Source organism: Callospermophilus lateralis, chromosome 1, assembly GCF_048772815.1.
Source record: "Callospermophilus lateralis isolate mCalLat2 chromosome 1, mCalLat2.hap1, whole genome shotgun sequence".
Classification (NCBI taxonomy): domain Eukaryota; kingdom Metazoa; phylum Chordata; class Mammalia; order Rodentia; family Sciuridae; genus Callospermophilus; species Callospermophilus lateralis.
The window spans coordinates 114764607-114899225 of record NC_135305.1 but is presented as its reverse complement, the minus strand read 5'-3'; the positions used below and the strand labels follow the sequence as shown (position 1 = coordinate 114899225).

The 134619-nt window shown below is 54.4% G+C and overlaps 6 protein-coding genes across 11 annotated transcripts in view; 4 read left to right on the top strand and 2 right to left on the bottom strand.

Annotated features, from left to right (window-relative positions):
• Positions 1 to 895: 895 nt before the first annotated feature.
• Crybb1 (crystallin beta B1) lies at positions 896 to 6038 on the top strand. Its single transcript, XM_077110106.1, has 3 exons — positions 896 to 934; positions 2815 to 2957; positions 5855 to 6038. Exons 1-3 carry the CDS (start codon positions 896 to 898, stop codon positions 6036 to 6038), a joined length of 366 nt encoding a protein of 121 aa, XP_076966221.1.
• A 6939-nt stretch (positions 6039 to 12977) lies between these two features.
• Positions 12978 to 54484, top strand: Tpst2 (tyrosylprotein sulfotransferase 2). Its single transcript, XM_076865020.2, has 7 exons — positions 12978 to 13059; positions 39651 to 39722; positions 42713 to 43633; positions 46186 to 46384; positions 49388 to 49438; positions 52251 to 52299; positions 54005 to 54484. Exons 3-6 carry the CDS (start codon positions 42792 to 42794, stop codon positions 52290 to 52292), a joined length of 1134 nt encoding a protein of 377 aa, XP_076721135.2. The 5' UTR covers positions 12978 to 13059; positions 39651 to 39722; positions 42713 to 42791; the 3' UTR covers positions 52293 to 52299; positions 54005 to 54484.
• An 18310-nt stretch (positions 54485 to 72794) lies between these two features.
• Tfip11 (tuftelin interacting protein 11) lies at positions 72795 to 89838 on the top strand. Of its 3 annotated transcripts, none has more exons than XM_076837151.2 (13): positions 72795 to 72883; positions 74492 to 74709; positions 77035 to 77188; positions 77428 to 77584; positions 79075 to 79202; positions 81031 to 81183; positions 83190 to 83717; positions 83806 to 83912; positions 84548 to 84716; positions 85342 to 85585; positions 86047 to 86189; positions 86589 to 86754; positions 88110 to 89836. In XM_076837151.2, exons 2-13 carry the CDS (start codon positions 74501 to 74503, stop codon positions 88463 to 88465), a joined length of 2514 nt encoding a protein of 837 aa, XP_076693266.2. In that variant the 5' UTR covers positions 72795 to 72883; positions 74492 to 74500; the 3' UTR covers positions 88466 to 89836. The 3 variants fall into 3 exon arrangements, with proteins under 3 accessions (XP_076693266.2, XP_076693282.2, XP_076693274.2); XM_076837167.2 differs by having other exon boundaries at positions 72810 to 72883; positions 74535 to 74709; positions 88110 to 89838; XM_076837159.2 differs by lacking the exon at positions 72795 to 72883 and adding an exon at positions 73048 to 73158 and having other exon boundaries at positions 88110 to 89837.
• Positions 82646 to 96375, bottom strand: Srrd (SRR1 domain containing). 2 transcript variants are annotated; one of them, XM_076837188.2, is made up of 7 exons: positions 96193 to 96375; positions 93536 to 93576; positions 91997 to 92253; positions 91807 to 91905; positions 89990 to 90144; positions 89399 to 89444; positions 82646 to 89020 (listed from the first exon to the last, which is right to left on the bottom strand). In XM_076837188.2, exons 1-7 carry the CDS (start codon positions 96354 to 96356, stop codon positions 88769 to 88771), a joined length of 1014 nt encoding a protein of 337 aa, XP_076693303.1. In that variant the 5' UTR covers positions 96357 to 96375; the 3' UTR covers positions 82646 to 88768. The 2 variants fall into 2 exon arrangements, with proteins under 2 accessions (XP_076693303.1, XP_076693296.1); XM_076837181.2 differs by lacking the exons at positions 93536 to 93576; positions 96193 to 96375 and having other exon boundaries at positions 91997 to 93521.
• A 54-nt stretch (positions 96376 to 96429) lies between these two features.
• On the top strand, positions 96430 to 124557 carry Hps4 (HPS4 biogenesis of lysosomal organelles complex 3 subunit 2). 3 transcript variants are annotated; one of them, XM_076865011.2, is made up of 14 exons: positions 96430 to 96492; positions 97994 to 98487; positions 100073 to 100163; positions 102260 to 102385; positions 106887 to 106994; positions 107386 to 107502; positions 109265 to 109359; positions 111049 to 111121; positions 113045 to 113081; positions 113772 to 113868; positions 114366 to 115269; positions 120086 to 120218; positions 120588 to 120696; positions 123421 to 124557. In XM_076865011.2, exons 2-14 carry the CDS (start codon positions 98447 to 98449, stop codon positions 123590 to 123592), a joined length of 2103 nt encoding a protein of 700 aa, XP_076721126.1. In that variant the 5' UTR covers positions 96430 to 96492; positions 97994 to 98446; the 3' UTR covers positions 123593 to 124557. The 3 variants fall into 3 exon arrangements, with proteins under 3 accessions (XP_076721126.1, XP_076721108.1, XP_076721117.1); XM_076864993.2 differs by having other exon boundaries at positions 102242 to 102385; XM_076865002.2 differs by lacking the exon at positions 96430 to 96492 and adding an exon at positions 96500 to 96585 and having other exon boundaries at positions 102242 to 102385.
• A 7557-nt stretch (positions 124558 to 132114) lies between these two features.
• Asphd2 (aspartate beta-hydroxylase domain containing 2) overlaps positions 132115 to 134619 on the bottom strand; it is a 6785-nt gene continuing 4280 nt past the window's right edge. Inside the window, exons 2-3 of the mRNA XM_076864980.1 lie at positions 133235 to 133348; positions 132115 to 132224 (exon numbers count right to left, since the gene is read on the bottom strand). Coding sequence (XP_076721095.1) covers positions 132115 to 132224; positions 133235 to 133348 — 224 coding nt within the window. The remainder of the gene's footprint in view (positions 132225 to 133234; positions 133349 to 134619) is intronic.

The window sequence follows — 134619 nt, the reverse complement described above, 5'->3', positions numbered from 1 at the left end:
GATGTGCTGTCAGGATATCGTACAAACCTGGGGTTGAATATACGGTGAAACATTTTTTTAAAGAGTGTAAGACACGTTAATATTATATGGGTCACCTATTATGATTACAATATTTGTAGATATAATGTTTACATAAATTATAGTATTAAAAAATCATTTTTGGTACCAGGAATTGAACAAAGGTGCTTAATCTCTGAGCCACATCCCCAGCCCATTTTTAACTTTTATTTATAGACAGGGTATCCATAAGTTGCTAAGAACCTCACTATGTTGCTGAGGCTGGCTTTGAACTTGCAATCCTCCTGCCTCAGCCTCTTGAAACCACAGGTGTGCGCCACTGTGCCGGGCTAAAAAAAAAAAAAAAAATTAAACTTCAACAGCTCAAACCCACCCAAACCAATTAATTCCAAATCCCTGGGGCTGGGTGGGCCTACTTTGGCCAGGTCCTGCCCTAGGCCCCAGGGGCACAACATCAAGATCCTTGTCCCCGCGGTGTTCACACTATGCTCAAGAGGCAGCTAGTGGCCAGGTGCAGTGGCATATGCCTATGATCCAAGCAGCTCTGGAGGCTGAGGCAGGAGGATCGCGAGTTCAAAGCCAGCCTCGGCAACTTAGCAAGGCGTTAAGCAACTCACTGAGACCCTGTCTCTAAATAAAATGCAAAACAAGGCTGGGGATGGGGCTCAGTGCTTCAGTGTCCCTGAGTTCAATCCCTGTTACTGAAAGAGAAGAAAGAGAGGCGGCTGATGGAAACTTAATCAGTCTGTAGTCCCGCACCGTGGCGGGCGCTGCCCGGGCCACACAGCCTCACAGGAAGGTGAAGGGGGGACGTTGGGGCTCTGATGTTGGGGGCTGGGACTGGTCAGGGAAACTGGCTCCTGAAGGTTGGGACCACATGGGCCGTGAGAGGACCGAGTGTGAAATCCCTCCAGGGGTACCGTGTGCAAGTGGGGTGAACTGGGTGTGGCCGGGACATTAGGAGCTGCCCGTGTGGCTGCAGCAGAGAGGGGGTGGCGAGGGGCAGCAGATGGAGGGACTCCAGCAGAGGACAGTCTTGTAGGCTCTGATGGGCCGGGTCTTGAGGGGTCTGTTCTTGGGCTCACCAGCAGCAGGGAGCCGCAGGCTGGCTTAGCCTTCCTAGGCCCCCAGGTCTGTAACAGTGACAGGTAATGGCTGTCACCATTAGGTGGCCACCGTGGGCTGGTGACCACACTGCAGGCATTTCTCATCATGGCTCCATGGTGCCCCTGTCCCATGCCTGCCTCACTCCACACACTCATACCGCGAGCACTTGCCCCCCAGGCGTATGCCCACCTCCCACCTTCCCCTCCGCTTCTCCTCCGCCTCAGCCTCCTCCTTTTCTGCCTCACACTCTTATATAACTGCCAAGGCCCCCTCCAATGTCCCCCTTGGGTGAGGCCTTCCCTGGCCCCCTTCCTGCCCTCTGGAAGAGGGATCTGACTTCCCTCATCTACAGTCTTCCACGGAGCCTTTCACAGAGAGATGCTCCTGCAGCCTGACCTTCTCCCGATGGCCAATGATACTGAATCAGCCCAGCACCCGTTTACTGAGCACCTACTATATGCTGGGTGCTTTGCCTGCCTTTCATGGAGCCCCCACAACAGCCCTCAGGGGCAGAGGCTGCATAGCAACCATGTTCGAAAAAACAAAAACCAAGGAAAAAGAGGCTCAGAATGAAGGGTTTATGGCCACAGAACAAGTCAGGGATAAGGCTGGGACTTAACCCCGGCTCTGCAGACATCAGAGACCCTTGAGGTCGGCGCTCTTCCTGCTGCTCTCGCCCATCCACCTGGGCAGCGGCTCATCCCTTGGGCCTAGAAGAGCTCTTTTGAAAAGATGGGTGATCGCTGCCCTCAGAAATAACTGGTATGAGGCGGGCGCCGCAGTGCACACCTGTCATCCCTGTGGCTCTGGAGGCTGAGGCAGGAGGATCGTGAGTTCAAAGCCAGCCTCAGCAACTTAGTGAGGCCCTAAGCAACTCGGTGAGACCCTGTCTCTAAATAAAATATAAAAAAGGCTGGGGCTGGGGCTCAGGGGTTATGTGCCCTGGGTCAATCCTGGTATCAAAAAGAAAAAAAAAAAGAAAAAAAGAAAGAAAAGAAAAAGAAATAATAAGTGTGCTTAAAAAAACAAGATCCAGGGGCATGGAAACACTGACAGTGGAAGTGAGCACAAGTCACATGGCCACCGCAGGGACTGGCCTCTGGCAGCTGTTGCTGAGCCCTGAGTTGAGCAGGTACAGTTCCCAGTCCCAGCCTGAGAGGACTGTAAGTCCATTCTACAGATGAACCAACGGGGGCTCCGAGGGGCTGGGTAAAATGCCCAAGGTCCTCAACACATAAATATCAGATGTGGGATTTGAACCCAGACCTGTGTTCCCCTAGTGCCCCCCCGCGACTCCAGGGTCAATTCATAATTCCAGGAACCAGCTGACCAGAGGGCGTCTGACTGAGCTCCTGATGTCGGACGGACACGGATTTCTCTGAAAGCTTTTGCACTTCACTGGCTGTGTGTCGTTGATCAAGAAAGTTGACCTCTCTGGGCCTCTGGGCCCTTGACCACAATAACAGAAATAACAAATGCATTTTTGAGCATTTAGCGCAAGCCGAGAATTGTGCTCAGTGCTTTGCATGGATGGACTCATGCCACCCTTGTGTTACCCAGTGTCACAGAGAAGGCGGGTCCTTCCCGGCCAGGTAGCGGTGCTCTCTGGAGACTCGGTCCTCCCTCTCCTCGCCCGGAGGCCCCACTATGTTCCCGCTTTGCGTTGCTGACCCAGCCCCTCCCCCGCAGGACTCCCAAGAGCACAAGATCAGCCTGTTTGAAGGGGCCAACTTCAAGGGCAACACGGTGGAGATCCAGGAGGACGACGTGCCCAGCCTCTGGGTCTACGGCTTCTGTGACCGCGTGGGCAGCGTGAGGGTCTCCAGCGGGACGTAAGCACCTTCCCCGTCCCCGCCCCGGCCAAACGCAGAGGGCTTCAGGGCTCCTGGGGAGGCCACGCCCCACCCTGGACTCCCAAGGGGTGCTGCCTCGCGCCAGCAGGGCGCTGTTCCCCTGGGGACCCAGCGACTTGGAGGATTCCATGTCGGGTGATGGGTTCTGAAAAGCTGGTGATGGAGAAAGGGACGTTGCTGGGTCAGAGGGGCACTAAAGGACTCCTGGGGGGCGGTCAGAGCTGGTGTGGATGCAGGTCAGCCTGGGGGCAGGGCACCGCAGGGAAGCCTGAAGCCCTTCAGCGGGGTGAGCCTGTCAGGAGAGGGTCTTGACCCCCATCGGATGTGCTGAGGGTCCCGGGGAGCCCCTGTTCCTCTCTGAGCGTCACTCTTGCCCCCTGAACAAGGGGTAGACAAGACTTCCATCTAAAAGGGAACTTTCTGCTTCAAAGTCCCAAGTGTTAAAGATTCCCAAGCCAGACACAGTGGCACTCGCCTGTCATCCCAGCCACTCCGGAGGCTGAGGCAGGAGGATCGCAAGTCCACAGCCAGCCTCAGCAAAAGTGAGGCCCTAAGCAACTTAGAGAGACCCTGTCTCTAAATAAAATACAGAATAGAGCTGGGATGGGGCTCAGGGGTCAAGAGCCCCTGAGTTCAATCCCCATCACCAAAAAAAAAAAAAGATTTCCAAACAGAGGGCCCCACAAGCCTCTGTTCATGAGAACACAGGGAAGGGACGAGGCCCAGAGAGGTCACCTTCTCCATCTCCCTGCCCTCCAGCCATCTGGCCAGGCGCTCTGGTCTCCTCTGGCAAACGTGAGCCTCCTGTCTCTCCACCTGCAGACTCTTCTCGAGTTCCCACGGTGCTCTATGGGAACTTTTTCTTGTTCGTTTCTTTTCCCTGAAATGGAACCCCGTCTCCCAAGCCACCTGAAATACACTGAGTCTCTCCAGAGAGGGGGGCACTGCGGTAAGACACGGCCCAGGGAACAGGAGCAAAGAAAGCCCGGTCCCTGCCCAGCAGGGGAGACCCCAGGTCCCCGTGAGATGGTGTCCAGAGATGCCAGGAACAGAGGGCCCAGATAAGGCACCCACGCTGCCAGAGGTCAGAGGGGGCAGGACAGTTGTGGGGACCGGGCTGTGCGAGCTGGGGGGAGGGCGGGCAGGGGTTTATGTGCAGAGGCTGAAGCTTTAGCAGACTTGAGAGGCCTCAGACATGATGATGGAAGTCAGGAATGATAATCATAAGTCTTCAGAGTGTTTACCACGGAGTAAGCCCTGGGCCGGCCCCTTTAAATGGGTAGTAATCACATCCTCATCAGCGACCAGTGAGGGAGGTGTGTCCCCACCCCCACCTCCTGCACGGTGCCATCTGCACCTGGATTCTCACAGCCTGTCAATGCAGCCTGGCTGTGTGTTCCCAGCCTCACTTATGCACAAAGGAAACCCATCTTGTGAAACCAGGCTCTCCCTCTTGTTCAGCTCAGTAGCAACCAGTCCCTAAGCCCCAGCCACACAGATTAATCCCATTCTTCCCTGAGCCCCGGGTTTCCATGTCCAGTGGATGAGTATTAGTCTCCTTATCCCCCACAGGCAATGTGCTTAGCAAACACTGTAGGTGTGGCTTCTCCATCTGACCCCAGAACACACTTCATAAACCAGGCGCCAGCAGCCAGATGCCATGGTTCATGCCTGTCATCCCCGTGGCTCGGGAGGCTGAGGCAGGAGAATCCTAAGTGGGAGGCTGAGGCAGGGGGACCGCAACTTAGACCTTAAGCAACGCAGTGAGACCCTATCTCAAAAAAAAAAAGAAAAAAGAGTTGGGGATGTAGCTCGGAAGTAAAGCACCCTTGGGTTCTGTCGCAAGGGGGCAAAATCGCAACATGAGCAGTCGAGGGGAGAAAGAAAGAGTGTCCATGCTTTATTCACTCAAATCACTCACTACAGTTTCACTCTATGGGTTCTTAATCAAGAAAACAACGATCCCTAATGCTAGGCACTGCAATAGACATGATTGATTCACAGCAAACAATTCTAGATTACTTCTAAGCACTGCAAAGCACACTGGATCGTGGCAGGCTAGTGGCAGGCATTCCCTCCGTTTGGTCAGTTCGAAAGTCTCAAGCCCGAGGCTTTGCGTCCAGCCGATGCACACTCACTCGGATCAGGTCCAGAACCCAGGCAGGCTGTTCCTGGCGTGGAGTGGCCCACCAGTTGAGGAGGGGGTCATGGGAGCAGCTGCTCTCTCACCAAGGTCCCCACGAGGCGGTAGGTAGAGTTTGAGAGCCGTGAGGATCCCGCAGAGACAAGGGATGGGTTGTCAGGTCCTCATGCGGCCTCCAGCGCGAGCCATCCTGGTTCTGGCTGCTGGATCCCTGCTCATTTGCTGTATTATTTATACTGAATTTTGGGGTGTTTTTTTGACCCCCCTTTCCATCCTTATCAACTACCAGGGATTTCTCAGTGGCATCATTGACTACCCTGAGGTCAGAAGCATCTGGTCGGTGGTCACCACCAGGGTCTTCTGGCCTTTCCCTCCTATCAGGCGAGGACAGCCTGCCCGGGCTTCACTGTCTTTATGGGGCGAGGGGAGGTGACTTGTCTGAGGCCACCCCGGAGGGCTCTGTGGGGTGCCTGGTGAGGCTGCAGGTCAAACTCGAGTTTTTAAAATGGAGTGGCTCAGGCTCAGGCCCCAGGCCATCCTCGCAGGTTCAATCCCCAGAATCCAAAAACCATGGAGCAGTCAACTAGCCACGTGCCACTCTCGGGAGGAGGGACCGGAGCCCCATCAGAGAAGGGACGTCCTTGCTTCAGGGCACACAGCAGCAAGGGGCGGGGCCGGTCGGAGGGCGGCCCGGGGCTGAGCGCGGCTCCACGCTGCCCCGCTTCCCCCGCAGCTGGGTCGGCTACCAGTATCCAGGCTACCGCGGGTACCAGTACCTCCTGGAGCCCGGCGACTTCCGCCACTGGAACGAGTGGGGCGCCTTCCAGCCGCAAATGCAGGCCGTGCGCCGCCTGCGTGACCGGCAGTGGCACCGCGAGGGCTGCTTCCCGGTGCTGGCCGCCGAGCCCCCCAAGTGAGCCCGCCCTGCACCCCTCCCGCGCCCCCCCGCCCCCGCCCCCCCCCATGTCCCCGTCGTCCCCATGCAAATAAAAGTTCCTAAAGCCGAACGTCTCCTGAGTCTGTGAGCCCAGGTGTGTGGCAAGGTCCCCTCGGTTGCTACCCGGTGGCTTCCTCTGAGTCCCAAAACAGAAAGAGCGAATGGGGCAAAGGGGTCTTGTTGGTCTGTTTTTGTGGTGCTGGGGATTGAACCCAGGGCTTTGTGCCAGGCAAGTGCTCTACCAACTGAGCCAAGTCCCCAGCCCCAAGCACAGTTCTTTCTACACATCATCCTTCAGACTACTCTAGGGGATTGGGGTTAGGATCATTCCATTTCATATGTGAAAAAAAATGAGACTCAGAGAAGGAGAGCGACTCCCCCTAAGTCACACAGCTAGCAAGCCTAGACTTGAAGCCTGGCACCAAATCTGTGTTTGCCAACTCTCGGATCTTTCGTGCACCGCCTCCTTGTTTTATTGTATTTTATTGCATCGGAATACCACCTGGTCTGCTATGTACTCGGAATTCTTATTTACACAGACTTACTGTGTTGTACCTAAATACACCGGTTCGTAAATAAAACTTTATAGCACTCCAGGAAGTAGACCATCAGTATCCGATACCAGAGATAGAAAGCAATCCTATAAATAAATCCTATAAATAAAGAAGAACTGAGTTCTCAGCAGACACCTCTGCCCACCCAAGCCCCTGAGCCGGTGCCCTGCTTGCTCCTTGGATTAGCAAGTGGAAGACACTCGCCCCTACCCCCACACCTGATTCAATCAGTGAAGATGGAAGATTGTGTTTGTGTGTCCCTTTGGTGTTGTTGAACCCTGGTCGAGGTCCCACCCGGAGCCATCTCTGTTGGAAGTCCCCACCACTGGTTATTGACTCCTGTGTCAACAGTGGACATTAGCCATGAATCCATGCAGGAAGCCTGGGGGGTGTTGCTATGGAGATCTCACAGGAGGAGGGAGTACCTAAAGGACCAAGGGAGGGGGAGCTCCCTTGGTGGAGAATGAGGAAGATGATACTCCAGGCCGAGTGAACAGCAGGGTCCTCGCTACCCCATATGACACTTCTGCACAGATGATAGAAAAGATGTCTCGAACTCAAGACATTTTACCGCCATCTGCCAGAAATTATTGGTGTGGATCTGTATTGTCTAGAACATCACTGTGGTACCTTGTACTGTGCCCAACTTGCACAGCTGTACTTGGCGGCCCTGCAGCACCATGTGTGAAAGGATGTGTGAATTCTCTTCCTTTGTTGGATGCTGGGAAGTGTCAGGCAAAGAGCTTCGGTCCCCAGGGTCTCATTCTTTCCATTGGTAAAGTAGCAGCTCAAATGTCCTTCTAGCCCCAGGACTCTGAAGCTGGGATTCTATGGTTCCAAAGCCCCACGAGTCTCTAAGACTCTGTTATTTAGCTCTAATCTTCTGTGAGTCTGGTTTTAAAGTCAAGCTACAAAAGATTCCCATCTCAAGTTTTCCCCTTTTTTTTTTTTTTTTTTTTGGTGTGTGGGGGTATTAAGGATTGATCTCAGAGGCCCTCGACCACGGAGCCCCACCCCAGCCCTATTTTGTACTTTATATTTAGAGACAGGGTCTCACTGAGTTGCTTAGTGCCTTGCTGTTGCTGAGGCTGGCTTTGAACTCGCGATCCTCCTGCCTCAGCCTCCCAAGAGCCGCTGGGAAGACAGGCGTGTGCCACCATGCCTGGCCTAGCCTGAGTTTTCTAAGGTTTTGAAGAAACAGAACCTTGTTTTTTGATCATCAGAACTTTTATTTTACACATCTTCTTTTTTAAAATATATATATTTTTTAGTTGTAGTTGGACACAATACCTTTATTTTATTTATTTGTTTTTATGCGGTGCTGAGGATGGAACCCAGCGCCTCACACATGCTAGGCCAGCACTCTACTCTGAGCCACAACCCCAGCCCCTATTTTAGACTTCTCAGAAGAACTATTTTGGACTTATTTAGACAACGCAGTTTTCTTTTCAGTGTATCAATCTGGTGGGTCCTATAAAAAGAAAATATGCAAGAAATGTCACCCTTTAAGCTAGTCCTAAGACTTCTTTGCCGTCGGAGTGCAGAGCTCGCAGATTGCTTCTACTGGGGACATCTTCATTTTCTCCCTGGCGCTCACCTGGGAAAACAGGGGCCTAGCAGCCTCGCTGGCCAAAACAAACAGCAGACAGGACGGGAGGAAGGAAGAAAGTCATTATTTTTTATTTAATGTATTGTTTTGATAGCAAGTTGACGAACACGGAACATGTTGTCGTCAAAACAGAGAACGTTTAAAATTAGAAGCAAAAATAAGCAATAAACCTGAAAGAAACCAGTGAAAAATAACACATCCAAAGGCCTCAGTGAGTGTCACCGAGGAGCAGTACCCCTGCTGTCCCTGCCACCGTCCCAGTTCCCACCAGCCCTCGAAATGGCAGCAGCTGGAAAATAGAGCCACCACGTGACCCAGCTGTACCACTCCTGGTATTTACCCTGGAGAATTAAAGTCACCTTACTATAGGGACACAAGCGTAGTGTGCGTGCACAATGGGGGCGGGGTTTTTCTGTTGTTTTTTTTATGGTACCAAAGATTGAACTCAGAGGCACTCCACTACTGAGCCCCACCCGCAGCCCTATTTTGTGTTCTATTTAGAGACAGGGTCTCACTGAGCTGCTTAGGGCCTCCCTATTGCTGAGGCTGGCTTTGAACTCATGATCCTCCTGCCTCAGCCTCCTGAGCTGCGGGGATGGCAGGTGTGCACCACTGTGCCCTGCCAGAATGGGGTTTTATTGGGCCATAAGGAAACACAAAATTAGGTCATTTGTAGCCAAATGGATGGAACTGGAGAACATGATTTTGAGTGAGATAAGTCAGAATCAGAAAATTATCTTTATGTTTTTTTTTTTTTTTCCTCATTTGTGGAAATTAAGGAGAAAAAAGGGATACCATAAAAGCAGCAGGGAGACCATTATGATGGAGAAAGAGGGCAGGGAGGGAGAGGGCAGGGAGGGGAAGGCGTCAGGGAACTGAGCAAATGATGTTTTATGTAGATGGGAGCAGGCCGCCATGAAACCCACCATCTGTATAAAATATGGGGTAATAAAAAAGGAGGGGGCCGGGGCTCAGAGCTAGAGCGCTTACCCGGCACATGTGAGGCACAGGCTTCGATTCTCAGCACCACATAAAAAATAAAGTTATTGAAAAAAAAAAAAAAAAAAGGAGATACATTAGAAAAAAGAAATATGGGACCAGCTCCCCACCTGAAGGCGAGCTACAGAAACCCAAAATCAGTGGCATTCTTGCCGTAAACTAGAACTCCCAGTTTCGATTCCATCAGGTGTTCAACCAAAAACAAATAAAGGGCTGTCGGGGGAGATCTTGGAGGAACAGCTGGGATTGCAGGTGCCCACATGTCCCCCTTCTTGGGAGCTTCACCACGGTGGTGGTTTTGCCCGGGGCAGGGACTTTGCCCTGGACACCGGCCTCAGAGCTCCCTGCTGCCATGTCTCAAGGCTCTCATCCCAGGTCCCAGATCTTTGAGTGACAGGCCTCTGGGAGGACAAAGCATCGGAGTTACAGGACATCCGTTCCTACCCATGGTAAGAGAAGGCCACTCACAGTCTTTCAGGCACTGAGGTATGACCCAAGGACAGTGTGTGCCTAGGCTACGGGGACAAGGGGACCCCTCCCGAAGAGATCAGAGGCACTGACCACTGCTGAACAGACAGTGGATGCTGATGGACACACAGCAGCTGAGTTTCAGGGGAAATCCGTGGTTCTAAAGGGATGGGCATCTTGACACCCTTTCCCCTGGGGCTGATACCCAGGATCCAAGAGTAACAACCTGGCTATCCAGCTAGGAACAGAGAGTCCACCTCCCTCTCCCCTCACCTCCTGCCCACTGTGGAGTCACCTCCTGCAGCCAATGTGCTGGAAACGGGGAAAGAGGCCCAAGTTCAGATTCCTGATGGAGCCTCTGTTTTTCCACCTGTTTGATGGAAGAGATGGTCATAAATCCTCAGAAGCACGCGGAGAAGAGTCAGTGATCAAGTTGACCGTAACACCCAAGAGTCAAGTGCACAGTAACTGGAGAAAGCAAGTGTAGTTACTGAAACAGCATCTACATCATCTTCTCGAATATCCGAGCCGGGACGAGTTTTAGAACTGATGTGTTTTCTGCTACAGTGATTCTTCATGCCTTTGACAGATACTGATCCAGGACCTTCTAAGTGCCAAGCGCTTCTAAGTGTCTGCGATCTGGAGAAACAGGTTGGGGGAGAGGACGGAGGAGGCCCCCATTCTGGGTGTTGCCGGGCTGGCGATGCAGACAGGAAGGAGCTCTTTCATCTTCCTTGAAGTCACATCAAATTCCTGGACTGTGTGGTCCAGGGTCTGATCCATGTGTGAGTGGGGGAGGTTAGGGTTCCTCAGGGAGTTGACAGGCAGATTGAGTCCTGCATGGTGGGCTGAGCTGGAGGTCTGGGAGGAGAAGCCCCAACTCAGACATCAAAGAGCCATTCTGGTCCACCTTTCTTTGCCCCGATGCTGACGGCTGCCCGTTCTGTCTTCCAGACATCTCTGGAACTAGAACACTTCAATCCCTCCCTGGGCTGGCTAACCTGCCCTGGATTCTTTCTTTCTTATTTATTTATTTGCTACTGGTGATTGAACACAGGGGCACTTGACCACGGAGCCAGGGAGCCACAATTCCCAGTCCTATTTTGTGTTTTTATTGAGAGACAGGGTGTCACTGAGTTGCTCAGCGCCTCACTGTTGCTGAGGCTGGCTTTGAACTCGAGATCTTCCTGCCTCAGCCTCCTGAATTGCTGGGATTACAAGCATGCATCTCCACTCCCGACTGCCCTGGATTATTTCAACAACCTCCCAAATCATCTCCCTGTCTGCTTCTCCATGCAGCAGACAGAGGGATCTTTGCAGAAAGCACAGCTAACCACACCCTTCCCTAGGAACTCCTTCCCTTGTCTCTCTAGGCTGCAAGATAAAGCCCTAATTCCTTCCCCTGCCCATGAAGCCTTGCGGCATCCAGCTGTGCAGACCCCTCTGATCTCTTTTCACCTCTACCGCATCCTGTCCACTCTGCACTTCCTGCAAGTCCTCCTGCTCACCTCCTTCCTGCGATGCCTTTGCACCTGCATCTATCCACCCACACCCAAGCTCAGGCGTCAGTTTAAACACCCCTGGCCCCTTCTCCCTGGATTAGGTCCCCCGGCTCCAGCCTCGACTGGTGCACATACTCACTTTACTGGGATGTCTTGCTGGAGGATCCAGTTTCCCCCATTTGGTGGCAGGGCTGCACTCCCCTTGTTATCTGCTGAATTTCAGCTCCAGCATCCAGGCGACCAGCAAATGCTGTTACTGCAGTGCTATTAAACAAACACCCTCATTCTGACCACTTTTCTTTGATCTCCATTTCTTTACCCACAAAGCAACATGATAAAAGGTTCCCTGTTAGTTTTTAAGGTGTGTGCCCATCGATCAGGCACAGGAAGTTGCTAATATGCTCTCAATAAATACTATATGATGTTGTTTTTATTGATTCCAGACCAATAATGACCTGCTCCCTGGAGGCAGTGGATTTCATTTTGTCAACCTGAGCAACTCCTACACGGCAGGCGCGCTGTTTATGGGAGACAGGAATGACTTTGGACACATGGTCAAATTACTATCTGTGTGCCTTGATTTTGTGTATGCATGTGTGTACATGTTTGCTGTTGTAATTATCACAGAAATTCACTTTAGGTAATATACACATATATGCTTATGGTAAAAAAAAAAAAGTTAAAAGAGAAGAAAGGTCTACGGTGACAAATTAGTATGTATCCCTTTCTCTCCTTTCATCAGGCATTCAGTGGATATACATATAATGCATAGACAAGTCTATTGTTTTCTCCATTTTGCAGATGGAAACAGACACAGGAGTTATAGATCTTAGGCTCAATTGTGATTTACTAGCCTGGATTTATTTTTTATTTTATTTTATTTTATTTTTTATTTTGAATTTTTAACATTTATTTTCTTTGTTTGTATGTGGTGCTGAGGATCGAACCCGGGCCGCACGCATGCCAGGAAAGCGCGCTACCGCTTGAGCCACATCCCCAGCCCGATGGATTTTTTTTTTTTTAAACCAGGGATTAAACCCAGGGGACTTAACCACTGAGCCTCATTCTAGCCCTTTCATTGTTATTTTTTATTTTGAGACAGGTTTTCTCTAAGTTGCTTAGGGCCTAGCTAAGTTGCTGAGGCCAGTTTTGAACTTGTAGTCTTCCTCCCTCTGCCCAGCCGCTGGGATTACAGGCGTGCCCCACCTCGCCTGGCAAGCCACGAGTTTTATTTCATTCTTGCTGTCAGAGTTTCTTGAACTCTTGCACTATTTATGTTTTAGGCTGGATAGTTCTATGTGTGTGTGTGTGTGTGTGTGTGGTGGGGGGCTGTCTTATGCACTGTAGAAACCCAGGCTTTCTTTCCTCTCCAAGTCAGTAGTCCCCCTTGCCACATCTCCACTTGCAACACCCCAAATTTGCCAACTCTTGGGGCGAGGGTGGGGCGGGAGGATGTTTGGGTAACCACTGATGCTATGACTACTCCTCTGAACCCGACCTCTTTTATTTCTGTTTTACACAAACAGCGGCACAAACGCACCCTGTCTGGCTCTAGTGTTTTCCTCGACATCACTTTTTGGTGATCCTTCCCCGTCGCTGCGAGGTGGAGGCGCTGAGATGGCTGCAGACGCAACAGCTTGCAGACCGGCTCCCGGACCGAGAGGCCAGAGGCCCGCCCCTGACCCGCCTCTGCTCTACGCGCGCTCGGGAGGCGGGGTTGGGGCGTGGCTTGGACGTAGGCGGGGCCGCGATGGGACCGCCCCTCGTGGCGTCACGGCGCCGCGGCCCCGCCCCGCGCGGGCGCCAGCCCCTCCCCGGCGGGGCGGCTGGCGAGCGGGAGAGCGCGGCCGCGGCGCGGCGTTTGGCACGGTAGGTGGTCCGGGGCGGCTCCGGGGGCCTGGGCTGCAGCGGGGCGCGGGCGGGTCGGCCTTGGGCTCGGGAGCCCCGTCCCCGCGGCTTCCTCGGGGCCCCGCTCGCTGCGGGGCTCGGGGCTGCGAGCCGGGAGGCGGCAGCGCGGGCGCGCGGGCGTCCGAGGCTCCGCACCCGCCCGGCTCCCCGAGCGCCTCCCGCGGGGCGCGGCACACGCGGGCCCAGGCGACCGCGCCCCCGCCCCGGAGAGACCGGGAGACGCTCAGCTCCGTGTGTGCGCCGGAGGGCGGGCGCGACAGTGGCGTGTCACCGCCTTCGGAGTCCCCAGCCCCGCCCCGGCGCGCGGGGACCCCCAGGCGGCCGCCGGGGCGCGTGGAAGTTAACTTGCGGCCGCCGAGTAGCGCGGCGGGGCAGAAGTGGAGGCGCGCGGGGGCGGAAATTGCTGGCTGGGAGCGGAGCGCCGAGCTCGGGACGGGGAGCCCTGGTGGACTCGGAGGTCACTCGCGCGGAGGGGGCGCCGAACTTGGCCGGAGGATCCCACCCCATCCCACTCCCGGGAAGCCTCTCCCTCTTGTTGTGAGCCGGACTGAGGTGCTTCCTGAAGGCGGGATTGGCGGCAGAGCAAGGGGGACACGGTCACCAAGGCTGGCATGCCTGACCTGGCAAAGTCATTTATTATGTGAGCAGAGATCAAGTCTGACTTTCCCACTCAGAGGCCCATCCCCTCGAGGGAGGATGGAATCCTTAAATGGCACTATACCTATCACTGTGCCCCATCCCGTTTTACAGATGGGGAAACCAAGGCTTGGGAAGGTCACATGATTGTAGCCCTAGGACTCAGAGGTAGGATAGAGAGAGGTGAGGGTCACCTGCCGCCTCCTGACTTCCTGTGCTGTAGGGATGTTGGGAAGGGGCTGGCGAACTCCTCCTCATCCTTCAGAAGCCCCCTTGGACAGCACCGCCTCCTGGAAGTCTCCTCTGGCTGTGCCCTGACATGTGCTTCCCGCTTTGAACCCCATCTGCATAGAGGCAGCACATCCCTTCCCTCCTTATCAGCTCCTTTGTGAGTCTCTTCTGGACTGGGCTGCAAACCCCCTTCCTGTCTCCTGTCCCACATGCCTTTCATTTCAGCAGGGTGGCCTGATGGTTAGGCCAGACCTCTGAGTTTGGACAGATCCAGGTGTGAAAACCTGGTCTGGTAGTGATGTGGCCTGGGTGAGTCATCCCCGTCCCCAGCCTCGGTTTCCATGAGTGCAAAATTGGGTTTGTTGCCTCTTCTAAAGGAATTGTCCCCTCGTTTGTGCATCATTCCCCCCATCAAACCCCAATTGTGCTTTTATTTGCTTGATATATATAATACATACCATACAGTCCACGCTTTTCAGTTATGTACTTGGCAGGTTTTAGGATATTCACGGAGTTGTGCAACCATCACCACCATGTTATTTAACTACAGTCTCATCATCCCCAAAAGAAATGCTCTGCTCATCTGTCCTTATCTCTGGCAGCACCATCATTCTCTGTCTGAATTTGCCTGTGCTGGACATTCCCTATAGATGGAGTGAACACTGTGTGGCCTTTTGGGATGGGTGCTTTCCACTTGGGATAATGTTTCCAAGGCTTATCCCATTGTGGCACTTAGCAGTACTTCATTGCTTTTCTTGTTTTAGTACTTTGTTGCTTTTCATGGCTGTATGATATTTCATCATGTTGCTATTACCACCTTTTATTTGTCCCTTTATCGGTTAATAGACAGTTGGGTTGTTCAAAGCTGCTGTGAACATTCATGGACAAGTCATGGTGTGTACATGTTTTTAATCCTCTTGGGTATCTATACCTCAGAGTGGAATTGCTAGGTCATAGGGTGACTGACCTTTTGAGGGGCAGCCACACTTTTTCCAAAATGACTGTACCATTTTACATTCTTTCCAGCAGCACACGAAGTTTCTGAGAATCTTAAATAAATTTAGTCTCTTAAGCAGTCAGAATCCTTGACATTACTGACTTTGATGTGTTAGTTATAAATTATTTTCTAATTCACATTCCATTAAGTGCCTCATTAGCAGGATGAGGGATGTCCTGCCTGTCACCCAGAATGTGGGCCTGATGTGTGGCTGAAGCCTGTGCAGAGAGATTAAGTGAGATAAGTGTGGGCTCCCATTCCTCCCAGTTAGAGCCAGTGTTGCTCATTCTCGGGGAGGGAGCGAGGGCCTGGGGTACACCGTGGGAGGGGGGTGAGGGAACATGGGAACCGCTCAGATCTCTTCTCTCCCGGTCATCCCGGCATCCCGGGGTCCCCCAACAGCTGAGGCTTATGGAGACCGGGAGACCCTTGGTGGGTTTCCTAGCCTGTCATCTAAGTCCTGTCTCTCGGCCCTGAAGTCAAGCCTGGTCCTGCCTGTATCATAGGTGGACCCCCGTGCTCACTCTGAACGTGACTCCCCCGTTGGCCACAGGAGGTGGCCCCCATGAGGGGCCCACGTCTTGTTTCTAGAGGTGCCACCTCAGGCTGGAGATGAGCAGTTCCAGACACGTGTGTGGGTGCCGGCCCCACAGACCCCCCTCCTCCGCTCTCAGGGCATCTGTTCCCCACCAGTCCCTGTGCTCTTCCCGTCACGGGAGGCGAGGAAGGGTTCAGGTCAGACTCTGCGTTTTCATGGAGGAACTAAGTTTCTGAAGGTGGTCAGTTCTCCTGAGGGTCACCCTGCTGTCAGCCGAGTCAGTCGCTTAAGCCAACACCCCTGTTCACCATCCAGGTTCCCAGCAGCCAGCCGGGTATTGGGGAGGGACACCGTGTCCACACTGCCTGCTTGTATTCAGCTCTGCAGTCTTGCCCTTTTGGAATCCTCAATTCCTGAACATTATTAAGAAAACGATTGCTGGGCGCGATGGCACAGGCCTGTCATCCCAGCAGCTCAGGAGGCTGAGGCAGGAGGATCACGAGTTCAAAGCCAGCCTCAGCAAACGCGAAGCACTAAGCAACTCAGTGAGACCCTGTCTCTAAATAAAATACAGAATAGGGCTGGGGATGGGGCTCAGTGGTTGAGGCCCCCGAGTTCAATCCCGGGTACCAAAATAATAATAATAATAATAATAATCAAGCCAGTTGTGGTGGTGCACACCTGTAATCCCAGCAGCTATGGAGGCTGAGGCAGGAGGCTCCCAAGTTCAAGGCCAGCTGCAGAAACTTTGTGAGACCCTGTCTCAAAAAATAAAAAGGGTTAGGGAATGTAGCTCAGTGATAAAATGCCCTTGGGTTAAATCTTCAGTACCGAAAGAAAGAGAGCCATGTAGAATCTAGGGAGATGACAGTGAGGACGCCCTGGGCAAGGGACTGCCTCTCTCTGGGCCTCAGTGTGCCCACTGGGCACGGGCCTATTAGCGCTCAGATGTGAGGTGCCTGAGGACTAGGAAGGCCGGCCAAGTGCACTGTCTGTGTGGCTCTGCACACGAATTTGGAGTAAATGCACTAGGTCCAGTACGGCTCAGCCAGGTTTAGTGATCAGAATGTGCCTTTCTGGGTTTCCGGTGTGGCTTGGTGGCTTTCGCTGGCCATGTGGCATTGCGGAGGCTCCCTGGGAGGCAGTAGCCCCTGGCTGGCCCTCTTGCTGCCTGTTCCTGCTGCCCGCAGGTCCCTTGCTGTGTGCAGACACATCCTCCCTCCTGGGCGGTTCCAGAGGTCCCAGGGGCCCCCCTGCTCGTCCCCTCCTAGGTCTCCCGCACCCCGGGCTGCAACCTGGGGAGGATCATGGGGGTGATTCATCCCGAGCAGCCCGAGAGCTGGACCAGGCCCCAGCAACTGCAGGGGAGGGCTGGGAGGGCTGTGCCCCTGCGCCCGGGAGCGTCTGGGCTGCTGGCCTCAGGGGACGCCTCATCCGATCCTGCCTGCTCTAGTGGCAGGCGGCCAGCCCGTCTGCCAAGTGAATTCTTGCATCGACCAGACTTTTGACCCAGGCTGCTGCTGTGGCCAGAGAGCGAGCAGGGTGGGTGGTATTCAAGGGGATGCAGGCCTGTGTTAGAACCTGCTGCTCCGCTCAGGAGCCCGCGTCCCGCTGGGGACCCCATTGTTCTCTGCAAAATAGAGGTACCAGTACCTCCTGGGGATGTGGGATGGGAGCAGACTGTGGCAAAGCGCTTACTCTGATGCCAGGAGGAAGCTAAGGCCCTGGGGTCGGGCAGGCTCTTTGGAATCTTGAGCCTGTCCTTTTTGAGCCTCAGCTTCCCGCCTGTCAAAAGGCAGCTTCTATCACAGGGCTCGCTGGGTGCCAGGCGCTGGCCTAGGCACTGGGGTATTTTGTTTAGTTCTCCCAGCAGTCCTCTGAGACGAACAGACTGAGGCACAGAGAGGTTAAGTGATTGGCACCAGGTCACCCAGCTGGGAGTGAGAGAGGATTTGGAAGCAAAGTCTGTCGGGTTGACCCATCATAAGGCCCAGTATGTAGAAACCATCCGTAAACGTCAGTGGTTGTTATATTATTTATTGATGTTCTTCTGCTCCCTGTCCGTCTGTCTGTCTTCACCCCCCCATGCTCCCCCTCCCCACACTGCTGGAATCAATCAAGGCCTCACTCTTCCTTCCAACCCCCCCCCCCACCGTGGGACCTGAGCAAGGTGCTTCCTCCTCTGAACCTCAGTTTCCCTACCTGCGAATTGGTTGCTTTGGCCTGCAGCGTGGCTCTTGTCCAGCTGTATGTCCGCCCCCCTCCACAGTCCCTGTCCTTCCTTATTGTCACATGCATGGCGGTGGCCCCAGGGCCCTCTGGCCTGATAGGGATCTTCAGGGCTCTGAGATGGCCTGGGGCCCGCCTGAGGTCACTGCCACAGGCTCCAGTGCTTTCAAAACAACTTTTTTTTTTTTTTTTTTTAATCACCAATTTTGATTTTTTCCCAGAGCGCCTTTCCTCAGCCCTTCCTGGGCCCCGAGGTTGTCAGGCCTGCCGATGCTCCATCTGCCACTGTGAGCCCCTCAGGTGGCAGCCTGTCCCCTTCCCAGGCTCTCTGGGTCCCAGGGTCCCACCTTCCCTGGTCCAGGTCCCCGCCTCACTCACAGGGAGATATTTGGGGCCTGCTGAAGCTCCTCGCGGTCTCAGCAGCCGGCGTGTGCGATCCCATCTGTCCCACCCGCACAGCCACCAGGACACTGTCCCCTCCCCTGCTCTGTCCTCACAAGCCAGCCGTGGGAGGCGTTTGTCACCCACCTGCCCATTTCCCAGAAGCCGAGGCTGGGGGTGAGCAGTCAGGTCACTTTCCTGGGGTCACCCAGGCCCGTTGGGACAGCACCTGGATGCTCCCCCTCCCCACATTTGTGTGCACACCATCATAAGGCCGTTAGGTAGGACCGTGTCACACACTCCGACACCTACATGCACGCAGGGTCACAATGTGATTGGCCACTGTCACTCCCTGCGCTGCCCTTCCCTCCTGGCCTCCTGCGCCCTGGTCCCTTTCCTCGTTCTGCTGACCTCCCCTGGATTTCCGTGAGATCCCCACTTTTCCTCCTTCCTCTCAAGCTCCCGCCTGTGAGAGAAAACACGTGACCCTTGGCCTTCCGAGCTGGGCTCGGTTCACGCGGGTGTTCTCCAGTGCCATCCAGTGCCATCCGTTTTCCTCTGTGGCTGGACCACACTCCAGAGTGACGTAGACCACGTTTTCTTTATCCGTCGTCCACGGATGGCCACCAGCTGCTTCCGCACTTTGGCTGCTGTGAACAGCAGCACCGGGTTCTGACCCCAGCACCGGCTCCAGCGGCTGCCCGCCTGTGGGCACCTGCACACGTCCGTCCTGTAGCTCCGCAGCAGTGACACCCTCTGTAGTGTGAGCGCTCCCTGCCGTGCCCCGTGCACCTGGCACTAGGCTTGGACACCAGGCATTCGGCAGGGCTTGTGGGTCAGGCCGTGGGTGGGGTTCCAGCCACAGGCTGGGGTGTGCGACTGAGGCGGCCGTGGGGTCGCGGTCTTCTGGAGTAGTGTCCAGAAGAGGCTGAGTGGCGAGGAGAACGGGGACCACACTCCTGTTGATCCAGGAAGCTGGGTCTACAGCCTCTCAAATCTTCATGTGCGCACAAAACTCCTTTTTTGGGTGATCTTTTATGGTGCCGGTTCTGAATAGTAGGTTTGGAGCCAGGCTGAAGCTCAAGTTTCCAGGAGCCCCTGTTCCTGTTTGTCTGAAGTCCACATTTGAAACAGGACCTAGGTTAGAAATCGATGGGTTTCCCCCTTCTGTTTTTATAAATAAAGTTTTATTGGAACCCAGCCATGCTTGTTTGTGACATTTTCCCTTTGGCTGCTTTTGTGCTACGACAGCACAATTGAATACACCAGTCCTCCCATCTGTGGTGGTTTCATTTTCTGTGGTTTCTGTTACCCTGTGTCAACCATGGTCTGAAAATACCAAATGGAAAATTCCAGAAATAAACACTGTAAGTTTAAATCATGCACCTCCTGAGTAGTATGATGAAAACATGTGCCCTCAGGACATGAATCATCCCTTTGTGCAGTGTATCCACGCTGTATATGCTGCCTGCCCATTAGCTACTTGGTAGGCATCTCAGCTATTCAGTGCACTGTCCAGGTATCACAGTGTTTCTGTTCACGCAACCCTTGTTTTACGTGGTGATAGCCCCTCAGCACAGACTTTCATTACAGCAGGTTGTTCTATTTGATTATCAGTCATTATCAATCTACTGGGCCTAATTCATAAGCTGAACTTTATCCCACGTACATGTATATATATAGGAAAAAACACACTGTGTATAGGATTTGGTACTAGCCACAGCTGGCATCCACTGAGAGTCTTGGAACATATTCCCTTACAAATAAGGCGGGGAGCTACCCGAGTTATAATAGAGACCATCAAATGCATAAACTGAAAATATTTACTGCCTGGCCTTATGCAGAAAAGGTCTGCCAGCCCTTGTTCTGACCATCTCTAAGTTTCTTCAGGCTGTGGAATGCTGTGGCTGGGTGGATCTTCAGTGGTGGCGTCAGTGTGTGAGTGTCTCCTGGGTGCTCAGGTCCTCAGGGGTCTTCCTGAGCTCGCGGTGGCTCTCTGTCCGCTGCCAGGTGGGAGCGCCAGGAGTGGTCACTGGCTCAGAGCCCAGGGACCATGGAGTGGCTGAGGCTGCCCTGGGCCAGGCCTCTGATTTGCGTTGGGCAGGAGCTTCCACCAGGAATATTTTCAGAACCCAGAGGGGGTTTGGTTTCCTGTTTGAGAGCAGGTGCCCTGAGCCTCTGCACTCACCCATTGGCTCAGTTAGGCCACAGGGCTCCTCACAGACCGCCCTGGGAGCCTGGGGACCGAGCTGTGTCCTGAGAAGATGTGGGGCTTGTAGCCGGTCCCGCCCTGCCGTGTGGATGGGAGCTGTCACAGAGGGCTTCCTGGAGGTGGCTGCCGAGCGTGCGGGGAGGGCTTGGTGGGGGAGAGGAGGGCAGGCAGGGCTCTTCAGAGGGAGGGGACACAGGCCCGGGCGTTGGGGGATGTGGGGCAGCGGGGCCTGGTGGGTCTCGCAGAGTTCTGGTGGCGGGCATCAGAACTAGAGGCCAGGGAGCCCAAGCCACCGCAGAGCTGCCAGTGCCAGGCCAGGCCAGGCCTGGGGTTTGCCTTGGCGGCGCCTCTTGCCCTGTGAAGTGTGAGATCCCAGGAAGAGTCCCCCCCCCCGTCCCCCCCCCTTCCTTGGGGATCATTTGTGGTGACTTTTTAATTAGGGCCCTTTGTTTTCTTTGAAGCCAGTGGTTTAGGGTGTCCTTTGGAAATCTGTTTTAGAAATAGGGGTCCACTTAACAAAGCAAATAGGAGCCCCAGGGTCTGGAGGCAGCTGGCTCTCAGGGTGGTCCTGGGGAGCCTGAGGCAGGGGTGGGGCCAGCGGGACCTGGCTCTGGATGTCCCGCCCCCTGAGCCCAGGAGCCTGGAGTGGGGACAGGGGTCCTGTTTCTTCTGTCCATCTGTCACCCTCTCCTCTCCACCTCTGTCCCCCGTTTGTCTCTGTTGGCCTTCATCCCTGTCATGCCCTGGTGCTGTCACCCGTCTGTCTTCCTGGCCTGTCCCTCTCATCTGTCTCGCGGCTCCCCTCCCACATCTGTCCCCATCTCTGTCCCTCCCTGTCCCTCCTCTCCTTCCTCCCCACCCGCCACTTCCCCTTCCTCCCACCCCAGCCCGTTAGACACCCACCCTTCCCACTTCCGTTAGCTCCTGAGTGACATCCGGTCACAGCCCCATGCAGGCCCTCACGTGTCCAGGATGGTCAGGTGCCCTGGGGGTGCGGGAGGAGGCAGCGAGGCGAGGCCCAGGTGAAGGCTGGGGCGGAGGAGGCCCTGGTTCTGCCTCCCCTGCCCCGGCCTCCCTCCCCCCTCCTGCCCCCGGGCTCTGGGGAGGAAGAGGAAGCCCAGGGGGCAGTAGAGGACGGCTGCCAGGTTTGGTCTGAGGCTCTGGCCCAGCCACACTTGCAGGGTGGCCCTGTGTGGCCAGGGAGTCCCCAGGGCCCCTGGATTGCGTGCCTTTTTATTGGCTAAGATATTTTGGGGGAACAGGGTGGAAAGGGGGCCCAGCTCCTTCCTTTTGCAGGTGGAAAGCTAAGGCCCCGAGATGCCGGCCCTGCCCGAGCCCCGCGCCCAGAGCCCGCTGGGACGTGGGGTTTCCCTCACTGGTGCCAGCTGGGCACCTACGTCCTGCCCCTGGGTTCGAGTCTGGGTCTTGCCATTAAGCGGGGCCTGGCCTTTGGCCATTTTGATTTCTTTGCATCTTTTTTTTTTTAATATTCTATTTTTAGCTGTAGTGGGACACAATACCTTTATTTAATTCATTTATTTCACATGGTGCTGAGGATGGAGCCCAGGGCCTCGCAGTGCCCAGCGTTGCTCTCCCGCTAGCCCCCGCCCAGCCCTGCGTCTTTGTTTTAAATGGACGTCACCGTTGCTCCATGACTTCATCTCTGGTCCTCAGTTTCCTCGCCTGGAAAACAGGGACCATCTGTGGGGTCTTGTGAGGACCCATCCGGGTCTCATGCTGCACCTAGGGAGCGCCCTGTGTTTGCAGGGCACTAGAATATAGCAGTGAGCAAGATGGACCCTGTCCCTACCTTAGGGAGCTGACCGTGAGGGACACAGATGGGTGTGAAGAGGAAGTGTGCGATAGGTAGTGTCATTGTCCCTGGTGGAGGGACAATGGGGAGGGAAAGGAGGTGGCCGTGGGGGGCGCTGGTCATGGTCTTGCAAGTCGGAGCCCTTGCTGTTCAGTGACCTAACCATCAGGGTGGGCGACAGGAGGGGGCCTGGGGTGGAGCAGTGGTGTCAGCAATCGCCCAGGGACCAGCAGACCTTGGTGTCAGGTCAAGGTCACCGCAGCTGACGCCCACACCCTGCAGGGCTTCCTGGGTGCAGCTTCCTGTCTCCCTAGGGAGGCCCTCCCTCCCCTGGGCAGGAACAATCCGAGGAGGGAAGGCTCATGTGGGGTCCACCTTCCCGAGTCCCAGTCCATAGACGGCTGATCCCATGCCCTGGGCCCCGGGCGCGCGGTGCATCGCGGGGAGGGTCCCCGAGGGGAGAGCCGCTGCCCTCTGTGCTCAGGGGGTCAGGAAGCGGAGGGTGGGAATGGGGGCTCTTCCGGGGGCGCCCGCTGCTGCAGGCCCCACCCCGTCAACCTGGGATGCGCTGATGGGGTGACAGCTGCACCAATCAAGTCACTTCCTGTCAACAGGAGCCTCTGGGGCCACTTCATACCTAAACCATGACACTGACCACCCAGAAGCCCGTGGCTGGAAGCCCTCCCCAGGTGGGTGGGAAAGGACGGCGCCCGCTGGCTGCTCCCACACCAGAGGGTGGCAGCCCAGGTCCTGGTGGGACGTCCCCGTGTGGCCCTCCCTGCAGGAGCAGAGGTCTCTGTCCTCCCTCGGGTTCTGCTCCCTGGGACCCCCTTCACGTCGGACTGGGCACACGGAGAGCCCAGGAGAGAGGCAGTGAGGACTCCAGGGGAGTGGGGCCGTGCCTGCCCCGCAGCCTCTCGCGTGCCTCTGGCCACTCCTGAGCAGACGGCGCCTTCAGGAGTCTGTCTGTCTTCTTGATGCTCTCGGGACCCACCCGGGACAGGGACAGGGACAGGAGGCTTGAGGGGGTGGGAAGAAAGTGGCCTCTGGGTCAGACACGCGGGGACCCCGGGGGGCGGGGGAGGCTTCCTCTCTCCTCAGCTTCCTGCCCACAAAGCAGGGACCATCTTGGCCACCTTCTCGTGGACGTGGTGAACGTCACAGATGCCACCACCGTGTGGCCCCTGACTCCTGTGGACGCTCAGTCCTCCCCAGCAGAGCGGCTTCTGTCGTTCTTTCTCGTTCCACAGATGAGGAAACCGAGGTGCAGACAAGCGCAGGGACCTTCCTCGTAGCAGCTGCCTCTGGGCAGAGACCAGGCAACTGTGGACTCGGCTTCCCCGCGGGAGGCCAGGCGCTGAAGGCCCCGAGCCGAGCCGTCCATCTGTCCCTGCCTCCCGCTCCCCGGGGCGCCTCTGTGGTTTGTTCTTATTCCGAGCAGCTCTTGAAATCTTTGAGAATCTTGCTTTTCCTGTTTCCAGGAGCAAATGAGGAGGAAGAGGGCCCCTGGTTTGTGGGGGCGGGGGTGGAGGGGAAGACGCCTGCGGCAGGATCCTGGGGCCCCAGGGGTGCTACCCCAGGAGTGGGACCGACAAATCACACCTGAGTCCTGTCCCCCTCGATAGGAAACCCCAGACACCACTGGAGGATAGTCTAATGCCCCTGGCACAGACCACAGAAAAGGTGGCCCCTTTGGGAGTGCTGTATCCAGCAAGTATCTATTACTTGCTCACTTTCTTGGCCAAGCTTTTCACCTTCTGGTCCTGAGCCCTTGAAAACCAGCCACAGCAGAGAAGTGGGTGCGCATGTAATAAAAAAAAATCCATAAACTGCCATTGGGGGAGGGGGAGGAGGAAGTTAGCCAAAGATTTTCTAAGCCAAAAAATATCCAGTAACCTTCTGACCTTTTTGTAAAAAGATTCTGGAGTCAGTTTTGAAACTCAAATTCACTTCCTTAGGGCAGGACTGACAGTGCTAGCTGACCCCAGCCATTGCCCCGATTCTTCCAAGAAGACTGAGCTTTGTCAGGGCTGGTTTTTGTGAAAATCATGCTGGGGCCTGGGAGAAGACCTTTTAAGTGGTAAACATGCTCAAATCAGTAAGAACCTACTATGTGCCTGGATTAGTCAGGCTGTGAGGAGAGGTAGCCTAGTTCAAGACAACTTAAGATAGAAAAGAAAACAATTCATTGGTTCTAATAAATGGAAAGTCCAAAGGCATTTCACCTTCAGGGATAGCTGTATCAAGGTGCTCCTGTGTATACTGTCTCTGATGGGCGTTTTTCCATGGTAGTTTTATTCTCAGGAATGCTCTGCAGTGGGAGGATCCGCAGAGGAGGATGAGGAGGATGTGACTTTTGTGTTCATAAGGTCACTCTGGCTGCGCATTGAGGAGACAGGGAGAATCAGGAGGCCAGCGAGGAGTCAGTGTAAACCGCTGCAGGCGCACAGTTTAGCCGGCTCTACTCGAGGAAAGCCGTTCTCTCAGTCTTTCTTGAAAGTTCCGATAATCATGATTGCCCACTTGTGCTCATCTGTGTGTCCGAGCCTCTAACCAGCCAGGCCTCAGCACGGCTCACAGAAACTGACCCAAGAAGACTGGAGAGTGTGTCCTGCCCAGGCAGGTGACAGGCCCGCAGCAGAGGTGCAGTAGAAAGGAGAGCCCAGGCAGGAGCTGGCGTCCTTGAGGCACTGTCCTGCTCGGATGTGCTGTCAAGGTCCTAGGTATGGTTCGCTGCTCTCCGTGTCACAGATGAGGAAAATGAGGACCAGAGAGGTTAAGTGGCCTGACTAAGATCACAGAGCTATTAGGTGGGGAATCCAGTCTCGGGTCTGTTTTCCCATAAGATCCACTCTCTTTCCACCACTCCCTGATATCTGCAGAAGCTTGGGGATCAGTGAGGCAGCCCCCCAGATAAAATGAATGCTTATGGGTGTGCTGGGCTGGGGAATGTGGGAGTCCAAGGAAAGAAACCTGGAAAAAGGACCATGCAGCCCCCGGCCAATGAGAACCACAGTCCAGGGAAGCCAAGGGCAGACTGCAGTCACCATGGAGGATGGCAAAGGGTAGGCAAGGGGACACCGGCAAGGGTTGCTTAATCTAGCTGGGGTCGAGGGAGGCTTCCTGGAGAAGAGGAGGCTTGAGGAGATGGCAAGCACCCCAAGATAAGGCTGGGGGGAGGTTGTATACAGTAGACTGGGACTTCTGATTAGCAGAGATAGAATCCCAGCTTCTGTGGAATCAGTGCAAAAAGTAAATCTATTTGCTTCCTATAATAAAACATCCAGGGATGGTGTCAGGTATGGCTGGATCCAGGGGCCCACCCAGCGTCAGGGATTTCTGTCTCTGTCTGCTTTCTGGCTTGGCTCTGTTCTCAGGCAGGAATGGATTAGAGCTGGCCCCAGGTCTTCAGTTCTGTCACCTTGCTCAGCCACCCGACGAGGTCCTGGGACAGTCTTCAGGCTGCTTTCATGGACTTCACTGGGGCCATACTTATCCATTCCTGGGAGTGTGCTTGGCCAGGCCCGGGTCACGAGTCCACACCTGGAGTCCAAAGTGGACTGAAACCAGGGTAGGAAACCCTGGGCTGCGGTAGAAGGTCCTTCAGGCGGGGTCAGAGGCCGTGGGGCCCTAACCCGCGGCCTGAGGAGCTGGGTCCTGGAGAGGGAGCAGCTCAGAGCTGAGCCGGGCCGGGAGGGCTGACCGCTCCGGAGAGAGGCGGGGGCCAAGGGACAGTCCTGGGAGGAGGGCGCGGTTCTCATGTTCATAAGGTCACTCTGGCTGCGCCCGGGACATGGACTGAGGCGACGGGGAGAATCAGGGAGGCCAGCGGGGAGTCGGTGGGCACCGGACACCCCGCAGTGAGGCTGGAGGGGAGGTCCCCCGGGCGCCGCTGCTCGACTGGGAAGGGGAGGAAGAGGGACCGAGCTGCCTTGGGGAGGTGGCCTGAGCAGGACGGTGGAGGAGGCTGCAGCTGCAGGGACCCAAGGGGGCGCCAAGAGCGGCGGTCCACCCCTGAGGCTGGAGTTGGCCCCGGTGGTCACCTGCAGGGAGCCTCCGTGGACCCCGGGGCTGGTGGGCAGGGGCAGCCGGGCCAGGAGCAGAGGCCGGAGCTGCAGGGCCACCCCCGAGCGGAGAGGCCGGCGGGCCCACGCCAGGGAAAAGCCCGTCAGGGTTCCTGAGGGGTGGCAGGGGACAGCAGCCAGCCCCGCCCGTGGCCGCTGGTTTATGGAGTGTGAGTCGGTGCCAGGAGCAGGGCGGGGGTGGCTCCACGGGAACCGGTCTCCGCGCACCTTTAGGGCCTGTGCCCCCCGAGCTGTGGGGGCGGAGGGGATGAATGGGCCGTGTGTTCCCACTGCAGCGGTGGCATGCGGGTGGCCCTGCGCCTCAGGGGCCTGTCCTGGTGGTGGCTGACACAGTGACTCTCTTGGGCCGACTGAAGTCAAGCACATGCAGAAAAGTGCAGGTGACAGCGCTCAGACCTGAGCAGAGACCCTGGCCCCCCTCCTGCCACACCCCGGGTGACTGCCACCCTGACCTCCCTGCCGGGCCATTTCTGCCTGCGCGTCCTCATACGGGAGCCCGCGCTCGGGTCTTGTGTCGACTTTTCCTGCTGCTCCTGGTGCCTGCCTGTGAGGCGCGGCCGTCCTCTGCCCTGGCTGACCTCGAGGGGCAGACAGCCATCTGCTCTTACTGACTGACACCCAGTCTGTGGTGGTGGGGGTCTGGGTGGTCCCCAGTGGAGGACTGTTGTCAGCAGTGCTGCTGAGGAATTTTGACAGGTCCCCTTTGGGGGGACTCACTGGATTCCATGAGAGTTTGCCAAGGAGTTATCCCAAGGGCCCGGCACAGTGGTGCGCGCCTGTCATCCCAGCCCATCAGGAGGCTGAGGCAGGAGGATTGCAGTTCAAAGCCAGCCTCAGCAACAGCGAGGCCCTCAGCCACTCAGCGAGACCCTGTCTCTAAATAAAACACAATCCCGGTTACCCCTTCCCCCCAAAAAAAAATTTTCCAAAGGGATGGAGCCAGGTTTTACCCTCCCACCAGCAGAGCTTGAAAGTTTTCTATCCCACCTTTGCCAGTGATTGCTATTGTGTTTTATTTTGTTTTGCTTTAGTTATTCAGATGTATAGATCCCACCAGGTACTTCTGATTTATTTCCTTGATGAACAAGGAGATCGGACACCCTTTCTTGTGCTTATTGACCACCTGGATAACCTCCTTTAGGACGTATTTCTTCAGAATAGCCCACTTCTCTATTGCTCTGCCTGCCCTTTTTATTGATTCCACAGAACTCTTTATATATTGTGGACACAAATATCTTGTTAGACATGTATTGTGAATATTCTCTTTCATGTGGGATTTTACTATAATCATTGAGAGAAGGAACTGGGAATTTTGAGCCACATAATGATTGATTGGTACACAAGGCGAGCCCTTCACCTGTGTGGGCCTCAGCTTCTCTTTTAAAACCCTGTAGGGTGCTAGCTTATTGCCTAGTGTGCAGACAGAACGGTGACCTTCATCAGCACCTTTGCTGACATGAGAAAGCCTTGAACTAAAGATGGTAAAAACTGACCAGGCAGCTTTTCAGTCTGCCGTTCCTGTATTTCAGGTCGATTCTGCAAAGATCTATTAAGTACCTGCTGTATACCAATCAGGCTGGGCATTGGCATACAGTAGTTCCTACCTTGAAGAGAGCTGAAGCAGGACGGGAGCTGGTGCCCTGGGAGCCCAGGGGAAGCTCTGACCAGTCTGGGGCATCGTGGGAGGCTCCTGGGGAGTTGGCCATGGTGGGGCCTGGCAGTGTGGGGAGCGTGGCTGAAGATCTGAGCTTTAAAGTTTGAAACAGACACTGAGCGCCATTCCTGGGTTCCTTTTAAGCAAGCATGGAACTATTTGAGTCTGAGTCACTTTTTCAACTAAGTCTTAAGAAATCTAAGAATAAACCGGGTGCGGTGGTGCACACCTGTCATCCCAGTGGCTCGGGAGGCTGAGGCAGGAGGATTGTGAGTTCAAAGCCAGCCTCAGCGACAGCGAGGCCCTAAGCAGCTCAGACCCTGTCTCTAAATAAAATGCAACATAGGGCTGGGGGTGTGGTTCGGTGGGTGAGGGCCCCTGGGTTCAGCTCCTGGTGGTTGCTCTTTTAAACTCTGTCCAGCTTGAGTGTGGCCCTCACCCCGTCCGGGCTGCCACTGCTCCCTACTCAGGGTCAGTGTCGCCTCTTCCTGTCCAGCCCTGCTCTCAGTTACTTACCAGCTGTGTGACTTTGAACAGGTGTCTTTCCCTCTCTGGGGGCTTTTCAGGGCCTCCTGCATGTTGCTCCTAGTGCTTGGAAGGGTCCACAGGTAACAGGTGTTCCCGGCTGGTTTGGTTTCAGGGGAGGCTGATGGAGCAGAAGGTGCATGTGCTACTTTCTGTGTGTGGGGACTTCCCCTCTCTAGTTTCTGTGTCCCTATTTCACGCTGAGGAAGCTGAGGCTCAGAGAGGTGAAGCAGCTTGCTCAGGGTCACACAGCTCTGCAGAAGCAGAGTTCCAATGAGATGTGCTGACTTGTGGGTCCGAGGCCACCCGCCTGTGTACCCCTGTGAGCCTCAGTTTCCTCATCTGTCAAGTGGGGTGTGTAGCAGTGCTGATGACAGCCTGTGGCTGTGAGGCTGCGGGACAGGAGCCAGGCGCCTGGGGGGGCTCTGTATTCACTGATGGGCCCTGAGTTCTCCCTCCCGCCCTGCAGGCGTGCTGTGGCCCGTCGTCCCAGATGTGCACTGGTGACAGCAGCGCCTGCTCCTGGCTCTGAGCCCTTACCCCAGCGTCCTGTTGTGCTTGGAGGCGCTGTCCCTGTGCCAGGCCGGGCCTCCTTCCTGCTTGACTGGACATGAGCAGGCAGGGGGGCAGCCGGGCGGTGGTGCCTGGTCCAGCCCCCAGCCGTCCCTCTCCGGGAGCCTCCCCTGGGGGCAGGTAGCTGCCTCTCCCCACCTCGTGCCCCAGCCGCTCTGGCAGCCAAGGAGCTGGGCAGGAAGTGGCCGGGAAGACGCCCCGGGGGCGGCTCCCAAGGGCCCGAGCTGGGGGCGGCCCTCGAGGTCCCTGCCCTACGCGCCGGCAGCAGGGACACCTCACTGGACCTCGATCTCCACCTGGGGAAGATGAGAGGAGACGCCCGCGCGGCCAGCGGAGCAAGCCCCGGCCTCACCAAGTGGGTGCCCGGGCCGGCAGACCGCGCACAGGGGCCAGGGCTGTGCACCTGGCAGGGTCCCCAGGGCCCGGGAGCGCGTCGCTGGCCGCTGACCCTTCGGCAGCTCTGCAGAGCGGGGCCATGATGGGCGTGGGGAGGCCCGGGCTCTGGGCGCCAGGGCTCTGTCATTAACCGGGTGGCTCTGGTTAGTGGCATGAGTGGTGCCTGGGCAGTGTGTGCCCGGGGCAATGCGCTGGCCTGCAGAGGCCCAGGGCAGGGCTGCGTGGGGGCTTCTGAGCCGTGGCCCTGCAGGCACGTGGGCTGGATGAGGCTCTGAGTTGTGACAGCCGACACTGTCCCCAGACGTGAGGGCGGTTGGAGGGGCCAGGGGCCCTAGGCAGTCCGCACTGTGTGTGTGTGTGGCCTTGAACTCCCAGGACATGCGGCGTGGGGGCTCCTGCCCGCCCGTCCACAGGGCACCTCTGCTGAGACATGGCTGCAGAGACACTCGGGCCTTCCCTGTGCGCTTGTGACCTGGGCTGTGCCGAGCGGGCAGCCAAGGATACTTTGAAACGGGGGCAGAGAGGGCGGGTTCATAGAGGATCCGGAAGCCGCCCCTGGGGCACCCCACAGGGCCAGGCTCCTGGGCCACCCAGCCCCGGGCAGCCACTGCTGTCTGATGGGGTGCATCCTTCCAGCACCCCCGAGACGTACAGGCAGTGAGGACCCACTGTGCCATGGCAGACCGGAGCTCAGAGAGTGAAGGGACTTTTCCCAAGGCCACACAGCAGGGTAGAAGCTAGCCTTGGGATCCGTGTTCCTGGCTTTGCCTCTGTCCCCTATGGCCCCTGCGGGCTCCTGGCCTCCAGGTCATCCGCCTGTGCGCTGAGGCCACACGGGCTGCCCCAAGCCCTGCAGCGTGTGGCCTGTTCGGCATTCACAGCCTGGCACCCAAGAAGCGGGGACAGCTGGAGGTGGTGGGGGTGGAGTGTGGCTGTGTCCAGCAGCCCTGGAGGAGTGCCAGGGACAGGAAGCCTGTGGAGACCTTGGCGGAGATGCTCCAAGGTGGGCACTGGCCCCCAGCCCCGCGCCGCCTCCGAGTCGTGCCATGTCTCCTGCTCCAGACCCGCCAGCCGCCATGGCTCCCTAGGACGCCGTGCTCACCTTCTGGCGCCTGGTGGGCATTGCCTGTCCCACGAGGGACACTCCAGGAGGGAGCCAAATCCAAATGCAGGCTGAGTCTCCCTTGTCAAGAAAGGCCTGCAGCCAAAGTGCCTCGGATTTCTCTTTTTCCCCAGATTTTGGAATATTTACGGAGATTTTAGGGGTTGAGCATCCCTGACCCAAAACTCTGAAATGCTCCAAAATTGGAAGCTTTCTAAGTGTCACATCAGTGCTCAGAGAGGTTCATGTGACTGATTTTCAGGTTGTGTTAGGGACATTCCACCTGCAGTCACGGCAGTGACAGTGACGATGGTGACAGGACACAGAGTGCCTCCCGTTGGCCCGGCCCGGTCCTGGCAGCTCTGCCTGCAGCGTCTGTTCAGCCCTCACCAAAGCCACATGCTGCTGACGGCCCCATTTTACAGACGAGGAAACCGAGGCCCACAGAGGCCAAGTGTCCTGTCCAGGGTCGCATAGCTCACGGCCCAGCCGGGATCTGACCAGAGCCACATCCAGCCTGAGCTGGTCATAGCATGGACCAGCCGGCAGCTGGTGGCAGGAGGCCAGGCCTGTGACCTGGCCCAGGTTACCCCTCCCGCTCGCTCCAGGCCACCACTGACTCAGCCCTTCAGGGCCCAAGGTCCCAAAGCTGCGTGGCCCTTCTAGAAACCACCTCAGTTCCTTGTCCCTTCTTTGGTCTTGCTTCACCTCGCCGTCTGTGAGGAGACCCGGGACGGGGTGGGTGCAGCACGAGGCCCTGCTTTACATTCTGGGTGTTTCTCTCCTGGACTCTTTGGTCCCCACGTAACTAATGGGACCCGAGAGCCCCCGGCCGCCTGGCGTCGTATCCCGTGACTTACTGGGTGGCAACTCCTGATCCACGTCGGGTCTGGGTTCCTCATGGCTGCACTGTGTAACTCGTGGCCTCTGGAGACGGCCAGAGGTCAGGAGTGGCAGGCACCTGGCCCCTCTGCCACGCCCTGCCCCGCCCTCTGAGGCATGCAGCGGAGCCCATTTTACAGAAGAGAAAATGGAGGCTGCTGATGTCCACCTGTCCCCGGTCTCGAAGGTCTAGAGGGTCTCGAGGCTCGTCCCTGACAGACCTTGACCCAGCTCTCCAAGCCCTTCACCGTGCCCTCGGTCCCCAGGTCCCCTTGCTCAGAAGCCCTGCCTGCAGGAGTTTGCTGGGACCACCCGGGAAGCCCAGACTGCGGCAGCTGGAGGGTCCTGAGCCTGGGGAGGGTACAGTGGGACACACCCAGGGGACACTGGGGACAGGGTGTTTGGAATGCCAGGTGCCCACTGCCCCTGCTGCCACCCTGAGTCACCAACTTCAGGGCGGGGGTCCCCTGCACCGTGGGGTCCCGACAGCTGTGGGCATTGGCGCTCCAGGACCACACGGTCTGGGGCATGGTGTGACCCGGGCACCCCGGGCATTTGGGACCTGACGTTGTGTCCCTCTCCATCTTCCCCGAAGCCTGGGGGAGCTGCGCCAGGGGCGGTCCCCCCTGGACAGATGTGGAAGGGACACCTGTCTGTGCTCTTTAAACCGTCGGCCCCGGGGCTGGGGGCGTGGCTCGGGGCTGGGGGCGTGGCTCGGGGCTGGGGGCGTGGCTCGGGGCTGGGGGCGTGGCTCGGGGCTGGGGGCTTAGCCGTCGATGGCGCTTGTCCCCGTGCACAGGCCCCGGTCCAGTTCCGCGCCACAGAAGTGAACACCTGACACACAGAATGTGGCCACCACGGGGCGCCGGCACCTTCCTGGGGGCCTGCCGTGGACCTGCCGCGGAGGCCAGAGAAGGTTCCGGCTGCTGAAGGTGGTGCCACCCAGATGGGCACACGGAGTCCGGGCTGCCCTGGAAGCCGATCCTGGGGGCAGGAGGGGGCAGGAGGGGGCAGGAGCGGCCAGGCGCAGGGCACCTCGCGGGGGCTGCAGCGCTGCTCGGCTCTGCCCGTCCAGTGTGGCCGTCCCTCGGGGCCTCAGACTTGCAGGTTGGCCATTCGCACAGACGGGCCGAGTGTGCCCACCGCTCAGAGGGAGGCTCGCATTCCTGTAGATGGGCCTTGGTCCCCGCAGGGGGCTGTGCCTGCGCTGCGTGGCTCTGGACGAGGAGTGGAACCAGATCTGTGAGGTGGGACATTGTGCACCCTCTCCTTTGTGGCGCCGAGGGTCAGATGACACTGCTTATTACGCCCTTGGGTGTGCGTGTTCGGGGGTCACCCTTGATGATAGAAGTTGGCAGTTCACCAGAGAGGCCAGAGAGTTGCCCTGAGCTGCACAGCCAGGGACAGCAGAGAGAGCCCACCCGGGCCCAGCTCCTCCTGGGCTCATCCCACCCGCACTGCAGTGACCAAGAGCTGCAGGGACCGCCACCACCTGCCCTCTGCCACCGCCCTCCACCGCCACCCTCCGCCCCACCCAGGGTGGGCGCTACTGAATCTGCAGCCCTGCTGGTGAGACGTACCGCAGCATCAGACAGATGGGGAAACCAAGGCCCAGAGAGTGGACGTGGCACTGCAGGGCTTCTGGGGCGGAGGCGTGTGCACACCTGATCCAGCTGACCCCACACCAGGGCTCTGTCCCCTGGCCTGGGCTGCTCCCGGCCCACCCTTGACAACTGAGACGGAGTCTCCCTCCACTTCCCCTGGGGGCCTGTGTGTGGGATCTGTGGCCAAGGTCACCCTCTCTGAGGTCCCTGCTGTTCTGTAAACACCCAAGGCCACTGGCTGGCACCCGGTGAGCTGGGCAGCAGGCGTGTTCCCTGCCCAGTCACTGTTGCTGTCTGCGTTTGCTTCTTAAGTAAAACTGAAGCGTCCCAGCTGGGCTCAGAATCTGCCATGGACTCCCAGGATGAATCCCTGCCGCTCTTTGTTGTTATATTTTTTGGTACCAGGGATTGAACTCAGGGGCCCTCGACCACAGAGCCCCATCCCCAGCCCTATACTGTATTTTATTTAGGGACAGGGCCTCACTGAGTGGCTTAGAGCCTCACTGTTGCTGAGGCTGGCCTTGACCCCTCGATCCTCCTTTCTCAGCCTCCTGAGCTGCTGGGATGACAGGAGTGTGCCACCGTGCCCAGGTGTCTCTGGGTTTCTTATTGGTCACCTGGTCAGGGAGGTGCCCTCTCTCCATGGGTTGCTAAGGGAGGTTAGTAATGTGCTGGGTTCCATCTGCTGCGGGGTCTGTCTGTCCGCTGAGTGTCACCTGGTATTCTGGACAGGACCTGGCTCTGTGTATGTCCCCACAGCCACTCTCACACCTCCGCCTTGCCATCCGCTCTACCCTGTACGCTCCCTGTGGGCAGGATCGCGTCCCCGGGAACAGCGGTCACTGAGCTCGTGCTGCGTGCCAGCCTCTGTTTCCACACTCATTTTGGAAATGAGGCTCAGAGAGTAGAAGTCGCTGGCTCGGGGTCACATAGTCGGTGAACAGTCGAGCCGAGGACACACCTGTGTCTGTCTGAGCTGCAACCTGGACCCTCCTAGGACATGGCCGCAGCATTTCCCAAGCCCAGCCTGGGAGCATTCCTGGTGGGAACCTTGAATGCCAGGTTCGGTTCCCGGGGAGGTGATTCACAGAGGAGGGGAAGGGGCGGCGCCTGCAGATCCCCGGGTCCCACTTAGGTCTCCAGATCAGAGCACATGGCGCTCCCGTGATGGTGGGTGTGTTGTGACAAATGCGTGCCTGACTTACTTGTTGTGCTGAGATCAGAGAGTTCCTGTCGCCGACCCTCAGGCTGTGGGGCGAATCAGTTGTCAGCGTGGTCTCTGTGCAGTCAGGAGGAGAGAGCCAGGGCACACCTGCCATCCCCGCAGCTCAGGAGGCTGAGGCAGGAGGATCATGAGTTCAAGGCCAGCCTCAGCAACCTTTCCAGGCCCTAAGCAACTCAGTGAGGCCCTGTCTCTAAATAAAACACAAAAAAGGGCTGGGATGTGACTCAGTGGGTAAGCACCCTGGGGTTCAATCCTCAGCACAAAAATAAGTAAATAAAAGAAGAAGAGGAGATGAGGGGGTGCTGCTGGAGGAACCTGCACACTGTTTTACCATACACTTGTTTGTAGTAAGTGGAGGAGTCCGCTCAACATGACCATCAGGTGCACAGTGGAGCATGACATGCGCAGCATCGTGGTGGGTGATCATCAGTGCCAAGCGACCCGACTTCTTTCATTTCATTTCGTTTGTGGTGGTACTGGGAACTGAACCCAGAGGATCTCCACCGCTGAGATACACCCCAGACCTTTTTTAAAAATTTGAGACCGTGTCTTGCTTGGCCTCAAACTTGTGGTCCTCCTGCCTCAGCCTCCGGCGTCCCGGGGGTTATGGTCGTGCACCGTGATGTTGCCATGGCCAGGGTTGGGGGGCGGTGACTCGACTCTGCTGTAGGTTTAGTCACGCCTGTGCCCTGCTGTTGGGTCTCTGAGCCCCACTGTTGACCTAAAGGCCCTTATGTTTGGGGACAGGCACTTTGCCATCCAGGGCCCCCTGAAGCGCAGTGAAGAGTAAGAACCCTCTGCAGGGGAGGAACTGACGGGCCCAGCAGGGCCTGTGCAGAGCAGTGTGTCAGGCCGTCTGTACCAGGGGCGCAGGTGTCACCTGGCATCCGGACAGGACCTGGCACAGGGCGGCTCTGGTCAGCAGAGCAGGACTCGGGGCCAGGCGGGGAGACTCCTTGCTGAGGCTCAGCGCCTCTGACCGCTTCCTGGCGGAGGAGTGGAGACAGGATCCTGTGGCCGGAGGGGCCGAGGACGGAAGTCGTTTCCTGTTCACCTGGTTCACCAGGCAGGAGCTCCGTGTTCCTCTTCGAAGCCCCACAGGGGCTGTGCCAGGTACGGGGGTGGTACCCAGGGTCAGAGCCGGCCTCTGCCCGAGCAGCACCCCCCCAGGGCACACAGTCTCCGCGCCTGTGTGGGGCGGGTCCAGGGAGCGTGGCAGAGCCTGGGCTGCGGTGTCAGGCAGACCGGGCTCCAGCTCAGGCCCAGGTACTTAGCAGCTGTGTGACCTCCAACAAAGTGCTTCACCTCTCTGAGCCAAATAAGGCTAAGCATCGTTCCTAACTCCAAACCTGCCTGCTCCAGGCCTTCGGCACCTGCGGGCTGGCTTTCTGGAATTCTCCACGACTCTTACTCACCCCAGACTGACCACCTGGGTCCTCCGGGTGGTCCTTCTGAGACGGGCCCAGATCAGGCTGCAGGGTGCGTGCTGCCCGAGCCTGTCCGTGGTGTTGGCAGGGAGCCGGCCAGCCACAGCCGAGGACAGGCCCCCGCTTGCCCTCTGGGCGCATTAAGTCGCTCCCCTGGAACTCTGCTACAGAAAGTGTCCCTCAGGCCTCTCAGGGCCATGCAGCAGAGTAGAGGGTGGAACAGGTGTCCCCTCCGTCCTCGCCCGTGCGACACTGACGATATGCCCAGGTTAAATGCCGACGTGTGGACCGTGCAAGTCCCGAGGACGCGTTGCTAGGAGGAGGGTGTGCAGGCAGAGCCTCCCAGACCGCCCAGCCTCCGAGGACGGACGCTGCATGTGATCTCCCTGCTCCTCACGTCCCCGGGGGAGAGACGCCGGGTGGCACTCGGGTTGGGGGAAGGCCACCCTCAGGAGCGGGGGCTCTGGAGAGAAAGCAGTGCTGATTTTCTTATTGGCGTCCAGACCAGCCTGCTGTGTGGCCTTGGGCAGGTTGTCTGACCTCTCTGAGCTCCGGGAAGTAGATGGTTAATAGGGGAGGGTCAGTGCCCGTAAGTGTAAGCTAAGGCCTCTTGGGCAGCAGGCCAGCTGCCTGGCCGCTCTCAGCCCCCAGAGCAACTGCACGTGCTTTTCATGCCCCGTGTCCAGAGCCTCGGGGTCACTGTCCCCTTCTCTCACACCCTTGGAATCAGAGGTCACTGGTCCCAGGGAGCTCCGGCCTCCCAGCTCTGCAAGGGCGAGGCGTGGGGTGCGGTGTGGAGCCCGGTGGCCCTGCAGCATGGGCTGTTGCCGTGGCAGAGGGGGGTCTGGGAGCTGCTCCGGGGAGGACGCAGGGCCAGGCTGAGCGGGGCACATGGGCACTTTGCAAGTGCGGGGCCTGCGTCCTCGGCTGGCCTCGTGTGCTGGCACTGCCCCCTCCCGCACCCGGCCACTGGTTTCCTGGGAGCCCCGTTAGGGCCGAGCTTGGAGCAGCGAGGCGGGTTCAGAAAGGAACAGTTCCCAGCCATCCTCGGGCCTCTTCCCCGCTGGGAGTGCCCCCTCTGTGCCCCCTCGGAGCCCTAGCTGTCCCCGCTGGAGTGTCCGCAGCAAGACAGGAGCAGGCCTCGTCACCCTGATGACTCACCAGCAGGAGCGGAGCCTGGCGCGTAGTAGGTGCTGAGCAGATGATCCTGGGTACCGCGTCTGGGTGAGGCCAGCCTCGAGCCCCTTGCCTCCCCCCTCCCTAGTACCCTCAGCGGGCAGCCGTGGGTCAGGGGGCAGCCCTGGGCCAGTTGCAGGAGCCCGCAGCCCCCACCCAGGAGCCGGTGACACCACACCACATGGCGTCTCGCGTTTGGAAACTGGCTTCTTGTAGTCACATCCATCGTCCCCTGGAGCCGCGACCTCCTCACTTACCAAACCCAGTGAGAACCTCCCCCCGCAGGCTGCTGCCCAGGCAGCGTGGCTTTCTCCCTCCCCTGGACCCCAGAGACAGCTCCTCCTGGCCCTGGCCACGTTTCCGGTGCCTGAACCCCGTGCGCAGCTCCGAGGAGGTATTGTTGTCATCCCCATGTCATTGATGGGGAAATAGGCTGAGAGACAGGCTCAGAGACGTCAAGCAATGCACCAGGGACACACAGCAAGAGACCTGGGTTTGGTGGTAAATATACAGTGGTGTTTAATAAATGCTGATGACCTATCAGAAGAGGAGGGTTCGTTGGCCCCCACCCCTGCCTGTCACCTTTCCTGCATGCGCACAGTCCAACAGAGCCCTGCTGTGACAGGGACCTCCCAGGGCCAGGGTCACCTGACTCTGTGTCCCGCGGCAGCTCTTAGGTGTGGAAGGGTTTCTTCCTGCCAACTGCAGGGCCTCCTCTCCTCCCTCCTTCCCCCGGTGACAAAGCGTGTAGCTGTCCCTTGGCACACAGGGCTGGTTCTGGGACACCCTGCCTCACCGTGGTGCCTACACCCGCGGGGGCTCAGCTTCTCATGTTGGCAGTGACCCTGGGCACACCCTCCAGTGGCCTCGGAGTGGCCTCTCCATCCTTCGGACCCTGTGCCCCTTGAGGGCTGCTCCGCACCCGGGGGGCGTCTTCCTGAAGGGAGGGACCCCGCGTGCTCGGCACAGGCGCGACTTTTTTCCCAAATATCTCCCTCGGAGGTGGGTTGAGTGTGGGGACACGGAGTCCCCGAGGCAGAGGGCTGGACGCGCAGAGCACGCTCGGCTCCGGGGCCACCAGGCTGGGCGGGCCGCAGCGTGTCACCTGCCAACTCCCGCTCCAGATCTGTGCTGTCCCGTACAGTGGCCGCTGGCCACTCAGAAGCGAGGCTGACCGTCTGTCCCCGGCTGGACTTGGGTCTCAGTTTCCATCGGCTGCTGGTGGGACCCGCCCACGTCTCGGAGAGTCCCGAGGCCCTGGCCATCCGTCCCCAGGGGAGGGGCGGCTGTGGCCGTGGGAACCCCAGGCTGGCGGGCGCCGCGGGCTCACTGGCATTTCAAGGGCCGCCGAGGGCAGCTGGGCCGCTGCCATCTGCCTCCGGAAGAGCTTCAAGTGCGTGGCCCCGTGAGCTCCCTTTGTTCCAGGGGCGCAGCCGGGAGCAGCGGCCGTCCACGTCCAGGGGCGCAGGCCTGAGCCGCTGCAGTTGGGGGGGGCTGGCTGTGGCTGTGGCCCCTCCTCTCTGCTGGCGCTAGGTGTGCTAACTGTTCTGGGGCTTCAGGAACAGGTGAGCAGTGGGCAGATCAGAGGGAGGACAGGGAGAGGCCAAGAGCGACTTCCAGCCAGATTCTTCCTTTTCTTTTGGGTGGCGGGGTGGGGGGGTGGGTACCAGGGATTGAACCCAGGGCACCCGACCCCTGAGCCCCATCCCAGCCCTGTTCTGTTCTGTAGTTTATTTAGAGACAGGGTCTCACTGAGCTGCTCAGGGCCTCGCTGTGGCTGAGGCTGGGTTTAAACTTGCAATCCTCCTGCCTCGGCCTCCCGAGCTGCTGGGGTGACAGGCGTGGGCCACTGTGCCCGGCTTGGGCAGTGTGTTTCTGTGGTGGCCGACATCATCACCATCGTTGCTGGTGTTTGTAAGTGCTTGCTGTTGTCTCGCCCGAGCTTCCCAAGAACCCCTTTTACAGCATGGGAAGACTGAGGCTCTGCCGAGGGGTGAGCTGCTCAGTGTAGGCGCCGTCCAGCTCGAGGTCACCTGCCCCCAGAATAGGGCTCAGCGAGTCTGGAAAGCCACTTCCCCTCGTGGGCCTCAGGGGTCCCGTCTGTTCACTGGGGACAGGTGAGAACTGGACTAAACGTTGTCCCCACCCGAGGAGCCAGGATGCAGCCCTGAGGTGCAGGTGCAGCTCCCCTGGGTCCCGTGGGAGCCAGGGCCTGGCGGTGCTCCAGGCTCCACGTGGCCGCGGCCTTGTTCCTGTGAGGTGGCGGAAAGTGGGCCCCGCGTCTCAGCTCAGGGTGGGGAAGCTGGTTGGTATCATGTCTTCTTTTTTTTTTCATCTGTAAAATTGGGAACAATGTCCTTTCTTCTTCTCAGGGTTAAAATGCCACAAGGTCCTCTTCTAGTAAGCATTTGGTTAGTGTTGGGTGGTAGTAGCAGGACTTTGGCCAACCCCAGGGAGCGCCATATTCGTCACAGGCTGATACACGGTATCTTTGGAGTTGTGCAGTGCACAGCCCTATCCACTGTACCCAGAAGCCCCGAGTGATAGGGTCTCGCCATGATTGTTGCTTATTGCTGTACTCACTTTCCCTGGCCTCCAAACTCCTAAGAGAACAGAGAGGCCTACCTGGCAGTGACCTGGGGCCCACTGAGGCCACAGTACTCTTGGTCCACATGCCTCTGCTTATGAAGTAAGTCATTTTGTTCTCCATAGGAGTGGGTGTCCCTGGCTGCAGCATCTTCCAGAGTCCCTTCCACAAATGTCACTTCCGGGTGCCTCAGAGCCTGAAAGCCCCTCTGCCTCCCTCAGGGTCCGGCCCCGCTCCTCGGCGCCCGTCCCTGACGCGGCATCTCCTTTACCTCTGCAGGGCTGTGCCGGCAGGAAGCCTTGGTGAGCAGGTGCGCGGACTGGGCCCCAAGGATGACAGCGCCCAGGAGAGGTGAGTGCATCCCGAGGGTGCCCCAGGGAGAGCCCGGCCCAGCGTCCTCTACACCCAGCCTCCGGCCTCAGCCTCCATTATCACCCGGCCAGCCACACTCCCCGGCCAGCTCCCTCTCTGTCCAGCCAGCTGGCTCTGGAAGATGGCACAGAGGAGGCCCCGTGTCCGCGGGGAGGGGGCACCAGCAGAATCCCAGCCGCCCCACGGCCCCCACTGCCCGTGCCTTCCAAGTCCCTGTGCAAGACTTCCCTGACCCTCGGGAACAAGCTGTCATTATTCCTTTTTCTTGGGAGGAAGAAACACTCAGAGAGAGATGCAGCTGGGGCGCCAGTGGCTTCTCAAGCCGTGTCCCAGGTCTTTGCTGCCTCTAGTCAGATCCACTCTGCCCTCGTGGACCTGTTTTCTCCCAGAGGACCTTGTCCCATCAAGGCCTGCCACTCTGGCTGTGTGACCTTGGATAACTTGCTTCACCTCTCTGAGCGCTGATGGTGCATAGAAAACCCTTGGCGGAGTGTGCGCTCTAAAAATGTAAAAGCAAAGCTCAGAGCTTTTACCAGATGTAAACTATGGAAGCCAGATGGTCTGTATGAAGCAAAACTGGCCTGGTCCTGTGTCTCCCCTCTCCCAGGACTTTTCCCTTGCGACTTACTATCTAAATCTCCAACCCCCAAATAGGCTCATGAGTACACACACACACACACACACACACATGGGCTTGCACACTTATCCACCCTTTCTAGAAGCACTTCCAGTTTCCAGATCACCTCCCGTCTCCACCTGCCACCCGGCCAGTCACTGTTCTGATTCAGCTAAGGGCTGGCTGACAGCTCCCGGGAGCCCCGCACCCACCTCGCACCAAGCACCAGAATTTTCGTCTCAGCTCTAAGGGGAGAGTTTCACTGAGCCCTGGAAGGAGCTGAGGGCCCTGGAGGGAATTCTGGGTGGCCTCAGGTCCTGTCCAGCCTGCCTTGCCCTGGCAAGTGGCCCTGGAGTTAGCTGTCCCGGTTGTGGACCTTGAATTGAGGCCACCAGGGAACCCCTGGCGTCGTCAGCAGAATGGAACATGGAACCACGTTTTTCCAGAGGAGAAGGAGAGACTGCGATGGGCCTTTGATTTATCGGCCACGTGTGGTCCCCTCCCAGCCGCTGAGGTCTGCCAGTCCTCCTGTTTGTTTTGCAGAAGAAGAGACTGTGGTTCAGAGTGGGGAAGTGACTCTCCCAGAGTCCACAGCTGTTCTGTTCCAGGCCGGGGGCTTCATAGCCTCTGCCCCTGCCCAGTATTTATTTTCCATTTGCAGCCTGCAGAGAAGGCACAGGCAGCCCGTGCCCTTGGGGGTCAACTGGCCCAGCCGCAGAGAGGTCCTTTGGTGCTTTTGAGTTGAATCTCACACCCAAAAAAGAATGCCCCTCCCCGCCACCTCCCCCAGGCCCTCCGTGGTTCCTGGTTCGCTAAGCTGCCCCCGGGCACGCTGTGTTTTTTCCTTAGTGGACTTAAGAAGTGGCTGTCCTCTGCGGGGGAAACCTTCTTTGCTCTCCACCTGCCTGTTTCCTATGCGCTGGTCAGAGTTCAGGGCGAGGCCAGTCTCCTGCAGAAGGCCTCTGTCACTGCTTGGGGACTTGTCAGTCCGTACAAGGTGCCAGCAGACCCAGGAGTCTGAGGCTGCATTTCTCAGCTCCATAGGCCAACTTCTGGTACAAATAGGTGCTCATTAAAAGCCGGAATAACCGAATAGCCAGGGATCACTGGAGAAGCTGCTTCTGTGCCACCTTGGATGCCTGCCAGGTGGAGGGTCCTGACCGTCCTCAGTGGCCCTCTCAGGCTGAAACTTTGAGGCCCATTTTACAGATGAGGCTCAGAGCAGTTAAGTCTGCTGCCCCACCTCACACAGCCAGGAAGGGGCCAAGTTGGGATTCCAGCCCAGGCCCCCCGACTCTGAATGTCCTGGAACCCACTCTGTTCCTTGATTGTGGAAAGGGGTGGGAGGGGCAGATGGGGAAACCATCATGGAGCCTCCTGACTGGCCCCGGCCTCCACTGTGCCCTGCAGGCTCCTCTGTCTAGTGCCCGCCCACAGAGCTGCCCTCCAGCCAGCAGCTCCCCTCAGACTTCCCTCCACCCACTCCCACCACTCGGCCTTGGGCACTCTGTTCCTCTGCCTGGAACCCCTGGGCAGAGCATGGTCATCTGGATTGAAGGCCAGGCCTCCCGGGCTGGATGTGAGCTTGGCCCTGTTAGGCCGCTCCCCAGACTCACAGCTGGGGCAGCCCCTCGGGCCATGCGCCCAGTTTCCCCTCCCTACCATGGGGATTCCATAGTATGCACCCAGCCGGGTCCAGGACCTGCCCAGTCCAGAAGGGTTTAGTGAGCAGCTCCTAGATGCACAGCCCTGTGCACAGCTGGGGGATAGATGGCCGTGGACAGAGGTGACAGGAGGCCCTGCACCCTGGGACCAGAGATGCTGGGAGTGTGTGGTCATATTCTGGGGGTAAATGTTCCGGTTTTGATAATAAATTTTATTGGGGAGGTGGGTACCAGGGATTGAACCCAGGGGCCCTCGCCCACGGAGCCCCCTCCCCAGCCCTGTTTGGTGTTTTACTTAGAGACAGGGTCTCACTGAGCTGCTCAGGGCCTCGCTGTGGCTGAGGCTGGCTTTGAACTCGCGATCCTCCTGCCTCAGCCTCCCGAGCCGCTGGGGTGACAGGCGCGGGCCACCTGCGCGGCCACAGTAACCCTTACAGAGGTCCTCACTGCCCACCTGCGGATGGACACAGCGGAACGTCGGGAAGTGGAGAAGGGAGGATTGGAGTCCGGGCAGTCAGGCCTGGACTCTTGGGTCCTTTTGGGTCCGTGGGCTCCCTCGGGTGACGCTCTTCCCTTGGGCGGAGAGAGCACACTGGGTTTAGGAGTTCTGCCGTTAGGTCCCGGCGCCGGTTGAGAGCCACCCCTTGTAGTGGACAGGGCTCGCTGACGGTGGTGCCCTCTCTCCCCAGACGCAGGCTCGGCGGGCCGCCGGCTGACCTGGCGCTGAAGCGGCCCCCCCGGCCCGGCCTGCCCCGCCCGCGGCCCAGCATGCGCCTGTCGGTGCGCCGGGCGCTGGTGGCGGCGGGCTGCGCGCTGGCCCTGGTGCTGGCCTTGCAGCTGGGCCGGCAGGCGCTGGAGTGCCGCGCGGTGCTGGCGGGTCGGCGCAGCCCGCCGCGGGCCATGAGGCGGGAGCAGGAGGAGCTGGTGGTGGTGGGCGCCGACCGCGTGGAGTACCGCTACGGCCGGGCCATGCCGCTCATCTTCGTGGGCGGGGTGCCCCGCAGCGGCACGACGCTGATGCGCGCCATGCTGGACGCCCACCCCGAGGTGCGCTGCGGCGAGGAGACGCGCATCATCCCGCGCGTGCTGGCCATGCGCCAGTCCTGGTCCAAGTCGGGCCGCGAGAAGCTGCGGCTGGACGAGGCGGGCGTGACGGACGAGGTGCTGGACGCCGCCATGCAGGCCTTCATCCTGGAGGTGATCGCCAAGCACGGCGAGCCGGCGCGCGTGCTGTGCAACAAGGACCCCTTCACGCTCAAGTCCTCCGTCTACCTGTCGCGCCTCTTCCCCAACTCCAAGTTCCTCCTCATGGTGCGGGACGGCCGCGCGTCCGTGCACTCCATGATCACGCGCAAGGTCACCATCGCGGGCTTCGACCTCAGCAGCTACCGGGACTGCCTGACCAAGTGGAACAAGGCCATCGAGGTGATGTACTCCCAGTGCATGGAGGTGGGCAGGGACAAGTGCCTGCCCGTGTACTACGAGCAGCTGGTGCTGCACCCGCGTCGCTCCCTCAAGCTCATCCTGGACTTCCTGGGCATCGCCTGGAGCGACGCCGTGCTGCACCACGAAGACCTCATCGGCAAGCCGGGCGGCGTCTCCCTGTCCAAGTGAGTGCAGCCCCGTGCCCCTCCAGGGTGCCAGGCGGGAAGGTGGCTCTGCCTCTGCTGAGCTGTGTGGCCTTGGGCAAGTCTCTGTACCTGAGCCTCAGCCCCTCTGTTATAATGGGGGGAGATCTGGCTAAGAGCAGAGCCTTGCCCTGGATCTCCCACCTCTATCTCTGACATTGAGTAGGTTGCCCTTGCTCTCAGCCCTTTTCATTCTCAAAAAAAGAAAAAGAAAAAAAGGAGGTGTGGGGGACAATCACTCTTTTTTTCCAGGAGAATCAGCAAACTTTATTATGCTTTGTACTGGGGCACTAAGGAATAGGCCAGGCACGGTAAGGACACAGATTCTAGAACCAGGCTGTCTGGGTTCAAACCCCAGCTCTGCCACCTCCTAGCTGTGTGACCTTGGACAACTGACTCAACCTCTCTGCATTTCTGTTCACTCACCTGTAACAGTATCATCTGTCTTGCGGCCACCTGTGAGCATGTGATAGGTTAAGACACCTTGGGTACTGTCGTGAGCCTCACTGTCACTGCCATTCAGTGAGTGCCTGCGATGTGTCAGCATTACATGAAGCCCCCAACAGGCTGGTCTCCTTTGATCCCCACGGGCAGGATGTGGGAACTACTCTGATCCCCGTCTCTATGGATCTTAGAAGTTACAGGCCCAAGGGCACGCAGCCAGCGACCCTGGGCTGGGATTGAACCCAGGTCTGCTGGCTGGTCCCTGTTGACTCTGTCCCCACTGCTCTAGGGTCTGGAGCCGAGCTTGCAGCAGCTTCTCAGATGCAGTGGGTGCCCGTGAGCCAGGGGCTCCACTGGTTGGAGCAGGGCTGGGATTTTGTAGGTGATGGGATACAAAGATCAGATCGCCACAGGAGTACTGTTTATTGTAGAAAATCAGGAATATGCAACAAACAGAAAGGTCTTCCTGTGTCTGTTGGTCCTTTTTAGGGCAGACAACTGGGATCCTGTTGAACACGTTCTTCTTTTCTGCTTGTATATGGGACCACTTACCCATGGCACCCAGAACTCTGCTGTGCCATCATTTTGAACCGCTGAGTAATATTCCACTATCGATGACATGTTCTGTGTAACATCCCCTATTGTTGGGTACTTCAGTTAGTCCCAGTCTGATTGATGTTATCAAGCATCACTCCCATTCATGTTCTGGGATGTATCTGAGTTAGTTCCATGCCCTGAAGTCCTGCAGACATGAAGGTCGAAGCAAATGCCATGTGCGTATTTGTGGTCTCTGGCATCCTGGTTGATGAGGTTTAGCTGGAGGTCCACAGGCCAAAGGAAGGTTCTTCCCTCCAGCCCACACCCTCACCTTCCTCGTCTCTCTCTGCTCCCAGTCCTGCCTTCCTTTTGCTACATCTTTCTGTCCTCTTCCTCATGCCATCTCTTAGTTGGGGTGGAAGCATCTAGAAATGTGCCTTTGACCCTAGGAGTTCCCCACCCCGCATCCCACAAGGCCTTGGAATTGTAACTGGTGAGATCTTTGTGGTTCTGAAGACTTGGCAGACCTATTGCCAGGAGAGTCAGGAGCGTGTAGGAGATAATGGTTAGGCTATTATAAGAGCAAAAAATTGAGAACAACCTGAGTGTTCATCTTCAGGGGAGGGGGCAGAATAAGCTGTGGCTTGTTCCGGCTGTGGAATGCTACTTGGCCAGTAAAAAGAATGAAGCATCAGGTGAAAAATAAGTTGTAGAGCAATGCATATGCATTGGTCATTTCTATTTTAAAAACAGCAAACAAAAATCTTAACTTTCCCCTGTGTGTCAGAGAGAGCTAACCTGTATTGATAACCATATACTCTATTAAGAACTAACTTTGTATCAGTTCATTTATTCTTCAGAACAGTGCAGTGAGGTGCATACTATTTTTATTCCCATTTATGAATGAGGAAAATGAGGCTCAGAGAGGTGCGGTAACTCTGCCAAGGCCACACAGCCATTTTTGATACAGCCGACATTTGAACCATAAGTCTGGCCCTGAGCCAGCTCTTAACCACTCTATTTAAAAGTGCAGAGAAAGAATTGAAAGGGTGTGCTCCAAATAGCTAAGACCAGCACCGGTATGAGGCTCTGACTGGGGGCATTTTTAGCTTTACCATTAGTGTTCGATCTTTTTATTATTATTATTATTTTATTTTTTTATTTAAGGAAAAAATACCCATGTTAGGCATAGACATAAACATTAATTTTTAAAGTTGGAGAAAGGCTGGGGGTGCATCTTGGTAGTGCTTGCGGAGCATGCGTAAGGCCTCGGGGTTCAACCCTCAACATTGCAAAAACAAACAAACAAATAGATGTTAGAGAGGTCAAGGAAGCAGGATTTATGCACCAACGGTATGCACTGCTGTTTTCTTCCGCCTCCCGCCACACGCCCTGCCCCATTGCACAGCGAGGTGGAGGCCACGGGTCTCGCGTGCAGGCTCGCAGTCAGGAGGCAGAGGTGGCCGTGAGCCCGGCCCTCTCACCCTTTCCTGCTCCCCAGAACGGCCGAGCAGGGCGCCTGCCCCTGCCCTGACCAGACTGTCCTCCCCCAGGATCGAGCGGTCCACGGACCAGGTCATCAAGCCCGTGAACCTGGAAGCGCTCTCCAAGTGGACCGGCCACATCCCCCGGGACGTGGTGAGGGACATGGCCCGGATCGCCCCTATGCTGGCCCGGCTGGGCTATGACCCGTATGCAAACCCACCCAACTACGGCGACCCCGACCCTATCGTCATCAACAACACGCAGCGGGTGAGTGTGCTCGTGGAGACGCGCTCCCGGGCTTCCGCAGGAGTGGGGGCGCCAGTCCCCTGAGGAGGCACTTCTCTCGTGATTCCTGAGCCCTGGCTTGTTTCTGTCTAGGGACGTGGTGAATTCATGACTGCTTGTATTTCCATTTTTGCTTGGGCTGCAGGGAAGCTCAAAACCAACCGGTAAAGCCAAGCACTGTGGCACCATCTTGTCATCCTAGTGACTGGGGAGGCTGAGGCAGGAGGATTGCAAGTTCAAGGCCAGCCTCAGCAACTTAGCAAGATCTTGTCTCTAAATAAAAAAAAAGTTGGGGGGCTCAGGGTGTGCTCAGTGGTTAAGCACCCCTGGGCTCAATCCCTGGTACCAAAACTACAACAGCAACAATGGGAGCCCTTCTCCCACCCTGCAGCTGAAAGCTGACGCATTTGTGTGCTGGTTGCCTCTCATTTCTCCACTCTTCCTCTCCCTTCCCTTCCTGTTTCCCGGCTGTTTGTGTAGCATGCCAAGTCTTTGTTGAGTGGCCATAAACAGATAAACCACGGGTCCCTTTATTGTCCCATAAGGTCCAACGTTGATTTCTTAACACGTGTGAGTTTACAGCTGCTTGAATTCCATTTTTTCTTTTCTTTTCTTTTTTTTTGGCAGTGCTGGGGATTCAACCCAGGACCTTGCACTTACTTGCTCTACTGCTGAACCACCCTTTTTAAAATTTTATATTGATTAGGTCTCGCTTAGTTGCCCAGGCCGGCCTTGAACTCCTGGGCTCTAGCAATCCTCCTGCCTCAGCCTCCCAAGTAGCTGAGACTGTAGGCGCATCCCATGCGCAGCTTGCACTATGAGTCTTCAGCGGCTCAGTTCTTGCGAATCTCCCCCACCCCCGCCCCTTTTCTTTTCCCCTTTGGCACCAGCGATTGAACTCAGGGGCACTCAACCACCAAGCCACAGTCAAAGTCCCCAGCCCTTTTTATGTTTTATTTAGAGACAGGGTCTCGCTGAGTTGCTTAGGGCCTTCCTAAGTTGCTGAGGCTGGCCTCCAACTTTTGATCCTCCTGCCTCAGCCTCCCAAGCCACTGGGATTGCAGGCGTGCACCATCACACCTGGCTTAATTTCTGTTTTCAACAAGGAGCAGTTTACTAACACTGATCTCTAGACTTTCTGCTCTTGGAATCCAAAGTATAAACCCATCTGTGGGGCTCCTAGGGTGTGCGAATTCCTTCTCCCCAACTTCCCTTGATTTTGCAAAACATTTACAGAAACACTCAGAGATCCAGTGAACGTAGCCAGCCTGTACTGCATGGTAGACTTTCACCACTAGATATGGTGCATTTTTATCATTTTCTTGTGATGAATATTTCTTGATTGACTTTTTATTTAAAATGATTTTTTTTTTGTAGTTGTTGAAGGACAGCATGCCTTTGTTTTATTTATTTTTACGTGGTACTGAGGGTTGAACCCAGTGCTTCACACATGCTAGGTAAGCACTCTGTAACAGCTATGGCCCCAGCCCTTATTGACTTTTATTTTTTTTTTAATTTTTTATTACTATTAGACATCATTTAAACCCTACCTGTGTTTTCATGTGCTTTTCCATACACATGCTCTACCTCATGACAAAAAGTTAACTGTCAAGACATTAAACTGTACCCCATAAGTACATATTATTATTATATATCAATTAAAATAGGATGGGCTGGGGGTCGGCTCAGACGTAGAGTGCTTACCTAGCATGCACCAGGCCCAGGGTTCCGTCCTTGGTGCTGCAAAATACATACATACATAAGATGAGGTGCCATTTTGCCATAGTCGTAATTATTGACTGAGTTATAAAGAAGAGTATGGCCATGATCTTGAAATCCAGACCCCCTGTGCTTCCTAGAAGTGGGGGCTGGAGCAGGAGGTGGTGCTAGGGTTGTTGGCACTCACCTGCCATCCTGGGTACTCGGGAGGCTGAGGTGGGAGGCCAAGTTCAGGGGCAGCCTCGGCAACTCAGCAAGACCTTGCCTCAAAATAAAAAGGAGTGCAGATGGGGCTCAGTGGGAGAGCTCCCCAGGTTCAGCCCAGAACTAAAAAAATAATAATAATAAAGGAGGGGGGGGAGGGAGGAAGAAGAAGAAGAAAACTTAGAAGTTCCATAGTTGATTCACATTATGTTTCTTTCTTTCTTTTTTCTTCTGAGGCATAATTGAAGTACCATAAGATTCACTGACCATAATGTGCGACTGTTTTAGCAGATTTATAAAGTTGTGGGCAGAACAGCTGTAGGACATCTCATTCACCCCAAGCATTCCCTGGTGCCCATTCACAGTTGAGCCCGCTCCCCTCTCAGCTGCAGGCGACTAATCTACCGTCACTGTCTGTGGGTCTGTCTTCCCTAGGCACTTCATTAGGATACACTCACACAGCCAGGGGCGGTGTGCAGACCTGTCACCCCAGTGGCCTGGAGGCTGAGGCAGGAGGATCCTGAGTTCAAGGCCAGCCTCAACAACTTATTGAGGCCCTAAGCAACTCAGTGAGACCCTGTCTCTAAATAAAAATATAAAAAAGGGCTGGGGATGGGGCTCAGTGGTTACGCACCCCTGGGTTCGATCCCTGGTATCAAAAAAAAAAAATAGCTCCCCGGGTCACTCCTAGCCACTTTGTTCGGGGTGACTCTGGGGGCTCCTTGTGTCCTTGTTTGTGTTGGCTGTTACTGGGTACCATCTGGCAGTGCCACCTCGGCACGGGAAGTTCCCTGAGAACAAGAATCTCAATCCTCTGGCTGATGTTGTATCTCCAGTGCTTGGGATAAGAGGAGCTCAGTAAATGTCGGACGGATGGACAGGTGGATGGATGGACGGACAGGTGGTGGGTGGGGAGAGGAGGGGGGAGGAGGAGGAATAGAGAGAAGGGCCCATTGATTGGTGGGTGGGTGGATGGGGAGATGGGTGAGGGCGGATGGAGGGATGGGCCCTGCTGTGCCCTTCGTCATTTCCACCGTGGTGACATTGCTTTTCTCTCCCCAGGTCTTGAAAGGGGACTACAAAACACCAGCCAATCTGAAGGGATATTTTCAGGTTAGAAACCCCGGGGCCACCCCGAGTTCCGCTTTCCCGGCTGGGCCACTAGCTTGTGTGTGCCCATGGCCATATCCCTGCTCCTCGCTGTCTCCCCATCACAAACTTGGGTGGGGACGGGTGGGCGAAAGGGCTGATGCAGCTGGGGCCCATCGCAGTCTGCCCCCCGCCATCTTTGCCATGCGGTGAGGGCCTGTGGGGACCTGCTGTGGCGTGTCCCTCTTGTCTGATTGAAGGCAGGGGTTCCAGACAGTGTGGGGGGGGATTTTCCTCCATGTCCCCCCAAAGAGAGAGAGTGAGAGAGAGAGAGAGAGAGAGAGAGAGGTGTGTGAGGGTCATACAATGCATGTGTCTGTGCAAATGGAGACACGCCCACTCCTGCATCCCTGTGCGTCCCTGTGACGGTCTCCCAGACGTCCCTGGCATGTCCGCAGGGGTGGCCCATGCTTTGTGTCACTGTGGGAAGGGACGGGCCTCAGCACACAGCAGGGACAGCCCTTTACCACTGGAGCTGCTGTTCTGGTGTGGCAGTGCCACCTCTTTGACACCTATTAACTCCGTCTCCTCAGGGGTGGCTCGCGTCACCCAGAGCAGCTTAGAGACCCGGTGGGGTTGAAAGAGCTTTCCCCGGTCCACATGCGCTACCCGACGTGTCCCAGCTGTCATGAAGTTGTTCAAAAACACACACTGCACGTGTTTGACACAAAGCTTCTGTGATCTCAGCCCCACAAACACAGATGCTATCCAGGGTGGAAAGTGTCGCTGGTGACGCTTCGCCCACCACCGATCCCTTCGTGACTGAGCCGCGCAGGCCAGCTCAGGAACCCTGGGAAGTCTCAGTTCTGAGTCCCCAAGGGACCTCTCAAATCTCCACATAGTGCAACAAACATAGATCACAGTCCCTAAGTATCTTGGATAAGGAAAGTAAAACAAAGGCGTCTTGTTAGTCACTAATGGCGCCTTCCTGAGAATTACCAGGCTTATAATTTATTGGTGAAAATACCCGCATTTAAGTGAAGGAGTGTTGCTAAAATTACTAGTTTTAGTTTGTGCGTGTGTTTTATTTAATTTGGCAAAATCAAGACTAACCCGCCCTGTGGCGTCCGCTTTAATTATCTAATGAATGAGGGCTGAGCGCCTGGGGGGGAGCCACAGCCTGAGCACTTCCCCGATGTTTGGGGAGCGGGTCCTGCAGGCTCCCTGAGGGTCACAGATCTGAAGTTGCCACTGGGAGCAGTGTGGCCAGAAGTAGCGAGCACTGTGTACTGTTCCTTTCAACCCAAATGATGAAGCCAGCCCGGCACTGGGGCGCACGCCTGTCATCCCAGCAGCTTGGGAGGCTGAGGCAGGAGGACACGAGTTCAAAGCCAGCCTCGGCAACTTAGGGAGGCCCTAAGCAATTCAGCAAGACCCTGTCTCAGAATAAAAAATAAGTAAAACCAGGCTGGGGAGGTGGCTCAGTGGTTAAGCAACCCTGAGTTCACTCCCTGCCACCTAAAAGTAAAAAAATAAAAATGAAGCCAGAACAAGGGACGGAAACAGACGTGGGGGTCACCCACCACCTGAAACTCTCCCCGCTGCTGCAGATGCTCTACAGATGGCCCTCTGTCTGCTCAAGCGAATGAGTTGCAGTCCTATTGTATGAGCCATCTTCAGGTCCCCATGTGTTGAGTTGTACCGTGACCATCTGGGACGGCTGCGCAGTGTTCTCTGTTATGCACAAGCCACAACCCCTTAGCTGTTTCCCTAAGATCGTCCCCGGCTCCTGCAGCATCCCCACGAGGTCCGTGCACACCACGCCTCTGCTTTCCCCCTGCACCCCACCCCCTGCCTCCCAGACCCCCCTGGTGTTGCCCGCCGTCTGTGGGGCATCCGTGGGGCGAGGGGTCCATCCGATCCTCCACTCAGAATTCACTTTGAAGGACCAGTGGGGAGGAAGGGGGCGGTATTCTGCAAACTCTTGAGGGAGCACTTAAGACATCTTACCAAACTGGGTGGGTGTCCAGTCCCCTGCAGCGTCGCTGAGCGGGCCCAAGACAGCTGGCAGAGCCGGGAAGGGTTTGGGCTGCTATTAGGAGAAGATAGGAAGGGTCCAACCCCTGCTCTCTGGCCTGGCCTCCCGCGTTGTCCCCACGCCGTCCAGGGCGTTGCGGAAGCTGGAAGGAGTCAGGGCCGCTGCATGTTGGTGGCGGGCGGTGCTGTCCACACAGCCCTGGTGCTTCCACGCCCGCTGTCAGTCACCAACCAGGAATCCCCAGCCCTGTCACTCGGGGTGGGTAAGGCGATTCCCTTACCTCGGCTCCGTGATGAAGTCACCGGCCCTCGTGGTGAACTTGGCCTCCAGCCCCTCGGACCTCCCGGGAGCCTGGGGATCAGCTCAGAACCCCAGCCCTCTCCTCCTGCTGGGTCTTTCTGGCCACCACCCTCGAAGCCGGTTAGGGCCCCAGCCACCAGAGCACTCTGTTATACAGGGGATCCCAAGGGTGTGGGAGCTGCGTGACCAGAACAGGGACAAAGACCTACCTACACCCCCAGATCAGACGTCGCCTGGTGGAGCCCCTTCCTGAGCCCCACGCCCTGTGGTGTTACCTGGGTTCGTCTTTATATATGTGTGTCTGAGGCACTCTGCCCCCTGCTAGAGGGGACCCTCCACTCCCTGAGAACAGTCCCTGGCACCTAGTGGGTGTGCGGGAATTATTTGAGAGCCTGTGTGTGTGTGTGTGACTAGTGATGCTGCAGGGTGGGCCTCACGGTGGCGAGCCCCCAGCACTGGCCACCTGGTGACCTCTTCCCACCTGCTCTCTTCCCCCAGGTGAACCAGAACAGCACCTCTTCCCACCTGGGAAGCTCGTGATTTCCAGGTAGGTCTGCCCGCTTCTCCGCTCAGGAGCCACCATCCCCTGGGAGCAGTGTCCACCAAGGTGGGCTGACCCAGCCCCCTCGAGGTTTCCATGGTGACAGGCTGGGGAGCTATTTATAGAAGGGAGGCTTAGTCTCCCAGCTCTGGATCAGGGATGGGGGAGGGAGGCATCCACGATGAACCAGCCCCGGGAGGGGGCGGGAGGGACCAGCCTGCCAGTCCACAACGGCATCCGGTTTGGCCCAAAGCAATTAATGATCTAATAATAGTCACAAGCAGTTCCATTCTAAGAATAACACCCGAGGCATGGGACCAGGTACGACTTTGTGTTCCTCATTTAATCCTCGGTGGCCCTGGGAGGCAGGGGACAGGATTCTACCATTTTTACCAAGGAGAAAAACCCAAACACAGAGAGGGCTTTGGAGGTGCCCAAGGCCACAAGGTCACTGAATGGCAGAATTCGCCCTGAAGTCATCCCCCCTCCCCCAGTGTGTGCTGTAGTTTGTGATTTTCAGGGCGTGGTTACCCACCCTTGTTTTGCTAAGGGGCAGGGAAAGGGGTTTTGAACTTGGAAACTCCAATTTATGAGAACACCTAGGCGTGACTTCTCTCGGCCTCCATTTCTCATATCTGGAGTGTGGGGACTCATCAGTGTCCACCTCTGAGGGACAGGGGAGCTGGCCCAGGTGGGAAGGCTCTGAAGTGTAAAAGCAGTGGACCCTCGCCATGAACTTGGGACGGGAGTCCAGGCTCCAGCAGGTGAGCGGGCCTCCCAACACGCCCCCGCCCCCAGCATCCCCAGTGTGGCCAAGGAAAGCAAGGGGGACCCCACAGAGAACCCCACAGAGAACTCGGGACCAGTTTGTACTTTCCTTTTTTTTTTAACAGCTTTGGGCAAGTGCTTTACCACTGAGCCACACCCCCCACCCTCCCTGTCATTTTAATTTTACTAATCTTATCCTACTTTTAAATAATCAGAATATTTATGAGTGTGTCTCTAAGTCTGCTTTACCCCAGCCTGCCCGGCTGGGGACACTGAGGCTCTGTCCTCCTCAGAGGTCCCATCTTGAGTTGTGCTAAGATCCCAGAGTTTAACTGCACAGAGAAGGACCTTCCCGTTGAAAACAGCTCCCCTCCCTGCCTTCCCAGCTTCCTTAGTAGAATCCTGGGCCTTTTTTATGAAACCGGGTTTATATACGTGGTGCAGTAGCTAATCCCAGGCCGAGTTCACCTTGAACAAATGCTCATCATTCCCTGGCCTCTATCCCCAAATCACTGCCATTTGGTCTTTATGATTAAGAAAAATGGCCAGGGTTGTGGCCCACACCTGTAATCCTAGCCACTCCCGAGGCTGAGGCAGGAGGATCCTGAGTTCAAAGCCAGTCTCAGCAACTCAGCAAGACCCTGTCTCTAAATAAAATACAAAAAGGGCTGGGGATGGGGCTTAGGAGTTAAGCATCCGTGGGTTCAATCCCTGGTTCCAAATAAATAAATAAGTGGATCTTGGAGGTCAGGTGGGTGCAGGTTGACATGCAGGTGAGAACCCAAGGAATGTTCTCAAATCCTCTCCTGCCATCTGGGATGCGTGTACAAACCTTGCTCTCTCACGCCATGGAGGAGGACCAGACCGCACACAGTCGCACGTGTAAATGTAAAACCTCTGTTTCAGGCTGTGACTCTGGGCTCAACGCAGTCTTCCCTTTCAGATCTCTGCAAATGGCTTTGTTGCCGAGAAAAGAAGAAGCCGCATTCGAGTGGAAATCGGACCCTAATCCAAGCATATTGCTTGCTATTAATCACCAAAACAGGACTGCCAGGGAGGAATGTATTGCATATGTTTGCAAAAACAGAAGCTTTTGACACTGTCCCTTGACACTCTCTGGACGTCACAGAGCCAAGAGTGTGGATGTGCTCTGGCTTTTGGAACTTAGGTATTTTATATTTCTCCCCGTTTTTTTTTTTTTAAATGGATCTGCTGACCTCCTCTGTCATTTGCAGAACTGCCTCAGTGGCTTTGTTTGTTGGGACAAGATCTACAATCTGTGCCTCTTCCTTTTCACCCTTACTTTGAATTTCAAAAAATCTATTTAAGAATTTAATATATGAGGCTTTCTTTGATTTCTCTCCCACTTCTACTCCGTTTAACAGAGAAAAAGAATTATTTGAATAAAGTGATCAGAGTCTCATTCGTCAATGCTGTACTTCACCAAGTGAACAGATTTCTGTGCCCGAGTTGAGTTGTCACATAGATGGGTGACAAGCAGAAGCCGGAGAACATGTCCATACAAGGAACAGCTGAACACCCCATGTCAGGCTAGTGGTTTGCTGGGACTCAGAGGAACTGTCGTATTCATGGTGGTTGCGTGAGATACCAGAGAAAAACCAGGTCAGGGAAAAGCCACACAGAGCAGAGGCCAGACTATTTCTCTCTGCCCGGCAGAGTCTTTTTGGTACCTGGGATTGAACTCAGGGGCACTTGACCACTGAGCCCCATCCCCAGCCCTAGTTTGTACTTCATTTAGAGACGGGCTTACTGAGTTGCTTAGGGCCTCGCTGTTGCTGAGGCTGGCTTTGAACTTGAGATCCTCCTGCCTCAGCCTCCTGAGCCTCTGGGATTCCCTGCGGAGTCTTAATAGACCACCTGCTCAACTGTCCCTGTAAGGATGCGTGACAACAGAGATGAAGTATTGCTGGCCAGGGAGCTCACCTGGATAGGGGACAGAGGAGAGTGCTGAAAACATGAGGTCAGGGACTAATTCTATGACACGAGCCCACTGTGCTGACCCCACCTGCTTTCTTTTCCAAGAAGCAATTTACGGTAGCCCTGCCTGGCCCAACCAGACAGGATATGTCACATTCCTCGGCAAACTGCCTGTTGTCTTCAGGAGAAGTGCAGACCCGAAATAACAACAATAAGAGGAACCCTGATGGGGGAGAATTTTGTAACCCCTTTTCAAGGACCAAATCCTGAAACTCAGGGCAATAAGGATAATCCCTCCTAACAGCAAAATCTACAAAAACCTATAGTTAAGAATCCAACCAGAAGCTGGACGCGGTGGCCCACGCCCGTCATCCCAGCAACTCAGGAGGGTGAGGCAGGAGGATGGCAGGTTCGAGGCCAGCCTCCGCAGTTTTATAAGGCTGTTAGCAACCCATTGAAACCTGTCTCAAAATAAAAAATAAAAAGGGCTGGGATGTTGATCCGTGGTCAGGCAGCCTTGGGTTCAATCCCTGGTACAAAAAAGAAAAAATGGGGCTGGGGATGTGGCTCAAGCGGCAGTGCGCTCGCCTGCCATGCGTGCGGCCTGGGTTCGATCCTCAGCACCACATACATGTGTCTGCCGAAAACTAAAAAAAAAAAAATATTAATATTCTCTCTCTCTCTTTTTTTTTTAATTTTATTTTTTTATTGGTTATTCAAAACATTACAAAGATTGCAGAATCACATCGGTTACACATCCACATTTTTACATAATACCATAATAGTAACTGTTGTATTCTGCTACCTTTCCTATCCTCTACTCTCCCCCCTCCCCTCCCCTCCCATCTTCTCTCTCTACCCCATCTACTGTAATTCATTTCTCTCCTTATTTTTTTCCCATTCCCCTCACAAACTCTTATATGTAATTTTGTATAACAATGAGGGTCTCCTTCCATTTCCAAGCAATTTCCCTTTTCTCTCCTTTTCCATCCCACTTCATGACTCTGCTTAATGTTAATCTTTTCCTCCTGCTCTTCCTCCCTGCTCTGTTCTTGGTTGCTCTCATTATATCAAAGAAGACATTTGGCATTTGTTTTTTAGGGATTGGCTAGCTTCACTTAGCATAATCTGCTCTAGTGCCATCCATTTCCCTGCAAATTCCATGATTTTGTCATTTCTTAGTGCTGCGTAGTACTCCATTGTGTATAAATGCCACATTTTTTTTATCCATTCATCTATTGAGGGGCATCGGGGTTGGTTCCACAGTCTAGCTATTGTGAATTGTGCTGCTATGAACATCGATGTGGCAGTATCCCTGTAGTACGCTCTTTTGAGGTCTTCAGGGAATAGTCCGAGAAGGGCAATAGCTGGGTCAAATGGTGGTTCCATTCCCAGCTTTCCCAGGAATCTCCATACTGCTTTCCATATTGGCCTCACCATTTTGCAGTCCCACCAGCAATGTATAAGAGTACCCTTTTCCCCACATCCTCGCCAGCACTTGTTATTGTTCGACTTCATAATGGCTGCCAATCTTACTGGAGTGAGATGGTATCTTAGGGTGGTTTTGATTTGCATTTCTCTGACTGCTAGAGATGGTGAGCATTTTTTCATGTACTTGTTGATTGATTGTATGTCCTCCTCTGAGAAGTGTCTGTTCAGGTCTTTGGCCCATTTGTTGATTGGGTTATTTGTTTTCTTATTGTTTAATTTTTTGAGTTCTTTGTATACTCTGGATATTAGGGCTCTATCTGAAGTGTGAGGAGTAAAAATTTGTTCCCATGATGTAGGCTCCCTATTTACCTCTCTTATTGTTTCTCTTGCTGAGAAAAAACTTTTTAGTTTAAGTAAGTCCCATTTGTTGATTCTTGTTTTTCTCTTGTGCTATGGGTGTCCTATTGAGGAATTTGGAGCCCGACCCCACAATATGTAGATCGGAGCCAACCTTTTCATCTATCAGATGCATAGTCTCTGATTTGATATCAAGGTCCTTGATCCATTTTGAGTTAACTTTTGTGCATGGCGAGAGGAGGGGATTCAGTTTCATTTTATTGCATATGGATTTCCAGTTTTCCCAGCACCATTTGTTGAAGATGCTATCCTTCCTCCATTGCATGCTTTTAGCCCCTTTATCAAATATAAGATAGTTGTAATTTTGTGGATTGGTTTCTGTGTCCTCTATTCTATACCATTGGTCCACCCGCCTGTTTTGGTACCAGTACCATGCTGTTTTTGTTACTATTGCTTTGTAGTACAGTTTGAAATCTGGTATCGCTACACCTCCTGATTCACACTTCCTGCTTAGAATTGCTTTTGCTATTCTGGGTCTTTTATTTTTCCATATGAATTTTATGATTGCTTTATCTATTTCTACAAGAAATGCCGTTGGGATTTTGATTGGCATTGCATTGAACCTATAGAGAACTTTTGGTAATATTGCCATTTTGATGATGTTAGTTCTGCCTATCCATGAACAGGGTATATTTTTCCATCTTCTGAGATCTTCTTCTATTTCTCTCTTTAGGGTTCTGTAGTTTTCATTGTATAAATCTTTCACCTCTTTTGTTAGGTTGATTCCCAAGTATTTTATTTTTTTTGAGGATATTGTGAATGGGGTAGATGTCCTCATTTCCAGTTCAGAAGTTTTGTTGCTGATATACAGGAATGCCTTTGATTTATGCGTGTTGATTTTATATCCAGCCACTTTGCTGAATTCATTTATTAGCTCTAGTAGCTTCTTTGTAGACCCTTTTGTGTCTTCTAGGTATAGGATCATATCATCCGCAAATAGTGATAATTTAAGTTCTTCTTTTCCTATTTTTATGCCTTTAATTTCTTTCGTCTGTCTAATTGCTCTGACCAGTGTTTCGAGAACTATATTGAATAGAAGTGGTGAGAGAGGGCATCCCTGTCTTGTTCCAGATTTTAGAGGGACTCTCTCTCTCTCTTTAAAAAAATAAAAATAAATAAAAAAGAAAAAAAAATCCAATTAGAACCAGTCAGCATGGGCCAGTGACCTAGATTTGTCATGGTAGAAGGGACTTGAAAGTCTGATGTCATCTTGCTGTCACTCAGAAACAAAAGGTGGGCCCAGATGGGACTCTGGAAACTTCTCTGGGATCCCCAATAAAACTGGAGTGCAGGAGAGGCACACCGTCCCTGCCCACTATGAGGACCCACACTGTCACCTGAGGGTGTCCCATCCTGTTTTCTGTCACTTCAGCCCACTGTGCCCGTCACTCTGAGCCACATGTCTGGGATTTTCTGACCGTGAGAACTGGGCTCTGGTTCGCGCTCCCCCCTTTCCCAGAAGGCCCGGCTGTGGCGTCCTGAGCCCTGAGGGCTGTGCTTCCTGCTGGGTTGAAACACTGGTGCCACAAGGGGTCCTCTGCTGGGGACGGTGGGCAAGGCCCACTTGACTTCTACCAGAAGGGCGCGCGCCCACGGAGCTTGGTGAGCAGGGGCTCCTGGGTGGCGTGAGCCCCGCGCTCACCTGTCCACAAGCCCAGAGGGTGAACCAAAAGACCCCAGGAAGAGGACAGAGCAAGGCTCTAATGACGGCCTGGCAAGATCAGGTGTCTGGTGCTCAGGGTCCCCCAGTTTGGGGACAGCAGTGTTTCATCCTGTAAAGTGCAAGATCTCCCCGTCCCTCCTTGGCTGAGAACTCTGGGGTGCACGATCTTCCCCACCATCACCGAGGTGTTGGGGTAGCTGGCACGGATATCCTCAAGGGACCCATCTCTGAGTCAAGCAAGGTTTGTTGACAGAGAATCTCCCCAGGCCGCCCTCTGCAAGGGGCAGCAGCCTGCCGGGAAAACTTCTTAGCTATCCAAACTATCCAGTCATGTACAATGGAGTGGTTAAAGAGTAACCCGTCTGGTCCTGTGACTGTTACTTGTCTGTCTTTTGTGGTTTCCGTAGTTAGGAAAGGTCATGCCTGGGTGGGCAGGTGCTGATTATCAAAATGGAGTTACTTTGGCCTGAGGACCTAACAGTAGGTTATTTAAAGAAATATACCTTTAGCCTGCGCGGTGGTGCACGCCTAGGATCCCAGCAGCTGGGGAGGCTGAGGCAGGAGGATCACGAGTTCAAAGCCAGCCTCAGCCACAGCGAGGCCCTAAGCAACTCAGTGAGACCCTGTCTCTAAATAAAATACAAAATAGGACTGGGGACGGGGCTCAGTGGTGGAGGGCCCTGAGTTCAATCCCCGGTACCAAAGAAAGAAAAAAATATATATACCTATAGTTGTCCCCACTTCTGTTGGTTCTCTTGCAGCGGGAAAGTCCCCCTGTGGATCCGGGCCTTTGGCGCACACACAGTTTATCTCTGTCGGCCAGGTGGCCCCTTCCTTCGGGCGTCCTGTCTGTCAAGGGCTGTGGATTTTCACTCTCTGGTGTTAACTGCTGGCAGCTGTTTATTCTGCTCCCCTCCCCAGGCCTCTCCCATCCCAAGTCGCTCAGCATTTCAAGCTGAGCACTGCATTGTGCAATGGGCCCAGGGCCTTCCACTCCTTACAAGAGGCAGCCCCCATCTCTAAGAGGGACAGCCCTGCCTTTGCCCTGACAGGAGGAGCCCATTAGCTAATTTTAAAATTGGGGTGGGCTGAGGACATCATGCTTAGTGAAGGAGGCCAATCCCAAATCACCAGAGGCCCCATGCTCTCTCTGATGTGGGGATGCTGACACACAGTAATGGGGAGGGAAGAATAGAAGTTCACTGTCCAGACAAAGGGGCGTGAAGAGGAGGGAGAGGGAGGGAATAGGAAAGACGGGGAATGAATCGGACAGAACTTTCCTATGTGCACATGATGACAAGCAGTGTCACTCTGCATCGCGTCCAACCAGGGGAATAAGAAGTTGTACTCCACGTGTGCATAGTATGTCAAAATACATTATGCTGCCGCGCACAGCTAAGAAGAGCAAATTTTAAAAACTGGGATGGGCACAGGGAAGGACTAGAGTTAAAAATGGCTACAGTTGGATGTTTATATCCCAATTAAGGCTGAATACTATTATTATATTATTATTATTATCATCTTCATTATTATTGTTTTTGGTACCAAGGATTGAACTCAGGGGCCCTCAACCCCCGAACCCCATACCCAGCCCTACTTCATATTTTATTTAGAGACAGGGTCTCACTGAGCTGCTTAGGGCCTCGTGGTTGCTGAGGCTGGCTTTGAACTCGCAATCCTCCTGCCTCAGCCTCCCGAGCCGCTGAGGTCACATTCGAGGCCCACTGCGCCCAGCCTAAATACTGTGTTATGAAAATGACCCACTGGACTTTATTTCTCGCGGGCCCCCCGCCCTGCCCCCGCCCCCGCTTTTCTTTTTATACCTTTCGGCCTCCTCCTTGTTCCCGTGCCCTCAGTGTTGCCATCTATCCCAGATGTATTAACTTTCCAAGGTGGAAACCGCCACGGTAATGAGTGGCCCCCGTTTAGCAGTTTTGTGGCCATCCAGGTAAGCGGGAGCACTCGGTCAGGGTACTGTGGATGAACTTGTCCTCTTGAGCTGCAGGTGATGAATGCAGACTCTGGAAGGGGGTCGGAGCAGCAGACACGGTGATGAGGGCACCCGTGGGTGGGTCTGTAACGAAGGCTCTGCCTGGTCCCTGACGCAATCAATGCCGGTTTAATGATGAGGCCATGGTTGGAGAAAAAGGAGAAGCTTGTTTTGTTGCTTTGCTAGCAAAGGAGAATCACAGGGGACTCCTGTCCCTGAGACTGTGACTGTGCCCATTGGGAGGAACCGGGGATTTTACAGGAAGTCTTCAAGGGTTGCATTCCAGGTGTGCTCTGGTAGGGGGTCCCAGGGCACCCCAGGGTGTGTTGGGATTCACATGTTAATTTGGGAGATATTCACTTCCTAGATCCCTGGCAGACGTCTTCCTGTGCAGCACTAATAACTCAGGGTCATCTTGTTCCCCCGCCCTTAGATTGGTAGTGGGAGAGGGAGAAGAGGAAAAGGAAAACATGTCCCTTTTGAAAATAAGCCCCAGACGGCCAGTGCAGTGGTGCCCGCCTGTAATCCCAGAGGCTCGGGAGGCTGAGGCAGGAGGATTGCGAGTGCAAAGCCAGCCTCTGCAAAAGTGAGGCCCTAATCAACTCGGAGACCCTATCTCTAAATAAAACAAAAAACAGAGCTGGGGACGGGGCTCAGTGGTCGAGGGCCTCTGGGTTCAAACCCCAATACCAGAAAAAGAAAAAAAAAAAATCCTCAGGGCTATATTCAAAAGGTGAAGTGGGCCCCTGTTGCAGGTCTCAGGTTGATGCAGAACATACTGTGACTGGCAGAGCTTTTTGTGATATTTACCGGGCACTCCTGTGTAAAAACTCTTTCTTTATGGCCTGACAGTTTTACTGACTTTCAGGAAAACTGACACAAATGTGCATCTCAGGTAGAAGGGCCACTGTCTTGTCTTTTAAATGTCCATATATTGCTGCATTTTGGTCAAACTCCCTTGCCAAGTGTTGGAGTCCAAATTGGTCAAAATGGACCCTTTTTCTGTCTCCTGTTAGAGTCAGCTGAGATTTGTTAGGGATCACTCTTAAGAACTTTTTATAACAACAACAACAAAAAATTATCTTTTGAACACAATTTAAAGTGTTTCATTTCTGAATCTGATCTTTGCCCCTTTTAAAATATCATTGTACCAAGGTCTCCACGTGTTCTCTCCTGAGTCCATCTGAATATCAGTCAACGACACAGACACCAGAAACATGGTCAGAGAGCTGAGAGCTCTTCCCTCCTGTGGATAAGGTGGCAGGACGTTCTCACATCCACATTGTCACCCTTTGAACAATTTAGTCTCTCCTTACCACCTTCCAAAAATACACCTGAATTCCCATCCCGGTGTAAAGACTCACACAAAATCTCATATATGACTTATTGACACAGGTGACCTTTATCCAGGTATGAAACATTCAATGATGTAAATAAATGAAAATCAAATTTGTTAGTTTTTAGAAACCTGAAGGAGACTTACACTACAGAGAATATTCTTTTGGAGAATACCAACTTGGAAAAGCGCTCTCCCGAGGTTTGCATTTTAAAATCCTCGTATACTTGAACATGAATGCATCTAGTATACGAAGAAGCCAGTAGTAATTAGTGTCACAATTACACAGATGTCCTACTCACTCAGGTTGGCTTTTCTTTTCTTTTTTTTTTTTTTTGGTTGTCAGTAGGCCTTGTATTTTATTTATTTATATGTGGTGCTGAGGATTGAACCCAGGGCCTTGCACATGCAAGGCGAGTGCTCTACTGCTGAGCCACAACCTCAGCCCCCTCACTTTAACTTTTAAAGTGAATTTAGAATACATAGTCTAAGGTGATGATAATCACAGGTCTGCTGCATGGGTTAGCCGTCCTAGCGAAAAACAAAGAGAGACTTCAATCTCTTATACATTTAGGAAAGCGTGTTAGTGATCAGAAATAGACTTAGTGAAAGCAAACAGATATGACAAGTCTTCAAAGGGCGATGTGGCCCTTGCATGATAGATACTATACATAAAAGAGGGCACTTACTGGTTATCTTGCAGGTAACACATAGACCTTCATTTAGCAAACTTTTGCATAACATCTAGACAAAGCTTATACAAACCTGGTTCTCAGATGTATAAATAATATCTATTACATATATTTAGGGTGTCAACTATATTGTTATAGCTTAAATAACAGTTCTCTTTTTAACCAGTTAAGAAACCATTTAAAAGATTTAAAAACAAATAGAACCCTAATTCCTTTAAGATTAGTTTCTCTGCTAGGTGTGGTGGCACCACCTGTCATCCCAGTGGCTCTGGAGGCTGAGGCAGGAGGATGGCAAGTTCAAAGCCAGCCTCAGCAATGTTGTGAGGCCGTAAGCAGTGTAACAGACCTTGACTCAAAAAATAAAAACGGATGGAGATTTAGTCAGTGGTTAAGTGCCCCCTGGGAACAAAAAACAAAAAAACAGACTGAGCTCCGTAAGTATAAGACCTAACAGACACAAGAAAATCAACTTTTTTTTTTTTCTTTTTCGTACCAGGGGTTGAACCCAGGGACACCGACTCTCCCTTGGTTGTCTCTCAACCAGTTCAGCAGCACCTCACACCCTCAGCATGGAAGTGGGGTTGCTTGGAAAGCCAGGCCTGCCCAAGGGAGCTGGAGAGAGGTTGCTCCTGGGTCCCACCTAGGGTGCCAGATTAGTTCCCAAAAGCTCAGTTCTTGTCCCTGATGCCAATGCAATAATGAGGACACTGCGTTTAGAAAAAGGAAAAAGAAGCTTTATTGCTTTGCTAACGAAGGAGAAGTACAGGGACTCCTGTCCCAGAGGCTGTGATTCTGCCAGTCAAGGGTGGGAGGGTTAAAGAGGTGACTCAAAGGCTACATTCCACTGTTCTGTGGGGGATGGTAATTCACATGTTAATTTAGGAGATGATCATTTCTGAGATCTTCTGGCCCCACCCCTAATATCTGAATTGCTTCCTTCCTCTGGTGGGTATGTGCTGAAGGACAGATAACTCTGCCCAGGATGGGGAAGAAAGGTAACCCTGTTTACCCCAAGATTAGGAGATGAGAGAGGAGATGAGAGAGGAAAAGAAAGGACCTGTCTAAGAGTAAGTCGCAGAACCAACCTGGGTGCCCTTCAACAGATGAGTGAATAAAGAAAATGTGGTACATATACACAATGGAATATTACTCAGCCTTAAAGAAGAATGAAATTATGGCCTTTGTTGGCAAATGGATGGAGCTGGAGACTATCATGCTAAGTGAAATAAGCCTATCCCAAAGAACAAAGGCTGAACATTTCCTCTGATATGCGGATGCAAGTTCTCATAAGGGGGTGGGGGCTAGTAAAGAATAGAGGTGCTTTGGTTTAGGTGGAGGAGAAGGAAGGGAGGGGAGTGGGAATGAGGGTAGGAAGAATAGGAGAACCAATGGGACATTGTTGTCCTTTGTGCATATATGAGTACACAACCGGTGCGATTCTACATCATGTACAACCAGAAGAATGAGAAGTCCGTTTACGTATGATGTGCCAAAATGCATTCTACTGTCCTGTCCAACTTATCAGAACAAATTAACAAAAAAAATCACAGTGACAGAGCGGCAAGGGCTCTATTCAAAACATAAGAGCACTGACTCAGTTCCAGAGGTCACACCTTTTAGAAGAATTCCAGCCACGGAGACACAGGACAATCAGAACTGCCCCCCCACACACACACCGGGGAAAACATTAACGGCAGAAGCAGAGGGAGAAGCAGGAGAGAAAGCTTCAGACTCTGTGTCCAGCCCCTGTGTGGTGGGACGGGGACTTGTCCCCTGAAAAAGCCAGTCTCGGAATCCACTCACTCTTCATTGTCCTTGATTTGGTCGGAAAAGATTTTTCTTCTTCTTTTTTTTGGGGGGGTTGGTACCAGGGATTGAACTCAGGGGCCCTCAACCACTGAGCCCCGTCCCAGCCCTATTTTGTGTTTTATTCAGAGACCGGGTCTCCCTGAGCTGCTTAGTGTCTCACTATTGATGAGGCTGGCTTGAACTCGAGATCCTCCTGCCTCAGCCTCCCGAGCTGCTGGGATGACAGGCGTGCGCCATAGCGCCTGGTGCTGAAAAGATCTTTTGATTCACAGCAGTACGTGAATGCATTTTCACGAAGCAACCAGAAAATGTATAGTGAGAACCCAAGAGGTCCCATTGTACTTCCTCTCAACATCCCCTTCCTTTCCTGATGCCTCCCCCCTTCCTGTTTGGAACACAGTATTCCAGATTGTTGATACACATTTCACGCCTAGACACAGAGTCCCCACAGCCCCACGGCCCAGGGTCCACATCTGCAATTCAACCAAGTGGGATCAGGATCATCTGGGGAAAAGTCGCATCTGTGCTGAGCGTGTTCAGACTTCCTCACTTGTCACTCTTCCCTGAACAGTCGTGTTTAACCGCTGTGTAGACGGCACTCACTCTGGGTTGGGCTCTAAGTCATCTAGAGATGAGTTAAAGTGTGTGGGAGAGGGGGCTGTAGCTCAGGGGTGGAGCGCTTGCCTAGCATGGACAAGTTCACTCCCAGCACTGCCAAAACATTTTAAAAAGGTAAAGTGTATGGGGAGATGTGCTTAGGCTATAGGTGATTGCTACAGCATTTTATATAAGAGACTTGAACATGTGCAGATTTTGGTTATGGGTGGTGGGTATCCTGGAATCAATCCCCCTGGATACTCAGGGATGACTATTTATATTTAAATATATAATCTTTTTATGGGGGGTACCGGAGATTGAACTCAGGGGCCCTTGACCACTGAACTGCATCCCCAGCCCTGTTTTGTGTTTTATTTAGAGACAGGGTCTCACTGAGTGGCTTAGGGCCTCGATGTTGCTGAGGCTGGCTTTGATCCTCCTGCCTCAGCCTCCCGAGTTGCTGGGGTGACAGGTGTGTGCCACCACAGCTTATGCTGACTTTTTTGACAGACTCCACCTGTGTACCCTGATTTGGACAGAAATTTGACAGCACTGTGAAACTGGAGCCTTGTCCTAGAACTTTCCTTGGTGGTTCCTTAGGGCAATGAGTCAGCCATCCTGCACCCTCCACTGTCCAGCCTGGGTACCAGGCACCGTCTGTTCTGATTCCTTATCTTGCCATAGGTGGAGACATGCACTCTGCACTTCACTTGGGGGCTATAATTATATATGACCAGCTTTGGTGTCAGAGAAAATGAGGGCCACGCCCTGGCCATGCGGTTTCCCTGTGGGGTGACCGTGGGCACGCTGTGCCTTGCTGTGTGGGTTAGACCCACACGCTAAGCGTTGTATAGCAGGGATCCGAGCGTTTGCAGACTTGGGTACCCAGGGGGGTCTGGACCCAGTTCCTCCCATGGGAAGTTTGGATGACTTCTCCAACCTCGGCTCTCCTCTTCTGTAAATGGGGACACGCAGGTGAGGATTGTGCTGTCCTCACAGGGGGGTTATGAGAAATTGAGAAGGAGGTCATCAAGTCGTCAGGTTTTCCCCTGCGGTGACCAGAGGACTGAGGGGAGCAATCACAGAAAAGGAAAAGTGTATTTGGGGCTCACAGACTCATTCCAAGGACCGCTGGCTTCCTTCCATTCCTCTGGGGTTCCGGTGGACAGGACATCATGGTGGAAAGGGGAGAAAGGGAGAGAGAGGGGTAGGGGAGACAGAGAGAGAGGGAGAGAGAGAGAGGGAGAGGGAGAGGGGGAGAGAGAGAGGGGAGAGAGAGGGGGAAAGGGAGAGAGGGAGAGAGAGGGAGAGGGGGGAGAGAGAGAGAGAAGGAGAGGGAGAGAGAGGGAGAAAGGGAGAGAGAGGGGAGAGAGGGGGAGAGAGAGGGAGAGGGAGAGGGAGAGAGAGGGAGAAAGGGAGAGAGGGGAGAGAGAGGGGGAAAGGGAGAGAGGGAGAGAGAGGGAGAGGGGGGGAGAGAGAGAGAAGGAGAGGGAGAGAGAGAGGGGGAAAGGGAGAGAGGGAGAGAGAGGGAGAGGGGGGAGAGAGAGAGAGAAGGAGAGGGAGAGAGAGGGAGAAAGGGAGAGAGAGGGGAGAGAGGGGGAGAGAGAGGGAGAGGGGGGAGAGAGAGAGGGGAGAGAGAGAGGGAGAGGGAGGGGAGAGAGAGGGAGAGAGAGAGAGGGAGAAAGGGAGAGGGGGGAGAGAGAGAGGGGAGAGAGAGAGGGAGAGGGAGGGGAGAGAGAGGGAGAGAGAGAGAGGGAGAAAGGGAGAGGGGGGGGAGAGAGAGGGAGAGAGAGAGAGGGAGAAAGGGAGAGGGGGGGGAGAGAGAGGGAGAGAGAGAGGGGAGAGAGAGAGGGAGAGGGAGGGGAGAGAGAGGGAGAGAGAGAGAGGGAGAAAGGGGAGGGGGGGGAGAGAGAGAGGGGAGAGAGAAAAGAAGAAGGAGCGGGGAGGGAAGGAGGGAGGGAAGGAGGGAGGGGGAGAGCGCGCTCCCTTCACCGGAGACCGCAGGGTGGGATCCTCCCGACACAGAACACTGACCAAGGCCACGCCGTGGCCGCCCCGCCTCGCCCCACCGCCTGCAGCTCGCCCAGTCAGTCCGCTCGCGGGCCTCCCGCATGGCTGGTCCAGGTCCTCACAGCCCCGTCATTTCACCTCTTGCATTGTCTCACACTGAGTTTTTGGGGACACCTCCATCCAAATCGTCACAGGTGGGCGAGTCCAGGTGAGGGAGGCTCAGGACTGGAGGCTGCGGCACCCGAGGACAGCTCGGTCGCTGGCCGCTCCCCGGATTCTTCTGGCCGTCCTGAGGGAAGGGGGGGCTGTGCCCCCGTCCACGCCCAACCTCCAGGAGGCCGCGCATCCTCGGGGGCTGCCAGCTGCCGGCACAGCCCGTGGCTGGGGGGCTGTCTGCTGCACATTTGCCAAATGAAGCGACCCAGGCCTCGAGGCTCACGGTGGCCCACCTCCCGAGCCGGGCGCTGACAACTTCCATCAAAACACCACAAAGAGAACCAGCTCTCTTCCTGTAGGCCCGACCTCCAGGGTAAGGGGGACCTGGGCGATCCTGATCCCTGCTGACCACGAGCAGAGGCCCTTCCTGGTTCCCCCCCTCCGACTGCACCAGGGCGGCCCTCTGTTAAATCGCTCTGTTCTGGGATTAACCAGAGCGAGCTGGACGGGTCCCCAGGCGGATGTTGGCGGGCACTCTACCATCTGGAGGCTTCCTCACTCTCCTCTGGAGCCTGGGCTAGGGTGGCTGGAGCATCTGGAAGCTCCCTGGGCATCTCGCACATGAACCTCTTTGCAGGGTACCTTGGGCTTCCTTAGAGTGAGGGGGGCCAGGGAAGTCGGGCTCCTCCCATGGGCTGGGCTCCTCCATAGCAAATGTTACAAGAGGTCAGGAGCCGGGGAGCTTAAAGGGTATGCCGGGAACTGGCACGGTGGCACTTCTACCTCGGTTTTCCACATAGCCAAGGAGCCCTCCTGCAATCAAGGAGAGACAGACTGACGTGGGTAGCAAGGTCTTCTCGCAGAGTAGATGTGGTGTGGACGACACTCCTGCAGTCACCTTTAGAACATACCATCCACCTCGGCAGAGATCCCAAGAGATGGGCCTCACCTGCGGATTCTCAAATGACTTCCAGACCTCCAGAAACACTGACGCCTGGGGAGTGCTCCCATTCTCCCTCAGGGGTACAAAATGAGAACACGCGTCTCCTTACCTCCAGGAGTTCCCTTACCTCCAGGGATTCTAAGCCCTTCACAGGCAACCCCGGCTTCTCGGAGGGTTTCCCCAGCCTCTGACTCCTCCTCCCAATTGGGGTGTTCCAGCCTTCCCTCACCCCAAATTTGGGTCTGGAATCATGTGGACACTTCTTACCCTTCATCCTTAAGTCTGTCTCATTCACTGTTCTGAGCTCTGCTCAGAATAATAAACCACAAGAATTCTCTCCCACCTGGTGGAAGCCCCTGGCTCATTCACTAGGCCCTCCTCTGTCTTGAGGCCTTCCTCAAATCTGGCTTATGCTGATTTTCTTTTTTTTTTTTTTTTGGTAACTGGGATTGAACCCAGGGACACTTAACCATTGAGCCACATCCCCATTCCATTTTTGTATCTTAGAGACAGGATCTCACTAAGTTGCTTAGGGCCTTACTGAGTTGCTGAGGCTGGCTTTGAAGTTGCCATCCTCCTGCCTCAGCCTCCTGAGCCACTGGGATTAGAGTTTGGATTATTCAGATTTTTACCTCATTTGTAACAAGCTATTTTTCCCCCTCAACAGATTATTAATTTATTTTGAAATGATTATTGACTCATATGAAGTTGCAAAACTAGTGCAGAGAGTTCCATGGATCCTTCACCCAGATACGTCACGTGGACATCTCACACAGCTCTAATACTAGGAAACTGACGTTGGTACAATACCATAAACTACAAACTTTTATTTACTCTCACCATGTTTTACACGCACTCCTTTGTGTGTGTTGATGTAGGTCCAAGCCATGCATTTCAGGGTTTTGGGTCCTTCTTTAGCAGCAGAACCCTCTCAGCCCCTTTCACACCCTTACAGAAAGACACACGGAAAAGCAGCTATTCCCTCTTTCTGTTTTTTTTTTTTTTTTTTTAATGGTCCCAGAGATTGAACCCAGGGGTCCTTAACCACTGAGCCCCAGCCCCAGCCCCTTTTTGTTTTTTAGTTTGAGTCAGGGTCTCACTAAGTTACTGAGGCTGGCCTTGAACTTGTGATCCTCCTGCCTCAGCCTCCCGAGTGGCTGGGATGACAGGCGTGGGCCATCACACCCAGAAAACCACGGATGACTTTTCTCTGCACCAAGCACCAGGTACGTCTCTCCAAAGCACTTTATTCAGGTTTTGTGTTTATTTTCCCACTGGTTGATTCAAGTTGTTCTTACTCTTTAGGCTGGGAACCTAGGAGAGTGGGAAGCATTTTTTAAAATTGCCCCACTTATCCCCACTGACAGCCACCTCCAGCCATCACAGTGTGGCAGCTGGCTTCCAGCATGGCGCCCAGTGAAGCCGCTTCCTGGTATCCGTGCACCCCACTGGGATGTCTTCCTTCCTGTACTCATCAGGACAGGATAGCAGACTAAAGAGAGGACTCTGGTTACATCTGAATTCCAGATAAGAGGATGGGTAATTTTTAGTATTTTACAAGGCTGAATGATACATAATCAAAAATAGTATTCATTTAACCTGAAATTCACAACTGTATTTTTATTAGCTAAACCTGGCGCCCCTAAGTAGGGCTATGTAATCAATAGGAAATTGCAGAGATGACCATGTGTGACTTCTGAGATTAGGTCATAAAGGACCTCAGGAGGTTCCGTGGCAGGGAACTGTGACCTGTGGATGATTCAGCCCCTGTGGAACCTTCAGATGAGTGCAACACCAGGAGAGACCAGGCTGAGTCAGAAGCACCCAGCTCAGCCACTCCCCACTTCCTGCCCAAAGTGGCATGAGGTGTTTTCTGTTGTTTCAAAGTGCTAAGTTTGGAGGTCACTGTGACATTGTGGTAGACAATGGCTAGGTACTTGTTCAATATTGTTAATGAGCTGGGTGCAGTGTTGCACACCTATAACCTCAGGGGCTCCGTAGATTGAGGCTGGAGGATGGCAAGTTCAAAGCCAGCCTCAGCCACAGTGAGGCCCTAAGCAACTCAGTGAGACCCTGTCTCTAAATAATATACAAAAAAGTGCTCAGTGATTAAGGAGCCTGATACCAAATATAAAAAATAATGTTAATGAATAAGTGAAACGTATGCTCTTGCAGGATGCTTGCTTTATCAATAATGTCCGAGATCTGGGGAAACTTGTGTCCCAGCTTTCTATATAAGGACAGAGTCTTCACAAGTTCTTGAAATATAAGTAGAAACCATCTGCAAGGAGCACTTAGAGGGAAATCAAATTTGTAATCTCAGCCAGTCTGGGTTTTCAGTTCTGCCAAGTTCAGGACACCATATATATTTTTGTGACAAACTTCAAAATAAGAATGAGCCATGTGCAACTGCATAATGTCACTGTCCTAGAAAAAGTACATGTGCTAGACTTTAAATATATCAGCTTGGAAGCGCCACGTAAGGATTGTTTCTATGGTATCAACCTATTTAAAGTTGTAACTGAGCAAAGCTTTTTTATTTCCCCAAAAATTCTTTTGGAGGCCATGTAGAAACTGCAGTGTTCCATAGGCTGCATAGGGGAGTGGTCAGCATGTGGACAGAGACAGGGTAAAAGAAACCGTCTTTGAAGGTTGAGGAACTGAAGACACAGTGATGTTACAGGGCGTTTGTGCTTGTGACCGTGAATGCCCACCAATCACTTTAAGGTTGGCTCAGATAGGTCCGTCTGGGTGGGGTGGTGCATCCCTGTAATCCTAGCGGTTCCGGAGGCTGAGGCAGGAGGAGTTCAAGGCCAGCCTCAGCAACAGTGAGGCACTAAGCAGCCCAGTGAGACCCTGTCTCTCAATAAAATTTAAAATAGGGCTGGTGATGTGGCTCAGTGGGCGAGCGTCCTGGGTTCAATCCCTGGTACACTTCCCCCACCCTGAAAAAAAAAGAATTAAGTGAATTAAGCCAGGGAAGGATCAGAAGAGACCCCAGCAAAGAACCAGTAGGTCAGCCTCAGTGACTTCTGCCCTGCTCAGCCCTGTGCTGTGGCATTTAATTATTTGAATTATTTATTTCAAAGCCACGTATGACATTCAGTTGTCACATCTCGTAGTCTCCTTCAGTCTGGAGCAGTTCCAGGTCTTCCCTTGACTGTCATGGCCTTGGCACTCCAAGGTTACAGGCTAGCTCTTCTGCAGAATGTCCCTTTATTTGGGTTTGTCTGTTAAATCCTCCTGATTAGAATTTGCATCTTTGGCAGGACTAAGACGGGAACAAGGCTGTGATCTTCTTGGGGCATTTTAACAACTGGCGCATAACTTCACTCTACCCCCTGACAGTGCACCTGCTCATCACCTGACCAGAGTCTGCACTCCTGTCTCATGACAGTCCATAAGATTCCCCTCTCCCAAAACCACACAGTGAGGTGCATCTGACGAAGTGAATCCATGGGCGTCAGCTGCCCTCACCATCCACTTACCTGCAGCTCTGAAGTCTGGTAAAGCCAGAAACACAGTTAGGAGGAGCCAAGCTTCCTTTTATTTTTGGCCTTAACATATAAACCTGTGTCTAGTTTCAGGCCCACACTTAAAACCCTATCTTTTCTCCTTGTTTCCCTCAATCTGCTTGAGGACTTTGCAGTGTTCGGCTCTTCCCTTCACCTGCTCCTGGGCTCCAACCTGTCTCTAGTTTCTTTCTAGAGTACATACCATGTGTCATGCACAGTGACTCCACGTATCTCTGTGGAGAGAGAGAGACCATCCAGTCACAGTCCCCGTTCCTAGGAGAGCCATGCTTAACTGGCTTTATGTAGGTTTTCGTTGAATTCATAGCAACTGTGCAAGCCACACCAAGTCCAGTACTTTATGTACACTTACAGCGATCGCCTCCTGGATCTTTTTGATCACACGGAGATGAGAGGAACAACCAACGCTTCCTAAGCACCTACTGTGTGCCAGCTACAGTCTCCCCTGCCTACACAGTTCATTTTACTGAATCCTCAACCATTTTGCAAGGTGCGGGGTGGGGGTGGGGGGGCTTCCCGTGGTGTGATGCCTGGCTCCAGGCCCAGCTGGGACATGGCTGGACCGAGAGGGAAGCCCGGAGCCGGCGTGCTCCATGTCTGCGCGGAGTCCCCGGGTGGGCGCTTCCCGCAGGGCGGGTCCTGCCTGTGGGCACGCAGCGCGTTTAAATTAGACCAGTGAGTGGAGGGATTTATTCGCCAGCCGGTTGGAAAGAAGACAGGAAAATATTCCTGGAGAGAATACTGGGAGCTCTAGACTTGGCCCGCCCAGCCTGTCACTGTCCCCAAACTCTGGCACCAGGCGACTACTGAGCCCACGCCGGCGCCTACAGCGAGGGCCAGGGATCCGGATTCGCAGCCTTGACGTTCGTCATTCTCTTTTGAACGCCGCGTCCCCGGCCACTCTCCGTCTCTCCCCTCTTGGGAGCCAGTCCTTCATCCCCACTGTACAGATTCAGGGTCGCGGCCTGGCACAGGCGCCTCCTTAGGCCAAGCCGGCTCAACGACATCCTCGCCAGTCACCCCAGCTGGGCCGTCGCGGCGGGGAGGCGGTCGCGGAGGGGAACTCCGCCCCCAGACACTCGGGCCCGGCGCCTTTGCCTCTCTCTTCTATTACCTTAGTCCCTTGCCACAGGAACCGACCCGCTCTAGCGTTGTAGAGCTGCCAAGGCAACCAGCGCGACACTTCCGCTGTTGGGACGTCACTTCCGGCGCGCCGGCCCGGGTACATCCGGGTTCAGGCAGCCGCCGGGAAGGGCTTTTCGCGGAGCGTGCGGAGCTGTATTCGGTTCGCTGGGCGGCTCTTAGAGGTGAGCAGGACGGGGGTGAGGGGGATGCTGCCCCGGTGGGAGTGCGGGCGAGGGCGAGGGCGAGGGGTGGGCGGACCGTGGCCCTTCCGCCGTGGGGTCCATTTCGCAGACAGCCCTGCCCCGGCCGGAAGAGGGGCGGCGCCGCTCGGGGTCATCGGGGAGTCCCGGCCTGGGCCGAGTTGGGGACTCCCAGACAGCAGGGTAGAGGCAGGTCCGAGTCCTGGCCTGGGCCTTGCCAGCACTGGCACCCGGACAGATGCTTCCCTTTGCGTGGTGTAAGTATCCTCCTTGCAGAAATGTCTCGATGCCGCCATCAAGTAACCAGCCTCGAGCGCCCAGTGTGTACTTGGCATCTACCGGGGGCCCTGCAGCCCGTGACTGACCTGGGGTTTCCACCGTGCCCTATGTCCCGGGAGGCAGCAGTGTAATTTAATCCCGTGAACCTGGGGCCTACCCCTCCTTTGAGAACATGTCCGGCCTGTGCACTCCTGGGTGAGGTGGAGCTGCTGCGTTCAACCAGTGCCCCAGTGGGAGGAAGCAGGGACAACTTTCTCACAGCTGACCGGAGTCGGCCACTGCCCGCGGAAGTAGGGATCTCCTGACCCTGAAGGCCACTTGCAACAGCCGGTAGACAAGAACACAATGGCTGTCACATAATGAGTATTACTCTGTAGGGCATCATGCTTGGCACCTTATGCACACTGAGGTTCATGCGCTGAGTATCTGGTAGAGTTGGGTTTGAATTCAGGCAGTGATTTTAATCTGCCCGATTGCAGTCATCTTGCTAGATTTGGTCCCTAGTCCAACAAAACCAATGGTGATGAACTGCGGCATGGGACTGTTGTTTCTTGACTATTTGCTGTGAGCTCAGTTGTTTTTAATTTTTAAAAGGACTTTTTTTTTTTTTTTTTTTGCCTAGCGGGTCTGCGCACACCTATAGTCCTAGTGGCTCTGTAGACTGAGACAGGAGAATTACGAGTTCAAAACCATGACCTCAGCAATGGCAAAATGCTTAACAACTCTAAAATACAAAGTAGGGCTGGATATGGCTCAGTGATTGAGTACCCCTGAGTTCAATCCCTAGTACCAAAAAAGAATATTCTTTTCTTTTTTTAGTACCAGAGATTGAACCCAAGGGCACTTAACCACTGAGCCCCATCCCAGCCCTTTTATGTTTTATTTTGAGACCGTGTCTTGCAAAGTTGTTTAGGGTCTTGCTAAGTTGCTGAGGCTGGCCTTAAACTCGTGATCCTCCTGCCTCAGCCTCCCATCTTGCTGGGATTAAAGGCATGAGACACCATGCCAGGTGTTCAGTGACTTTTAAGTGCCTCATTGAATCGTCTTTGCAAGCATTCTTTAATGTTGGTGCAGTTATCAATCTCAATTTAAGAAAGAGCCAGATCTCATCACAGCTGCAGATCTCATCACTTAGTACTGATTGTTTTTTTCTGAAATAGTATCTGTTTTGTTGAATATTCACAATGATTTTGGTGAACTTTGAATTTGGAGGAAGTGTTGAGGGCAGCTGGAATAGAAACTCCCAGGAAATCCTCAAGCTGCTGCCTCCAGGACTCATCACACGCTGTGTCCTGTTTGTCCTTTCCCTAGTAACTGGCCATGTCTCTTTCCCATTTGTACCGGGATGGGGAAGGCCACATGGACGATGATGACGATGAGCGAGAGAACTTTGAGATCACCGACTGGGACCTCCAGAATGAGTTCAACCCCCACCGGCAGCGCCACTGGCAGACCAAGGAGGAGGCCACCTATGGGGTGTGGGCCGAGCGTGACTCGGATGAGGAGAGGCCCAGTTTTGGAGGAAAACGGTACTGGCTGCATGGGCCCTCCCGCTTGCCTTAGGAAGTGGGGAGGATGGGAGTGGGGGGCCGCTCCCCGGCAGTGCTTCTCTTGGCCTTATGGAGTCCCCTGGCTGTGTCAGCGGGAGAAGCAGGCCCTCCCAGGCTGTCCTTCACTTATGTAGCCATCAGCACGTGGTCACTGAACAATTACTGCATACTTGGCCTTGTGCTCTACACTGTCTCCCTGGAGCTCAGACTCTAGTGGGTAACAACAGGTTTTAATCTACAACTCAGTAACTGTAACTGTGATTTAGGACAGGAAGGAAGCAAAAATGCCCCGGAGGGTATTTGGCTTATTCTGGGAGGTCAGGGAAGAGTTCCCTGGAGAAGTGACCCTTAACTCATAGGAAAATGAAGGGGGCTAAGGTGGTGGGACAGGGTGACTGTACAGAGGACCTTGTTTGGAGGCCCAAGGTGGCCACAAGGGCACTGAAGATCTGTAGGCTGGGGGGGGCGGGACTTGAGACAGGATTGTGGGGGAAGTGGAGAGCCCTGTCACAGGTGTGCTAAGGAGGCAGGGAGCCCCAGTGACGGCAGAGAGCTCTTTGAGGAGGCCAAGGCTGTGGTCCCAGCAGCGGTGTGGCGGGGGTAGGCTAGGGTGGTGGCCAGGAGGTGAGAATGTATGGCGGGGGTAGGCTAGGGTGGTGGCCAGGAGGTGGTGGCCAGGAGGTGAGAGGCCCTCTCCCTGGGGTGGGAGTCTTGCTTATGCTGGCCTCAACTCACTCACCCATGTGTGCCTCCAGGCTGTGGACTCCTGAGGCTGGGCCCCTGAGGGGTGTCTTTTTCCCAGAAAGAACAGAGGTGAAAGAACCTAGGGGTCTGTTCAGCCTCCTCTCACCCGCAGCAGGTGTAAAAGCATATGATACGTAGGTCAGAGGTCAAGACTTGCATGGTCAAGGGCTGATAGGAGTAGCCCACAGATACTGGCCACTCGTCCTGCGGACTTCACAGCCTGGGCTCCTTTCCCTTAGAACAAAGGGGCCATTACTATCCTCCTCGTTGTTGGTGAAGAAATTAAGATTTAGAGTCATATAGCAAGGCAGAAACCAAGCTGGAAACGAAACCTGGAGCTCCGTGGTTCTGGAGTTTGGGCTCTAAACCACCAAATTGTCGCATCTTTTAGGAAAAAGTTCCCTGAGTTCTGTTGCTCCTGTGGGGTGTTTAATGCCTAGCCCAGTCATTTTATAAAGCATCACTCTACTTGGCAATATTCCAGGACATCTTTTCTGTGTTCCTCTAACCACACAGGGTTGTTTCACACAAAAGGAGCTGGGTTAGTGACTTACCGTAAGTGTTGGTCTTGAAGCAGTCACGGTTTAAATAGTACATTTCACAAGGTTAATTTCCTGGGTGTTTTAGTTTAGTTCTCATATTTAAATGAATTTAGTGGATATGAGCTTCTAAGTTCAATTAATATATTTATTAACATACTTCACATTCATATAATCTTTTAATGAGTTTTACTGTGTATGTGTTTTGCTTTGTGGTTTTTTTTTTTTTGTTTTTTGTTTTTGTGTGTGTGGTGCTGGGGATAGAGCCCAGGGCCTTGTGCATGTAAGGCAAGCACTCTGCCAACTGAGCTAGATCCCCAGCCCTTGAGTATGATTTTTATCTGTTTGAATTTCTACTCCTATTTTATTGTTGGACTTGAAATAATGTTTACAACAAATACTTTTAAGGTAGATTAGATTTTAAAAAAAGTAAAAGGAAAATTGGATCATCAAGTTTTATCTTGAATTTAAAATTAACTCAATATTGATATATTCTTACAAATATTTATTTAGTTGTAGATAAACACACAGTATTTTTATTTATTTTTATGTGGTGCTGAGGATCAAACCTAGTGCCTCACATATGCAAGGCAAGCGCTTTACTGCTGAGCTACAGCCCCAGCCCCTCAATATTGTTATTGATGTATCTTCAGCCATAAATTTGAACTGCACGTCCCAGGTAAACATGTTAAATGTGATCACATGAAGCCTGGCCTGGGGTCCTTTTCATATACTGACATACAAATAGATATGTTACTCTTTTTTTTTTTTTTTAATAATTTTTTAGTTGCCAATGGACCTTTTTTTATTTATACGTGGTGCTGAGGATGGAACCCAGCGCCTCACACGTGCTAGGCAAGTACTCTGCCACTGAGCCTCAGCCTCAGCCCAAATAATTGTGTTACTCTTTTAAAATGGATCCCACGAGTCCGCTGTGAGGACTTCCTTGTGAGCCCAGTCCCAGGCAGGGCCGGCTGCAGAAGAGTTCTTTACTGACCAGGGCTTGCGTCTGTGCCTGCAGGGCCCGCGACTACTCTGCGCCCGTCAACTTCATCAGCGCAGGGCTCAAGAAAGGGGCGGCTGAGGAGGCAGTGCTGGAAGATTCTGAGGATGAAGAGAAACCGATTAAGCAGGAAGACTTTCCTAAAGATTTTGGACCAAAGAAGTTAAAAACGGTAGAGTCTTTATCGCAGGATTGTCACCTGAGTAATGTCCTCCAGAGGCTTCCTGGCAGGGGAGCTCAGCAGGCACCCTCATGCGGTGGGGTCTTTTCCTTCTTGACGGGCGTCACTGATCTGTCTTGGTTCATGATGCTCTTTTTCCGTAGTGCTCTCTAGCCACCAGGCCATGTTCTCATGGGTCAGGCTTTTGCAGATTTTTCTCACAACTAAACTTTGGTTATTCTTCTTTGCAGGGTGGCAATTTTAAGCCCAGCCAGAAAGGTTTTGCAGGAGGAACCAAATCTTTCATGGACTTTGGCAGCTGGGAAAGACACACGAAGGGAATTGGGCAGAAGCTTCTTCAGAAGATGGGCTACGTCCCCGGGCGAGGTCTTGGGAAGAACGCACAGGGTACGGCAGCAGCGCCCTGGAGTCCAGTGGGGAGGCCAGGCTGGGGGGCTTGAGGCAGGGCTCTCTCCTCTCCGCCTTTTCCATCCAGCTCGCTCCTTCCCCCTTAAAAGGGGAGTCTGACTCTGTGGCCTCGTTTACCGATGCAGGATGGTTGTTCTCCTCGGCTCCCTTGCTGTCTCAAAACCCAGTTAAACAAAAGACACTGAGTGAGAGAAAGTACTAAGGTCTGAACCAGGCTGACGTGACGTGACATGGCTTCCTTGTGTACTGACTCGTGTTTCTAAAACATGGATCAGTGGCCAACATTTAGACATCAGCCTGTTTCACCTAAAGTTCTGTATTGTGTTTGGCAGGAGCATAGCTGGATCATATGGTCCCTTGGCCTGCGTGTGGCCTTCGTCTAGATGCAGTGTCCCACCCTTACACACTGCTTTTTATGTGAACCATCCTGGGCCCTGAAGGCCCAGGAAAAGTTTGTAATCCTGCTCATGAGGGTTTTGGTAAAAAACAAACAACAAAAAGAACAAAAAACTGGGTCTAGGGGCACACGCTTACTACCTGGGAGGCTGAGGCAGGAGGCTCGGGTTTGAGACCAACCACAGCCTGCTAGCTAGGCCCTCAGCAAGGGCTGGGATGTGGCTCGTAGCACAGGGCCCCTGGGTTCAGTCCCCAGTGCCTCCCTCCCAGGAAAAGGTCCACGAGTGTCAGTACGACTCCATGTGGCCTTTGCAGCAGCTGGAACCTGTGGCTGTGGCTTTGGGCGAGTGCTTCCTCACTCTGCTACACAGTCTCCTCTGGTCTTCCCCCACCAGCCTTGTGAGTCACTGCCTCTCTCCCACATCTCCTCTTGAGTCAGAGCCACACAGATCGGGCAACGGGCCCCTTCCTGCAGGAACTTTTCCTTTTTGAGCTGCTTCCTATGAATGGTCACCAACCTGATGCAATCCGAAGTGTCCTCTGTGGTTGGAGTTCCAACAGTCAGTTAACAGTCAGTCAGGTTGTGTTGGAAACATTAGCTGTGTGGGAAGTACAGGAAGTGGAAAGAAGGTGATAGTGCCTGGGAAGGACGGAGAAGGGGTGACCTTGAGCTTTAGCAGCAGTTCAGGGGAATCACCACTGATGTCTCGTAGTCCTGATTGTGAACGTCTGTCACGTGGACGTGCAGGGCTTGGACATGGTGTGAACATGCAGATGGGGCGGGGCGAGCTCTTTTCTCTCCTTGTCCACTAACACAGTGAGCATGAGTAGCAGTGGCAATCTGTGTTTGGGACATAAATAACCCAAGGTCTGCAAACTGTTAGCAGCATAAATGCTCAGAACTTTGAAACCATGTGGGATGTGACAGTGTTCCAAGGACAGGCCACAGAGCTCCTTTAGGGCAGTGTAATTTTGTGTAAGGAGCCAGGACTGTGTGCTACTCAAGTGGCTTGTTCAGTCCACGGGTTGATCTGATCTGAAGCCTCTCTTTTCGTCTCTTGCTGGGTTGGCAGGAATCATCAACCCCATCGAAGCCAAACAGAGGAAAGGGAAAGGAGCCGTGGGGGCCTATGGCTCAGAGCGGACCACGCAGTCCCTGCAGGACTTCCCTGTGGTGGACTCGGAAGAAGAAGCCGAAGAGGTAAGTGAAGGTGGGAGATGAGGGTGGGGTGTCCGGTGCCACTGTGGTAGCTGCTTGTCCGTCCTCTCATGCGTCCTCTCAGTACTTCAGGTGTTCATTTTGCACTGGCCATAAACTGGGTACTCTGCTGGAGACTGGGTGTCCCTTGAGTGGACATAGCGCCCGTTGGGCAGTAACAGATGTACGCAGGCAATGACAGTGGGGAGAGATGGCAGATGTGCCGGGTGCACTGGTGCAGACCTGTGATCCCAATGATTCAGGAGGCTGAGGTAGGAGGATCGCAAGTTCAAGGCCAGCTTCAAAAATTGAGCACAACTCTTAACAACTTAAGACCATGTCACAAAATAAAAAAGGAAGAGAACTGGGGATGGAGTCCTGTGTAAAGGCTGCTGGGCTTCATCCCCAGTACCGGGGGAAGGAGAGAGGGTGTACTAGGAGTTGTCTAGGCGGAAAGTGAGGCTGGATGTCGAGCTGTGTTTGATAAACATGGCTGCCTGGGAAATCTTGGGGGGACTGCAGTATTCATTTGAGACCCAGAGGAAGAGAAGGTGCTAGCAGCAGGGAGAATGGAGAGGCCAGAGGACGTGCATGAGAAGCTCTGGGATGGTAACGTGGGAGACCGTGGGGGAAGACCATGGGGGAGGGCGGCAGACCCAACAGGGAGGGAGGGGGCTGCCACAGTCTCCTGGCCTCCGTGGCTGTTGGGGTCCTGGCGTGGCTTTACTCCAGCTGCAAGGGGCAGCTCTTTGTCCCTTGGCACTCATGAGCAAAAGTAGGATGCTACAAAGCAGCCTGACATTGCTGTTCTTGTCACCCACCATCTCCTGTTAAGGGGGAGGAGGCGTTTGATGAAGTGCACTTGACGACTGTGAGTCGGGCCAGATGCAGAAGCCCACAGGTGTCTGTGTTAAGTAGGCAAGCCAGGCGGCCCAGCCAGGAGTGGCGGGCAGTGAGCACACCCATGGGGGTGTGGCCGTCTGAAGGGCTCTCCCCTGCTCAGCTCCAGGCAAGTGTTGCTGTAGGAGACCCAGGGACTTTCCCAGAGTAGCCCAAACTTCAGAAGTTGTTTCTTTTGGTACCGGGGATTGAACTCGAGGGCCCTCGACCATTGAACCCCACCCCAGCCCTTTTGTTTCTTATTTAGAGACGGGGTCTTGCAGAGGCTGGCCTTGAATTCATGATCCTCCTCTCTCAGCCTCTCTGGGATGACAGGTGTGCACCATTGTGCCCGGCTCTAGAAGTCTTTTTGAGGAAAAAAAAATTTAAAGATTTAAGCCAGAGTGAGAAAAAGAGGGACAGTCACAACACTGGACTTTCTGAGGGCTGGACCGAGTCTCCTTAGCCTAGACTCTTTCTCCTTCAGAGAAGTCATTTTGCAGTTTTGGGAGTGAACTCAGAGCCTTGCCTGTGCTGGGTGCACTCAGCTCCATCCCCAGGAAGGATCTCACTGAATTGTCCAGGCTGCTCTTGAACTCTTGACCTTCCTCCCTCAGTCCCCTGAGTAGCTGGCCCCGCAGGCTGCAGCACCCGGGTTCACGTTATTTCCAATCCAAGCGTAGTGCTGGCCTAGAGTCTGTGCTTGGTAAACGCTGCCTTTCCTTTTTTTTTGTTCTCGTTTCTGTGGGGTGCACCTGCCTCGGGAACCCGTGGGAGGGTGGGCATCAGGGAGTGTCAGCAGGTGGCTTAGTGTCCCACGGCACAGTCCTTCATGCAGAGCCTGGCACACACTTATCTGGGCAGCTGGTGATTGTCTTGGTGGCTTCAGTGGCTGCACCTCCTGTGAACAGTGGCACTCCCCGTGGAGACTGACTGCGTGCCTCTGGTGCAGGAGTTTCAGAAGGAGCTGAGCCAGTGGAGGAAAGACCCCAGTGGGAGCAAGAAGAAGCCCAAGTACTCCTACAAGACGGTGGAGGAGCTGAAGGCCAAGGGCAGGATCAGCAAGAAGCTCACGGCTCCCCAGAAGGAACTTTCTCAGGTCAAGGTATGGGGCTGGGGACCTGGTCCAGGATGGGGGAAAGAGAAGCCATGCCCAGGGTAACGGTGACAGCTGGCCGTTTCCCAAGGTTCTCTTGCCTCCCGTCAGGCTGCTGCTTTTCTTGAACCCTCTCCTCCTGCCCTGGTGGGACATTCCTGTAGTTAAAATCTGCGCGTGTCCTTGTTCTTAATGTGACAGGTTTCCAGAGGTGGCAGGACACTGTTGCTAGACCTTCAGCTTTTTTTCAGGTTTGGTTTGGGTTTTGGCAGATTAGTTTGCACCTAAAGCTTTACTTGAGGCTGAGGAGAGGTTCCTAGGACAGCCACCAAGATAAAGAACACAGAGTCGCCCAGGCCTTACATGCTGGGAAGCTGGCAGCGACTCTGGCCGGGAGCGTGGGGAGTGTCAGGGCACTGGGCTGGGGACACTGGAGTCTGAGCTCAAGCCCGAAGTTCTGCTTTGCTGGTGGATGGAGTCTGCATGCGCTGTAGGCCTCTGTAGCTGGAGAGTCCGTCCTGTGTCAGCAGCTGACCACGCAGGGCCTGCCGAGTGGCACCAACCTCAAGGTCGCAGCCAGCCGCCGTCCCGTGTCAGCAGACCCCAGCAGCTCATCCTCGGTTTCTTTCTGCATTCTTGTCTCAAATATTTGGAGAATGAATTTCATGGACAGTACGACAAGGCCAGGGGGAAAGGGGTGGGGTTTACTCAAGTGACAAGGAAAGAGGTGGAACTCGCAGGCTGAGAGGAGGCCCGAGAGCAGGCCCGAGAGCAGGCTGTGCTTGACTGGGGAGTGACGACGCTCCTGGGTCAACGCTGCTGTCCAGGTGTATCCAATCAGGTCTCCAGAGCATGAGTCCTCAGGGTCAGCTCTGCACCTTCCTGCAGTCTCCACTCAGGTCTCCCCACTTCTGCTCTCCCACTGCTCACGGGGCCCAGGCTGCGCTGCCTCAGGGAATCGCCCCCACGCCCTGGCTTCCTCGGCCCTGACTCCTCATGCCCAGGCTCTCCCCAGCATGGCCGCAGCCCCTGCTTCCCACTGCTGCTCCAGCCCGCGGAGACTGCCACTCCTCTGCCACCTCTGAGTGGGTGGCCTGGGAGTCATTCTAGCAAGGATGCCACTGTCACGTGCTCCTGCAGTGCTCATTTCCATTGCCTTCCCAAGGGCTGAGAGCAGTGGAGATGGCTGCCTGTGGCCAGAGGACAGGTGTTGTCAGCTCAAAGAGGCCCTGGTGGTGTTCTCAACTCGCCCAGCATGCTGCATGGCATGTTATCTGGGGACAATAAGGAACGGGTGATAGGTCACACCCAGCGAGGTTGAGTCGGATCTGGGCTAAAGCCCTGGGCGCTCTTTCTAGGCTAGTCACTCTTATTTAAAGCAACAAATGATTATTCAGAGGCACAGGCCACACTCAGATTCCCTCAGTTTTCCTAAAATGTTATAAATAGTTCATTCCTTAAGTTGCCTTAGTCCAATAACTATGTTTATTGTTTTTATATTTTTAAAAAATTTTATTACAAGAGTAATGTGTAGGGCATTTTAAGAAATTAGGAAATTCAGAGAATAAAAACATGAACAATAGTACCCACCCTCCCAAGGTCACCAAAGTTGAATGCCTTATACACCTCCTTTTAGGTCTTTCCCTGTGCTTCTGGGCATCTGTGTGTAGCTTTTACCAAAAGGCCATATTTTGATTATCAAGTTTTGTTAGCTGCTTTGAAGAGTAGAGCTTCTACTTTTCCATGAAAATAGGTTCCTTTGCTAACACTCAGTCCCTATTCAAATGTCCTGTTTCCTAAGGTCCTCCGTCTGGATCATTCAGAGGGATCCAGCCTCGGACTCTCTGCACCAGTTCTGTCCCCGAGCCTCCTCTGATCTAGTCCCCCTGGAGCCACCTTGAGACATGCTACCCTCTCACAGCTCTGCTAAGCTGTGGTTGACACTCCTGCCTGCATCCTCTCTGACGGGCAGCAACGGTGGGCGCTAACCCGTGTCCTTTCTGCTCCCGCTCCAGGTCATCGACATGACGGGCCGGGAGCAGAAGGTCTACTACAGCTACAGCCAGATCAGCCACAAGCACAATGTGCCCGACGACGGGCTCCCGCCGCAGTCCCAGCTACCACCCCTGCCCGGCAAGGAGGCCAAAGCCCCCGGCTTCGCCCTGCCCGAGCTGGAGCACAACCTGCAGCTGCTCATCGACCTCACAGAGCAGGAGATCATCCAGAATGACCGGCAGCTGCAGTATGAGCGGGACATGGTGGTGAACCTGTCCCACGAGCTGGAGAAGATGACCGAGGTCCTGGAGCACGAGGAGCGCGTGATCTCCAACCTGAGCCGCGTGCTGGAGATGGTGGAGGAGTGCGAGCGGCGCATGCAGCCCAGCTGCCCCAACCCCCTCACCCTGGACGAGTGCGCCCGCGTCTTCCAGACCCTGCAGGACAAGTACTACGAGGAGTATCGCATGTCGGACCGCGTGGACCTGGCCGTGGCCATCGTCTACCCGCTCATGAAGGACTACTTCAAGGAGTGGGATCCCCTCAAGGTGAGCTGGGAGCTGTGGCCGCTCCGGGCTGGGGTGCGCCCTGCTGAGGAGGGCGGAGTAGGAGGGCTGCTGACGCCTTTCTCCTCAGGACTGCACGTACGGCACCGAGACCATCTCCAAGTGGAAGAGCCTCCTGGAGAACGACCAGATCCTGTCCCACGGCGGTCAGGACCTCTCCGCAGATGCCTTTCACAGGTACTACGGCGGGCCCGTGCTCCTGGCCCAGGGGTCGCTGGAGGCAGGGGACAGTGGAGGTGCTGTCCATGCTAACCTGCTGCGCACGGGTTCTGCTCTGGGAATTTAAACCATTCCCTGCTTGCTCAGCCTGGCTGTCAAGTGTCTGTTCAGGGCCACCCACATGTGGGTGCCAGGCTTTACCTGGGGGACTGCAGCCACCTCTGGTCCACCGTGCAGCCCGCTGGGTATGTGGTAGCGAGTAACGAGGGCGAGCACTTACTTAGAGTAAGAATCGGAACAGAGGTCACTCAGGAGGGGACATCAGGCTCTGGCCTAGGGGGTCAGCCTGTGTCAGCTGTGGGTGGAGCTCTAGGCGGGACAGCACCTGTGACCTGGAAAGGAGCCTTCTGCTGGGGCCTGTGAGCCTGTGTCATCTGCAGCAGACTTGCCAGGCGGTGGGCACTACCGGGGGACCCAGGCCAAGCAGCCGGCAGGGGAGGTCAGGTTAGCCAGGCGGAGCCTCCGGTTCTGGTTGTGGCTGCTTCTGTGCTGTTGCTTTTCCTTGTCCTGTGGTCAGGGTTAGGGAGGTGGCGGTGACTGGGGTGCTTGGAAACCCATCCGTGGGGCTGACCAGGGCCCTCTGCCTGCCGCAGGCTCATCTGGGAAGTCTGGATGCCTTTTGTTCGAAATATTGTCAATCAGTGGCAGCCAAGAAACTGCGACCCGATGGTGGACTTCCTGGACAGCTGGGTACACATCATCCCCGTGTGGATCCTGGACAACATCCTGGACCAGCTCATCTTCCCCAAGCTGCAGAAGGAGGTAGGCTGAGCCCTGGGGACAGCTGTGGTCAGTGACCCTGGGGACTGTGGAGCATTTCTCCTGCCTCCCGCTGTTAGACTCTATCAGCACAGCCCTTTGTCCTGTGGCAGAGTCCAGCCCTCTCCTCGGGACTTTCCCTCAGATCTTCTAGAGGGAATTCATTTTCTTGAGGTCTTCAATGAAATTAGCCTTCTGAGTCTCTGAGGTTCAACACGTTGTGTGTTGGAGTTGGTGTCTTAGTTCCGGGGACACAGAATGTGAAATGCCTACAGGCACTTTGGTCACCATAGAGGGGAGGCTGGGTCATCTACATGAGTGCCAGGGACAGCCTGCACAGTGGCACAGGCCACGATCCCAGGAGCCTGAGGCAGGAGCGTCACAGGTGCGTGGCCAGCCTCAGCAACTTAGTGTGGCCCTATCTGAACATAAACAGGGCTGGGGACGGGGCTGTGGCCGAGGCCCTGGTTCAGTCCCCAGCACCAGGAAGATAAATGGAGAGGGCTGGGGCCTGGGCCAGGAGAGCAGGGCCTCCCTCCTCAAGGACAGTCCTCACCCACAGCCGCACGGGGCAAGTTCCAGACAGCCTCAGGCTGCAGCAACTGCTCCTTTCCCCAACCCTCTGCAGGTGGACAACTGGAATCCCCTGACGGACACGGTCCCCATCCACTCCTGGATCCACCCGTGGCTGCCCCTCATGCAGGCGCGGCTGGAGCCACTCTACTCCCCCATCCGCAGCAAACTGTCCAGCGCCCTGCAGAAGTGGCACCCCAGCGACTCCTCGGCCAAGCTCATCCTCCAGCCCTGGAAGGACGTCTTCACCCCCGGCTCCTGGGAGGCGTTCATGGTCAAGAACATCGTGCCCAAGCTGGGTGAGGAGATGGAGAGCGTGCATTCAGTCATGGCCTTGGGTCCCTGGCCCTGCGGCCAGCGGTGGAGGCCTTCTGGTGGCCGGAGGTGCTCCAGACATGCCGCGTGTCACTGTGAAACACGTGGTGTCTGGGAGGCTGTGTAGAAACGTCCTGGGGTTCCTGCTGCTGTTTACCGTGGCAGCGACTGAAAGCCTGCAGTGGGATGTGCATGTCACTGCGTCACGGCTTTCCTGGCTGGTCTGTTTCTGGCCCTGGCAGCAGCACAGCCTCTGGCGTTCTGGGATGGCCGTGGGGCCGTGCTCTAAATTACTAGGGGGTTATTTGGGGGTAAGAGGAAAAAAGTGATTTTTAAGAATTGCTATGGTGAGTGCTTAAAATGACCTTTAAAAGCAGCTTAAAGACTGATGTCGTCTGTGGCTCTGCTGTAGGAAGGCTGACCTTGGGGACGGTTTCTCCTGCAGGGATGTGTCTGGGTGAGCTGGTCATCAACCCCCACCAGCAGCACATGGACGCCTTCTACTGGGTCATCGACTGGGAGGGGATGATCTCCGTCTCCAGTCTGGTGGGGCTTCTCGAGAAGCACTTCTTCCCCAAGTGGCTCCAGGTGCACTTGGTTTGCTTTGTCGTGGGAGGAGAGGTGGCAGGGTGGGGACATTCCTTGATTTTCTGGCAAGGCTTGACTATAGTTGCAATTCCACTTGAACACACATCACCAAGGGGAGGCTTTGCCTGTCATGACAGTGGCCCCCGTTCCCTGAGCACTCTATCACTCCTCCCAGTCCCGTGGGGGAGGGACTGTGACATCCCTGACACGGAGGCCGAGCTCAGCAGGTTTCCTGTAAGGGCACTTAGCCACAGGCTGGCTCTGAAGTGCCACTTCTCAGTTCCTAGAAACCTGTCAAGTGGTGTCACTCACTTGGAGGACCAGCGTCAACACAAGGGCCGCTCTGGGAAGGTGGCCCTGCTGTTGCCGTGGGGTGCAGGTTCCTTTTCCTTCCGGCAGGTGCTGTGCTCCTGGCTCAGTAATGGCCCCAATTACGAGGAGATTACCAAGTGGTACCTGGGCTGGAAGTCCATGTTCTCAGACCAGGTGCTGGCCCATCCGTCTGTCAAGGACAAGTTTAATGAAGCACTGGACATCATGAACAGGGCGGTGTCCTCTAATGTTGGTGAGTGAGGATCCCCATGGTGGAGGTCGTCCTGGCTCCACATCCCTGGTCTCTTAACACACGAATGACAGCACCTGGGCTCTGGGAGCCACAGGCTGCCTGCGTGGTCTCTCTGCACTCCTGCATGGACAGCTGCCTGCTGGACCCAGTTCTCTGTCCACTGTGTCTGTTGCCCAGGTCCACTGGGCTGGTGGGGCGTATTCCCTGATAGAGGGTGGCTGCAGCTGGATTCAGACGCTGCTGCTCCAGCCCAGTGTGGCCTGGCGCTTTGGAGGCTCCCCGTGCCAGCCACCCGGCCTTGGGGTGCTGCTTGTGCCCGTGGCTTGTGGCGGGGGTTTTGGGGTCAGGATGGACGGTGTCTCGCTGAGCAGTTGCTTAACCTCTCTGGGCTCCACGTTGCTCATTGGTTACAGGGGGATTACATGGGTTGGGGCTTGTGCTGGGTCACGGTCAGGCGGTCTCTGTTCCCAGAGCCGCTCAAGTCGCTCTGCCTAGATGAGGAGTCAGTTTTAGGTTCACATTTTGACACTTGGGAGCGTCCCAGTCCTGTGCGGTCGTCTGAGCCAAGGCCACTGATGGGCTTGGCCAGCTCTGCTGGGGCTGCAGCATGCTTCATCTAATGCGTTTCAGGGCCTAGTGACTCGGCTTGCTCAGGGACACGGCGGTGCAGGATGGTGGTTGGGACTGTCATTTCTATCCCCTTTTAATTCTATTCACCGGGTTTCCTGAAAATAGCTGGAATTGACAGGTGACATCATTACACACTCTTTAATGAGGCAGATGAGCTTCTGTTCTGCTCTCCTGTCCAGGTCCCTCGAGGGCTGTGTCCATCTTCACCTTCTCTAGACATTCTCCCCCAGCCACCCCCAGGTTTCATGGTCCCAGAACTGTCCCCTGCCTGAAGCCTTCAGTGTCTGTGGCCCTCCGTCACCCTCCAGGCTCTGCTCTCCTAGAGTCAGGGACCTGAGTGGATAAGTTAAAACATGGCGGGTGTCCCAGAGCGGAGCCAAGGGCCTAAGATGGCCACACTGGGAATGAACATATTCCCAGGTACTAAGAGCGGCCAGCATGCAGTGGAGACTCCGAGGGACACATTGGAGACAGAGCCGTGACTGAAGTCAGGGTTGCTGGCAGTCAGGAGGACCCCCCATTTATGTTGGCGGTTTACCATGGTTATCCAATATCAGTCTGATCTACAGACTAGTTTTTGTGATAATGTCCACTTGAGCAAAGTGTCCCCCCAGTCACTTGAGTCTCTGAGGTAGAGCTGCCCTCGGGTGAGTCACAAGCACAGCCCAGACTAGACCAAGTCACGGTCAGTTTCCCTCACGCCCTTCCTCCCTTCCCTGTCTCAGGGGCCTACATGCAGCCGGGAGCGCGGGAGAACATTGCCTACCTCACCCACACGGAGCGGAGGAAGGACTTCCAGTATGAGGCCATGCAGGAGCGCCGTGAGGCCGAGAACATGGCCCAGAGGGGCATCGGTGTGGCCGCCAGCTCTGTGCCCATGAACTTTAAGGACCTCATAGAGACCAAGGCCGAGGAACACAACATCGTGTTCATGCCTGTCATTGGCAAGCGGCACGAGGGGAAGCAGCTGTACACCTTTGGCCGCATCGTGATCTACATTGACCGGGGGGTGGTGTTTGTCCAGGGCGAGAAGACCTGGGTGCCCACTTCCCTGCAGAGCCTCATCGACATGGCCAAATAGACCAGAGATGCGCCTCACAGAGGTGATGTGCACGAACAGTGTTTCTGATCATCCTTGAGATCAGGCCAGGCCACCCAGAAGGACACTGCTTTACAAGTGCATCAGTCCTGTTCTGGGTGCTGGGGTTAAACTCAGGGGTGCTTAACCACTGAGTCACATCCCCAGTTCCCTTTTTAATATCTTACTTAGGGACAGGGTCTCACAGGGTTGCTTAGAGCCTCCTGAGCTGCTGGGATGACAGGCATGTGCCACTGCACCTGGCTGACCAGTGTCGGTCTTCACACTGAGTTCTCAGGCTGTACATCATCCTAAAAGCACCTCAGCTGGTGAGGTGCACTGCAGTGAATGCAGGTCAGCAACAGGGTCTATCGTCGTCTTCCTGATGATTTCAAGGTCCTCGCAGTCCTGATACTCTGGTTCTTCCCGAAATGCCCACACATCTCTGGAGAGCTGTTCCAGCTTTTGTGCAGGGAACCAGTGAACAGAGGTGTCATTAAAGGTGTCCGTGTACTGGGGTGTCTGAGGTAGCTCGAGTTCCTCCAGGCCTTCCAGAATCTGAGCAGAAAAATTCAAACATGATGACATCAGTCACACCAGGGTCCGCGCTTCCTGCTAAATTTCACCACCTCTTTGTCCCTTGGAAAAAATAAGGAACAGGAGACTACTGATGCTCTAGCACAGGGCATTGACACCCCTAGTACAGTGGTGTGCTGGACAGTGACCCTGATATAGGGGCAGTCAGGAAAACACCAAGGGGGTGCTGAAATGTCACAGCTCTCTGGAACACACCCCATGGAGAGGGTCGCTGATGGTATAGTGCTGTCACTGTCTCCACTGGCAGAGTGTCTACCCGGACAGAGCAAAGCTGGACTCTCCACAGTGAGCAGGGGAGTGGTTCCACCCTCTTCCCGCCAGGCCCCTTTATTCAGATACCTTTGCAACGTAAGGATAATTTTTCTGCAGAATCCTTGTCAACAACCTAGAAATTAAAATAATACAATTATGAGGTGTGAAGATGGTTTTATTTAAATTAAGACTTGTAAGAAAGTGAGATGACCTAAATATAGTAAGAGTTAAAGAAATACCCGGGGAGGTTAAACAGAGGATGTGAAGACCTAGGGCTTTTGCCTGTGTCCCCAGGAGATGACAGCACACCTGAGCATCAGAGGTGAGAGGGGGCGGGGCAATGGGCAGCTATGGCAGATATGGAGAGTGTTTCAAAGACACCTCTGTCGCTAGGGGAGAGATTTCTTGTAAAGAGACTCTAAACTGCTCCACAGCTTGACTGAGGGTCTAAAATCTGACTTGGACTGGGGACAAGGCTTGGTGGCAGAGCACTTGCCTGGTGTGTGTGACACCCTGGTGCCCATCCCCGGCACTTCAAAACCTGACTGTCCCCCTCTAGCTGTTTCCCTACAGAGCAGCATTTCCTAGGGCAGGATGGCAGGGGATGCACTCTGCCTGTGGCAGTCTGCTGTGGGTGTCACCTCTGGGCTGACCCAATGACAGTGTTCTTGGGGTTACCTCTCCTCCAGGCCCTTGAAACTGTTCCCGATGATGACCATCTTGGAAAGGGCATCTACTGACCAGTTGCTCCATAAAAGGTTGTTGTACAAGGCTGTCCCGCAGTGGGGCATGTAGAAGACGGTGGGCTGGCCACAAACACTCCGCTTTCCTTCCTGCGAACATGAAATGATTGGTGTGACCTCTGTCAGGACATACTTCTTTCAGCAGGTGACGAGACCTCAGGACAGATGTCAACATGAGCTAAGAGACAACTGAGCATCACCTGTCATCCCAGTGCCTCTGGAGGCTGAGGCAGGAGGATCTCAAGTTCAAAGCCAGCCTCAGCAACAGCGTGGCCCTAAGCAACTTAGTGAAACCCTGTCTCTAAATAAAACACAAAATAGGGCTGGACAGGGCTCAGTGGACAAGTGCCCCTGAGTAACACCACTGCCCCGGCCACCAAAAAAAAAAAAAAGGACAACTAAACCCCAGGTGGGAAAAACAGGAGATTGTTCCAGTTTAGTCTACACTGTTATGTGGGATGGGGTGTTGGGAGGCCATCATGCCTAACAGGTATGCCCCAGGAGCACAGAAAGCTCTGGAGGAGGTAGGGGGCTTCTTGGGTCACTATCAAAAAAGGACAGGAGGGACAGCTGTGGTGTCTCCATGTACTGTAGTTAGTGATCCTTGCCTCCTGTCTTTCTGCAGATCCCCTTCAGATGTCCCCCAGGAGCATAGACCACTGTTCTACAGCCAAACTCCCTGACTGTGTGGCTGCTGCCACTTCTGTGGTTTCTCCACCTGCAGCTTTCTTTGTGTTGGATGGAACCCAGGGCCTTGTGTGTGCTGGGCAAGCTCTCCACCACTGAGCCCCAGCCCCAGCCCCCTTTATGTTAATAAGAAACCTCAGTGGACTCCTGATCAGCCAGCTCTGCATAAGCTGCCTGCAGTCCTGGTTCTGTCCCTTTAGCAAATTCCTGGCAGATCTTCAAACCCCAGTTCAGACCCAGAGAAGCTCCCTGTCCTTCCCAGCACCCCGCTACACTGCTGCATTCACCACTGGAGTTCACAGGCCACACGCCCTGGTAGCCACAGGCTCCCTAAAGTGGACGCCATGGCTCTCGGTGATCCTGGTCTCTGGCAAGCTCCCTGCCCAGCCCAGAGAACGCACTCAGAAGACCATCTGGACTGAGTGCCAGTGCTCCAGGACCCTGTCAGCACTGGGGACCGACTTGTCAGCAGGGCCTTTGTTGGAGGTTATGTAATGAGCCATGAGATGGCAGTTTCAGGACACAGAGGAATCAAATGATCCTCTAATCCCCAAGAGGATGCAAATCTGGATTCAGAGGTCTCTGCGCATCCTGGCTTCAGTCCTGTCCTGTGGAAGGGCTTCTCCTTCAGAGGCCTTGGGAATGTCAAAGCTCTTGGAGGTGCTGGGGCAGCGGAGGACCTGTTCACAGGTCCCAGCCAGGTCTTCTGTCCCCTCTTACTACCTCTACTGGGACAGGGTGCAGACTGACTAGACAGACTCATTTGAGGCATCCGGACTGTGCCTTCTTGAGTTTTAGGTAGTGCAGCAAATACCAACTTAGAATAATTTTTGGACAAAAACTCCTCACAAAAATTTTGCAAACCTGACTTGCTGTGGTTCGTGCTCTTTGAGTAAGTTTTTTTGACAGGACCATGACATAAAGCAAAATGTGGGTGACTGATTGATTAGTCACACTGTAGACACGGGGAGGAAAGTGGGTGGTGGAGAGGGGCCACCACCACCGCAGAGGCACTCTGCTCTGGTCAGGATCCTCGTGTGGCCCACCCGCTTCCCCACTGCTCACCTCGTTCTCAGGGAGAACAGTCACCCCGAGGGAGTGAAGAACAGCGATTTCAAGCTGGCTGAACAGAGGGTCATAGACCCAACAGTGACTTCTGGGGATCTGCGAGGGAAGAAGAGTGGCCTCAGCCCAAACACCCACAGCACAGTGCGCGAGGCTTGGGGGGGGGGATGCAGGCGGGTCCGATGCTCACCTGGCACTTTTCCAGGAACAGAAGCAGAAACGCAAGCTGGGTTCTCGCTGTGACGCAGGTGGCAAAGCTGCCAATGCCGTAGCACACACACTTGATGTGGCAGACTCCCCTGACCAGGGCCTCTCCTGGGTTGGGGTCAGGGGCCACATCCTGCTCATGGGGTGAGGTGAGATGCAGGTTTCCAAGGGCATCTGAAAGGGTCCCTACGGGAGCCTCCAGTTGTCCCAGCTGTTTTGTAAGACACTGGCTGATGGTTTCTGAAAGAGCCCGCAGCCAGGGTGCATCAGGGGCCATGCTCTGACCCTGTGAGCCAAGCCACCAGACCCAGGGCAAGACGGCTTCAACTCTCAGACAGAAAAGCTGCCCGGCACATACAGCCACACCCAGGGCAGACAGGTGATCTGTGTCCCGGACCCCCACAGCCCCAGACCCAAGAGAGACTTTCAACAAAACGTGGCTTTCCCTCATGGGTGGTTTCCTCTAAAACTCGAATGTGAACTCAACTCTAGTTTGACAGGAGACGTCTGGTAATTGCAAGCTACGCTCTGAAATACTTTTTAGATTAGAGGAGCATAACTTTCAAAATCACTATAAATGTCTAGGTGTAGAAATATTTCATATGTAAAAGTTAAAAAAAAAAATAAAAGGCTGAAGGTGTCAAGAACCTAATGAATGCTGTTCTGTTGAACTCCTGTCCCACAGAGGCAGGTTCTCGTCCCTTTTTTTATTATATTGGTACTGAATTTTGTTGAACAAAGCTACATCCAAAACAAAACAAAAAGCCATGCATTCCAGTAACAAGATAGCAGTTTTCACTTGTCAAATTAGCAAAGCTGTCTTTACATAAGACCCCAGGCTAGGAGAGCTGCGCAGGAAAACTGGCTCTTTAGGTTCTTGAGACTTGGGAAAAATTGTTTGGAAACAGCATGATAACGGACACGGAGTTGGTCACTTGCCTTTCACTTAATTCCGCTTCTGGGACTATATCCTAATAGATCACACTAAATTTGGCACAAGCTTTATGCATAAAGATGCTACCTGCAAAGTTATATAAAAATAACTAAAATATAAAGGAAAAAAAAGCCCTCAATAAAAATGACACCCATGGTAAGCTCACTCAGGGCATGAATATCATGTTGCCACATTACATGGAGGAAAGGATCGCAATGGCGGGAAACAGCCTGCCCTGTGCTGTCCAGGAAGAAGAACAGGATAAATATAAGCCACAGCAATAATGATAAGGACAGTGGGCATTTACTGCCTTCTGTGCAGCGGGCAAGCATGGTTCCAAGCACCAAATCGTCTCATTTAGTTCTCATGCCTATGTTACAGGATACAGATGTTATTACCCTCATTTCACAGAGAAAGAAACTGAGCGTCACATTTAGTTGAGTGCCAAGAGACACAGCCCTAAGGGGGAGTCACAAACACAGCTCTGTGAAGCAAGGTGCTCTCCAAGGAGGGTTACATTTCCTTCTCTGCCCATATCCACATCCTCCTCTCCCTCCTTCCACCGTCCCCTTGGCCAGTGGTACTCACCCAAGGCTGCGCTCCAGAAGTCAGAGACGAGCAGGTCCCCTCTGTGGAGACAAGTACAGCATGCTCACCTCCCACCCGTGTCAGGGCTGCCCGAGCAGTGACCTCCTGACGACAAGTTGGCTGCATGGGAGGTGAAGGGACCTCCGGTGCAGAGCCCACCCTGACTGACTGAATGACAGGAAGGGAAACAGATTTTGACATGTTCAGGGCCCTCATACATTCTGCTGGGGACAGAGAGGGCTTCCAGGAGGAGGCCTCAGGTGCCCAGGGGAAGATCTGGATCCGTTTGGCATCCTTAGTCCACAGCCATGCCTGGCACTGTTACAGCTCAATAAATCGTTGTTAATTCTTTGATTGAGCGTTTTTGAGCTTTAGTTTCCTCATGTCTGGAATGGGGATAAAAACTGTACCCACATGGAGGGCGACAGGAGGAATTCAGTGGTTTGACATTCTTAGGACAGTGCCACATAGCAGGTACTCCATAGTCTTTGTCATATAAAATATTCTAAAGGGGTACATGTCATTCAAAATCATAGAGACAAACGTGTTTGCCAGGGTTGGGAGGAGGGGTGGAAACTGCCGTGTTATGTGTATGGGGTTTCAGTTTTACAAGATGAAAGACCTGTGGAGGTAGGTGAGGGTGACCGCTGCATGACATTACGGATGTATTTACCGTGGAAGTGCTGAAGCGTGTACTTAAAAATGGTTAAGATGATCAACTATGTTATGTGCATTTTGCCACAATAAAAAAAAGAAGATTTTAAAAAAAGATTCTAGGGGGCTGGGGTTGTGGCTCAGCAGTAGAGCGTTCACCTAGCATGTGAGAGGTCCTGGGTTCGATCCTCAGCACCACATAAAAATAAATAAACAAAATAAAGGTATTGTGTCTAACCAAATAAATAAATAAATATTAAAAAAATGATTCTAAGGGGAAAGTAAAAGAAGAGATAAATCAAGTGTCTGGTGTCTTTGCTCAGGTCATCTAACTTCCACAAGCCATAAGCCAGAGACTATTTGGGGGTTCTGGAAGGAGTGGACAGTATCGAAAAACATCTGCCCAGAGGTTACCCGGGTTCCTCACAACAGGTAAAGCAGAGCTCCACTCTGTATGGCAATGCTGTCAACTGGCAAATATGTGCATAGTCAGTATGTAGAGCTCTGGGCCCCTCCCTGTTCAGGGCAGTGGTGACTTGATATAGAGGGGTGCTGGGAGAAGCAGGGAGCTCCAGGGAGATTCTGAAGAAATAGAGGAAATAACACTGAATAGAGATATTGTTATGGTTTGGATGTGACGTGTCCTCCAAAAGGTCACATGTGAGACAATGCAAGAAGGTTCAGAGGAGAAATTATTGGCTTATAAGAGTCTTAACCCAATCAGTGAGTTGATCCCCATAAGGATTAAGTGAGTGGTCATTAAAGGGTAGGGTATGCCTTAGGGGCATATGATTGTATCTGGCCAGTGGAGTCTCTCTGCTTTCTGATCATGAAGTGAGATGCTTCCCTCTGCCACACTCTTCCACCATGTTCTCTCTGCCTCACCTCCAGCCCTAAGGAATGCAGTTGGCCTTCTATGGACTAAGACCTCTGAAACTGTGAGCCCTCTAACTTATCCTCTACTACAGTTGTTCTGGTCAGGTCGTTTAGTCACATCAGTGAAAAAGTCTACTAAAACAGATAGGGAAAAGCACAGCTACACAGGAGGCTGATGCAGGAGGATCCGTATTCTAGGCCAGCCTGGGCAACCTGGTGAGACCACTGTCACTCTCACACAAAATTACCCCAAGCCCCAAGACACATTCACTTTCATTTGCACCTTCAGAGATCTTAGAAAGAATTGTTTTTATTTTCCAGTCTCAACCAGTGGTTAATGGTTTGGATTCACAGGACCCTCTGGTAGAAATTAACCTAACTTCTATCTCTTGTGATATTTCTTCACTCACTGATCTGAATTACTGCTAAAGCTGTTAGTTATTGAGCTGTAACAGGACTGCAAATAAATAGAAATATTAAACAACAGTAATAGGTAGCATTTACTAAATACCTCCTGTGTTGGGTACTGTGTGCTTTCTAACTACAGGGCAGGGTATGGGGGGATTTGGGTAGAATAAGAGTCCTGAATAATGACAAGATGAAAGCACAGGTTTTGGAGTCACAACGACCTGAATTTGGAAACTGGTTCCATGCCTCGCCCATGTTTCTTTGAGCTACCAGCATTCTAACAGCGTGTGTAGACGGTTTAAGCCAGTGCTAGGCACACAGCATCCATCCCAAAAACTAATGGTACTGGTGACGATCACGTGTTCGTAATACCAACACCAACCAACCTCGGGCCGGGCGGGAAGCGCCATGCCCGGCCGGCGCTCTCCGCGTGCAGGAGACGGTTCCGTCCACTGCATCGGAGTCCCGGGGTCGACCTACGCGGCCGTGTTTGCAAGCCCGTCCCACAAAGGGGAACGCCAAGGGGCGCAGCTGTCACTGCCGCAGGAGGAGAGAGACGCGTTTACAATAGCCCGGGCCCGCAGCGGGCGAGTCGCCTGCATTAAAGCCTCACAGTGACCCCAGGACAGGTGCGCGGCACGTCCCCGTCCCCACCGTACAGCCGGGGCGACCGAGGCCCTGCGAGGCGCCTCTGCGCGCCAGGATTGGCCCGCACTCACTGGGCCTCCCGGAGCCGACGCAGCACGACTCCGCTGTCCGCCTCGGGCTCTGCCTCCCGACCGCCGGCCTTCGCCTCCCTCCGCCGCGGCCGCCTCGCCCCTGCGGAGCGACTCCTCCGCGGGACCGCCTGCACCCAGGATTCCAGCGCCACGGCCGCCGCCATTGGCCCAGACGTCACCGCCGAGCGGCGCGCCGGACTGACGTCACCAGCGCGCGCCGGCTCGCGGCCGGCGTGAGGGGGCGGGAGGCGGGAGGCGGGAGGCGCGGCGGCGCGTGACCTGGGCCTCTCCGCGGCGCGCGTAGGTACCGGGCGGGACTCGCGGGCGCCTGGCCGCTGCCACGTTCCGGTTCCGAGTCCTGAACCCAAAGCCCCTGGCAGGCTGGCCGTCCCGGTGGGTGGACGGGCGTGGGGACTCCGCGGGCGGGACCCGCTCGACCCCCGCGCCTTTGCCCGCCGTTTCCCAGACCCCAGCGCGGGGGTCGGGAACGTCGGGGAGCCTCGCGCGGTTGCCGGTCGCTTCCTGAGCCCCCGGGGCTCGTGCCCTCCGGCCGCCTGGCCCTTCGCAGCCATTGGCGCCTCCTGGCCAGTCCCCCTGTAGCCCACCGAGGTCACTTCCTACAGTACCACCGTCCCGGACCGTTCCTGTCCACTTCTGGCAGCGGAGGTGTGACGTTCCTGTCACTTCCTAGGCTGCCAGTCTTTTCTGGTCACACCCTGACACCTGTCCCTGCCCCAGAACCATCACAGGTTTCTTTTGGACCTTTCGGAGATGAGACAGTGGCCCTTGGTAGTGTGGGCCCAGTCCTGTGGGAACAGGAGGGGTGGAGTTTCAGGCTGTTCTTGGTTCTGGGAAATGAGATGCTGCCCCCACAGGTGCCCACGCAGGCGCTGTAGAACCTAGGGAGTGTGGCCAGTCGGGGGGGGGGGGCGCCCCCAAAAGTCTCACTGAGAAAAGATCAGATTGCACAGACCACCTGAGATGCACCGCAGTCCTCTCTACCAGAGAGACTTGCAAACCATTATTGGGTTCTTGCAGATGACAGAATGGTGGCAAGTATTTGAGACCATGTTTACTGAGGACATTAAGCTTAGAGAAAGCAAAAATAAGAATACAGTTCTGAAGTGTCCAAGGGGTTGTCACATGAAAGAATTAAACCCTGTTTTGGGTTTTTTTGGAGAGTGTCCAGACCAGTTAGTGGAATTTATTGGGAGCAGATTTTTGGTTTGGTGGAAGGATGACTTGAATATTATGAACCTCCTGTCTCTGGAGGGCTAAGCCAGAAGCTGTGGAGGGAGCTGTGGGTGGAGAGTCAGGGATGAGGATTAAAGTAAATGAGGCCAGGATCCCTTCTGACTCTGAAGTCCCACTGAGTTGTCTTTCTCTTGTGGGAGTTTGAAACCTCCTTAAGGGAAAGTTCTCTTTTTGCATTTTGCAAAATTGCTCAGCTCTGAGAGTGTGCATGTTCAGATTACTTTGGGCTGTCAAAATGACAGTTCCTTAATTTAGGTTCCATTATTACTTCAGCAGCCACATTATTGGGACAGCTGTTCTCAACACCTTGTGCTTTTTTATACTAATCAATTTGTTTTCTGTGAGGCTTGTGGTATGTTTGCCATAACTATTGGAGAAATTAAGGCACTTACTTTGAAGTCTCTGCTAACGCCCTCCCTTTTAATTTTGAGCATAATTTTCACCGTTGTAGAAAGCTCTTTTGAAATATACCACTTATTTAACCCTGCCTGGGTCACATGCTTGCTTGTGGGTTTCTGAAATAATCTATTCCTTATGTTTATTTCAGAGCCAAGACACTGACCTTTGGACTGGATGCTTAAGAGCATTTGAAAGAACTATCAGGATGATTTTGAACTAGCCACATTAGAAATCTCATCAGAACACTGCCTCCATCCAGCACATATCTGCCCAGTGGGGTTTTCGTGGAGTGGAGCTTGAAGGTGCTGTTATATAGACAGCCCTGCTGATGCTCATGGAACCAGACTGGTGGATTTGACTTCTCTTACTTTATTATATTCTGAATTCCAAAAGGTGTAGAGATATTCATGAAACTGAAGAGGCTACGCGGAAAGGAAGAAGCACTTTCATCTGAATAAAAACTAAGAAGTGGCAATCAAGATAGAAAACACCTAAACCCTACCACACCCCGCTTCTCTGCAATGGGGACACAGCTGGGGAGCAAGAAGTGATACTGGAAAAAGAAGTTCAAATAAAGAGGATGAGGCTGACTGAGAAGTAAATGGCCACCTCTACCTCCCCAGAGACAAAGTCAGCCCCTTGGTGAGTACCAAGACCTTTCGCCAGGCTTCCAGATAGATCTGGGTGAATTGAAAATCCCCAGCCAGATTGTCTTGATTTTTTTTAAGAAAAAAATTACAAGGTCATTTTCCTTTGAGCAGCCACATGGAGCATGCAGGCCTCTTCTCTCTAGAGCTAGCGTTTTAACCTCGCAAGCCTCTTGCAGTGTTTGAGTGAGTCCAACATCCTAGTAGACCATGGAAAAGACCGTGTAATCCAGTTTGAGAATGACCTGGCTGAGGAATAGTTGCAGTAGAGAATTTCATCACGAGAAGAGGTTTGCCCAGTCTAGCTGGTGGCTCGTCTAGCTCAGGAAGGGTTTCTTCCTGAAGCTCAGTTCCCACTCAGCCTCATATGACTTAATACTTTCTCATAATTCGGTTCAGCAGACATTAATACAGGGGAGAAAGGGTTTAACTAGATTCAGTGGGACTTAGTGACTGATCATACACACGGAAGAAAGAGGGAGCAGCAGTTGAGAGTGGCGCCAGGCTTTCTTTTGCATACCTGGAAGGGCAGTCGGGTGCTTTTACTTGGAATGTGGGACAGGGGGAGGACAGGGCCAGGGCTTGGCGGTCCCTGGGTGTCCCTGAAGCACTGAGCCTTCTTGGTCTGGGCTTGCCCTGCAGCTGGTTTCCCATCTAGCCCTGGAACTCAAGAGGGTGCATCATGCTGGAATCCGAAGTGATGAGCTGGGAGGCCCAAGAGGGCACAGGCCCCTGTGAGAAGAGTATGGATGGCCAAGTGGTCACATGTCCCTTGTATGCTACAGCCTGGAAAATGTCCTTTTTGAGATTTAGAAGTAAAAGCACGACCCAGACTCTGGGGAGTTGGCTTTGTGGTCTTAAAGAGGGAATCAGATAATGAGAATTATGTAATAATTATTATCCTGCAGAGTAGGCTGTAAGGGAAAGAGGAGGGTCAGGGAAACTTGAAGAAAGAGGTTCCTTTGGGTCAGGCAATCAGAAGGTTGAGGAGGAAGCCGACTGAGCGAGCCCCTGGAGCCCGGTCACGTTTGGATGGGCAGAGAGGGTCCAGTGTTCCTCAGAACTCACAAAGCCCCTTTCCCTTCCATAGTGCCCAGCGTTGGCCTTGCATATCTGTCGAGCAGGCGCAGAGCACACCGTGGGCCCTGCATAGATGCGTGCGTGCATTCCTGATGGAAGGGCTATCCGGGGTCATCGCATTCAGTTGTGAGGGGGGCAACTGAGATGCCCCTAACTTGTTACCAGAGCCTTAGGCGGGTGCCAGGCCACGTGGCTCACAGTTGAGGCTCAGCATTGCAGACGGGCTGTTGTCGTGGGCGCCGTCTTTCCTCCTGCCACTCACATCCTTGTGGGCAGATGGTCTGACGGCTGGAGAGAGGTGTATTTTTAGTTTGCCTCTTCTGCACTTAAGGACTGGTTTTATCTATTCGGAGCGACTGGGTTTGTTCTTCTCTGGGGCCACCAGAAGACTCAGACACTGAGTGACAAGGCTGCTTGGGCTGGGAGATAGGAGGCCCTGTCCTCAGCTGCCGTTGCCACCACGTGGAGGGAGACATGGCCCCACTCTTTTCTCTCGCCAGGTGGAATTATTTTTTTCTCTATGATGGCTCCAAGGTAAAGGAGGAAGGAGATCCCACCCGAGCTGGCATTTGTTATTTTTACCCTCCTCAGGTAAGCCACACCTCATCCTGCTGTTCAGAGGGGCTCCCCTGCCTTCAATGGTGACTTTTCATAACTGTAGAACTTTGCTGTCTTTAGCTAATCCAGAACACTGACATTTCTTCTGTCTTATTCTGTTTTTCTGTCTTATTCTTGATATACTGTTGCTTGTTCTGGTCTTGAAATTCCCAGACAACCAGTACTTCTCTTCTCCAGCCCTCTGTTACCATCCTGATCTTTTTGTCTGCTTTTCTCTGACCCCAATTTATTGATCACCTCACAAAAAAAAAACACCAAAAAACACAAAATATTGTACAGAAAAGTAGAGTATCACGAACCGTCATGTGTCGTCACCTGTACCAGTAATTATCAACACTTCTAATCTTATATGGCCTACCTTCCCCCGCCATTATTATTATTATTTTCAGAAGCAGTTTGAAACAAGTTCTAGACATTGTGTCCTTTTACCAGTACCAAGTGACATCTTTACTCAATTTTGTTATTTTAAACATTATCACACCTAACAAAAGTTATAATAATTGATAATAGTAGTTGTTTATCTAATATGCTGACTGTATTCACATTTCTCTGTATCATCTTAGAGGATATTTAGTCTGTTGGTCCTTCCTCTCTGTCTGTCAGTCTCCCCTCTCTCATAATGAGTGTCCAAACAACGACCCCAAATTCTCTTTGGTTGTTTTACCCTTTAGGTCCCTTTTGTGACACTTTACAGTCACCCACTCGTCCTTTATTCCCCATGCCATTGATTTATTGAAGGAACCAAGTCCGTGTGCGTAGACTGTCAGGGTGGCCTGCACTCTAGATGTGGCTGATGCCGTCCGCCTGGCGGTGTCATTTCATATCTCCTATCCACCATGCTTCCTTTAAATTAGTGGTCAACTTGAGAGTGTTGGTTAGGTTCACATTCAGTTCTGTGGGTGGGAATTCTTCATAGCTGATGGGAATGTTCTCTGTGGCTTCACAGAACATCTGGCTGCCCTGCGGTCCAGTTAAGGCTGAGACTGATTAGGAGATTCTGTGTATTTGCTCATGTGATTGCCCGATGACTCAGGTGACCGGGATTAGTTCAGGCTGCTCAGGCCCCTCCAGCAGGGGATTTGAGTAGGAATGAGAGGTTTATGCTTCCACCCAAGTGGGTGCCAATGATCTTAGTAGCACAAATACAGATCTGTACTGTCCTCTCATGTTTACTAAGGGATTCTCTAACAGTCGGCCACCCTGGCAGGAGTTAGCAAACTTTGTGGGTGGTTTTTTGTGGTACTGGGGATTGATCCCATGGGCACCTTACCACTGAGCAACATCCTCAGCCTTTTTATTTTAAGGTAGGTTCTCACTAAGTTGCCCAGGCTGGTCTTAACTTGTCTGGTCATCCTGCCTCAGCCTTCCTAGTTGCTGGGATTACCAGCACACCTGGCTAGGGGCTGTGGCAAATTTTGTTAGGGTCCTAATGGTAAATGTTTAAGGCTTTGGATGCTACCCAAGGGCTTTGTCCCATATTCTTTGTAGTTATTTTTTATTTATTGAAACCAGGGGAACTGAACCACTGAGCCACATTCCCCACCTTTTTTATGTTTTATATGGAGACAGGTTCTTGCTCAGTTGCTTAGGGCCTCGCTAAGTTGCTGAAGCTGGCTTTGAACTCATGATCTTCCTGCCTCAGCCTCCATGTGCCACTGTGCCTGGCTGTTGTTATTTTTACAACCCTTAAAAAATATAAAAGCCATTCATGGCCCAAGGACCATATGAAAACAGATGGTGGACGGGATTTGGCCTGCAATGCTCAGTTGGCTCTAAGGAATGAACCAGGAGTTGAAGACTGTCAGCCATGCCGGGCTCAGTGGCACACGCCTGTAATCCTAGCAGCTCAGGAGACAAGAGGCAGGAGGATCATGAGTTCAAAGCCGGCCTCAGCAATTTATCGAGGCACTAAGCAACTCAGGGAGACCCTGACTCTAATAAAATTCAAAATAGGCCTGGGGACGTGGTCAAATCCAATCCCCGGTACCTTAAAAAAAAAAAAAAAAAAAAGAATGTTAGCCTGGTGTCTAGAATCCGCTCCTCTCTCATAGACCCTGCTCGACCAGCAGGAGCTGCTGTGCGGGCAGATTGCCGGAGTGGTCCGCTGCGTCTCTGACATTTCTGACTCTCCTCCTACCCTCATCCGTCTTCGGAAGCTCAAGTTTGCCGTGAAGGTGGACGGAGATTACCTCTGGGTAAGTCTAAGCAGGCAGAGCCCCCTGAGGTTTTAGGATGGTCAAGTTGAGACAGGCAGGCTGCTGTGGCGCTGAACCTAGACCCTCCCCCCCAGCCCCCATGTGCTGGGTCCAGTCGTCATCCGTGTTTCCTGTGGCACCAAGGCAGTTCAGTGTTCTCCGACACATTTCTTTCCTTTTTGTTAGGTGCTGGGATTGAGCTCATCCCAGGCCCCGTGCCTGCTAAGCACATGTTCTGCCACTGAGCCCGCCCCAGCCCCTCCGCACGTTTCTAACACACCACACCCAGCACATGGCTGATCTCTCTTTTCCTGAAACTTGGACCACTATAATGCATCAATAAAACAATGTGGAAAAGAATTGTTAGCTCTAATAGATTAAACGAGATTTGATTTTACCTCCTAAAGGATTGCTAAATACAAAAAACAAAAATAAAAATCTAGTTAAAATATGACGACTGGGGCCCACTGGTGGCCATGTTAGTCGCTCTGTGTTGCAAATTGAGTTTTTGCCTCCCTTTTCTCCCCGTGCGCTCCATGCTGTCCACACTCAGTGACCCTAAGGCCTGAGACACTAATGTGCACATGTGAGGCTTCAAGGAACCCCAGGAATATTTTTTTCACCATAGACTAGTTTTGTGTGTTCTAGAACATCATGAGTGACACAGTGCATCTTGTGTAGTACTCTTTAGTGCTTCTGGTTTTCTGCTTATCATTTGTGAGGTTTCTCAAAGCTGTTACATCAGTATCCATTGCTTCTTTTTAGATGTTTCTGGACCTTTATTTTATCCGTTTATTTCTATTCAGTCCTGAGAATCGAACCCAGTGCCTCACACATTCTAGGCAAGCCCTCTACCACTGAGCAACAACCCCAGCCGCATTGCTTTTTATTATTAAATTGTATTCCATGGTATGAACATGCCACAGTCTGTCTATTCATTCTCTTTTTGTTGGATGAAAACATTGCTAGTTTGGGGCAATTAAGAATAGAGCTTGCTGGGCGCAGTGGCGCATGCCTGTGAACCCAGCAGCTAGGGAGGCTGAGGCAGGAGGATCGTAAGTTCAAAGCCAGCCTCAACAAAAGTGAGGCTCCTGGGACTTTCTTTCTGTAGGTAAGGTGTATGTTGGATTTTATAAGAAACTGCCAAATTTTTTTTCCAAAGTGGTTGTACCATTTTACACTCTTGCCAACAGGGATGTGGAGAGTTCCAATTCTCCACTTCTTCACTGACAGTGATGTCATTCCGAGTAATTTTAGGCATTCCTCTGGATGTGCAGTGGTGTCTCATTGTGGCTTTCATATGCGTTTCCCTGATGACTAATGACATTGAGGTTCTTCCATTTGCTTGAGGCCGTTTGAATGTCTTCCTTTGGGAAGTGTCAGTTCAAAGTGAGTGGCCAAATTTTTTTTTTTTAGTTGAATCCTAGTTCTTCCTATATCCTGAAAAACAGTTCTTTATCAAATATATATTTTAAAAATATTTTCTCCCAGTTTGTAGTCTGCCTATTTCTTTTTCTTTCTTTCTTTTTGGGTGTGGGTGGGGAATGCTGGGGATTGAACCCAGGGGCACTTTACCACTGAGCTACATCCCCAGCCCTTTTTATTTTTTATTTTGGGATAGTGTCTCACCAAGTTGCTTAAGGTCTCACTAAGTTGCTGAGGCTGGGCTCGAACTCATGATCCTCCTGCCTCAGCCTCCTGAGCTGCTGGGCTTCCAGGCAGGTACCACTGTACCTGGTCCTCTGCCTATTCATTTTCTTTGATGAGCAGATGTTTTTGATACTGACGCATTCTTACAGCAGCTCTAGAGCATCTGCCTTTACTGGGTCTGATTCTGAACACCAGGTTCCTCTCCACTGTCTGTGTTTCTATCCAGCCTCTGCTGGTGTTGCAGAATTTTGAGGTGTTCCCAGTAAGACCAGGCAAACCCACTTTCTCTTCAGCAGCATGTCAGCTCTTCTCAGTCTCTTGCTGCTTCATACAAAACTTTACATCAATTCATCAAGTTGAAACAAAACAAATGTGCGGGTGTCTTAATTTAGAATTGCATCACCTATAGATAAAATTGGGGAGAATGGCTTCTTTGCTAAATTTTTTTTTCTTTTTTATTACCATAATACATTGATTTACTAGTATCTTTTTTTTTTTAAAGAGAGAGAGAGAGAGAGAGAGAGAGAGAGAAATTTTTAATATTTATTTTCTAGTTTTCAGCGGACACAACATCTTTGTATGTGGTGCTGAGGATTGAACCTGGGCCGCACGCTTGACAGGCGAGCGCAGGCGAGCGCGATACCGCTTGAGCCACATCCCCAGTCCTGATTTACTAGTATCTTCTTAACTGTGTTTCAAAAAAGATTATAATTTTGTCTATACAGATCTTCCTTCTCTTTTGAGTGTTTTCTGAATAGGTATTTTATATGTTTTTATTGTTATCATAAATGGCATCTTTTATGAAATCAAATTTTCTAAATGTTTATGGATTGTGTGTAAAGATCAAATTTTTAAATTGTTTTTGTATGAAGCAGTCATTTCTAACATACCCATAGCTATGATGATTTAATATAGACTGGTTTTAGATTTTCCTTGTATATGCTTTTGTCCTTTACATAAAAAAACTTTATAAAGAAATTTAGGTCTGTAATCCAGGGTGGATTATTTGTTATGGTGTGCTCCGGGTCAGGTTTGTTTGTTTCCATCTGGATATCCAGTTGTTCCAGCAACATTGTTGGAAAAACTTTCCTGTCCCTCTTGAATTTTTTGGGCTCCCTTGTTGTAGATCAGATGGGCATTTGAGAGGGATCTACTTCCAGACACTGTGTTCTCCTCCACTGATCTCTGTGAAGGGTATATGCAAGTACCACGCTCTCTTGATTCTATAGCTTTGTAATAAATCCTGAAACCAGATACGTACACCTTGCCTGCAAGCAGAAGTAAGAAAGCGCATCCCCAGGAGGGTCCTAATGGGGGGTCCCAGGAGCCTCATTCTTTTTTTTTTAAAGATTTCTTTTAAAGATGGACACAATATCTTTACTTATCTTATTTTTTAATGTGGTGCTGAGGATTGAACCCAGTGTCTCACAAGTGCGAAGCAAGTGCTCTGCTGCTGAGCTATAACCCCAGCCCCTAGGAGCCTCATTTTTAATTGCCCCAAACTAGCAATGTTTTCATCCAGCAAAAAGAGAATGAATAGACGGACTGTGGCATATTCACACCATGGGATATGGTTTAATAATGAAAAGCAATAGATACTGATAACGTAATAGTTTTGAGAAATCTCACAAATGATAAGCAGCAGCCCAGAGCCATGAGTAGAATATATTAAATGTACTGTGTCACTCAGGATGCTCTAGAACAGGCAGAACTATTCTATGGTGCAAAAAACTCAGAACAATGGCTGCTGGGGTGGAAGGGGCTAGAGTTAACCAGAGAGGACTATGGAGGAGCTTTCAGGGATGATCATACCCTCTAACCTTATTCTTTTTCAAGAATAACAGCTTTGGGTGTTTTAGATCATTTGGGTTTCCATTGTAGGATCAGCAGGTTAGTTTTGAAAGAGCAGCTTCTGGGTTCTGATTGGAATTGCTTTTGACCCACAGTCCGTTAAAGCAGGCACTTCCTGTGCGCCAGACTCCTGTTGGGTTTTGAACGCATCAGAGAACAGAATGTCCCCTGATGCAGTACCTTCAGGGGGAATTTTTGTTTCTTTGTTTTTGGGTGGGGCTTGTTTGTTTAAATTTCTGGTGCTGCCCTAAGGACTGATTCCTAGAGGTGGAATTATTGGGTCAAAGAATACAAATGGGGCTAGCTCAGTGGCAAAGTGCTTGCCTAACATGTGTGAGGCACTGGATTTGATCCTGAGCACAACATAAAAATAAGTAGAGGTGTGCTGTCCATCTACAACTACAACAAAAATAAAAAATTAAAAAACAAAACCAAAAACAAAACGAGCAATTTAAGGCTCTTTAACGTTGGCCAGAAGGCTGTAAGGCAGGCGTTAATCTTGTAGGACTGAGCGCTGTGCTCAGCTCAAAGGGCTAGAACTGAGGGCCTAGTCAGCCGCCACCTTGAAGTGCTTCATCCAGCCAGAGAGACAGGCTGGCCATTCATGGGACAGTTTGAGTCTGTCCAGTGTCTGTAATAAAATCCAGATGAAGCAGCCAGTGTCCATACAGCAGCCCTCACGGTTCATGGGTCGGGAAAGAAGTCTTAGCAGAAGCAGCAGCAGGGAACTGCCTGGACATGGAGTGGGCCTGGGGGTGTGGGCGAAGCCTGGGTGGACGAACAGGGAAGGAGGCACTTTAGGCCCAGCTGCATGGAGAGAGGGACAGAAGGTACTTGTTCTCCATGCGACCAGTCGGCTGCTGTGGAGGGTGTGGGCTCAGTGCTCCAGGAGGTGGACTGCAGGGAGCCAGAGCAGTCGCTGTGGGGGCCCTGGGTGCTGGGCCTCTGGCTTGGCCACAAGATAACAGAAGCACCTTCTGCCTGGCTTCCCTCTTCACAGGTGCTGGGCTGTGCTGTGGAGCTCCCTGATGTCAGCTGCAAGCGGTTTCTGGATCAGCTCATCGGATTCTTCCATTTTTACAATGGGCCTGTTTCCCTGGCTTATAAGGTACAACTGTGGTGTCTAGTCATGCTAAGCCTCTTCAGCGAGACAGTGTTCCCAGAACACAGCGCTTAACCACTGGGGCCCGATACTCTTCACATAGACCCTCGGTGTCCAGGGACCAGGTCAAGGGCCCCTTGAGCCCCCTCAGATGCCCATGTTCCTGAGTGCTTGTCACCTCTGCTTCCCCTGGGATGGTTAGATAGAGCAGGCTCTGGTCCCCCGCTTCCCCAGAAAGTGCCCTGGATCTGTAATGGGGCTGGATACCAGGAGCGGGGGACTTCAAAACAGGCCCTCCCTTTGGCTGGTTTTCTGTGCTATGAGCAACATTCATGGTAGCTGCCAGCATCTGTCCCTCCAAATCTCAGACAGTGACCTCAGACTGTTTCTGTGACAGAGCCGTTCTCAGGAAGAACTAAGCTCGCAGTGGAACACCTTCATCCAGCGCGTTCTGAGCAACACTAGCGATCTGCACAAGATATTCAATTCCCTCTGGAACTTGGACCGAACCAAGGTACCTGCCTCACCCTCCTCACTCTGCGTGCACAAGAGCAGAGCCTCTGGACACCGTCCAGAAGTGTTCCTTAGAGAACGCTAGAAAAACGGCTGGATGGGTCACTCCCTGGCAGGGCGGCTGGGAAACCTTACATGTGGCCCCTGTGCTGCTGCTCCTTAGCCGTGGAGTGGGCTGGGCCAGGCCACTTGCAGAGCCACTGCCCTCATCCATGAAGGGATGTCGTGATCCCACCTTCACAGCTGCTCTGATGGTACGGTGAGGCTGGGTCTCAAATGACACCAAGAAAATACTCAGTAGAGGGAATACAGGCCAGTTGTGGTGGTGCATGCCTCTGATCCCAGTGACTGAGGAGGCTAAGGCAGGAGGATCTTGCAGGTTCGAGGCCAGCCTGAGCAGCTAGTGAGGTCCTGTCTCTAAATAAAAAATAAAGGTGTCTGGGAGTTGGCTCAGTGGCCAAGTACCCCTGGGAGTACTTGGGAGCACCATGTTGGTGTTGTCTCAGAAGTATTGAACTCAGGAACCCACAGGTCCCTTGCCAATCCACAGGTTCCATGTTACCATCACGAAGGCCAGGACTGTGACCTTGCTGTGTCTGAGAGGGAGACGGGGAGGTTCTGCCATCCACCTGTCTTGGGAGCTCATTGCAGCCCGGCTGCTCATGTGGCTGGCCTGACCACACCTCCCCCTTAAGAATGAGCCTTCTGAGCCCTGAGTGTCCTGCAGGAGCCCTCCTGGCCTCCCTGCTGTAGTAAGCGTGTCCTGCACAAGGTGTTGTGCTGTGACTCTGCTTGACCTGGAGAAGGATTTTTACTGGGGGACTGCAGTCTCAGGCCATGGAAAAAATAGATGTAACTCCTTCACAGGGTTCTGCTCCAGGACTTGGCTCCATTCACACTGGGCTGTGACAGCTCATGGGCACTTGCAGGTGCTGGCCACCAAGCAGGCAGGAGGTGTTTAACAGGAGGAGGCTGTGGGGTTTGTGGGATGTTCTTGTCATTTTAGGAACTTACGAGCAGTTTACTCTTTTGGTTTTTTTTTTTTTGGCGGGGGGGTATTGGGGATTGAGCTCAAGGGCCCCCTCAACTACTGAGCCCCATCCCCAGCCCTATTTTATATTTTATTTAGAGACACGTCTCACTAAGTTGCTTAGCACCTCGCCATTGTCTCCACAACATGGAGCTTTGAGCGTCCTGCCTCAGCCTCCCGAGCCACTGGGATGATAGGCAGGTGCCATCGAACATGGCTGACCGTTGGCTCTTTCAAACGCAGTGTAGCTGAGCTGAGTTCGCCTAAGGAAGGCCACAGTGCCTGTGTTTTATGTGACAGCATTGAGTGATGGGCTCTGCTCAGTGCCAGTCGGGCCTCCCCTCCCTGGGACTGTGCTGCAGAGTACAGGGCAGACAGGTAGGTTTTGCTGACTCTGTGACCTGTATTTGGAGGGCAGCTCTCCTCTGTTGCTGCCACCTGGTCTTAGTATTGGTAGTCAGGGTCTCCTGAGTGACCCACTTTGTCCGGAACAGCCATAGGCCATATTTGCTGCATCTTCCAACTCCTAGAAATGCTGCCTTGTACTAAAAACATGGTGTTTTGTGGCATCAGCAGTTGTGGGTATGGAGAGACAGAGCAGAACCGCGGCACGACACCACCTTTTTCCGGCCTTGGAGTTAGGACCTGCCCGTTCATCCTGTGCAGCCTCTTCCCTGGTCTCCTGGGCTGGTTGTGCGCATGCTTACTGGCGGCTGTGGTCTTGTCCGTGCAGGTGGAGCCACTGCTGCTGCTGAAGGCAGCTCTCATCCTACAGACCTGCCAGCGCTCGCCTCACGTGCTAGCTGGGTGCATCCTCTATGAAGGACTGTGAGTGACCCTGAGCCTCCTCCTCTACCCACACCCCCTGCTGCAGAACTGCCCACACAGTGCCTGCCGGGCATGGGCAGGGAGCTTGGTCTCTGGCCAGTCTGTACGGGCTAGTTTGGCAAACATCAGGTAGCTGAGGTTTGACTTGGTGTCCGTCCCCTTCCTGGGGCACATCTGGGACTTGGAAGGTGTTGTGCCCAGGAAAGGAGGGGGCTGTGAGAGGGATCCACGTGGTTCTCAGTGGGGCCTTGCCAGGGTCTAGTGCCAGCACGAAGCCCCCAGGGTTAGCCAGCCAGCCTGTGAACAGAAGGATCCCGGAAGTCTGCCGTGGCCTTCCTCCTGCTACCCAGAGGGCCCTGTGGCCTTGCTGCATTCAGCTTGCCCCTGCAGAGCAGCCATACACGCCTTTGCCCAGCTCCTTCCAGCCTCGTGGCCAGGTCTGCATCCTGATTGGTATCTGGGTGTCCTCACCCCACTTCACATAGTTGGAGGGCTTCTTCCTGAGCCGAAGTGCCTGAGGCTCTCTACGCTCTCCCAGGCCTCTCCTTCCAGAGGCTTTGCTCTCCCAGCAGGGTGGCCAGGGCCTGGAGCTCCCTGCCAACCAGGTGGCTGCATGGCCAGAAATGCTCGGACACTTCCAGATGAGCTCTGGAGGCCGGGCTCTGGGCTTGCCGGTGCCCTGATCCTGCTTCTGTTCCCAGTGCTGTGGCCTTGGGCAGGCTGCTTAGCCTCGGTTCCCTCTCACGGGAAATGGAGACCCTCTGTGGGCCATGCAGTGAGTCGCACGTGTGGCAGGAAGAGGTGGTCCCAGTGCTGGCTGTCCCTGGCCCCTTCCCTGTTCTCAGCAGGATGGCCGTGCCATGGTTTGTGGGGCTTTCAAGCTCCCATGGTAACTCACTATCAAAGATGATATTTTGCATTTTCTACGTATTTTTAAATTATATGACTGAATACATGGATGCCCTTTTTGTTTAAAAAAAAAAAAAAAAGAAAGAAAGAAATCCTCCAGCACAGAAACAGCAGAGCACAAAGCCCCTGTCTCTGTCCCCCACTCAGCCCCTCGCAGTCAGCAGTATGAGAATTTCCCACGGCCACACACAGACACATGCATTGATTTTTAAAAATTTTTTTCTATTGTAGATGGACACACCTTTATTTTCTTTTTCTTTTTTTAATGTGGTGCTGAGGATGGAACCCTGTGGTGCTAGCCAAGTGCTCTACCTGAGCTACGGCCCCAGCCCACAGGCGTTGATTTTGTCTATTTCTGCTCTCTACAGAAGGGGGCTCGCGGGCCCCTGGGCTTGATGTAGCGTGGAGGTTGCTCTGCCAGGCCCCGTGGTCCGCCTGCTCTGTAAGGGCTGTGGTTTTGGTGTTCTGGCTATGCCACAATCTGTGTAATGTCTCCGATTTTCACGGATAGTTGAGTCACTTACTTGTGTTGAATATATTTCTCATTTCCCGGTAATTCATGTCCTTTTGCGTAGGTCCTCCTATAAGCCTGTTCCAGGGGTCAGGTATGCTAACTATGGATAGGACCCCCAGAGTAGCCTCTGTGAGGGCTTTACTAATTGAACCTCCTGCCAGCCATGTCCCCAGGGCCCTCGACAGCAAGGAAGGATGGGCTCCTTTAAACCCAGAGGTCTCAGAGTGCTGCTTCTCACGGTGCTCCTGTTCCTGTCTCACCCCCAGGATCGTGAGCACCCAGCTGCAGCCCTCACTCACAGCCAAGGTCCTGCTTCACCAGCCTGCACCTCGGGACCAGGTATGCTGAAGCCCGCCCTCCTGGCCAGAGTGTCTGTCCCGAGCTAGGGGCTGACTTTGAATGCCAGCTGGGCCGGGGCACTTGTGTCCCTGTGTCTCACCAGGACCCCTTGGCTGTCAGTGTGGGTCCCTCCAGAGAGGAGTCCTTGGAGAGGCAGAAGTCTCCTTCTGCACGCTGGGCTGGGATGGCTTTTTTCTCCACCTCAAGTAGGACTCTTGAGACTTTCCCCCAGGACGGCTGTCATGTCAGAGAGATGTCAGGGTTTTCTGGACCTCACTGTAAAGGACATGTCCTTAGAAGGACCTTGGAAAACAGAAACTCCTAAAACACTTCCATTTGGTGGTCATTTACTTCTGCTGCTAGTAAGGACAGTCCCTGAGAGTGATGTCCCCCACAGTCGAGCTGCAGGAGGTAACTGTCACCAGCTCTGCCAGATTTTCTTCTAGTCCTTTTAATTTTTTGCCATTCCAAGGATTGAGCCCAGGAGTACTTTGCCATGAGGCCCACCCCAGCCCTCTTTGTTTATTTTTTTGAGACAGGGTCTCACTGAGTTGTCTAGGCTGGCCTTGAGCTTGCTGTCCTGCCTCAGCCTCGTGAGTCGCTGGGATCACCTCTGTGAAATCAGACTTTTAAAGTGTTAGTGGGCTCCGTCCAGGCTCCTCACCCCTATTGGGGTGTCCGTCAGCAGAGCCCCTGTGGTAAGCAGTTAATGATGGGGACTTTATGGAAACCCGTCCCTTTTCCTGACACGCAGCTTCTCAAGATCCACACTAAGAAAAGACTAACTAGTAAACAGGTTTCCATTCAAAACAATCATAGTACGATTTGTGAAAGTGAAAGGTGCCGCTTGACTGTCTGCAGGATGTGGCTTGCTCTGGACCAGGGGCCAGATGCCTGCTAATAAAGCTTTATTGAACTGCCGTCAGCTCCTGCAGCAGGGCCAGCTGCTGGGGCACAGCCACGTGGCTCAGGAAGCTGGAGAGTGGTTGTCTCGCCCTGTCCAGGAAAGTCTGCTCAGCACTGGTCTGAGGTGGGGAGATAGTCAACTTGTCCATGCAAGTCTACACTTGATGAGATTTTAGCAGCCATTGAAAATGGCCCGAAGAACTGCGTGTTAGTGTTTAAAGTGGAAAAATCAAATTTTATGTCTCAAAAGTATAAAAAAACCCACAAGGACTTAAAAGAAAAATGCTTAAATATGCTAACAGTATTATTTGCTTGAAAATTGGGGATTATATGTTATTTTTTTTTTTTAAAGCATTTTTGTCTAGAATGAACCTCCATGGGGCTTGGTAACCTCAAGCAAAAGCATGGCTTTAAATTCCCAGCAGAGAAAGCCAGCCACGTCATTTCACATGAGTCATTTTGGCTAGAGGAGCAGTCTGTGTTGTGTTTTGGTTTTGTCTTGTTTTGGTGGATCCTTTTGGCACCTTTAGGTTGAGGTTTGAGAAAAAACTTTTCAGTTTCTGGCCTTGATCTTGGACCAGAATAAGCAAGAGATGTGTCTGTCTTCTAGGGCGAGGGTCACAGGCCTGCCCCGGGTTTGCTGTGATAGACCTGGTATGAGTTCTCGTTGGGGTGGGGGCATGTGTGGCTCCTCTCTAGAATGTGAAGTCCCCAAAGATGTGAAGGAACACAGACCCCCACTTGTTCTTCCTGTGGAAAGACAGGACTGAGCTGGGCCTGAAGCTGGTGGACGCTGCCTGGCAGCCTGAGAGGCACAGACCCCGCCTCCGCCCAGCCGTGGCAGGAGCCAGCAGCTTGGGGGAGCTTCTGTTCCATCTGCCAGGCTCTTGGCATGTGGCTGGGACAAGCTCCCTGGGCTTGGCCAGGTCCTGTGAGCAGATGGCACAGGTTCCTCATGGTCAGGTCAAGAGGAGCACGCAGTGCCCCGAGCTGACCTGTGTGCCTGTTTGCTTTCAGAGACTCCCCGCAGCAGGGGCCGCCCCACAGGAAGCGGGTAAGTGGCGTGGTGGCATTTGGGAATGGCACTCTTGTACGCCGCCTTTCACTGGACAAGCCACGTAAAGGCCACCAGTGCCGTATGTTCCTTTCCTCAGCTCTGAAGATTAGGAAAATGGGTCTGGTAGGGCCTGGGGAACAGGTAGTTGCCCGGCTGAGTCCTGATTGTCAAGCTGGAAGTCCAGGCGTGCCCTCCGGCTCCCTGCGTCAGACCCTCCCCAGCTCAGTGTTGTGACACCGCATGTTCAGGTTCCAGGGGCTGGCGATGGGGAAAGGGTAAGGAAGGCGGAGACTGCCCAAAGGCCCTTTTGCAGGACACAGAGGTGTCCCCAGAGGACTTGGTTTCATTTTGAGCTCTATTTGAGGGCTGATCCGTGTCAATTGGAAGCGTTTTTTCCTAGCTTGTCTCTTTTTCTCAGTAAGGGCCACTCGACTTTCTTCCACTGACCGTCTCCCTGGCCCACAGCTGGCAGTAGCCTTGTCTGCACAGGCTCTTTCCATGCTGGTCACAGAAATTGAGCTACAGTTTTGTGGCTTTTTGTCTGGCTGGGGATGCATTTCCAACGCTGCTGTCTAAGCCTGGGGGTGGGGGGCAGGTGGCGGTTGGATGCAGCAACCCAACGACAGTCCCTGCCTCTGTTTCCCCTGGCCGTGCGGAGAGCTTTCCCATGATGCTTTGCAATTCCAGGAACAGCGTTCCCCCCAAATGTTCTGATCACGCCTGTCTTCGTGACCGAAGAGGAAGCTGTGAGCCTCCGAGAGTTCCCAGCGGAGCGGGTGCCTGGGTAGGTGAGGGCTCACAGGGGTTCATCTTGCAGCCTCTGGGACAAACCTGGGACTTCCCACCCTTCCTCAGCCCTCCTGCTCCTACTCTGACCTGCTTGGCTCCATCTGTAACTGCAGGTGCTGGTCACAGGGGTGTGGTGTGGTTAAGAGGACAGTGGGTCCCATGTCCCAGACCTCTTCCTTACCAGCTGGGGATTTTGAGGAAGTCCATTCCCTGCCTGAGCCCCAGCTTATTCATCCATCAAGTGGACCCCATAATGTGTGTGTACAGCTCCCAGTAGAGGGCCTGACACACAGGAGACTCTTTGTGCCGGGGGCTGCCATGTGCAGTAGGTGATCCTGTGTCACTGCATGGAGCACCAACCCTGGGCGTTGTCTTCCTTCACTCCTGGGGTTGGTTTCTATGGGCCCAGCTCCCACTCCTCCCAGGCCTCTCAGGGGTCAGTGCTTCCCTCTCCTCCTGCTGGCCTTCTCACACCCACTGCCCTCTCCCTAGCTCTCCCACGCCTTCAGCCCGACTCCAGGACACTCCAGCCCAGCACGCTACAAAGAGTCGGGGCATGTGTGCCCCAAAGGAACATGCCACCAGGCATGCGGGATCTGTGTCCTGTATGCCAGTGACCACGCCAGCGCCTCCGAGCCCAGGGAGACCCTGGCCAAGTGGCAGGCAGGAGAATGGGCATGTGCCTGGCCGGGAGCTGGAGCCCCTTGGGTCTGCGGTACTGTGCAGCCTGGTCCAGAGCCAGGGTCTTGGCCTCAGCTGCTCGCTGCAGGAGCCAGGCTTTCCTGAGGGAGAGCTGGACTTGTCTGAAGTCCACATTCCAGAAGCTCATGAAGAAGGACCGTCTTCAGGCCATCTTGCTTTCCCACATGTGTGTGCCCTGGGTGGCAGAGGTCCCTGCAGCCAGGAACCTGTGAATGGTGCCAGCTGTTTGGAGCCCACAGTGCCTGAGGACTCAGCTGTCAGCAGCTGCTTCTCTCCTGCCCCTCCTGAGACACTCACCCAGAACAGAGTCCTAGAACAGGGTGAGGACCTTCCTGCCACCAGTGGCCACACCCTCGTTCCTGGAGCAGATCCTCTCCCCAGAAGGACCAGCAGACCCTTATCACCGCCTTGCCCAGATCCAGGGCAGAGAGAGACTGAGCTGTCTTGCGGGGAGCAGGGTGTCGACGGGGTCCACAGGAGCCTCGAGGGCCCTGGATTGGAGGGCAGTTCAAACTCAGCCAACCCTCAGGGTGACAGGCCCTCTGCAGACAGAGTGGACTGCTCGCTGGCCGCAGCAGGGTCCCACACGGGACTTGTGCAGATGAACCTGTACACCCACAGCGTCAAGGGCCTGGTGCTGTCCCTGCTGGCTGAGGAGCCGCTGCTGGGAGATGGTGCCGCTATTGAGGAGGTGGTGAGTGTCTCCAGCCCTCTGTCCTCTCCCTTCCTGCTAGAAATAATGGGCAGGCCGCTCCTCCCCTAGCGGGCTCAACCTGTGCAGGGCCTGTGTCTCTGCAGCTGGACTGAGGGTCGGAGCTGTGTCTGGGGTCTCCTGGGGCAGTGGGGGATGAGCACACGGTGCAGGGCAGCTACAGAGGAACCCAGATGTGGCTTCTCTCCCACTTCCACTTTCTCTGGTCTCAGTGGCTGGGGTCCCAACTCTCACTCTCCAGGGTGGTGCTGCCCCCTGAGCCTCTGCTTCCTCATCAGTAGCCCAGGGGCAACGAGATGGTACGGGCAGGGGTGGTGCAGGGCCACTGTGCCACCCCTGTGCTGGCCTGGTTTCCTGGCTGCGCAGCTCCAGGTTGCATACAGGTGGAATCTGCTCTGCAGGGGTTGCACCCTGGCAGTCCCCTAGAAACCCTGCACTCTCACCTCAGCCCCACCACTACATACTATGCCTTCCTAGAGGGCCTGGGGCATCTGAAGTCCTAACTGGCTCTGGAAGGTTCCTCTGCAGTCACTGCATCATCCACACAATGCAATGTGAGCTGACCTTCTCCGGGGCCTGGGCCCACGCTGGAGATTCAGTTGCTATAGTAACAGCTGTGCTTTGGTTGGCAGGGAAAGTGCAGCAGGAGGAACAGCAGGTTGAAATTGCTGCAGGGCAGTGGTGTCCTGGGGCTTGTTTTTATTCTTAAATCTATATTATCCCAGGCCCATCTTATTAGCATGCAGGGCTTGTGACCCTCCACAAATGAGCAAGTCACCTTGGAGGTGGAGGATGGGAGGAGGGAGGCTGCACAGAGCTGCCAGCAAGAGCCTGCTCCCTAGAGCTGCCTGGCTCATCTGTCCCCTTTCCTCAGACCCCAGAGTCATGGCTCGTGTGCGTCCCCACAACTCTGAGTGACTCCTGCCCCTCCTGTGACATCGAGGAGGACTGGTGCTGCAGCCTCACCCCCCCAGGTGCCCTGGAGCTCAGGGCCTGGCCCACAGTACCAGACCTTGGGATCGTTGTTCTGGAGGCCTGGTGTGGGGGTGTAGTAGACTGGGCAGATCTCTTTCTGCTCTGCCCCCAGCCCCACCCCAGGGAAAAAGACCGCCCAGGCTGCTGAGGAGGTGTGTGCTGCGCTCGCCTGTGCTGAGCGCGCTCTCCCTCTGACTGCAGCTAAGCTCTGCACGGTTCCCCCAGGTCATGGCTCCCTTCTCAGGGTAAGAGCTCTGAGCCTGGCGGAGGTAGAAGCCTCATTGCAAGTGGCGGCTCCAGAGTTCTTGCCAGCTGCTTCTTCCTTGTCTCAACCTCTCTGCCCTTGTCTTGATAGGTGGGAAGCAGGTCATCGAGGCCATACACGTTGTTATGACAACAGCCTCCATGAGCGGGTATCTGGGGGAGGCTTGGTGCTGGCTGGGCCCCAGGAAGTAGACAAGCTTTGTGAAAGAAGAAAAGCTCGACTTTTCTAAAGGAGTGGGGGGTGACTGACTTTGACCAGCCTGATGGTTGGAGAGGCGGTTGTTCATCAGAACCAAGGTCTCCCTTACAATCAGGAGAGACCTTTCAGTACCTTTTGGTCCCTGCCCTACGGAGAACATACTTGACCTGATTTCCCTGCAGCCTGCTGCTGCTGTCTGGGAGCCCAGAACCCTGCAGAATGGTCCAGTACAGCCAGGTGGAATAGCGAGCGCACCCCCTTTGAAAGTGCGCCTTGATTATGTCACATGCCACTAAGGTGCCTTTGCGTCCTTTTGCCAGCCTATCATTTCGAGCTCTCTAGGTTTGCAGGGGGTGGGAGGAAGGAGCAGCCAGGAGGCTGGGGTGGCTTCAGAGGGAACCCAGTGGGTTCCCACTAGGGGGCAGCACGGAGCCACTGCTCAGAGCCACGGCTCAGAGCCGAGGGTAATCTCATTGCCCTTCAAATGCAGTGATGAGGTAAATTATTCATCGCTCCATTAGGACAGTGAGCTGTGTGCGTGGGTCGTTTGGTCTGGTGAGTTTCACGAACTGCCTTGTGGACAAGCACGCCCCTCCCCCACAACAGGAAACTGGTGCTTCTGGGTAAACTCTGGCCTGGCTGCTGCTTCCCCAGGGCACATTGTGAGCGTCCAGGAATTGCCAGCTCTGTGTCTCCCGGGCTGTCCTGAGGACTGCTCTGTGAATCAGGGGCTGGGGAAGTTGTTACACCCAGAGCCGGAAAGCGGCTTTGTGCAGCTCTCAGTCCTGCATGTCATGTGAGAGCCGCAGGCCACAGTGAATGGGGGTGTGGCCGAGCGCCACAATACTCATTCATGTGGACATGGGGACCTCATATGTTTCCATACACAGTGTCATTCAGGTGACTTTTTCCCAACCAAATGAAAACAACCCAGCCTTGGCTCTCAGGCTGTGCAGAAGCAGGCAGGGCTGAACTGAGCCCAGAGCCCAGTCTGTCGAGCATGGTTCAGCATGAGAGCTCTCTCTTACCTGTGAAGAGTTGTCCCCGTGGCCTCTGACACAACAGACATCTTACCGTGAACTGTGCACAGTTAAGTGGTTTTATCTTGAGTACAAGTTAGAAGATTCTGGAAGCAGAACTCCAGGCCTGTAGGGAAAATGGGTTTTGACATTGCTCTCTTTTCTGTTGTCCCTCCCTCTGGGCACCAACTCAAGTTATGAGGGATGGCTGTTGGCAGGTTCCCAGGGTCCAGAAACTTCCAACAGAGTTGTGGCTTCAGCTCCTGGTGGACGCTCATAGGTGCCCATGTAGACTCACGTGCACACATCTGTTCCAGAGCCAGGCTCGTTAGCACGCAGTGCTGTTAGGTATCCCAGAAATCTGAACACAGAGCCCATACTTGTCATTCCGGAGCACATATCCTTTTGTTGAACTCTGCACCTCAATTTAAACATAGAGCACAGAAGTGGAGAGTGCCCAGCACTGGCCGTGCCCATGTGTTCACCTCGCAGGTGTCTGCCGAGCACCTGCCAGGAGCCAGGCTCTCTCTTGGGCATTGGGTGCAAAGATGTGTGTGAGATGAACCATGCACATCAAATCTGTGGACTCCACGTGGCATTCTAAGACATTGGAATAGAAAAACTAATCTGACCCCAGTGCACGACCAAACACTTGAACTCCGAAGCACGCTCTCCAGGAGATGCATTTGCATCTTGCACTTTTTGCGTGCCCCTGGATTTTTGTTGAAATAGTCCATCGGTGAGTTGTGTGTGCACCTGAAAGATCCCACTTCTTAATTTCTTTTAGTACTGGCATTGAACCCTGGGGTGCTCCACCACCCAGCCACATCCCCAGCCCTTTTTATTTTTCAATTTTGGGAAGATGTTTCACTGAGTCGCAGAGGCTGGTCGCAGGCCTCCCGTGTTGTTGGGTTGCATGTGTGCGCCAGCAGGTCTGACTGTCCCACTGCTTTGATGATGGGCATGTTCACTTTCTGGACTGTATGAAACTGTCCTTCCAGAGGCACTCTAGGGTGCACAGAGGACTGTGTCTGGGCCATTTCTCCAGCGCACGCAGCAGTCAAGTGGTGTTCTCATTCTGCACATGAACAACGAATGGAGCCTAGAAAATTCTGTGGCTTGCCCTGGTCATCTGGCTGGGAGGAGAAGGAGCTGGGATGTCCTTTGCCTGGGAACTGCCCAATGCTCAGGAATAGTGGCCTTCTTGTGGCTGAAGGAGCCCCAGGAGGCCCATTTCAGCAGAGTCTGTCAGGACATGACTGATGTCCATCCAGCCCTGAATGGGACTTGAAGAACCCCGCACAGCAGTTAGGGTGAAGAGAGCAGCCCATGCTGCAGCACTAGGATTAAGGCATCCAGTACTATTTATGGTTTGATCCCATAAATCAGTGACACCTATAATCCCAGCAGCTCAGGAGGCTGAGGCAGGAGGATTGCTAGTTCAAAGCCAGCCTCAGCAATAATGAGGAACTAAGCAACTCAGTGAGACCCTGTCTCTAAATAAAAGACAAAATAGGACTGGGGATGGGGCTCAGTGGTCAAGTTCCCCTGAGTTCAATCCCTGGTACCCCCCCCCCCCAAAAAAAAAAGTATAAATAGAGCAGTGCTGTCCGGTGTGTTCATCAACAGTTTTTACACACTGCTGCTCCACCAGGAGTTTGGAAAGCACAGGTGCCTGGGCCTCCCCTCCTGTGGGCCTTCCTCCTCTGAATCGCCCAGCACAGAAAGCCACACTTGTCAGCCCTTCTGGGAGTGGCACATTCTGAAGGCACCAGAGTACTTAGCTCCCTGTGCCCACTGTGGGACTCCACAAGGCCACGTGAGAATCTCCCGCTAGTGGTCCCAGGCCGTCTAGGTTAAGGACCCCTGGGAGTCGCCAATGGGAGACACGCGGAGGGAGGTGGGGGTGGGCATCCGCGGCGGTTGAGGACTGGTGAGATCTGAGCAGCCAACTTGTTTTTAGCTGGCCACAATACCTTCATTTATGTTTGCGGTGCTGATGAGGGAACCCAGGGCCTCGCACGTGCTGGGCAAGTGCCCTACCGCTGAGCCCCACCCCCCATGAGCAGTTTTTCTCTGCTGTTTTTTCTTTTTAAAATTCCTTTTTACTCACTTTTCCTTTCCTATTTTTCTACAAAATGATCCTTTTAAACATCAGAACATAGGGTGCAGGTACTTCCTTAAAAGCCGCAAAAGCGCCGTTCAGAGTTCATTTTTGCCTAATCAGGCAGCCGCTGGGAGCTCCTGGCAGGATGAATTTTAAACCAAGTCCAGGGCAAACCCAAGGCCCTGCCGGCCGCCCGTGGTCCCTGCAGCCCCGGCCTCTCCCCGCCCCCTGCAGTACCGCAGCAGCCTGGCGTCCCTGAACGGGCTCGAGGTGCACCTGGAGGAGACGCTGCCGGCCGAGGAGGCGGGCCCCGCCCGCAGCACCTACACCTTCACGCACTACGACCGCGTCCAGAGCGTGCTCTCGGGTAAGGGCCGCCTGCGGGCTGGCGAGATGGGGCCCCTCCAGGGTGCGCAGCCCTGGGGCCTGCGGTGGCGGGTGAGGTGCCAGGCTCACTTGGCAAACACTCCTTCTCTTGCTTGTCCTTTTTTGGAGGGGGGGAGGGGACTGGTGGTTTCCCATTTTGAGAGGCGTTCACACGTGGGCAGGTGTCTCTGAGGTCTACCCCACAATTTTGGGATCTCTGTAGTACTCCTGGGGCCCCATAGGCCCGCCCCCTGCACCTGGTCCCCGCCCCCGTCATGGCCCTGAGCCCGGCACCACTCAGGTCCGGCACAGGACTTAGGGCCACGGGAGGAGGGGTCTGCTCTTCACCATCTCTGTCCTCTTCTGCAAGCGAACCTGCCACAGGCGGCCACCCCCCAGGACCGCCGCTTCCTCCAGGCCGTCAGCCTCATGCACTCGGATTTTGCCCGACTGCCCGCGCTGTACGAAATGACCGCCAGGTGAGCCTCCCCAATGCCCCACAGCCCCCATGGCCCTGCCTCCAGGCCGCGCCTCCTGGCCACGCAGCACCTCATCCCAGGAAGCCCATCCTGATTACTCTCTCCAAGGGCTCCCTTTACCTGTTCCATCGCTGCCACCTCCATTCCCAGGCAGTCACGTGATAGGGCTTTCCTGGGTCCCTCCCAGTCATGGTTCTGTGCCTGTTCCTAGGGAGGAGGCTGGCTGTTCGCTGGCCACAGGTGGTATTGAAATAGTGTTGCTGTCTTCCTAATTAAAACAAACAAACAGCGATAGGGGCTGGGTTGAGGTTCAGTGGCAGAGCGCTCCCCTAGCATGCATGAGGCACTGGGTTCTATCCTCAGCACCACATAAATGTAAAATAAAGATATTTTGTCCACCTAAAATTTAAAAATAAATATTTAAAAAAAACAGCAATAAAAGCATTCATAGTTGGCCACTTGGCACACACCTGTAATCCCAGCATCTCGGGAGGCTGAGGCAGGAGGATCTCGAGTTCAAAGCCAGCCTCAGCAACTTAAGGAGGCTCTAAGCAACTAAATGAGACCCTGTCTCTGAATAGAAATATAAAAGGCTGGGATGTGGCTGAGAGGTCAGTGCCCCTGGGTTCAGTCCCTGGTACCTAAAAAATAATAATAATAATAAGCACGTCAACTTCTTAGAGACCTGTGATGTGTGCTTTCTCCCTCAGCCATCACACACCCAAGAAATAACCGCATTTCTGAGTTTGGTGTGTTACTGCAGTTTTATTTTTATTTTAAATGTATTATTAGTATCCTTCTAGGAAATAGTGTCCTCCTAGTGCACTGTTTCCTCTTTGCTGTTTCTCATGGTTGCACCTCTTGAGCACACCCCTGCCGGTAGAAACAGTCTGCCAATTATTGTAATTTGCAGTGTGAGGCAACCTAATTGTTTTTTCTTTCTACGTGCTTCTGTTAGGAAACTGTAAGCAGGAAACAAGGCAGGTGAGAGGGTCACAGTGGGAGTGCCCTTGTAATGATTTGGGTCATTTTATTGTCTTTTCCGTGTGTGGTATTGTGGCTTGGACCCAGCGAGGCTCTACCACTGAGCTACACGCTAGCCTCTTTTATTTTTTAATTTTTTAAATTGGAGGCAAGGCTTTGCTAAATTGCTAAGGTCTCACTAAATTACTGAGGCTGGCCTTGAACTTGTAATCCTCCTGCCTCAGCCTCCCAGGCCGCTGGGATAACCAGGTGTGCCACCATGCTGGTTTTCCCCCCATTTTGCAGATGAGGAAGTTAAAGTACATAAAGATCAGCCACTTACCACAGGGTCACCTTCTTGTTCTGTGGCAGGACTGGGATTTGAACACTTGATTCTGAAGTGCACGTTATTCCCCTCAGGTTTCAGCTGGGGGCAGTGTGGGCAGGTGGGCCTGTGGACCCTGGGCCCACCGAGGCACAGGTTTCTTGGCAGGGATGACGTAACCGTCTCCTGCCTCGCTTGAGCACCAGGTATTTCCCTGCCTGGTGCCGCTGGGCTGGCGTTTCTGTCTTCCCACCCTAGTGCGTCTTCCTGCTGTAGCTCAGGGCTGCCCCACGGGCCACCTGGATGTGATCTACATCTGCAGTCAGTGGCTGGGACCTGCTTGTGCTGGGGCGTGTGACGTTCTGTGGGAGGTGGCAGTGAGTGAAATGTCAGCATCTGCTCCACCAGCTGCTGGGGGCTGCAACATGCCACCTGCCTTGGAGCCAAGAAGGCCTCGACGCTGTGACATCACACGCTGGGAGGTGGTCTTCCTGCTGGTGGGGGCAGCAGCCACCTGTCTCGAACACTTGCTGTGTGCTTAGAAATTCATGTGTGTATTTCTACCATGTGACCTTTAAAACACCCTCGGTGTGGGGAGGCCATATCCTTGGTGTACAGGAGAGCGAGGACTCAGAAAGGTGGTCTCAGCACAGGGCACACAGCCAGGGAGCAGCAGGGCTGGGATCAGTGCCAGGTGTGTGTGATCAGGCCCCCGTTGTACCTGCAAGGCCCCGGCGCCTCCCACAGCTGTGAGGCGCCCGCACTTGCTGTTCCACAGAGGCCGAGACTCCCTCACTCCCTCAGTCCCCTGGGGTCACCGCGGGAGCCAGAGGAGGGATCCCATGAGCCCTGAGCCTCCCCTTCATGATGGATCTGGGGAGACAGGCCAGTGGGGAACTAGGTTGAGATGGAAGGAAGCAGGAGCTGGGGGTCACCAGTGGGGCCTCCTCTTCTGTGTCCCCAGGTTTCCTGCTGCCGCTGTCACATCCCCCTATCCTATAACCACGCTCCCCCAGCCCATCTGGCCGTCCCTAGGTCCTCCCACCTTCCTCCTGTGCTGCCATTGCATTACTGGAAAGGAGGGCAGCTGGGCCCCTGTGCCAGGTGTCCAGGGGGACAATCCTGCCACTCCCGAGGCAGACTTGAGGAGTGAGCAGAGGCTCTGGGAATGGCCAAGGGCCGCAGGGAGGCCACCCTTCTGCTTGAGTCCATAGCTGCTCCTGCTGGCCCTGGGTGCAGCCCTTCCCGGCTGCCGTGGACTGTCCCAGCCCCCTGGGAGTTGAGAGAAGGGAGGACGGTCATTGGCACTGAGGCTTGTAACTCAAGTGAACAAACAGAGTTGCAAGCCACATTAGATGACACCCCAACCACTGGGTGGGCCGTGTGTGGGCTGCGAGGCCCAGGGCGCCACGGGGCTGCTTCCCCTCCTTCCCCAGGAACGCCTCCACGGCCGTGTTCGCCTGCTGCACCCCTGCCCAGGAGACCTACTTCCAGCCTCTGGCAGCCGCGGCCCGGAGCTCCGGCTTCCCTAGCCCCGAGGACAGCGCCTTCAGCCTCCCCGGCCGAGCCAGGCAGAAGCTGCTGAAGCACGGGGTGAACTTGCTCTGAACTGTGTCCGCAGCCACAGGGTCATGAGGAGCAGTGACCTTGAACAGTACCAGCAAGGGGAGCTCTGCCTTCAGTGGGGCCTGCGCCGTCTGCTCCTCGTGGAGTGCCCCGTTCCAGGGAAGGGGTCCCGAGTGCCACTCCCTTCCCTGCCTGGGCTGTGGGTAAATGGGGGTCCTCGGGGTCTGCAGACGTGGCGCAGTTTGGTAAGCACCCTCTTTGGCCATGCGGGGCCAGGATGGCTGCTAGGTCCTTGTACCAATGAAGCTCAGGGTTGGTTGTTTCCCTGTCACCCTGGGTGGAGGCTTCTGATGTCCCTGCTACTGTTCATCCCAGCCTGAAGGGTGCTGCAGTCTGAGTTGGCATTGTATTCTACAACCTAATTGTCCCCAGTCCAGGGTGGGCAGGGTGAGGTGTCCCGATGAGGAGAGGGGTCTGTTACCAGCTGTCCCTTCTCATTTCTCAGGTCTCGCCCTCCTCCAGGGAGGGGCTGCAGGGGGGAGGGCTCCCTGGAGGGGGCTGCACAAAGCCCTGCGCTGGTCCTCAGTCTGACAGTGCCAGAGGAGCCCCGACTGCAGGTGGCTTCAGAAGATCCACAGTGGAGGAGGGAAGGGCAGGGACAGCAGGACCAACCTTGCTGCCTTGGTCAGGAGCAGCTCTGTGGCTGCTTCCTTCCGTTGGTGTCCCCAACGTGAGTTCCCATGACCCTCGGGGCAAAGCAAGACCGAGTTCCCAGCGGCTGTGAGGGGGAGAGTGGACCTTCCCCTGGCAGAGCCCCTGCAAGGTGGTCAGGGACTGGGGTCCAGGACATGGGTCAGAGCTCCCCGTCCAGGTTTGCTGGAAACACCAAGATGCCCTTAGGACTCCTGGTGGAGCAAGGCACGTTGGGAGCAGTGGCGTCGATGACCTGTTGTCTTTACTTGAAACAAGTTTCCAAGGGCTGAAAATAAAACACATGTCAAAGAGTTGTCAGTGGCTGAAGAGCAACATTTCTAGTGGCAGTTCAGGTGAGCTCCACCGTGTTCATGTGAGATGTACGCACACGGCACCCCCCCCCCAGGGTCGGCGTGGCTCCCAGAGCCCCCATCATGCTCCAGTCCTAGGACCCCGAGTCCCTTACAGCCCACGCGCGTCCTCCTGCGTGCTCTGGTCACCTCTGGGGTTCTCGCAAACCTGCGTGAGTGCCGAGGACACCGTCACGACGAGGAGGGCCTGCCCTTGCTCAGTGTGGACAGGACTGTTTCCCCAGGTGACTGTGATGTGTGTGGTTGGTTGAATCCACAGGTGGCCGCGCCGTGAGCACAGGGGCAGCCACGGTCTCTGCTGTGCCCATGCTTTCCTTCCCTGTGATCCTTGTGGCCAGGAAAGGAGCCACGCGCAGGGACCAGCCCTCTGCCGGGAAGGAGCCGTGGCCTCTGCGCCTGTGAGTGCCAGCTCCTTAGGCCCATGTCACGTCACCTCTTCTCCCTAGGGTCCCTCCCGCCACTGCAGGTGATGGAGGAGGCTCCTGCCTCAAACTAGGATAAACTCGCACTGTCCTCTGCTGGGGTTTCACTCCTGTTTCCATGCCGGCCCCGCGGGCACGCCCCACAGCAAATTTGGCTGCAGTTCCTGCCTTTCCTGGCGGGGGCGCTCAGGAGCAACCTTGCTCTTCCTTTTGCTAATGGAGCCTCTGGAACTTGGAAGTCCCCAGTCTCGAACTTGGGTGAAATCACAACCCGTTACAGTATTATGTGGCACAAGTCAGAGTCCAGAGCCATCTCATGGCCTCCAAGCAAACCCTGCTTCCTAAGAATGTCCTTGGCTGCCCTTGCCCGGGGCTGAATGTCAGCCACCCAGCCACCCAGCCAGCCTGGGGTCCCAGTCTTAACTTCACAAACCTCCCTTCTCACCCAATTCCACAGGCTGCTTTGGATACAAAATGCATCCGTTTCTTAGAAAGCAGGACAGCAGGCAGCCAGGGCTTCCCGTGAAGGCCCACCCCAAAGCTGAGTCCTGACCACAAAGGGTGCACTGAAGTTCGAGGACCGCAGAGGCCTCCGCGGGCCGTCCTGAGGGAGGCCTGTGCCTGAGTGGGCCAGAGGCTCCGTGAGCCTGCCGCAAGCACATCCTCCAGCCCCGTGCAGCCCCCAGAATGCCAACCCAAGCCACTGTCCCGACCCATTGAAATTGAGGTGTAATGCATGCACTTGAAGCCCCTGTTGTAACACATGGCACAGCAGGACAAGGACACACATGCACACCTGTCTCCACACACCTGCCGGGTTCCAGTTGTAGGGCAGGGACCGTCTCCCCACCCCCCGCAGCCGCGCTGCTCATCACCCTGGGCTCAGCTTCAGTTGGGATCCCAGCTACCTGCGGTTCCTCCTCGCAGACCCAGGCTGGACAGCCACAGATTGTGAGCTCGCCCATCTTCCACAGGTCCCTGACAGAGCTGGTATGGATGGCCAGCTGGTCCCCCTTGCCTTCCTCTGGGACCTGCCCTGGTGGCTTTCCACTCACCACCCTCCTCAGAGTGGGCTTCCTCCCTGGGTGGCTCCCAGAGGCCCAGCTGTCTCCTGCTGCCAGTTACCTGGGCCCGCCATGCCCAGCTTCTTGGGGACAGGTGCCTGTGGCCTGCTGGGAGCCCTGGGCCAGGTCGGCGTGGAGAAGGGATGCTGGGGGAGAATCCCTCCCTGGTCCTAGGGTGCCCCTTCCAGAAGGGTGGGAGCGGGAAGGAAGGGCACCCCTCTCACACCATTGCTGATTTAGTAGCCGGGGAGTGGCCCCCAGTATGAGACGGCCCACGGTACCTCCTGCTTGGTAACCCTTTGTCTCCCCTTTGCCAACAGAGCCTCAGGCAGGTGGCCTGTGGGTATGGAGAGGCCCCTGCAGCCCACCCTCCTGGGGTTGAGGTCCCAGCACAGGCAGCCACGGAGCCTCTGCCCTGTGCCCAGAGCCCCAGAGGTCAGGGAGCTGCAGGGTTATCGCCAAGGCTAGGTGACAGTGGCTTAGAAGTGGCAGGAAGAAGAAGGCCCAACCCCCAGCTTCCTGTCCAATGTCTCAGGCATCTGGGGCTCTGAGCGACAGCCACAGGCCCACGCCCTCAAAATGAGTGAGACACCCCTGAGCAGAGGCCCCGGGGGGCCACACAGCATGTTCCTGCAGCAGGAGCACCGCCCGCCCGTCCGCCCTTCCTCCTGTGGTGGCGGGGAAGGTGGCCTGTATGGGACGGTCCACACTGGCTTCGCTGGCTTCACAATCTAGAATGCTGCTGTAGAGCCTGCAGAAGCCATGGGAGGGGGGGAGCAGGAGGCTCTGATGGGGTCAGTCCCTGCAGGGTTCCTGCCCTTATGCACCATGGGACTCAAGTTCCTGGGAGAGATTAATAGTGGCCGTCGGATTCCCACTGGGAAAGGTCCTTTGTTCCCTAGGGAAACACTGGCACCTAGTCAAGCTGCCTCTTCCCTGGGAGGAAGCATCTAGGCATCCAGTGTTCCTGCCACCACCACAGTGACAGTGACAGACAGTGTGGTAGCTAAAGGAGACTGAGATTTTTTTTTTGTACCAGGATTGAACCCAGGAGTGCTTGACCCCTGAGCCACATCTCCAGCCCTTTTATACTTTTTATTTAGAGACAGGGTTTCAGCAAGTTCCTTAGGGCCTCGCTAAGTTGTGAGGCTGGCCTCAAACTTTTTATCCTTCTGCCTCCCAAGCTGGGATTACAGGTGTGCACCGTGGTGCCCTGCGAGACTGGGTCCTTGTTGAAGTCACCCTCGCTCGTGTTTCTCTTGGTGGAGGTTGACAGGAAGACCACAGCCATGGAGTCTGGGAAAGGTAAGGAATGGACCCTGGAGCCCGCAGAGGGCTGGTATGTGGCTATGAACACGTGGAATGAGGTCCAGTGAGACCCATCTTGGACGTCCAGCCTCCAGAACCATGACAATGAATCTCGTTTGCTTTTTTACTGAGATCATTTGTTACAGCAGCCAAGGAAACTAATACACCCGCCTGCAAATGCAATACTGGTGCTGGTGATTCCAGGCGCCCGTCCTTCCAGAGGGCAGTGCGGGGAGTGGGAGAGGTGGCCCCCACGAAGGGCCATGCAGGGCTGCAAGGTCTGGGCCAGGAGGAGACTTTAAGCAGGGGTGGCTTGGTGTGGTTTCAGCAGAAGGGACGCTGGCTCCTGAGAGAGAAGCAAGGTGAGAGGCAGCCCGTCCTCCTGTCCCGCCGTCCTGGTGGCTGGGAGGAGCACTCCCAGGCAAAGGCCTGGGTCCTGGCCAGAGCCCTGTGGTCAGGTGGCAGGTACAGATTGGAGGCGCTTCCTTCCCCTGAGGTCTGCAGAGCTGCTGCCAGGGGCTGTCCCACCTGGAGCACGCAGGCTTTGGTGTCCCAGAGCTGGGTCCAAATCACAGCTCCGCACCTTACTGCCGTGGAAATCAGGGTCGGTCACTTTATTTCTCTGACCCTTGTGTCCTCTTTGATAAAACAAGGGGCTTGGTTTCTTGTGGACCCTCAGCAGAGGAGTGTCAGGAGTGTCCTGAGAAGGCAGACCACCGTCCCCACCCAGTGTCAGGCAGATGTCCAGAACCTGGTGGGCAGCCCTCTCGGTCTCCACGGGTAACTGGTTCCAAGACCCCAGTGGATACCAAGTCATGCAGGGACATGCAAGTCACTTCCGGCACAGGGGTCACACAGCCCCCTGTGTGCTTCAAGCCATCTCTAAATAACTTACAACAACTAACGCAGTGTCAATGCTGGGTGAATGGCCGTGGCCTGTGTTGTTTAAAGAACAATGACAAGAAGTCAGTACGATTTCTTTTCCAGAATAGTCTTGACCCAGGTCGGTTGAATCTGATGAGGAACCTGTGGACAGAGGCTTGGATCACTGGCTTCTCATTCCAGCTCCCGCGGGCCACAGGGCCCTGTTCACAGTGACTGCTCCCGCTGAGCCTGGCTTCCTCGTGTGTTAAGGGTGTATGACTGTCCCTGTCCAGGCCACAAGGATCTAATGGCATGATGCAGAAGGACCCTCATGGGCGTGCTCTCTGTGCTTGGAGAAAGCACTCTATGAACCTGGGGTGGTTCAAATACAGGGCGTGGGGAGCAGGAGGCAGGGCGGGGAGGCAGGGACGTGGACTGACAGGACACCTGGGAAGGAGGCAGAAGTCCCCAGTCCTCCTCTCCTGCCACCTAATGCCACAGTCTGCTTGGGGGTTGTCATGCCTTCTGTCAGCACCTCTGTAACGAGTGGCCTTTTTCTGTCCTGTTCCTGCATTTACATCTGTCAGCAAGTCAGCGAGGGGGCCAATGTTAGGGAAGGTCGCGGAGCGGGCGAGATGGTCTTGAGACCAGCACTTTGGACTTGGCTTGGGCTCTTCCTCTTTGTGTCTAGCGCACACGTGCAGCCCCTCCCCTCCTCCCAGAACCTGCCTGATCATTGTTCTGTTCGAATCTCACGCTGCGCCTCTGAGAACAGGCACCAGGCCCCACAGACGAGGCGTGCAGTGGAGGAGGACTTCTTGGTGGCTATGGATAGAAACCACAACTCAAGCTTGGCTTAAGAATAAAAAGGGAGCTGGGTGTGGTGGCGCACGCCTGCCATCCCAGTGGCTCAGGAGGCTGAGGCAGGAGGATCAAGAGTTCAAACCAGCCTCAGCAATGGTGAGGCCCTAAGCAACTCAGTGAGACCCTGTCTCTAAATAGAAAATAGGGCTGGGATGGGGCTCAGTGGTCGAGTGCCCCTGAGTTCCATCCCTGGTATTCCCCCCCCCAAAAAAAATAGCTGTCCCTTTAGAAGTTGGGTTCAGGTGCCCAGGGCCACAGGGGGACAGAGCTGATGCCACTCTCCAACCAGCTTGTTTCCAAGACCTTCCCATCCTGGCCCCTCAAGCCCCTCAGCCCTAGCTACACGTTAGAACATGACGGGAAACGAGTCACAGGGCAGCCTGCTGCCGGGGGCCACCCTGAAGAGAGAGGCCCCTAGTTTCAATCCCTGGCATCCCCCCCAGGGAAGGTGCCCTGGCACGTGAGGCGGTGGGGGGCACCAGTGTGTCTCAAAGCTCCCGGTGGCTTCCTGTGCAGCAGCATCTAGAGCCAGGCCACAGGGCCACCCTGCCTCTCCCCTGCTCCATGTTGTAGGCACTCGATGCCATTAGTTTGCTCAGTGGCACCAAACACGGAGGATGACTCTGGGGGATGACGAACAGGCACCTCTGGGAGAAGAGTTCAGGGTCCACTGGGTCGGGGGGCCTGGGGTGACCGTGCGTGGACAAGGGGCTGGTCCTGCCCGACCGCAGGGCCTGAAGGGCGCTCCCAGGCTGCTGCTGTCCTGGGAGGTGGGGTCCCCTCTGCAGGGGCAGCCAGGCCCCCTCCCCACCCCGGTGTCCCCGTGAAACACGGAGGTCACCTTAGCAGCTGCGACTGGCTGCACACACATGGGAGGTGAGAAGAGCAGGGCCCCAGGCGGCGGGCACTCCTCCCTTCTGCTTGCTGTGGCACCCAGGGACTCTTCTGGCTGGAGCTGGGCTTGAGTGCGGTGGTCGGGCAGCTCCCGGGGCTCCTGGCCACCAGTCCCCGCTGCCCGCTTTAGGACACACGGGCTGTTTCTCTACCAGGTGTCCTTGGTACTGCAGGGAGGAGCCAGCGCTGGCCCTTTAAGGGCAGGTACTGTCTCTCCAGGGGGCAGACTGGGTTAAGTGACTTGCCAGGTGACAGGGAGTGCCTCCTGCCACCCAGCCCTGATGCCCAGCTGGGCTGAAGCCAGCGTCCCTGTGCCCTGCCCAGGTGACAGCTGTAGCTCTTGGCGTTCTGGAGGTGGGCTTCCCCACCCCTGATCTCGGAAGGACCGTTGCTTCGGCCACTCTGTCCGCCACTGGGGCAGCCCCCCCCCCGACCTCTGTGACAGGATTCAATAACCAGGGGCGCAAATTCCCGGGGCGCCTGTCCCTTGGGCTCACGCCAGCCTCCTCTTCCTCCCCACAGATGACGTCACCACGTCACTCTGGTTTTCAGCAAGATCCTTTATTTATCTCTGTCCCCAACCATGACAGGGGCCCGGGCAGCCAGGTAACCAGGTGGCTGTTGGTTTGTAAACTGGAGCAGGAAGTTCGGCTCGTGTGGGGTCATGCACCTCAGCGGTTCTCTGACGAGACACGTGACGGGCACGGGGGCTCTGGGTGACAGCCCTGCCTCCTGTGTTCCCCTCGCCCGCCACAGACGTGTCCTCTTCACACACAGCCAGTGACACCCGGCGCTTCAGATCCCGGCTTCTCGCACACGGCCCCTCCCAGGGGCCTCGGTTCGTATTAGGACACCAACGGCCCCGTGCCAGAGCCGTGTGCCCACCCCGCTGCTGTGCTGCGTGGCCCTCCACTGCCCCCGGACACTGTCCCCACAAGGTCCCTCTCGTGCGGCTCCCCTCGGCTCTCAGCTAAGGGAAGCTGTTTAGAGACTCAGGCCCCCGGGGCCTCTCCTATGGGCAGACATGACTTCACAGGAGGCCATCCAGCTGGTGCAGTGCCCTGGGTCTTGGGGTCTGCAGGCCTCCCTGCGCCCTCACCCACGCTGGTCCCGGTCACCTTCACTGGGCGCGCAGCCTCGCGGGACGGCAAGGCACACAGTGGCCCCCGCGGCCGCTGGAACCTTCGTGAACAAATGGAGAAAATCACGGGAACAGACTCCAGGTCAAAAAGGACGCTTTGGTCAGAGCTGGCACTGCCACCCTCAGGACAGCCCTGCTGGGAGTCGGGTGGCGAGCCCCCCCCAGGCAGCCTGGCCCTGCCCTGGACCACCCCGGACTCCAGACGCTGAGGGGCTGTGCCCGGCCTGGCCTGGCAGTGGGCGTCTGTGGGCAGTGAGGTGAGTGGCCACGGCTGGCCCGGCTCTGGAGGACCCCGGCCTCAGCTCTGGAGGAAGCCACCAGTGGAGGGCCAGCCCCTGCAGGGAACTGAGGGCTTTGGGCAAGAGGACAGTGGCCACAGTTCCCCGACCCTGGATGCCACCCCTGGGGAGGCCTGCAGGCCCGCTCCCTGCCACCAGAGCCAGCCAGGTGCGGAGACCTCAGACTGTCCCCTGCCCTGGACGGCCGAAGGGTCCCCCGTGTGCCAGCAAAAGTGGCTGCGTGGCTGGCTGGCAGGCGTCTGCTTTGCCTGGAGGCGACCATGAGCAGCTTCGTGTCCGACAGCCGGACGGTGGCCGTTTGGTCACTCTGTTTGAGAACACGAAGAAACCAAGGGGCGACGCGACAGACGGACTCACAGAGGCACCGTGTCCCTGGTCACGGGCCCAGGGGACGCACTAGCTGGCCAGAAAGGAATCTCAGAAGCGACAATTGGAAGGAAGGAGGAGAAAAGAAACCTAAGGAAACACAAGCTGCAGGGCTCCATTTACAGTGACCACGCGGCAGAGGGACCGCGCCCTCCGAGATCCCAGGGGCGCTTCCCGGGAGGCAGGTGCTGAGCGTGGCCTGTGGCCGGGCGGGCGCACTGTCCCGGGTCCACCCAGGTGTGCCCCGGCCCCCTGGCCGCTCCAGCGGGGAGGTGTCCTCATCGCCCAGGAGCGAAGATGAAGTCAAGGGCCTGCCGCTCGGCCGCCGCCACGTTCGGATGCCACAAGTCCACCATGAAGACCACCCGAGGGCCATCCTCTGCCGACCCTGTGGGGAGGGGGACAGAGGAGAGGTTGGCGGCCCGTGGCCAGGACCCACGTGTGGCAGGACCCGACCCTGCGCGCTCTGGGCTGGGGACCTGTGCTGTCCCTGGCCTGGCTCACAACACTCCCTCCTCTGATCCCCAGGCTCACGAGGCTCTGAGCGGGTGGACTGCAGGGCAGCTGGCCAGGCGGGGACAGGAATTGTTCTTAAGCAGTGGAACCACTGGCTACGACACTGTCCTCTCTGTCCAAAGCCACACTGCGAGCAAGCCCAGACTTGAGCTCGGACTTAGGTAATAACACGTCCAGATCCGCTGGGGACGCTGTGGCTGCCGGGCAGCTGGGGGCCGGGATGCGGAGCAGCGTGTTTGGTACTTTCTGCTCAGTTTTATTCTGCAAACCTAGAACTTTTTTTTTTTTTTTTTTAATATTTATTTTTTAGTTGTAGTTGGACACAATACCTTTATTTTATTTATTTATTTTTATGTGGTGCTGAGGACCAAACCCAGGGCTTCTCTGCTAGGCCAGTGCTTTCTTACTGAACTCCAGCCCCAGCCCCCTAAAATTTCTTTAAGAACTAAAATCTGCCAGGGCGCTCTGGTGCCCATCTGTCACAGTGGTTCAGGAGGCTGAGGCAGCAGGATCGCGAGTTCAAAGCCAGCCTCAGCAAAAGGGAGGCCCTAAGCAGCTCAGTGAGACCCTGTCTCTAAATAAAACACAGAATAGGGCTGGGGTGGGGCTCCGTGGTCGAGGGCCCTGAGTTCAATCCCTGGTACCATTTTCTGGTCACGGAGCCCAAGGGACGCACTAGGTGGCCAGAAAGGAATCTCAGAGGCAAACGACTGAAAGGAAGAAAGAAAAAAGAAATCTAAGGAAATACAAGCTGAGGGTCTTCCCCTTACAGTGACCACAGGGCAGAGAGACCTGCTGCCTTCTGAGATCCCGGGGCGCTTCCCATGCACGCGGCAAAATAATAAAATCTGTTAAAACGACGACGGGGGTGGGGGGACCCACCTTCGTGGAACGCGGTGTGCAGGAAGGAGTCGTCGAAGAGCAGACAGCGGCCCTCGGCCCAGCACTGGGGCTCGCCCCCCACCACCAGCTCACAGCCGCTCGGAGTCTTGAGCCCTTGTGGGAAAAACAGAGAGTGAAGGCCAGCTCAGACCACCATTCCAGCTGTCACCACAGTCCTGTCCCCTGGGCTTTCTAGTTACAACGAACCGCCTACGGCCTACGAGGGGCTCGCCTCTTTGAATTCCACCTTCTAACCGGTTCTGAGGCCCAGGGTGGAGGCTCTGTGTGGTTCCTGGCCTCCTCCTGCAACCCGGAGGCCACCCAAGGAAGTGCTGGGCCTCAGGAGGGCACGGGTGGGCACCCTCGCAAGGAGCCAGGTGCTGGAGACGTCGGTGAGGCCAAGCCAGGGCCATCCCCTGGGGACACCGCTGGCCTTCACGTCCCCATTCCCAGCCTCAGCAGAGACACTTGGCTGCTGCCACCATCTCGGCAGCCACAAAGAAAGGCGCTGTCACAGCTGCCCAATGGCTTCCTCAGGGGGTGGGTCAGCCTGACAGCTCAGGAAGGGCTTGGGAGGAAGCCCTGATAGGGGGCGGTCAGTGGTGGCTCCATCTGTCTTCAGTGATGCACTGGGCTAAGGGTGACCCTGAGCAAGTCAGCATGCCCTCTGGATCCAGGGTCCTAATGACAAAAACACTCTCTTTCTCTCTGGCAACTGGAGTATTTTTATGTACTCTTTAAGCCAAAGTGGATGGCTCCTAGAGGAGACCACATGGAGGTGCAGGAAGGACAGACGACTTGGGACAGATGATGAGCTCGGACCTGTCTGTGCTGTGTGACTCTGGGCCAGCCACTCAACCTCTCTGAGCCTCACCAGCCTCATCTGTGAAAAGGGGACATTAGTGTATGCAACCTTGTTACCAGTAACTGAAGGCTGACTGCGCAGGTCTGTGCCACATTAGCACTGCGCAGAGGCCACCGTATCACTGTGGGAGTAACGGAGCAGTGACTGGATCTGCTGAAAAGTTACTATTTGGCCCTTGCTGGGGCTGATCTGTTTTGAACCCAAAAGAGTAGCTACTAGACACTTTGATGACAGTCACAGGTCACGAGCAGCTACACGGAGGTCTCTGCTCACGGCTGTGGTCTCCATGTTCAAACTGCCAACAGTCCGTCTCTGGACAGTGCTCTGCGGCTCAGCTGGGGTCACTCTGCTGCTTGCAAAGGCTTTGGGACAAGGGAACTCTCTGCAGGGCCAGTCCACCCAGGGGTTCGGAAGGAGGCTCCACTTTCTCTGGCCCCTCCAGGACTCACTGCTGCAGAGGGGTGCGGCTGGCTGGATTACCGCGGCCTTCCCTGTCCTCACGCCCCTGCCTTCTGCTCCA

Bases quoted from the DNA above. Each gene is read 5' to 3' on its own strand.
- Tfip11 (XM_076837159.2), top strand. From the start codon at position 74,501: ATGTCTCTTTCCCATTTGTACCGGGATGGGGAAGGCCACATGGACGAT. The intron at 84,717-85,341 runs GTAGGCTGAGCC...AACCCTCTGCAG, and splicing joins TCCCCAAGCTGCAGAAGGAG to GTGGACAACTGGAATCCCCT. The intron at 85,586-86,046 runs GTGAGGAGATGG...TTTCTCCTGCAG, and splicing joins GAACATCGTGCCCAAGCTGG to GGATGTGTCTGGGTGAGCTG.
- Crybb1 (XM_077110106.1), top strand. From the start codon at position 896: ATGGGCCGTGAGAGGACCGAGTGTGAAATCCCTCCAGGG. The intron at 935-2,814 runs GTACCGTGTGCA...CCTCCCCCGCAG, and splicing joins AGTGTGAAATCCCTCCAGGG to GACTCCCAAGAGCACAAGAT. The intron at 2,958-5,854 runs GTAAGCACCTTC...CTTCCCCCGCAG, and splicing joins GTGAGGGTCTCCAGCGGGAC to CTGGGTCGGCTACCAGTATC.
- Tpst2 (XM_076865020.2), top strand. From the start codon at position 42,792: ATGCGCCTGTCGGTGCGCCGGGCGCTGGTGGCGGCGGGCTGCGCGCTG. The intron at 43,634-46,185 runs GTGAGTGCAGCC...GTCCTCCCCCAG, and splicing joins GGCGGCGTCTCCCTGTCCAA to GATCGAGCGGTCCACGGACC. The intron at 49,439-52,250 runs GTTAGAAACCCC...CTCTTCCCCCAG, and splicing joins ATCTGAAGGGATATTTTCAG to GTGAACCAGAACAGCACCTC.
- Srrd (XM_076837181.2), bottom strand. From the start codon at position 92,464: ATGAGGGAAAGCCACGTTTTGTTGAAAGTCTCTCTTGGGTCTGGGGCT. The intron at 91,906-91,996 runs GTGAGCATCGGA...CTTCCCTCGCAG, and splicing joins TGTTCCTGGAAAAGTGCCAG to ATCCCCAGAAGTCACTGTTG. The intron at 90,145-91,806 runs GTGAGCAGTGGG...TCATGTTCGCAG, and splicing joins CTGTTCTCCCTGAGAACGAG to GAAGGAAAGCGGAGTGTTTG.
- Hps4 (XM_076864993.2), top strand. From the start codon at position 98,447: ATGGCCACCTCTACCTCCCCAGAGACAAAGTCAGCCCCTTG. The intron at 100,164-102,241 runs GTAAGCCACACC...CCTCTCTCATAG, and splicing joins GTTATTTTTACCCTCCTCAG to ACCCTGCTCGACCAGCAGGA. The intron at 120,219-120,587 runs GTAAGGGCCGCC...CTCTTCTGCAAG, and splicing joins CGTCCAGAGCGTGCTCTCGG to CGAACCTGCCACAGGCGGCC.